Source organism: Sardina pilchardus, chromosome 9 (genome assembly GCF_963854185.1).
Source record: "Sardina pilchardus chromosome 9, fSarPil1.1, whole genome shotgun sequence".
NCBI classification, from domain to species: Eukaryota; Metazoa; Chordata; class Actinopteri; order Clupeiformes; family Clupeidae; genus Sardina; species Sardina pilchardus.
In genome coordinates this window covers 25044891-25189069 of record NC_085002.1, presented here as the reverse complement: position 1 = coordinate 25189069, position 144179 = coordinate 25044891, and the positions used below count along the sequence as shown (strand labels likewise).

Sequence of the window (144179 nt, the reverse complement as noted above, 5' to 3'; positions counted from 1 at the left end):
TATAATGTCACAGATCCACACTGCTCTTTGATATGATGTACTGTTATTGATTTCTCTCTTAGAGCATCTCATTCAGCAGGGAGATAGTGGAGTTTAACCATATTTTACTTTTACACTCATTTGGATTTACAAATATACTGCAACAATGAATAGACTAATTTATTTCTTAATTCTCTGCAGGCTCGGAGAGGATTGTTCTGTTTTTGGTTGTGTTTATTTTAGTTGTTAGCCTTCAATTTGCTCTTCCATGGCATACAAATCTACAAGGACTCCTTAGAAATGTCCCTTCATCTTTTTTTCATTTATGGATGATGATGTTTGTGACATGACTGTGTGAACTGTGTGATGGTAATAGCCTGTCTTTGCTCTCTCCTCTGCTGGCTCTGATGGGGGTGGGGGTTAGGATGTGGGGGTGGTGGGGGCCACGGAGGCCACTAACGTCACCCCTCTGGAGGGCTTCACGCAGAAGACCCTGGTGACTTCTCCTGAGGTTGCTACCCCTTCCTCATTATTTCTCATTTTTTGCATGAAACAGGTCGTAGCTGTGCATTTGGAATCCAAGTACTGTAGATGGGATCAGTTACAACGATACCAAACTTATTCTTCAGCCTTGCAATATATCTGATCTAAGCTGGTATCTTGAAACAAAGTGCAAAACAGGCTAAAAACAAAACTTTTTTATCTTGATTTTGGTGCAATTTTCTTTCTTTCGAGATTAAATTAGAACAGAGACGCATGCTCCAACAGATCTTGAACCAATGCAATCAAGCACTGCATGTTATTTGTCCTTTTAAATCATTGTCCTTAGCTCAACAACTTAGTAATGGCAAACTAACTGTTCTGATCTATATCAACATATAGGGCTCTGAGGAATGGGTATTGATTGAAAAGCAGGATGCTTGCCCACCAGAGAATTACCACAAGGTGGAGAGCAAGGATAAGCCTAATAGACGTTCCCTCTCTGAAGTCTCCGAATCTGGCTTGGAGAGAAAGAAAGAGTCGGAAAAAGAGATCACCAAAATGATACACATCGAGGTGACTGGGGAGGATGGCGAGGAAATGCAGGTCCAGATGGACTCTTTCCCATCTCCCAAGCTGCCGCCGAAAGACGAGAGCAAAGACGAGGGCCTGAGGAACAACAACAACTGTATCATGGCGGAGTTATCTGCCAAAATCAAAGGGGAGCCGAAGCAGGAGAAATCACAGAACGAAGAAGTCCCACCACTGGAGGCAGCCAGCAGACCCAGAAATGAGAAATCCCCCGTCCCAGCTCACGCAGCGGAACATCAGTCACACAAGGTCCGCAAGGAGAAGAGGCCTCGCAGTCTGAACTTGGGCATGTCGACCGAGTTCGTGTACGAGAAAGAGACGGACGGACCGGGCGCCGGCGACGACGACGAGAGCGAAGTCTCCGACGAGGAGAACGCGTCGGCGGGCGAGGAGGACGATCGGGTCGGACGATACGAGCGGCCGTTCGGGACGGAGAGGAAGAAGGAGCCCTTGGCTATGAAGATGAACATCACTATGAATGATGAGGACACGTCGGCGACCGCTCGCGCTTCACATGTCCGACACAAAGACAAGGTGACAGATGAATGCAAGAGCAACATTACTCAGGAAAGTCTCATGTTTGATGAGCTGAAGAAAGAGGCCGAGAATGTGACAAAAATGATGAGAGGGGACGACGCGAGTCACGCAGAAGCAATCAAAGGAGCGGCGGACGTTGGAGGACGAGTAGAGATCGTGTCGCGGAAGGAGGTCACCAAAATGATCGTGATTGACAGCGAGGACGCCGCCGAGGACGCCGACAGGCACAACGCGAACAAAGTGACAAACGATTGGGCGGCGAACGTTCCGCGGAGAGAGAGGCCCCGGTCGTACATGTTTGAAGAGGCTCCGTCCGACAAGGCCCAGAAGAGGAAATCGACGGGCTCCGCTCACGTCGAGATCACGCGGATCGTTCCGCTGAAACCCGAGAGGTCCAGGAGCGCCACGGCCCGAGACGAGCCGGACAACTTCTTCCGACTAGAGGAAGAGCGCAAGCGGCTGAGTGGCGGCTACAGAAGGGAATTCATTTCACTCCACGAATCAGCAGAACAATCCACCGACATCAATAGGAACGACATCTGGCCTACGCTGACCAGTCCGTATCAAGTAGCGTCCCCCCAATCCCCGACCACGACGGGACAAAACGTCTTCCAGGGCTGGGAGGAGCAGGTTCAGCTAAAGGAGAGAACGTTCGGAGACGACTTTCCCGCGAGAATGCCGGGAGGTTTGAAGGAGGAGCCGTCGTCGTCTCCGTTTGACCAAGGCAGCTCCGGAGCGCCGCCCTTCAGCCCGAGGGCCGCGGGCTTCAACAAGAATGCTCCGCCCACCCCGCCGGTCAAGACGAAGAAGGCTCGGGAGTCGGGCCTGATCCTCCGCAACAGCCGCACCCCCAGCAAGGAGCCGGGAGCGGAGGGCGCCGCCGAGAGGAGACAAGCGGTAACTGTACTTGGCATCCCCTAGCTGCTTTTCACTCATTTGGACGCAAAAGCATCGCATGAGCTTCAGACTGAATCAGCACATCCATTCTCTTCTGTTTTTTTTTTCTGTTGTTTTGTTTTTTTCTTCCTTTTGGTTGTTCTTTATTTGAGTTTTCTTTTGTTTTTTTTCTTCAATGAATTGAGTTGTTGGTTGACTGACAGACTGAAACATATCATGTAACCGCTATGCCTGCTCATGAAGAACCGAGCCAGAAGGGTACTCGCTACCACCATGTGTTTGGCTCTCAGTGTGTGTCATTGACGGATGCACTAATGCATCCATGAGAGCATTTCTCTCCTTTGTATGAGTTTGGAATCCCCCCCCCCCCACCCAGACACGCATACACACACTTTGGCTGTTCCTCATTCTATCCCTGCTCCCCTCGTCCTACCCCAATCCACGTTCACATCATAGCAGCCTGTATCTCAGTTTGCTTATGTAGGCATAAAATCGACCAGAGGGCTTTGACCAAAAGATTCTCTCTGCACATTTCATGCTTCAGCTTGCGGCTGTAGTTTATGAAATAACTCCCCTTTCTCCACATCCACTATCCTTTGATATCCCAACCAGTTTTTCTCCACTGAATTTTTGAAGGGTGGCAAGTACGGTAATAAAGACTTAAGCAAAAAGTGCTATAGACTGTTGTTAAATAAAGGCTTCTTATGTTAATGTAGTGACTCTGAAATTGGTCTGTCTTCATATTCGTCTTTACAAATCGTCAAGAGTAGGTATTGATTGGACTAATTGCTAATCTATGGGAATGAGCTAAGTCCAGAGGGCTAAATCACAAAGATATGTTTGAAAATCTGTTGCTGTATGCTGCTTTATCTGTTTCAAGTGACCTGTTGGGTTTATGCTGGTGTGATTCTTGCTTGGAAAGAAAAGAACAGTCGCTAATAAAATACCAATTGGATGACTGAAATATTTGATTGAATGAGGTATTTGTTGTAATTGGTGTTACTTGAGTGGTGTCTGTCTCTTGAATGGACCTGACCGTGATCTGGTGTGCATCAGTGGCCAGATTCATTTTACAGGCAGGGAAAGCACAGGGGGGCTTAAAGGCACCAGTCAATGTCTGTGCTCCGTTGGCCAAGAACAGACACTGAGAGCTCTGTAGTGTCACCGTTGCTGTAATTACACACAAGCCTGTTGGAATGAGGGGAATTTGAGCCAAGCTGGAATTTGGCAGCTTAAAAATCGTTTCTCGTATTTTCGTCTGAGTCAAGGCTCCTGGCACGTAGTGGGTAGCAGCCGCTGAAAATAGGTGGCAATGTGTGAACGGCAGAGTGCGGTGACAAGCCTGTGAGGTTGAAAGGGGCGAGGGAGTGGGTGGGTAAGGGTGAGAGTGCCTTTGGCGGAAAATAAGAAGCATATGAGGTTCAGATCACCTCGATCGCTCCTCTGATTGCTGTCGCCAGTTTAGAAACGGCCAGCACCACAACTCGAAAGCTTCGAAAATGGCATTCTTGGCACGTCGACGTTAGAGTGAAATGGAGCTGGTTGGAAGAAGAAGCTGAGAGTTGCCCTTTGGACAGTGGGTGTCTTGTGTGAATGTCTTAGCTGCCATGAAAATGCTGCCTTGGTGTAAAACTGATGAATGTACCAACTATTAACACAACATTGATCATGTTTGCTGATATTAACCAGGCAATGAATTGTGGATAGAGAATTTAATTTGTATTGACAATATTTCGCTCATGTGTTTCACATGGCCGAAATATTCTCACCTGTGTTGTTTTGCATCATGCATTTCACCAGAATGTACATTTTCTATCAATGAAAAAGCCCTGTGTTTCTCAATACTCAATCATTTTTGATGCAACAGTCCTTCAGTAAATTGAAGAAGTGAACAACTGCAGTTGTTTTTTATAATCATATGCAGTATCTGAGAAATTTGCTTCATTTGGAAGCATTTCTCTTAGTTATTGTTCACCAATTCAAGTTCAGTCAAGTTCACTGAATTGAATGGCCGCGGCAATTACATTTTCTTTTCATAAGAAAATGCGGCGTGTTTACTTATTCCATCCATTACAGCATGACATACATATTTTTCTGGCAACAAAGCCGGCATGCTCTTCAGTTTTCCAAATCGATCTTTTTGGGGGATTAGAAACGCACCTCTGTCATTATTCAGTCCTTTTCTCTCTGCTCTTTGTGGCGGTCCTTGAGCTCTGATGAATTTGAAAATCATTTACTTTTTGGAGTGGAGTTTCACAAACACTTTTCAAGGTTTTCTCATCAGCCACGGCCATTTGTTATTGATTAAAAAAGAACCCGTGTGGGATTCGCCTGCAGAGTGCTCCAGGTTCAAGAGAAAAAAAAAAGAAAAAACAAAACAGGACCATGAGAAACGCAGGGCTGCACTGAGCGTGTGCGTGAAACATTAGAAACAGTAGTACTGCTAACCCCGTAGGTTGTCATTCTCCAGTATCAACTCAATTTAACACTGTGGGGACCAGGAGGGGATGGTCTTCCATTCATCTCTGGGTCTACAGAGCTAGGCCTCCTCACCTCACTCAGCCTTGCTAGTAGCAATTTGATCATGTCTCCCTTGCTGCCCCCTTCCTCTGCTAACTATGTTCTGCTTGTTCTTTTGTCTCATAGGAGCCTCTGTCTACTGCTGTGATTAATGAAGAACAACTAGCTGAGGCTAAGGTCTCTAATTTCATTTGCCATGTCTGCTGTTCTCTGTTGCATGACCCTGCTGAGCAGGCCTTTGCTCCCTGTCACCTTTCCTTGTAGCCATTTGTGTGTGTGTGTGTGTGTGTGTGTGTGTGTGTGTGTGTGTGTGGGGGTGTGGGTGTGTGTGTGTGTTTCCAGTCTTGCACTCTGCTTATTCACCCTCCTGACACGGTGTCTGATCGAGTCCCGTCACTGTTTGCAATCTGTACACTCTCACTCACTCACTCACTCACACACTCTCTCTCTCTCTCTCTCTCTCTCTCTCTCTCTGTCTCTCTCTCTTATGTGCATGTGTGCTAAGTGAGATGCCAGTTAAAAGGAGATTCTGACAAATGTTCCCAGAGTGATACAACACAACAACAATGATCCCTTAGCTTCTCACTCAGCTATTGTCTCCTATCAGATCTTGTATCTGGTCACCATCGTTTAGCTCTCCTTTGTCATGATACCACTGACGTGTTAGCTTACCTTCTCCTTTTTCATTCTGCCATGCCATGGCCTCCTGTCAAATCCCAGAACAGATTTACTTTTCTATGCCACTTGTGTTTGTGACGCGAAGCTGTTTACTTTTCCATGTCACTTTTGTTGGTGTTGTGAAATGTCAAGTCATAATCTGATTGGATGATACAACTGAAATGTTAGCACGGCTGGCTTGCTGCTTCACACGTTTCAGTGCTCTTTGTGTTAGAATCAGATGGTTGTGGTCTAGAATAACATGCTCTTGATGATATCAAACTTGAAATGGGTAAGGATTTTTTTTAGAAAATTAAATTGGACATTGTATCAATAGAAATTCAGAAGAAGGGTTTTAGCTTCACTTTGTGGAATCAATCATCACTTTTCACCCCACCCCACCCCATCACCTTCAGTCCATCCATCCCAATGCCACCCTCCCTGTCATGGCTACGCAGTAGAGGAAGTGACACGAGCATGGCATGCCTTCTCTCCCCCTGTCTGATCACGCACAGAGGGAACCCTGGGACAGACGGCCGATCTCGGCCTCCGACCTCGACGAGCAGGAGCGCGAACGTGATCGCGATCGCGAGCCGGCCTTCATGAAGGACACGCACCTGGGCATCGAGCGCAAGTGCTCCAGCATGACGGTCAGCTCCACGTCCAGCCTGGAGGCAGAGGTGGACTTCACGGTCATCACTGACCTCCACCTGGGCGCGGAGGAGTTCTCGCGGGGCATGAGCGAGCTGGCCGAGAGGGGTGGAGGAGGGGAGAGGCAGGCGGAGGTGAGCCGGGATGACTTTGAGGAGGCATCTCGTTTCTACTCCGCCACCCGGCTGACGAGCCAAGACAAGCACCCCGTAGAACAGCGCCTCCTAGAGGAGAAAGGCCACCACGAGGTAGACGCTGTAAGCGTCAGGTTTAAGATCTTTTTTTTCAAACAAAGCATTCTTTTTTGGAATTCATCCCTTTTGAAGATATGTCCTGAGCCATTCATTTTTTGGTTTGTTCATCACTGACCTTGAACCTCAGTTTTCTTTTCCTTTTTTTATGGTAACCATTTTGTGTTTTTCATTTCGATTTACGTTTGGTGTGCAGTACCATTTTGCGTCAGCATTTCAACAATGGAGCCTGGCTAGTTCCCTGAAGCTCCCTGACGCTACCCACACTCAACAGTGAGGGAACCCTGCTGCCTGATATTCTTCCTTGAAGTATTTACTGTTCAACGTTGGGCGCAGTAGATTTATAGCCCTGCAGTCTTCTTCAGGCGTCAGTGCCCACAAGGTTGATATGCACAGCGTCTGTCAGTGCTTTGTATGTAGGTCACTCAAAAGTGATCTACAATGCAAAGTCAAGCTCCCTCATGGTTGAGTGTGGATGGTTTCATTCGGAACATTTTCTTTTTTTAGTCATGTTTAAAACCCTGTTTTTGTTTGATTTTGCCTTCGGCATTTCATCCCAATTAAAAAGACATTTAATATATTTATTTGTTATTTACTTATTACTTGTTTATTTATTGTTTTTCATTTATTTCTGTTCATTGGTAATTTTTTTGATTCATTATTTGTGTTATATATTTTATTTTATGTTTTAATTGTTCATTAAAATTGTCATTTGAGTTATTTTGATGAACTGTATGGGGAGTACTTGAAGTCTGCTTTTTTATGAATGCTTACAAAGTGATCTGGAACACAGCGGTCATCGATAATTCCAACGTGCAGTATCCCAAACCAGAACACACACACAATATGCCAAGCACAAAGCAGCACATGGCACCGACACACACACACACACATTGTTGTATCACCTTTCCCGGCATGAATATGCATGCAGAGCAGCACAGCACACACTGATGCTTCCACGGCACGGCCCTTAGAATGCAAGGTTAATTCCTTTCTTCTTCTCTCTGGACTTCCTGACCTGTCTTCTGACCCTGGGTGTGTAGGGACTCTCGTCCGTGTTTGAAATGTAACGGTTCTGTGTGCTCTTGCTCTGTCACCAGCCCCCAGTGGCCAGGAAAGACCCTAACGCTGTGAGCATCGCCCACTCGCTGCGGAGGGCAGAGGTCAAGGTGGAGCCCCACTCCAACGGTGCAGAGGTGCCCCCCACCATCATGGACATCACAGAACAGGTACAGCACACACACCTGCACGGCTTATCAGAATAGACATATTTGAAGTATATTCACCTTTTAAAAGACCAGAATGGATTGAAAAGTTCAGTATTCATGTCAAAGTGAAGTTGTTTTGACATTTTAATTTGATCTTATTTTCTTGTCTGGCCATAGAGGAGAATCTGTTGTATTATAATTATTATAATTATAATTATTCATGCATTGCTATGGCAATTCATTCTGTGTAATAACAAGGGGGTAAATTCCATTTCAAATGTACAAAAGAGACGTGTTGCCATTTTTAACGGGCAAATGAACATTATTTGTAGAATAATTTCCAAAGGCGGAGTGAATTTTCCAATTTTCAGTGTCGCTTTGATAACCGCTCCCGACTGTATGGGGTGACAAATTATCTAAAAGGGGATGACATAATAGCCTTGTTATGGCTTGATTAGAGTATTGACACAAAATTAATGAGACTGATGAAAGAGAGAGGGGCCTTCCATTCATCTCCTGGGACATTGTTTTGGAGCCACACTGTCCCCACAGGTGCCTGATTAAAATGTAATTACTGGGCCTCTGTAGTGCCATTCGTCTAAGCACACGGATGAGTCAAACCAATAAGCTTCAGAGGTTGTCTTTGAAGGCCATTATGAGAGAGAAAATCAGGTGCCCATTCATTAACGCCAGTGGACATTAGGGATTTTTTTCCCCCCTCGTTGGCCCCGTTTGCCCTTGTGTGATATAATGACCAGAGCCCATTCGTTAAGTTGATGTGTCCACTGCACCGTATGTGTTAACATTGCAGCAAACACAAGGTGAAGTCAACTGCATGGAGACCAAGCTCTCCAGCACTGGCGACACTCAACCACAAGAGGGTGACATGGTACGGTTACCCCCCTCCCTCCCGCCTCTCTGAACTGAGATCAGTTTGCTGTGAAAGGTTACGCTAGTGCTTTTTTGTTGCATGTGCCAGACAGCACCACATGAAGTGTCTTCTGAGCCGTGAGGGGTCTTTGTTTTCACCACTGAGCTCCTCTGGCCAGACTATAGCTCTGCATGCCTGTGTCTTGCGTTTGTTCAGGATGTGTCACTGATACATTTCTGGGTGCCACATTCTTAGGAGAGGGGGGAAAAAACACACACACACAGGGAAAAGAAAGGGATAAACAAAACTCAAGAGAAAAATAAACGATTGAAAACATGCCCTCTGTATATCAAAGACACATTCTTGAGGCGAACTGAAATCAAGAGTTTCAGAAAGGTATACCGTGCTTCACTCTTGGGGTGAAACACAGACACACATTGTTTCAGTGTGTTGGAAGGCCTGGGTATATCCGACCACTTGCCATCTTCTCTCTCTCTCTCTCTCTCTCTCTCTCTCTCTCTCTCTCTTTCTTTCTCTCTCTCTCTGTCTGCTTGTGTTAGTGGACACATTACATTGCTGCTGCTTTTATCTCTTCTCCAAACACTGCTACAGTATGTGTCTGTGAAGAACACTGCTGTGAAGAAGTCTTAATCCCTGCAGAACAACCTCTGTGAAACGTTGAGCTGACGATATCTGAAGTTTATGCAGATGCATTCCAGGACTCACGCAAAGCAAAAGACAAACAAAAAAAGAGAAAAGTTTGTTGATTTGGAAGAATGCTTTCGCTGCACGTCTTGTAGACTTTATCACTTTGCTTTGTTTGGCTCAAGCTCTCAGCAGAGAGCTTCCCCCAAGCCTGCTGCTTGCCCAGTCTGATGACAGAGCATGACAATGGTAGTCTACGACTGCATCCTGTGTGTGTGTGCCGTTGTGCACCGTGCAGCGCAGGTGTGTGTGTGTGTGTGTGTGTGTGTGTGACTCTCTAGTCCTGCCCTGTTGTATGTTTCAGAGCCAGGAAGAGAGAGGCGAGAAGGAGGCTCCTCCGGCTGGCAGGGAAAATGGCTCTCCAGTGAGTGCTGTGCCCTCGTCGGGGACGTCGCCAACACGTGTCCTGTCCTTTCTCTGAATGTCACAGAACGTGTCTGTCATTTTTGTGGCGTCTAGTCTAGTCTCCGCTGCCCGCCACGCTTGAAATTGTGCAGTTCAGTCTTTGTGATTAGTGCTTGAGGGACTCCCGTGGAATGGAACGAATGGCTTGTTGTGGTAGAGGAGTATAAACACAACAAAAGAAAATGAAAAAATATATATATATTGCAAAACAATAATTCATTTGTTTCGTTTTTTGGGGTCTTTTGTGCTTTTGTTGGGCCATCAGTTGGAGGGTAAAGCATTTTCACTTTCACATAATGACAGTGTTGTTGTTAAGTGGATGGGGTTTCTGGCAACAGTTGCAGTAGTGTATCAGGGGAATGGATCTTTTGGCTGAAACAAATGGCAGCGCTGCGTATGTGAATGTGTGTGCGTGTGTACAGTATGTGTGTGTGTGTTTGTGTGTTGAGGGGGTTAAAGTGTTTATGTGTGTGTGTGTGTGTGTGTGTGTGAGTGTGACAGAGAGAGAGAGAGAGAGAGAGAGAGAGAGAGAGGGACAGAGAGCACCTGTGTGAGTGTGTATGCGATAATGTGTGTGTGTGAGTGCGAGAGATAATGGAAGAAAGAGAGGGAGAGAGAGAGAGGGAGAGAGAGCACCTGTGTGAGTGTGTGTCCTAGAGGCAGCTTGCCGCCTGGTCGTCACTGTGTGCCTTCTGCCGTCTCTGCAGGTAAAAGCAGGCTCTCTGGGGAGAGACTCAGCGGTGTCCCCGCTCACTGTCACCACGGAAAACGTTACCTCAGCAACAACCACCCAAGTAACCAAGGTAACAACTCATTGTGTACTCCCAGCATTCCCAACTTCACAGTGTCCTGGGGTCTCTTGGAGATCACAGCTGTTGTCTTTAGAGGTTGTGCAGGCATATATGTCAAAGGAAGAAACATCCGATGTACCTTACTTGAATCTCAAGTAGAGGTTGATCTGTCAGCAGAGGCTGTATCTGTCTGAAACCAAGACCTTATCGGTCGGGCTTTTATGACACCAGCTGTTTTGCAAATGTCATGTCACCGTCAAATATTTCCCCTGGTGAAGAAAGTGGAAAATGTACCTCTCAACTCTAAATGCAAATGTGTGCCCATGTGTGCTTCCATTTTGTGCTTTTGCTACCTAAAGCACATGCCTTCCACTGAGCTCTCCAACCCCCCATTTCATGTCCTTTTCATCTCCAGACAGTGAAAGGGGGCTACTCAGAGACCAGGATCGAGAAAAGGATAATCATCACGGGAGATGACGATGTTGACCAACATCAGGTATGTACAGTGTACTGTACTGTAAGTGCAAAAGCAGAAAACAACACTGCTTAAGAAATCCAAATACCACCCACCCCCTCCAGTCTTGTATTCAGCACACTTCCATTACAAGTCATGGAAAGAAAGCCTGAATGTTTTCCATTTTTATTGCGCTGAGCTTTTAAGCCTGAGCGAAGACAAAAAAGCCATGTGACAGGTCTGAATTATCACCTCTTTCCAGGCCCTCGCCATGGCGATCCAGGAAGCCAAGCAACAGCATCCTGATATGCTGGTGACAAAGGCGGTGGTTGTCAGGGAAACAGAATCTTCAGAGGAGAAACACAGGACTCCAGAGGTGCGTTGTAATCATACAGACCATAATAGGTTATAATGTGTTCTCCATTTGGAACAGCTCAGCGTCCTGCTTTAGAGGACCCAGGTGATTGACAGGACGGACTGAATAGTTTGAGTGACATTCTGTTTTGGTCCAGTTTACTCTACGGTCATGGTACGTTTCAGTGTATAATAGCATAATAGGTTAGGTCATCAGTTCGATAAATGCCAGGTCAGATGCCTGAATTTTACTTTAATGCATTTACAATGAACAAGAAGTCAACTGCACTTTTCCTGTTTTACGGCAATGCTTCATAAGCTGAATAAATGCCAGAGTCTGTGCCTTGACCTTTTCGTAAATCATTGTTTTGAAGCTGTCTTAATTCACGGGTGTTTGTACTGTATGTGAGGTGAATGTCAAAAAGGACATTAAAACTTAGTAAATCAAATGCATAGTGATCATACAATCAGGCATCTACTGTAGTTAGAAACCAATGGTGGCTATTAAATGCAATTAGAAGTGAAAAGAGAAGTTGAAAGCACATATGTACAACTTTTCTGGATGGCATTTAATATACTATATATTAATTGTATATATATATATATATATACAGTATATATATACTGTACATAGAAGTGAAATGTTGCTCCACTGATTGCTTTTTAAACTGACACACTACATTTATGTTCTATGTACTTACAGTATGCGTCGAGCTAATCCATTCTCCCCCACCACACCATTTTTTTCTTACATGCCATAGTTGCTTTTTAGGTTGTTACACATTTCCTGTTCATATTCAGTACCTCACTCTCACAGTTATCCACGTGGCACCATCACCGCACCACATGGTGGACACTTGTGGTCAGAGCATCCTCATGTGATGTTTTTGTGTTTGTGTCCTCTGTAGTCCTGATGACCAGACTCGGCTCCAGAGATCAGGGAGAGGATACCAGCCCTTCAGGGTACCCCCCCCACCCCCCCCCCCCCCCTTGCCACCACCGCCGCACCCCTGCCTCCAGAGGAGTAGCTGAGTCCCATTACAACCCACCCCACCAGCCTGGTCCTGCGTCCCCCTCAAAGCCCTCGCCTGACCTCACCCCCTCTCTCTTCCTCCTCCTCCTCCTCCTCAGCCTGGCACAATGCGCTGTGCCCATCATCCCTCCAACCAGGAGCGGAAAAAGGACAGACTTTGCAGACCGATCCTGTCTCCTGCAGCCCAGCGCTCCTCAAGCACTCCATCCTGCAGCCTCGGTTAGCCACATGCTATGTCCATATGTCCCTCAACATCGAAAAATGTATCTGAAAGTGTTCACAGTCCCTTCATCAGTTTGCTGGTTGTTTGTATAGATTGGGATAGAATACTGCTTACTTTTGTTAAACTGTACTCGTAGGGGTGGGGTGGCGGGGGGGTGGACTCCAAGACAATTCCAAGGTTTTTTTTTTTTATTTTCAACAGGTTCATGTGCTCTACATACTGTCTGTCTCCTCCAGGTGTGATAATTATATGTGTGCCAGTATGCCATTGTACACAGCTTTAGCTCTTGATTGTCTCAGAGTCAGCAACCTGCTGCAGGTCCACACACATACACACACACACACACACACACACACGCACACGCACACGCACACACACACACACACACACACGCATCATTCTTCGAACAGTTGGAGAATACACCCTCCTCCCCCACCAAAACAAAACAAAAAAAGTTAATTCTGTCGAGGGCTGAGCATTGTGTATATTATAAAATAAATCCAATAACTCCAGAAGGTTGTTCCAGAGATAATCACCGTCATGCTCTCCTGAGCTTCCTTCTGTCTAGTGTAAGGAGGTGTACAGTTGGCCCTCTCAGGAGGGTCTGTAGATGGTCGACTAGCCTGTAAATGCCCGTGTGTATCAGTGAGACACTATATTCTACTGCTGTCTTTTTAGCTTTTTAAAGATTTTTTCAAAACGATAGACTATCCAGTGGGAAGTCACACTATTTGCTTGTAAATGACAAACACGACATGACACGACGCGCCGTACGTATATCGATCGATTAGACTGTCACTCCCATGTGCATGAGTCAAATTAATGTTCACGTTATCAAAGAGAGGGAGGGGCCGAAATAAGAAGCGGTCTTGCCGTCTCCAAAGGTCCGCGAGACGTGGTCAGCGAGGCGAGACATGCTGTAAATAACGCTCCTCCGGATTGGCCGATTTGTCAGCAAAAACGATTTTTAGGTTGTGCATGTCACGGTGCTGAGAGGCAAACAGAAGAGTTTGTAATCAAAGACACGTCAAGAAGATGAGGCAGCCACTTCTGCTGTATGTTGTTGTTGTTGTTGGACACCCCCCTAGGTGTGTTTGGCATATAGAGTCTCTGCAAGTGTTTGGGAGAAGTTGTTCAGGAAGATGCCATACATGTGGACACTGTAACTGTTTCTAAGGAAAAGCTAATGAAAGAAGAAGGGCAGATATCAAGATTTCTCTATATACAATATCATATTGTTTACTCTGTCTGCATTTAATCCTCCATGTTGCCATTAGGTGAGCTGACAGATAGACTGCTATAGTGTAGGAAACTCATCGCAAACAAACACATGACACATCTGATGATAAATGTTTTATCTAAGAATAATACTATTTAAATATTAGTTTTTTTTTTATTTTCTATTTTGAAAATTGAGTTGTTTTTAAGTTATGGTGTATGAATTTGATATTGTATTTATATACGAATGGTGAATGTGAGGCATCCTCTCTCCCGTTACACATAAAAACGCTGTTATTTTTCTCTTTCAATACGCGGCAAAGGGTTGGATCTGTAGTGTGACCTGAACCCCTGAGCACTATGATCCGGCCACAGACAGCCAGGTGAAGAAGTCAGTCAGTGAAACATTAGCTGACCAAGAGGCTTTGTGTTTTTATCTCTGTCTGATCAAGTCTATAGACGTGTGAAAGGAAATGATTGGTCTGTAGATGAGCGAAGCATAATCAATGGGAAAAAGATGGGGAAAAGATGAAAAAGATTGAAAACAATGACGCTGGAATATTATACCATGTTAAACATGAGACATTACTTACAGTGTAACAAAAGACTTTGATCAGACAGTGAGAGATGAAAGACAGGAGGGAATGATATCCACAATATGCCTCTGAACATGCCTTCCTTTGAAATACTGTGATTCATACTGCTGATATTTGCAATAACAATCTCACGTTACCATCTTGTTAAGTAAGAAACCATAGCAATGATTTCAGTTTAAAAGATGAAACTGTGAACAAAACAAAAGTGTTGGGGGGAAATGCTTTGCTTGAAGTGCTCCAAATTGGTTGAGGGTAAAGAAATGTATGCATGCGTCAGTCTCTGTGACCTCAGAATCAGATTTTTTCTCTCTTTTTTAATTTTATTTTTAAGTTTCAGCGAAGCCCAACGTGTGCTGTGTGAAAAAAACGGGACAGCTTCTTTGCTCTGCCTAAACTACTGTTCAGTCCTGTCTCTGTGAAGTAGCCTATTAACTCTCAATGCTTTTTTGAGTTTGATGTTATAAATGTTTGCCTATTGATTTGTTTTCCACTTGGTCCAATGACACTGGAGTCCTCCATTGCCATTTTTTGATTGATTTGTGGGCAATGGGTTTTACTTTTAGCTGTGACGCTACCAGGAATCTGTTTTGGATGACTATGGCGTCACATTATTGGATACTGTTTCATTTCTAAAAAAAGAGAAATGTTTACTTGCTATTAACCTGGGGAAATAGTTTTTTTGTTTGTACCTTTGGTGGTGTGTTGATGGGAGGAAAGACTAAAAAAGTGTTTTTTTTTTTTTTTTTTTTTTTTTTTTTTTTTTTTTGCTTGAATCTCTATCCAGATATTTATTGAGCTTATATTATCTAATATATGACTTTTTTAGTGAAAATTTATGATGGCACATGTCTTGCCATGAAGATTATATAATTTCTTTGTGCCATGATAAACAGTACAGGCTCCAATTGTAAGCACTGTGACTGCACAATTGTGAGTGGGAATAGCATTGTCATAACAATATTGGGTGCCTTACCGTTTCAAGAGTAACTGCCACTGGAATGAAATGCAAGAGATATTCATTATTAAATCCTGAACTTATTAGGACTGGTCCCTGAAGACACCTACTGTAAATGTCACACGATGGTAAGGCAAAGTGCCTTGATATCAGTGAGTCTGAGAATGACCTTAGATCCAGTTTTCAAGTGACGGACATCCTCTTTCAGTCCAGTAGGTTCTCGTCTATTCCACCTGTCTGGCCTGACAAGTGCTGTTGCATTTGCTAATAGTGAACAGATTGTGAAGGCTTATGCTTGGTGCATGGCATGAGGTATTGAAACTCTTCGATTCTTTAGTGCTCCTCCCTTCAATTCACCCTGCCAATCCACTGGCTCCACAGCGCCCTCTAGTGCTTGATGGTGTGTTCTTGCTGTATTTGCATTCAATCTAAATGGAATACATGCATACATTAATAAATGTCTCAGTTAAAATGTGAGAGTATTTTGTGATTTGCTCTGCATATGGTGGACATGTTATATTAGAGGGATAATTAATGGTGCACTTCCTTTCCACACAGATCATGGTAATAAGTTGCTACTCAGTGCAAACACAAAAACTGCCGTATAGAGTATAAATGTACATCAAATTTGACCAACTGATGCTGTAAAATTGTACAGAAAACAAACTTTCTCTCTCACACACACACACACACACACACACACACACACACACACACACACACACACACACACACACACACACACAAGCAATGATCCTTAACATAGTTTAGGTTTGCCACATTACTTTAGTACAGAAGTCATACAATGTTCAAGATATGGAAAATGGATATAGTGAACATCTGCTGCTAGCTTGCTTGCCTTAAGGCAGTAAGAAGTCACATTTAAACATCACACAACTACAAATCTGAAACCATGAGAGCATTCTAATGATGTTTGGTGTGACATTTCCATGATTAACTTGATTTCATGTTACTCTGGGTCAACAAGATGATGCTGCCTCAGAGCCAACATGGCCATGATGAACCCGATGACCTTGGATCAATACACAGAATGTCCACTTGGACAATGCGATCAAGACTGGACCTTATATCAGATCATGCAGCTCAAACCCGTATCGATGGCCCAGGGTCATCATGACCAAGACAGACCTCAGCTGATTCAATAAAGCCACCCGCGGTGAATGCAAGTGTTATAGAGTCAGTGAATGGTTTCCATGTTACTGAGGATGCCTCTGGGCTGAATAACACTCTATTGTCTGCGGATGGTCAGCATGACCAAGAGGCTCTTCTTACTTGGGTAGTTCATGATGCGTGTTAGTAAGGGTCACAGTCTTGTAGTGCCCTCTAGCTGTTAATAGGCCAAATTGCATTTTGTTTGATCTCGCTCTGAGACATAACCAGAACAATGACACTGAAAAATATACTTATTTAAAGTAAACATGTCAGAATCTGATGTCACATCTTTAATAAGCTGAATGCTGTCACTGATTTTAACATGGACTTTGAAGTGTTGACGTGGTGACGTGCAACACAGGAATGACTAATTTGGCATTCATCTTGTGCTGCTCCTGCTATCATGTTTTGAAATGGACTATTAGCCATAATTAACCATGGACCATAATTGAAATGGACTATTAAAAACCGGTTTTTCATACAGGACACACTCATAGTGGTCAGGGAAATTGCTCTCTGTGTTGTCCTCCTACACTTAGTAGTAAACAAAAGACTGCAATAAAATGAGTCAAACATAATTACTAAATGTTTTTGAAATTGTTTTTATGTTGCACTGTAGGTGTCTTGAGTGCCTCATTCCCATTTACTCACAGGCAAAGTGGTGTCACGACAGCCAAGGAATATGTCAACTTTTCTATCACAGAATCCACTAATAATACTGGTAAACCTGAGTCACTCAAAAAGCAATTTCAGTTAAATGTCCGTCCCTCAATTTGAAGACTTATTATTAGTGTATGCTCACAGACAACACAACCATGAAAATGACTCAATGTGACATTTAAGAGTGAATTAATGCAAAATCTCAGTCATGCCTACAAATATGAAACCTGTTCTCATAGTGTTAATGGACCATCTTCATAGCATTAACTGTATAGCAAAACTGTATTAAAAAGCAAAACATTTTCTGGATGATAAATCTAAGGCATGTACAAGACAAGGTAAAAACATCCTTTCTACAATATAGCATCTAATGTATGTGTCCAATGTTGTTTCAGTTGGTGCATTACTGGGAGCCCATAATGTTAATTCCAATTTAAATTCATTAACCTCAGGCATCAGCATTGGGAAATGACGTGTATCACAATCCAAGGTCCCCAGCCGTGGACACTATAGGGCCTATTTGTGATGGGAAAACTGCCACTTACTAGTCTGGCTATCACCATACGAAGCTATTAAGCTTGAACATTAGTATGGGGAGTGCTTGGATAGTCCTTCAACCAATCAGACCAACGATCCGGTGTGTCTTTTGGATAAGCTAGTTTGTGATTAGACCCAAAGGTTATGGACAGGAAGCAGGGGAGATACAGTAGATGTGCAGGATTCCAGCCTGAGCTGCCGGGCGAAATCCAAATTCGCCAGCCAGATCAGGCAGGGTTCACCCAGCCTAGCCACTTACACCAGTTCTCCCTCGGTAACAGCCTTGAAGTCACAGTCCTATCCATCACAGGTTTGGTTTGTCATCTTTTACCAGGCTTACCTGAGTTATGATGATTTGGCAGGTTTACAGTGATAGACAGTGAAAGACACTGCATCCGTGTTTACTTTTTGCTCACCTCACTATGAGCCAGCTGGGTATCTAACAACTGACATTGCACACATCAGTGTTCTTGCTCTTGTTCTTTGAGCCACTGAGCTGACACAGTCTTCAAAGGCAGAACGGTCGGGCATATAAAGTGTCTCTCTTCATCGCGGTTCCCATTAGACTCCGGGATCCCTCGGTGCTTGTAGCTGTCGTGTATGTCTGTTCCACGTCCCTCTGGCAGAGGACCTCCTTAAGTCCTGCCAATCTCTCTCCTTCACTACCCAACCCATCACCCACAATTGGAGGGTTTGACTGTCTGACGGACTGACTTCCTCTGTCCTCTCTTCTTATCCTCTCTGCAGGGCAGGCAAACATTGCATTCTTTTTAGTGTATTCCGATCTCTGTGCTTTCTCGATTTTTGTTGTGCTTGTGAATGCAATTTTATTTCCTCTGATGTTATTATGAATTGATGTCAAGAAGACCCAGCGAATGTGGTGGTGGGGAAAGAGACATCTACGCTGCTGTCTCATCTGTGATGGAGAAAATGGCCAATCCCACACCACATGACACCACCAGGCAGCTCCCTCAGTGACGAGCAGCTTCACCTGGAAGGTCCTTTCTGCAGATCCTTTCTTCCTGCCGCTGTCAGACTTTTTAATAATGCTCCCAACAGACCAGCATACAAGACTGTCACTCATGTGCTATTAATCTGCTTCACTTGTTTACCTTTTTTTTTTGTAAACTTGCTGATACGCCACTTTTTTTTCCACAAATATTTTTTATGATGAGATAACTAATTTGACTGTATGTTTTTACAGGGCACTGTTTACAGACTAATTTGGCTGAATTCATGTAAGGGAGGTGGCTTCTTAGATCTTTGTCCACTTATATGACTTTTGGCTCTCACATTTTGATAGCAGATAACCTTTAGTTCACTGGGTGATCCTCTCCCTACACATCCCCTGATGGGATGTTAAGCAATCCCTGCAGTAACAATAAATAACCTGCAGAGGGAAGCAATCTTTCACAAATTAAATTGCAATTCTGTCATTTTGACCATAGTGTTACTCTGATTATGTAAATAACCTGAAACAACTGCTTATGAGTTACAGTAAATAAACCACTGCACTACATGATTGCAGATGGATGTCTGATACCTCTTTCACACCTGAGACCGGGATTAGACCAGAGTTAGATGACCTGTTTTCAACCCTGCCTTGATTAACTCAGATCAAGCCAGTTATCCTGGGTCATTCCCAGGTTGGGGCCATTCAGATAGGACCTGGGTCACCGTTGGGACTGTGAGAGGAGCCGCAACTGGCAAAACAATATCACACAATATTGATGCTGTTAGCAACCTGGGACAAGCCATTCACACCAAAATTGCCCCTGATCAAATCTTCTTCTCAGATTCTATTACTGACTATTTACAGGCATCCAAAACATTCAGCTAAAGTCTCTCTTGAAGAGCTAAGTGAACTGCTGTTTGTCATTTGCATAGAGTTTGACTGTCTTATTATATCAGGGGATCTAAACATGTGGATAATCATGAAAACAATTACAGTATGCCAGGAATTAATTGCACTAATTGATACTTTCTCCATAACACAGCGTGTACAGTGGCCAACACACTTTCTCGGCCACACCCTCGACCTTGTTATCACAAAGGGTCTCAATGTCTCTACGACCTACAGTAGACCTGACTTTATCCAATCTTTTCTGTGTGTTCTTTGATGTGTCTATTTGCCCACACACTCAGAACAGAGCTATGATGGTAAAAAGGAGGGACAAGCAGAAAGCACCATAGAAGCAAAACCCAGCGGTTAAATTTCCAAAAAGAGAGTGAATGAAAACCGAAAGAAAATAGCCTAAATACAAACTTCAGATCCACTATGAAATCCATAAAGATATACTCCGCACATATAACTCTGAAATATGCAAAGCAAGACAGTCTTACATCATCAGTAGAGGTTCAAGTAATACTTGTGTTCTACTTTCAACTGTCGTGAAGTTAACAAATCTCCCCTCACAATTAGTGTCTGAACTTCACTCAACTAGTTTGCAATGAGTTTTCATCTGTTTTCAAAATCAGACTCAGCATTACTAATACTACTGTATTTGCTAATTCAACGTCCAGCTGCAAATAGAGGGAAACTTAACTTGATGTCAGAGTTCAGCTCGATTGACTACAAAACACTTGAAAAAAGGGTGCAGAATCTCAGCTCTTCCTCATGTGGCTTCTTCAACTGTTTTTCACCTTAAAGCCGTAGATGTCCTCGACATTGTAAATGTAAAACTGCTGACTTTTCCTAAGTCACTGAAAACAGCTGGTGCAACGCCACTTCTCAAGAACAATCACTTGGATGCCTTCATTCTAAACAATTAGAGACCCATGTCCAATATTCCTTTTATTGGGAAAATGTTTGAAAAAATCTATAATCTATAATCAACTATCCACCTTCCTAACATTAACTGGATATTTTGACTACATACTTTCAGTCTGGTTTTAGGACAAATCACAGCACTAAAACAGCTCTTATTAAGATTTTCAATGGCATACACCTCAACACAGATTCAATTAAAACCTCCTAGTGCTACTGGACCTTAGTGCAGCATTTGACACTGTTGAGATTTTACTACACAGACTAGATCACTGGGTTGGATTAACAGGCATAGTTCAACTGGCTCAAAGCATATCCACAAGAAAATAGCCATCAGCAAAGTTACCTCAACATCAACGTCCTTGACCTGTGGTGTTCCCCAGGGGTTGATCTTGGGGCCACCATTATTCCACCTCTATATGCTCCAACTTGGACAAATCATCCAAATAATTGTATTTCATATCACACTGCAGGCCTATGCAGATGACACACAAAGTTACTAAGCTCTGTCGCCAAATGACTATAATGGTCCCCTTGAATCTCTTTGTCAGTGTATGGAACAAATCAACACCTTGATGTCTCAAAGTTTTCTTCAACTGAACAAAGAAAAACTGAAGTAAAACTATTTGGTAAAAAGGAGGAAATACTGCTTGTTTATAAATCAGTAAATGGAGCAGGACCTAAATACCTAACAGATATGCTTCTACAGTACACAACTTCTCGTCCTCTCAGGTCTCAAGAGAAAAATCTGTTAGTAAAACCTGCTGTTAGAACTAAACATGGTGAAGCAACTTGTTTTTAGCTGCTATGTGGCTCAGCTCTAGAACCAACTTTTGAATCAGCTTTGAAAATGATTCTACATGATGTCTTTTATTTTGTCTTTTTAGTTATTTTTTCTTTTAAAATGATTTACTTTTATTACAATCTTTAACTCTTCCCCTGCTTTCTATGCTTTCATTTGCTATTACTGTTTGCTTTTGTTTATGTAAGGCACATTGAATGACCTCTGTGTATGAAATGTGCTTTATAAATTAACTTGACTTGGCTTGATTTGACTTGATCAGACTCATATCCAACCCAGTTGAAGAGGGTTCAGGGTGCAGACAACACAGACAGAATCAACCCAAGGTCGAACCTTGGTGGATAATGGACAGGATCAAATCTTGGAAATGGGTTTTTCAAAAGCAAAAGAGGGATTCTGAAATAAGATCAGATCATGTAATCCAATCATACATTTGATCTTGCCCTTTGGGTTTTTCAAATCTTGGAATTCGTTTTTTTGCATGGCGTGCATGATCCAATCCAATGTTCCTTTAAAAAACTGGCATTAAAGTCAACTGGATCAGGTGATCCTAGATAGCAAAACATGGGATTTCCAAATCATTTCCAACCATTATTTTGATCCAGATTATTTTTTTTGAAAAATGTGGCCCTGCTGTCTTCACTGAGATTCCCTATCTGTGAGTGTTCAGTTAAACTTGAGTGTCATAGCAGAATACACACTTTGCCAAGAATACACTTGTAAAGATGAATGTCCTTGCTAAACTGGTCAATTAAGTTAATGGGGAGAGACCTATTTGTTCAAGCACGACTCAGATTTCAGAGTAATTGGAAATTACCAGCAGAACGAAAAAGGGGACACACACCATCACTACACGCCTTACTAGAATGGTGCTTGTAGGGGTGTTTTGTAGATTTGTCTTATTGAACATTACCATTCAAGAGAACTGACTCAACACAGTTTAGGAAAGATACAGCAGCATTTGTCAAATAGAATATAGCCATTGCGTAGCTGTTATTTTTTTGTGGACTTCGGTAGCTGGATGGATACATCCATCACTGACAGAGCTGATATTGGGGTTGAAATATATGTTAATGGCTCATCCTGCAGGGATGGGAGATTTTATATACAATAAATGCATTATCTTAATGGGGGAAAGCCGATAGTGATGCAAATCAAATTCAAGATAAATCTGACGATGAAGTTCAACCTTACCTCAAGTGCACCCAAGAGCCCAGTATAACTGTGTGAACTCCTGGGCTGTGCAGTGCTTCTCTATTGTTTTAAATTGTCCGTCTGACTTCCAGTCCACTCAGGAGAGAGAGAGAGTTTCCAAGGGCTGAAAAAGTCTCAACAGCGAGCTGTGCTGCATCTTAATGGTAACCACTGAACTGGTCAGCACATGAATATCGGGATATTTTTCTGACTTGATATTCGACTCAACTCCTAGTTTTGTATACAGTACAAACACACACACACACACACACATACGTCTGAAAACACATACACATCTAAAAACATAAGCAGCCCACACAATGGATATAAAGCCTAGTGAGGGGGATATTGAATAAATCTACATATATTTTCACACATGCATACTATTGGTATTAAACAACCCCATGAAAATGAAAATAGAAAAATGTCTCTATCTCAAAGGGTGTCTGAATGTCATGCAGTGGTATCCAGCCTTAAAGGTTATAGGCAAATCCATTCTTTCTTGACACAGAATCAGAGACTTTGGAAGATATGTGTCGAGTCAGCATCATATGGTTGTCGACTTTCATTTATTGACTTAGAAACTTTTTTTCCCCTTGGTTGCAGAGCTCATATCCCCTGACACATCTGCTGAGAGTACTATTTTCCATCCATAAATAACCTGCTCTGAAGATGCAGTGTATTGCTTGGGAAACAGCATGAAAAGTTGTAGTAATAAAACATAGTGCACAGTTTTTAAAAGATAAATGTACACAACTTTCGGTGTTACAAGCTGCTCACTTCAAATATCACACCAATGTCTTCTTAAGGAAAAACCGTCATGTACCGTAGCTGCCATTTTGATTCTAAGAGCATTTTGAGAGCAAAACCCATTTGGTAGAATGAATAAGGCTAGTTGTCAAGGCATGACAATGCCAGCCTTCTGTGGAAAACAATCCACAGTTGGAAAGTCATCCTGCCATTTTTTATTGCTTCATCAGCTGGCAAATCAGCACATGGACTGTCAATGACACGTTGCCGCCTGCCAGGGATGGTGTGACACGGCGTGGCATGGCGGTGGTGAGGTAGACAGGTTTGAGGGGCATCAGCGCCACACCTCAAAGCACCCCCACATCTCCCCAGTGCCACGGGGGGGGGAAAAAAAATACTGTCTGCCTGACTTACCTTCGTCGCCCGTGCCCTACTTCTTCAAAGCCCACGCCAACGACTCAATTAATATTTCATCCCCCGTCCACACCTGGCACTCAAATCAAAGTGGCAGTGGCATGTGAACCACATCATTGATCAGTGGTGGTGGTGGTGGTGGCAGTGGCGGTGGGCATGGGGAGGGTGATGGGGAGGGTGGCCGAGGGAGATATATATAGTAACATGCTTTAGCGGAGGGGGCACGTGCCAATGAGGGGGCATAATGTTGGGCGGTTAGGCACATCTGTTATGCCAAGCTGCCGCTGAGCGCGAGGACAGGAGAGGAGAGGAGAGGAGAGGAGAGGAGAAGAGAGGAGGGTAGAGGAGAGGAGAGGAGAAGAGAGGAGAAGGGAGGAGAGGAGAGGGGAGGAGAAGGGAGGAGAGGAGAGGGGAGGAGAAGGGAGGAGAGGAGAGGAGAGGAGAGGGGAGGAGAAGGGAGGAGAGGAGAGGAGAGGAGAGGAGAGGAGAGGAGAGGAGAGGAGAGGGGAGGGGAGGTTTTCAGGCTTCGTTTGTGCTCCATTTGTGTCACTCTGCAGTCGGTTTTCCAGACACAACAGGGGAGGAGAGAGCAACTGCGCTCCGTCTCTCTCTCTCTCTCTCTCGCTATCTCTCTCTGTCTTTCTTTCTCTCTCTGTCTCTTTCTCTCTCTCTCGTTCTATCCCTCCCGATGCTTTTCTTTCTCTTTCTCTCTCTCATCTCCCTATAGTCTGCCAATGTATCCCCTATGTCTCTCTGTCATCCCCTCCATCCCTGCCCCCTGCTATATCTTCCCCCTTTTTCTCTTAATTCATTTCTTTTCAGTCTCTCTCTCTCTCTCTCTCTCTCTCTCTCTCTCTCTCTCTCTCTCTCTCTCTCTCTCGCGCGCGCGCGCTAACTCAGACATAAGAGATGCGGCTGGGCCTTTGTCCCCGTACCCTACCCTTGACAACTCCCTCCCACACTTCAAAAGTGCATTCTCATCCGTTCCCATGCCAACCACCGAAAAGCGACTCCTCACTTGAGAGTTTTATGAATATAAATAGTGGAGCCCTTTCACGCGGATCACGACCGCCGACCGACCGGCCGCCCGCCATTCGCGGCTCCAGCCGACCGCAGCCGCGTGCATCCACAGCTCCACAGTTGATTACGGAGACGCAGACTTGAAAGGCAACCTCAGGGTCTCCATGCCCAGCTGCAGCCCGTGAATCGCTGTGTCTAAGTCCAAGTAAAGCCCCCCTCCTCGCCCCAGCCTAACAGTTCTTTTTTTTCTGCCGGGGCCTGGACAGTTCACTGCTTTAACGCATTATGGTGTGGTGGTGGTCATCATTTTAGAACATACTTATTGGAAAAGAAAGACAAGTTACATTTAAAGAGTTCAGATGCGAAACGCTCCAAATCCGTCTGACCACTTTTCTTTTAAACAAGCATTTTCAATCAGGCTCCTATAGTTTTTTTTGCCAACAGATCAATATTTCAGACTAGGAGGAGAGTGGTATTTAATGTTTTTTGAAGCTAAATTGTGGAGAGCATTCACTCAACAATGTTTTATCATCTTTGACAGGGGTGGTGTTTGGTGGGTTTTGCATCTGAACTCTTCATTTATTCAATTAGATGGCACTTTTATCCACAACGATGAACTGTATGAGGATTGACATTAAAGCTAGAGTGCAAAAAAGAGACCTTATAGTAACAATAATCACTACCTTTACACACAGAGCAGAATATTGTACATGGAGAATGATAATGCATATGCATACAGTAAGTGGCACCCTCAGAGGTCATCAAGAGAGACAGGGGATAGAAGCAAGTGTGAGTTAGGCCTGTTGCATTTAGCCCAATCCCAATGTCCGGACTCGCAGACTCACAGACTTTGGTGCTCGTTCTCGCGAAATTCGTAAGGGCTTATGGCTGTCCCAATGTCGAATTTCAACGGGCATGAGGGTTTGATTACACATGTAGTGCTACCTATCTGAGCCCATGTGGCCTCACACACTCACTTAGCACCTAAGATCAATTAAGTCTATGAGTACTTAGTCCTCAGTCCTCAGGGCTCACTTTGGGATTCAGCCTTTTGAGTATTCAGGAGATTCTTGCGATGCCCCTGGCCAGCGCTGGTAGTGATTAGTAACTCATCCCACCATCAGGGGAGCAACAGTCTGCGGGCCATGCAGATAGAGATAGCCAGACTACGCTCCTCTGAGGAGGTACTGTAGTGTTAGGGCACTTAATGAGGGCATTTCAGTGGGTCTAGACCCAGAGATAACTTTGTATAGGCAGCTTTACTGACTTGAGTTTGATGCAGCCAGCTGAGCCAGCTATTCATGGGTTTCATCAGGTCCCTCTCCACAGGTGTATTAATCAAGCACCATGCAGTCTGCATTGATAATCATGGTGCTTGATTTTATACACCTGTGGAAAGGGACCTGATGAAACCCATGAATACTGTAGGCAGCCAGTGGAGCTCAACGAGCAGTGGGGTAATACAGTAGGCCTACAGTATTATGTCCTTTTTGGTTGGTCGCACCATCAACCAACTGGCTGGACTATCTGTAGAGGTTTCACTCAACAAGGCCCATTTAAAGGGCATTACAGTAGTTGAAACAAGAGATTCTGTAGCTATGAGCCAATTTCATAGTGTCCAGGTGTCTGGCCTAGTTGATGTTAATGATGCCTTAATTGGCAGGGTAAAACATCTTCCTGTTTCTGCCTTTCCTATAGACTGAGCTGTTCCAGAGGAAGTTAGTTTACACAGTGGCAACATCTTGTGAAATAGGCTAATGCCTTACACCTAGAGTTGGGTGACTGAGGTTGGTTTAGCCTGATTTATGTTTCATTATGCAACATGGCGCAACAAGGTGACAGAGGCAAAATGGTCAAATCAGGTCTTCAACCATCAAAGTGTCTTGCAACTTTGGATTGATGTTGATGTTGTGATGTTGTTTGTTTGTCTGAGAAGATTAACAATTTTGTCTTTGAGATTTGATTGTGATTGTGTTCATTGTTCCTTCTTTATAGACAGTGAGTTACATAATAATAATTTACATAATTTAATTAAACATATTATTTTTAGAATTCCAGTGTCCAAGATTTTAGAAACATGCTGCAGTTGATCCATAATCTTTTTCCAATAGTAGAACAACACAGGCTATTAACTGCATGGTCACATACTGTTACATCAACATCCATCATTGTTGATAGCAACAATTGTGTAGTGCCTACAGACCACGAGTCAACATAACACCAGTACATTCCTGTTGTTCTAAGTAGAAATTAGTACAAATGTTGTCTAACAGAAGGTTTACATTCACAAACAAGATTTAAAGGGGGTGGGGGGCTGTCAATGCAAGGCAAGGAAAGGCAACTTTGTTTATTATCTATAGAGCATTCCATACACATTCAATTCAATTCAATTCATTTAAATTTAATTCAATTCAATGTGTCATGGAGTCATTCAATGTGTTTTACATAAACAAAAGAATATTAGTAAATACAAGATTTTTTTTTTTTTTACAAATTACTATCAGAACACATAAGCCATGGACTCACACATCAAGTGAATAGTGACAGCCTGACTGAATTCCAATCTGTTGTAGAGCATGAACGAAAACAGAAAAGGAAGAGGAAAGAAATTGAATTTGGTCATTTTTGACCACACAAGGAAAAACAACACCTTGTGGGATTTGGTCACAAAGCACTGCCAAATGAACATGGTATATTTTTCAGGGCAGATATGGGGAGATAGCCAGCAGGAGAATGAGAGGATGAAGGAGGGAGGGAAGGAGGGAGGGAGAGAGGGGGTGGGGTTGGGGGAAGGGGTCGAGCGAGTGAGAGACAGAAAGGAATGAAAGAAATGGCATGACGAAATTGTAAATAGCAATCATTATCAAAATAGATTTATGAAAGTGGTTCATTCTGACTGTCTGATCCATTTAATCAACAGACCAGTGTCATTTACTCCAATGTTTATAATGGACAGTTGAAATTATTCAATCATACAAGTTCAACCTAGTGGTGGCTATAAATGCCTCTAAAAAGGATATTAAATATAACCAGGGAAATATATCATCTCAACACAAATTATTCCCAGACACATTGGAGATTTGGCCATCAACGACACAATGTCTAAAGCCATATATAATGGCATAATACAGTCTATTCTCTTCTGGAAATATTCAATGCGGTTGGAAAAAGCATGTTAATTGAGAATATGAACTGGCAGGCAATATGCAGCTGACAGTTGCCTTGCAATAGGGCTTTGTAATCCATTCAGTAAAGTCAGAGGTTCATTTTACACTGTCAGTAATGACATTTGATGTGATTAATCAATCGTTCAGTTGAATGAAATGTGTTGCCCTTTGCTCCTTATAATTACGGCTGCACTTAAGGCTGTCGACTCGAGGCTGATGGTGGCATTGTTGATATTTTCATCGCTGAACACAAAAATAAGGTAAAGCTAATCTTGAAGGGACTAAACAAATAAGTCGCCCCTTAGGGCTTCGCATCATATCGTTCTCTTGTGCATTCAAAGCTGTTGTAAAATAGTCTATGTTGCAATTGAAACATTTTGTTGACGTTTTTATCTTATGACAACATTTTCACATACTGTATTTCATGTAATGACCATTTCATTTGCATTGCATTGTGTCTAACAAGTCACCTTACCTGTTTTAATATCACTGCAAACCATGGCCCTGGAGGTCCTATTGCTTCATTTTAAACCCTTGCTTATATTCATAAACTGAAAACAAAAACTGCTGCTTATGAAAATAATGTACTTTATTATTTTTTGGGTCCTTTGACGTGTGAGTACAATACATTAACATATTACAGAACCTTTTTTGCTTTACACGAACATGAGCATGCCATAATTGCTGTGTAGCAATTTAACCAAAAAAAAAAAAAGACACCATCCAGTTGGTTTGCTATCATAAATCACGCAGGCGGAAAATGTCTCTCCTTGGGCTCATCTGAACATCAAAATTAATTCCCCATTAAAATTCTACCCCCCCTGCACTCTCTCCAGCAAGGTCACGGAGCAAGGCAAAGGCTCCCCAAATATTTGGGACTGCCACAGCTACTAAGGCCAAGGGGGAAAAAAGTAAGATCGAAGACTTTCATTTCACCCAAGGATAAAGCAACTATTTGAAATCCATGTTTCTTTCTTTTAAAATTCACGGTGGCTAGAATGTGGGTATATTAGTCAGTAGCATAAATTGAGCAAATCAGTCATGATACAAAAGAATTCATTACACGTAATGATGAGCCGTGCTTCCGTACCTTGTCCCCTGAGGCAGCGAGGCTCTGTGGTAGGGCTTACAGTTTTAATAGTACCCACTACCCCACTACCACCACCACCACCACCTCTCATATATGTGAGAGGAGAGCTCTCAAATATTAGTGAGAGGAGAGATTTATTACAGTGAATCTACACAATTTTTTGTGAATTAAAGTTTTTCGCACAATAACAATGAGTGCCCAAGCGGTGTGTGTTAGTCGAATCATCAGTGGGAATCGTGACGCTGCTTTCCAAAAGTGGCTGAAACCACTTCACTTGAATGGCGTAGGGGAGAAATCACTTAAAACGCGACCAAAACAAACAACAACAACAACAACAAAAAAAAGCAGGCAAACTGCTTGCTTGCCATATGTTTCTCTGATGTTTCAGTAGATGAACCTCCAAGGATGTATGTTGCTAAATTTAGACTGGGAACATCTGTTTTTCCCAAGAAATGGTTTCTTAGCAACAGAAGCATACAGTACAGCCATGTGTGGTTTACTACGCCTGGTTTTGTTTTCCCTTTAAGCTGAGTGGGGTTGGGACCTGATGTGTGCTCTAAAACAACTCTGACATGAAATGCTCTTTTTGATGTGCCTCTATGAATCACACAAAGGACTTTGTACCAAATGATGATATAAATGATATAAAGGCCTAGATAATAAAAAAACAATAATAATAAAAAAAAAAGGTTGTCACTGTCACCACCACTGTCTTAATGTCTTATCTGAGAGTCTAGATTTGGGAAGGTGCTTAGACAACTAACACGTTCTGATCCGTCACATTTTCCGGCCTTCCTACAAATCTACACAAGCATAGACAAGGGCTTAGATGGCTCCCATTAAACTGTCACTGTAGTCTCCATTTGAATTCAAATATTCTAAATGGGCTTGTCAGCGTGCAGACAAATGGAACAGGGCATTCTGGGAGAATTTCTAACCAGTGGCATTTACCTTCACTGTCACCATGAGGAACAAGGCATGGAGAAAACATCTATGCTTCAGCGTACATGTAGCTGCTATCACAAATGTACCATGATAACTATAATTATGCACGGCTTTCTTAGGTGAAATTGCAAGGCTGTGTGAAAACAGGACTTAAGATGACACCTAATCAAGGACGAGTGCTTCTGAAAAGGGTGCAAAAGTTACATTAGGGTAGGCCTTTTTTTTTTATTTTTATCGCAGAGCATTACAGTGATGACATAAGTGGTTGTAACTGGAAATGTGCACAAATGAATTAATCACCATGAATGTGCTAGTAGGGGAAAATACATGCTCTTTCCTTTTTGATGATCTCTTATGTGATTGGTCATTGGTGATTTATGGATAGGGTATGGCCTCTCGAAATGTTGAACTGCTCTTCTGGGGTGCATTTTACTCCGTCATACTTCAGTACATAGTTGTCCCCTGATGCCCATCCATGTCCTATACTTCATAAATATATTTCCTTGACTATGACCTTTTCCTTGTTGTTTCCCTGAAATCATTAGGTTGTCTGTTTACGGGTGTGTGAGAAATGGCTGCTTTGTGGCGTGGAATGGTAACTAATAGGGACCTAATGATTGTCCCTCAGCATGGAGCGCCACCTCGTCTCATTTTCCCGCCCTTGCCAGTCTCGCCATCCTCAAACTCCCCCAGCTTCTCCCGTGGAATAAATGAGCACTTTGACCCGGACCGCCTGCCCGAGGGCTCAACACAGCGGCACATTTTTTATTCATTTCTTTCTCCCGTGATTTATCCCAGAAACAAGCTTGTGTTTAGGGTGCAATTTCATGAAAGATTAGTTTCTCCCCCCTCTCTCTTCCCTGTCAAGGGGGTAGGCTAGGAATCCGTCTTCTTTGTGATGGAGTGTTTGAGAATGCTCCAAAGATTAAAGCGTTCATTCCAGTCCATTATTTAACCACGCGCTGGAGGCACAGAGGCGGCCCCGCGGATCCAGAGATGGGATGCTTTTTAACCTTCACTTAGCAGAACCATAGCCGTAGCTGCTGAACTGTAAGTCTCCAAGGACAGAAGTAATTAATAGGATAATTAGCGAAACTAAAACTCAGTCTAAGCTGACGTCATTTCCACGCCACGTTCCAGGGTCAGGTCTGTGAATCCGGTGCTGAACGAGAACTTTTCCCTGTTTTTGAGAGATATTACGAAAACGTGTTTCCAGAAGACAGACATGTAATTGTAACCCAGATCTGGGCTATTGCCAGTTTCACAGTACTGCGATAATGTCAGCAATAAAAGGTTGTACCCATTATCTTAGAAGCAACATGACTGAGGACTAAGGAAATTTAAGCAATTTCTCAGAGTGTCTCAACAGATAGATTAGTAATAACATGCTCTCTGAAGAAGCCATTAACACAATTTTCTTTCTATGTTAGGGCACAGTAATGATGATACATGTGTTTGAATAGGCTCTAGAATCATGACTGAAAAATTAAGGTTCACTCAATGGAAAATGGCATCTGAAGTCATTTACATAATTGTTTGGACTTTGAATTGCCCAAACAGCTTTTTAATAGCATTCATTGTATATATATTTATCAAACATTCATTATATATTGTTTGGTTACTCACCGAAAAACAAACAGCAAAAAACTCTGACATGCCAGACAGGAGCTACAACCTTGATTGTGAAGTCTTCTAAGCTGACATTGTGAGGCTGCTGAAATAACACCACAGGTCGGACAGCAATTTGGCCGCAAATAAAAAAGTTTGTCAGATTTGACTGATTCAGAGCTAAAACCATGTCAGAATCGCATAGAGTCTACAAGCCCCTCGCCATACTTTTCTCTGTAAAAAATGTTACCACCACCACTACTACTAAAGCTACTGTTTCAATGCCAAGTATAAACACTGTGCAATTATACACCCCCTTTCTGTCCCCTTGAGGGTGGATAATACATTTTGACAGTATCTATTCATTTTGTCATGGAGGAAGCTCATTATCATTCATGTCCTAGTGTATGCGTGGCAGAACAGCCTTTCAAGTCAAAGAACGCAGCCAGAAAAAAAAAAAAAAACCCTCACACACATAAAGCTGTGTGCCTTTTTTGCAACTCATTTGTTATACACCTACAGTAGATTTTTCGGAGGAGCCGAATCATTATTCTACGGATGCCTTGTGTTTGTCTGACAGTACGAAACAGCCCCTGGGGAAACAAACCTGACACAGAATCCTTCGGTGGGTCGGTGTTGGGGCTGCGGTGAGCTGAGGGGCGGTGTGGTGCGGTGCGGAGCGGTGCGGAGCGGTGCGGAGCGGAGGGGCTTCGCAGTCCAAAAGGCAACATTATTGATCCGCCGCCTCACCTCTGTGGGCTTTTCAAAAGTCACATCCCTCCCCCCCCCCCTCCCTCCTCCACATCAATAATTTATCATGGAGGATTTGAAAGAGATATCCCCGCAAGTCTATGAACGCATATTTATATGCGTCAGAATGGCAGATTTCAGCACTCTTCCCTAGAAATAATATACTGTACAGTTCACAGCTCAATTGTGTTTTTCCATGTTCACACACAGAGTGCAGTAAACATTGAGCCACTTGTTGTGTGACACCAGGGGCTTTCACTGAGGATCATCAAACCCATTGGGATTTTAACAGGAGGGGAAAAAGAAAGAGGATCCCATACTTCCAGGCTAAAGTCGTAGAAAATTGATCACCCTCTCTGTGTAATATCCTCCTTGTGATTACAATCATTTCCTATTGGGCAGAGCCACGAAGGGAAGGACAATTCCATTTGTCACAACTGTTGGACAATGTGTGTTGCAGTCTTCTAATCTGTGTCTACGATAAAACATTTTGTATAATAAATGTTTCTAATATACATATATGACTGTGATGCTTTTATTCCAAAAGAGCATATGAAGAGTTGCAGGCAAAGGAGCATTTTCATTTGTGCTTGAAAGATGTGGGCAGCATTGGGCAGAGGTGGGGGTGCTGTGGCTTAACTGGCCACAGTGCTCTTATACCACACGTGGGTCCAATAAGTGCCCTCGGGGATCTGGGTTTGAGTCCAACCCGCCCGGGCCATTTTCCCATCCCACACCACCTCTCCCACTCACGTCCCGCCTCTACGTTGCATATTATTGCATCATAATAAAGCCAACCACCCCCCCCCCCCCCATACATAAAAAAAGACACAGACGATTAAGAGTTGGCAACGCTGTGGAGAATTATCATCACACCATACCATCAATATTTATGCTATAGCTTTATTGTCCTACAGTACATGTCGCGCTGAAGGTAATCATTGTGCTGGTTGCTTACCACGTCATAATGATTATGCAATGTGTCCTCAACTCTATCATCAGAACAAGAATGTCTGATGACACAGATCTGACCACATCTCAGAGTCGTTTTCCTTGCTTCTCCGAGGGCAATAGTTACACACTGACAAACACAGAAAATAAAATGAATAAGAGGAAAAGGCTTACTCACACCACAACACAATGTACCCTGAGTCACTATGTCCTTTCTTTTATATTTCTTTTATATAAGACATCACATAAATTGGTAATATCCTGTGAACTGACTACAAAGGTTGAGTGTATATGTTGTTTGATTCACTAAATGGGACTCAGGCGCCCTTGTGCATTTTTAAACAAACACGTCACATACTGATTATCCTCTAAATTTAGAATCAGATGAGCAACCCCTTAATTATCGAGTTATTCAGAGATGACGCAAGGAACTCTCACCTAATCACACAAGTGACAGAATTAACACTCAATGTGTAAAAATAAACACGGCTGGATGACTAACTAACTAACAAGAATGAACACAGATTATTAAGAAGTGATTCCTTTCATTGGGAACTGTGTAACAAAACAAATATTGTGCCACTATACCCAATCACAGATGGTGACTCAAAAAGTCAAAAATCGTTCATATGAACTGAGTAAGGTTAAAACCATCACATCAGCTGTGCATTTGTGTGACTGAATGCTTCATTTCTATATGGCCCCAGGGGTATGCCTTGGTCTTTCTGGCGTTAAGATGAAAGCATTTACAAACCTTCAAGCAGCCATCTTGTTGGGAACTCTTAAAATATGGATATTTGCCCAGTTAGTTCTGGTAGAAACAAACTGGTCTCTCTGCATATACATTAGGCCAAGGAGATGGCCCAAGTTGCAAATGCAGGAAGATCACAGCGTAATCTATTTCATGATTACAGCCCACAGTTGAACTGACAGATGAGGTGCTGCTCCGAATGGAAAAGAGATCTGGCCACCCCTCACCACCCACTCCGCCACCACGACCACTTTCCATCTGTCGTCTCTTTGTCAAATTCATTTGAGATTATTGGCTCCCACACAGCCATTTGATATTCAAGCGTCATTCCTGAGAGTATGGCCCACAGCGACTGTTAGCAAAGTGGTGTTTTATGAGAAAACCGGAGATTTATGAAATGGCAATGACAGTCTGCGGTATGATCAAATTACCACCTCTCTTTAGATGACTAATATTTACATTGACCATAAAGGTGCTGGACATATAATAGCACATGGACATGAACCCCCGCTGTTTCTTTCCATTTCTTGTTTTTATTACATCAGTTCCAGCAAAGTGAGATGAGTCAAGACCAAAAGAGCTGGCTACCCTGTGTACTGCTGATCATACTTTACTTGAATTGCGAGCATATTCAGGGCCGTAAAGGTTCTGCTTTCTTCAAGGTACTAGTGGCATACACATGAAAACATTCAATGACACAGAATAAAGATGCCTTTGAATGTTTTATCAACTCTGAATGATATTGTTTCTGACTCCACATTAGCGACAGTCATTACCATTTGGTTTTATGTCTGTGGTGTACACATCCTTTGGGGCGTTAGAGATGTTGGCTGAGAAAAGACATAAAGAGAGGAAAGGAAATCTAGAGGAATGTAAAAAAGACAGAAATAGAGCAGACAGAACTGTAACCCTTTTCTTGAAGGTATCTACATAAGAGTGACATGATACTGTCATGACACATGAACCTTAAAGACCTGTGCCTGCCCACCAGACATGGCGTTCAGCGGTGTGGGCTTGATGCAGGATTACAGAACAGTTTTCTAACCCTGTGTGTCTGACGCGTGGCAGACGTCTCTAGTTGGCGTTGCTCTGTAAAAACAATGGAGTTATCATTTTTTTCCTTGTCGCTTTACCCCTAACCCTAACCTGTCATGGCAAAAAACTAATGACACTTAATGACAGAAGCATTGTGTCATAAATGATCATGACTTGTTTATAATGTTTATGACATGTTCATGATAGCGTCATGTCACTCTAATGTACCCTCAAATAAAGTATTACCGAAAAAAAAATGTTCAATGATTTCACAGCACTTAGCAGTTCCTCTTTTCCCCTTTTCTTTACACTTCAAAGTCAACACAAATGTTTTTTTGTAACCATATGAGTACACAAAATACCAATTTTGCTGAAGCAGAAAACAACCTTTTGAGGTCATGTGCTGTATGCAACGTGTAGCTGGTGGTTGATCCTTTCGGTCTTATCTTCTGGGTGATCTCTTTGGTCTTTTTGGAACCCGTTCCTTGAGTCCTTTTTCTCTTTTTATGCAACGAGAAGCCTCAACCCCTCTTCTCTCCTGATTCTCTGTTTACTTTGTTGTTGCCTTTTCGACCTGTGTGTCTCTGTCTACTCCATAATCTGTTTGAGGGCCAGCTGAACTTTGTCCCCCTCATTTCCTCCACCGTGTCCAGCCGACTCTTCTCCCCTCCTCACTTTGCTCACTGCCTCCTAACCCCGCGATCTGCAGCTCTCAAATACTTCCTTTGATGCCTGCAGTCTTCAAGAGGCTGAAATTACTTTGCTCGATCTCTCTTGCTCTCCCTCTCTCTCTCTTTCTCTCTCTCTCCTCTCTCTCTATCTCTCTGTCTCTCTCTTCCTCCTCCATAATCAGTTTGGTCACATCAGTCACATCATTGCTGGCATTTAGACATGGTGCACTGCAAACAAAGTCTGTATCAGCAGTGGCTCTTTCCGTGGCCTTGAGGAAGATGACTACCACAATATTCCAGTATATTGACCAATAGCTAGAGCTACTCTGCCAGACAAAAGTTTGGACACACCAACTTATTAATGTTTTTTTTACTTTGTTTACTATTACTTTGACTTTTTTTGTCGCAGAGTAGAACAAGATAGAAAGTTATGTAGCACACATACTGTATGTAATGATGTGGTAAGCACAAACTTGACAGTCACCTGAGATGAGTTTCCAACAGTCTTGAAGGAATTCCCATATATTTTGAGCACTTTTTGTCTGTTTTTCTTCCACTCAATGCAATTGAAAATAATCAGGTTGTCTCTAATGATGCCAAAAAGTCTGCAAAGGTAAATGATGAAGAACATAAATATGAAACATGTATAGGCTACAGTATGTATTAGTAAGGAATGTTGGAGAGGAATACTGAAGACAAAGTATGAAGCAAAACAATGTAGGTAACAGAACATTTTCTGATGATGATCTGACAGCTGGGGCTACAATTGTCCTCCTGGCGTGGGGTGGGGGGTGGGGGGGGGGGGGGGGGGGGGGGGGGGGGATTGATGTAAACAAAACCACCTGAAGTTGGAATCTCTCAACAGTTGCAGTCATTACATGTTTACAGGAATAATGTGCTGCTGTAATGAGGTGCAACATTTAAAAAATATGAGCTATTACAGACCAGAATTAATCTCTCTGTGTCAGGAAACACTCTTGATAATACTTTAATAATACATGCTAGGCCTGATATACTGCAATGGCCGGATAACATGTAATTCTGTTTCTCTGCCTGGCCTTTGTTAGAAATGAAAGTTGCTGTGGCAATCTAATAAAAAAGAGCTGGCTGTGTTCGGGTTTGGATGATTCATCAAATTAATATTAGTGGTGCTGTAATGAAGGTCTTTGATGACAGCTTGTGTAGCTTTTGCCATCCTCACCACAAATGGAATGGAATAATATATGACCCACTGCAAGAATAGTGCCATCTAAATAAAGGCAGAGAAAAAAAAACGCTTCGTTCTCTTTCTGTTATCGTCTGTACTGGGGGTTATTCAAATTCTCTCTTCTCCCAGACATTTTAAAGTAAAAGGCAAGGTGACCAAGATGTGATTATAGACTATTTGTAATCATTCATGTTGAAGATCAAACCCTGAACAAGTCTATTCTTCCCTTTTATCTCTCTCTCTCTCTTTCTCTCTGTCTCTCTCTCTCTCTATCTATCTGTATTATGTTCTATTCTTCATTCTCTTTTACCTCCTTTCCTTTTACCTTTTTTTCCACGTTTCTCTACCTTTGCAAACAAGAAGTTACTTTTCCAGTGTTTGAGAAAATATGTAGGCCTATGAGGAGAGCATGATTTAATCCATAACAAATACATATAATTAATATATAGGCCTACTAATATACTGTACAGTGTATTATATGATAGCCAACAGGTTATAACATGCTTATAAACACAGTGGAAATGATAAATGAACACGGGTATGTTTAATCTTTTTTCAGTAAATAAGAGGGAAATGTAAATACTATGTCCCCACACAGAAAATGAAAATTTATTATCAAAAATATAGGTTCTTTAATCCTTCTAATCCTGCACTCTCCAAAAAGCCAACTGCACTTTGTTAGCTTCGTGTCAGCTGTTGTTTCAGTTCAGCAAACCAGTCAAAAGTGTAACAGGTATGCCACAAGATATTTCATATTAATTTAGTTTCCATGCAATACACCACAGGTGATGGAGGACCTCAGACCCCACACTCAATGTAGCGCAGCTTGGCAGGTTATTTGTATGGCAGACTGTCTCACTGAACCTTGGCAGTCATTCAAGTGCTCCATCATCCTCTTGCCAATTCCAAGAATATCTATAGAAAAAGCTGGAGGTCTAACAAGACATCATATACTGAACAGAATTCATGGAGTCAGTGCTACTGTATGTCTACATGAAAGTTATTCTCATGGATTTCACTGATCATTCATCTTGTTGTAGTAATGTTTGATATATTTGTCAATTTACAAATGTGTATTGGCAATTGGTTTCCCATAGGGAAGAGGGATACTTGAGCCATTAATCATGTGACACTAAAATGGCATAATTGTGTATTGATAACCTGGCTCAGCAAAATGGGGAAAGGTCACGAGATGTGATTTGAACTGCGTTCCCACCCAGATGAAATAAATAAATAAATATCGGCGCTCTGCCGACTCATCTATCAGTCTGGAAATGTGAATGCCAAAATTTCAATTACTTTGCAAATGAGATGTTAGTGTCTAGATGATATTAGCCTAGACATTTATAGAACTCAATTGGTATTCAATCACTATGTCTTAGATTAGGACAAGAGTGGAAAGTATGCCTTCTTGCTAATAAGAGAGTGAGACACACTCCTCCAGAAATTCCTTTGTTATTGCATTTAAATCCCTTCTGATTGAAACATAAATAAGATATGACCATTGTCCAAACAAATCAAGTTTGTTTAGCCTATACAGAGATGGACGTATGCAACAACCTCAAGCACAACATAGTCTAAACTGTTTCAAATGTGTTGATCTGAAAATATTTCACTCAACAATTGTAGCTTGTTATTTCTGTTTTGTTTGACCTCGTTTGACCTCATGTTTTGACCTCATGTTTTTCATGTTCCAAAGGTAAATCTATTTGTTATGGTACAGTAATTCCTGAATATGCTGGACCATCCTCACATTCACATATACAGTACACTTAAGAGGAGATGAGATCAATACCCGCTGAGAGTTCAGCAACTCTGACCTTGTGTTTCTACCTTTATCATTAATGACAAACACATCCCACCTTTCCACAAGTGCGTGCAGATAAGCTTGCAATATATTCTTGTATTCCAAGCTGAACATACTGGAATGAGCCCTGGCGAGGCAACTACTTCAAGCCTGATGGCAAAAACATGTCATAGCATGCCTACTGTTTCTATTTTTCATATATATATACAGTATATAAAAAAAACATGTTGAAGAGCAATTATGCATCTTTCACTTGTCCAAATGTCATTTGATTTTTTAAAGTCAAAGTTTAAGTATTTTTAGTCAGAAGTCTTTGTCCAACCAATCTGTTTATAACAATACTAGGAAATATATAATACAATGCTTTGGGCAAAAATAATCAAGTGAAACAAGTGAAACAGTGCTCTGGCCAGGATCTTGTGATCCTGTTTATGTTTTCCTTATGTTCTGTTGTGATCTGTCTTGTGTTTTGGGAGTGCCACATTCCCCTGTTGTGCTGTTGCCGCACTTCCTGGCTTTCTATTGATTGAGTTATTCCTGCACACGTTTTTCCTCAGTCTCACAATCACTTTTATTCAAACCCATTTCTGTGTCTCGTCCAGTCTCTATCAAAAGAAGTGTAGTCTGTTTTGAGTCTTGTTTTTCTGGTGACGCCTCAATGAGATCTGAAGTTGCCAGGCTGGCGTTCCGTTAGCGGGTTGCTACGTTCTATGGCTGAGCGATTCCCCTATTACAAGTTTGTTTACCAAGAAAATTGCCTTCGAATCTGTTATATTAGGCTAAGGTAAACATCTTGCATGGTGCTGCTTTCATATGGAAAAGCAATTAAATGTCCTTATGTTTGTCATAATGCCTTGCAGTGTTAATACCCTTTATTTTGCACATATCTGTATGAAGTCCTGTTGGAACTGACTAACAGGCCCTGAGGGAGCCCTCTAAATAAGACATTGACGAAGTTACTTATTTTCTAACAGGAAAGTGGTCATGACCATGAAATTCCAGAGTACACGGCGATATACTATCTGCCAGGCACCATTTTTGATCTATAACCGACTAACCACCTAGGAAATGATGGTATCAGGCAAATTTTCAACATTGCATAAAAAATACCCCAGGCTTTGTTTCGCCCATAATAAGGATTGGTATGGTTTGAGATATTGCTACAACCAACTTCAATAATTGGTCCATAACTCTGATTACATTACACTGGGAATGAGGTGGATGGTGATGAAGTACGAATATCTTAATATCTTTTGGCCTTAATATAGACCAAAAATTATTCAGTAAATGTATGCTGTTTTCAGGAATGCCAATGGGCTACTGCATGCACTTGTATGTATTACCAGTAAGTAATTTTAGTGCCTCACACACAACAACCAAATGACTAAATGCATATTTTCATTTTCATAAAGAGATAGACAGGGAAGGGGGCAAATGAATGCTCATTTACCCCTTCTCTCACAATCTGTATACTAATTTTGTCTAAATCTTTTTTTGTTATCCTTAGTTACCTATGCACATAAAAGGTAACTGCCATTTCACTGCATGTTATACAGCAGAAGTGGTATGTATGTGACAAATAACAACATTTGAATCATTGCATTTTGAGTAGGCTATATGATTCATTCATAAAACTGGTAAAATAACATTGTCCACAATATTGTGTTTCTACAAAGATGTTGTTATCTTTTCAATGTTATTTAAAATACTGTATATGATCACTCAATTTATCAGCTTTCAACATAGTGCCATTTGCCCAGCCCAACTGAGCCCAGTGAAACTCACACAGCTCAGCAAAGCCTTGCAACACAAGAGCACACTGAAATATTGGTTCAGAGAGATTACTTGGAAGAAGCTGTAAATCCTTTCCCCGAGCCAACTTAATAATGACTTTATTCATGTGACCTGGCATGTTTGTCAAGAAGGGCCAATTTTTCAAAGGTCAGCAATTAATTAAGAATGACAAAACAGTCATTGATCGCCTCTGAAAAGTAAAAAAAAAAGGTCTCCAGTTTACTTTAGTCACATTTTTGTCCTGTATTTGGACACTGTTGGTGGTGAGGATCAATAACCATAATGGTTATGAGTAATATGCACAGGAGGGTATGAATTAGTTACAGTATGTGTCATGAAGGTTGAGGTTTGGCTAAAGATTTGACAAGTAGTTGACAGATACTCAAAGATTATTTTCAAAAAGTCCTATCCAAGTTATGTTTTCCCAGACACATTCATTTTAAAATGCAATAAAAATACAATTGCGCAAAAATGTGTTTTAAATAATCCCTGCTATTGAAATATGGGGTGAGGATTTGAACAAATAAGAATATAAAGGAGCTGTATAACATTAGGGGGAAAATTGGCTAGAAAAACACCACAGAATGTGAAGAAGCAACTTTTTTGTGCTCTGTGTTGTCAAGGTATTGACTGAAGTTAGCAAGCAAACCAATGCTGCCCGGTTGGCTCCCCTGTAATACCATAATACACCATGTGTGACCACTTTATGAAACACAATGCGAGTCAAGATTGCCAAGTGGCTTCCTCACCCTAACATCACATCATTCTATTGAATAATTCTTCCATTTTGTTGATCTGATAAATGTTGACCACCGACCAACTCTCACTACGTAAAGCCAGAACATACCTTGGGAAATTCCACATTCACCACTGTTAGCTTTCATATCACTACCTTGAATTGTCTGATTAATACAATTCTGAAATTGAATAGGCCTACGAGCTAATTAGATTCAGTGAGGTCTCACAACATAGGAGAAGCTCGAACATTTTTTTTCTGCATTGCATAGATGTGGGGTCTGTGTTTCCTCTCTAGACTCTAGTGTCTGTCTATCTTTGACGTTTCTGATGAATCGCATCAAGCTGATCTAATCTTTTAATGAGCTGGCTGACTGTAGCCAGAGGTGGACTGTACACAAGTGCATAGCACTTGCCCACAGTGCAATGTCTTAAAAGGCAAATACATATCAAAACCTTCACACTCACCGTAAAGAGATGGTGCATTTATCATATCTCTCGTAGGCGTGCACATTAAGGAAAAGGATATCATCTGATACGTCTCCTCCGAGAAAATCAAGCTGCCTGCAATAGATGTAAGATTAAATACATACTCCAGAAACTTCAGGCATTTTTAGACCTTGTCCTTCTGTCACTAGAGGTTGCATCATGTGGTGCAAAATGACAACTGAAGTAGTGACTGTTACGGGCCCCCTGTCGCTTCTGTAGGTCATGCATATCCTGGCCAATGCACACATGATTGCCACCCTGATAGAGTAGCATGGCATATAATTTCATTAATGGATCACAGGTCCATATCACTGTTCCCTTAGCTCCAAGGCATAACTTGTAGGGTTTATGTGCTTGTTTGCTCAAAGGTGTGCCTTAACATGGACAGTCACCCCAGCGCTTCTTTAAACCTTGTTGAACTACCTGGACAGCATTACAGATGCTTCACATCGAGCCTCAACTAACCTGAAGATGACATTAGCTTAAAAGCAGGGCTCAAGACTGTGGCTAAACAACAGCAGTCAGAAAGGAAAAGAAGAAGAGGAGGAGGGGCCTAATGGGGTGGGCGGAGTCATTTGTTTTCAGATCTCAGGCTAGAACTCGGCTGATTAATTAATTCTTTAAACATCTACATTTTCCCAATCACATGGGCATGAAGACTTGGACAGATCAGAACACACAACAGATCCTGTTCATGAGGCCAGAATGTAGAATGTATTCCAAGCCACAAACTGACACGTTCTTGCTTTACTTGAACTCACTTCAACGAATCCAAAGAGCACTCAACTGGTTGCTATAATTACAGTCTTTTGATGTTGGTGAACTCCCAGATGGCTCGGTTAACAAGCTTGTAATTGCCACGGGTTACTTCTGAATGTGTGAGAAAATAAGGTTGTTTAAATGCTGTCTTGGTTCGGTACATTTCTGGATTATATACTAGTGAGGAGGGAAGTGCTTGGGACCAATAACTATATCAACAGGTTACTGTCCAGTTAAAACTATTTCCATATATTTGCATAAACTTTATCATTTAGAAAGAAAATCATGAATCAACATCCAAGGGCTGAAAAGTGAATACAAACAACTAAAATATTCCGTGTCTCTGAGTTTTATTTTGTGCTTTCTGAAGTATTACCACACACACACACACACACTAGCACAGTACATATATTTGGGTGTCAGCAGAGTATACAGTAATTTGTCGGTTGTTGCACACACACGTGTTGCACACATTCATGTGGTTTAAACTGTATATTGGTGTGTTGCTTTGTTGACCAATGGGAGAACATGCAACACTTGATGTTTACTAAGAGAGTAGGAGATGGAGAGGACTTGGGAAGCATGACTTGCTGTTTAGGAGGAATTGCAGGAGTAAGGAGAGGAGAGCACTATTTTGTTCTGTGTAGCAGGTGGCAACACCATATAGTGATCACACCGTGTACCGCTAAAAGGTACATGTATTTGCCATTGTTGCAGACCACTGAATACAGTATAAAAACATGGATGAAGTAGGAAATAACTAATTAACTAAAACATGGCAAAGATAGAATACAATAAAGACTGATTTTCCGAAAATGACATGTGCAGAATTCGCCTACTGTCATTTTGGCTGTTGTCTTTTTAGAATGCAAGAGTATGGTGCAATGCTGTCGCACCATTGACATGATAAGTGAGTCATTGAAAGGAGCTATAACCATAGGATTATAAAGATGCATCAATTTAATCTATACAGCAGATTACCATTTGCAGTGCTACAATAAAAATGTGAAAATGTGTGTGTGTGTGTGTGTGTGTGCCTTAGATATTTTGGCAACACTTTACTTGAAGGTAACTATTAAGAGTGATTTGACAGTGTCATGAACACATGACACTGTCATGAAACATGAACCCTAACCCTAACCCTAACCCTAAACCCTAACCCCTAACCCTAACCCTAACTCTAACTCTAACCCTAAACCCTAACCCTAAACCCTAAACACTAACTCTAAGTCTAACAGGGGAGCTACCAGGCACGTTACTGAAGCGTTCCGTTCACAATGTGTATGCTGCAGCAGTTAATAAGCACTATAATCAATAGAAGTACAGTAGTAGCTACACCAGCCGCGACAGTGGTAACACTGATCATTTAGAGAAGGCTGAGTCTCCATTCCTCCTCTATAATGTTTTCTAGATTATCTCATATTTTGCTCTATTTGAATTTTTTAAAGGTCTAGGCCTATACTTTTTTTTTTTTTTAAACCACAATGATTATATTATATCTCTTGTTATTTCATCTTTGCTGTGATCTCGGCTTCATTGAAATGAGCACTACCCTCAATGAACCTCCGAGAATAAATAAAGGTTGAATGAATTTTAGTCCATTAACAAACAAAACAGGCAATTTACTCAATGGTAGGGCAATTGCTTATGCCAGTGAATCTCCTTCACATGTAAATTTATTCCCATGCTTTTCACAAGCTGAGTATGGTATTTCCAACATGTTGCGCAAGGGGATGAATTGTCTGTCTGAAAGTCTGTCTCAAAATGCCTGTCTGTATTTTCTATTCTTTTCGTACAGCACATGTAGTTTCATAAGTGTGCAACACCCACCTATCTGCAATCTGATTCCTTATGGGGAAGGACTAACATTCAGCTCAAATATACATAATCAGTGGATTGTTCATTAGAGTGATTGGCAAGTGAGACTGTAAAATTAGTATTGAAGTGTTATCAAGCATAACCACACACACACACACACACACATGCACACACGCACACACACATGCAGACACACATACACACACTTACACATATGCACACACAGCTCATTAAACTTTGCAGTTACCGTAAACATCCTGTAGACTTCAAGTAAAAAGTAAGTTAAAATAATTGCTAATTATTTTCAATATACAGCTAACATAAAAACTTTTTTCAAATGAAAGCATGCCAGCTACTTGTGAATCATACGAGCCAGATTTTTTTAAAAAAAATATGAGCAACACATTGGTCACTGCTATATGAGACCAGACCATGTCTCTGTGTATCTAAGGCTACCCAAGTCATGTCTCTCTAAGGCTATACCCAATAAAGGAATAACCATTAATAACCATCAGAAGAAATTACCTTCTCTTTCTCTTATGTTTCTCTTTCTCTTTGTTTTTTTAAAGATATCACAGCCACTACATGCATGGGTGTGTTTGTACTATGCTGACTACATTTGCTGCAGTTGTAATTTGAATGAAATCAGAAAATGACTCGTTCAAAGCCAATCTATTATATGACTTACTTGGGTCTGTGTCTTGGGAAATTGTCTCCATGTTGTTGTAATGAAAGGCCTGACCAGTGACAGCAACAACATGGTCGTCTCAACCTTGTGCCATCTTCATTCTGTCTCAGAGGGGGAAAGCTAAAGCCTTGGGCAAGCTCAGAGACAGGCTTGTACTCTCTTTCTCTTTCTCTCTCTCTCTCTCTCTCTCTCTCTCTCGCTCTTTCTCTCTCTCTCCACATTGATGTCCAAACCACATGAGGCAGCTAGGGTTTACATTATTAGTTTTTTTGTGTTCAGGAAGTGCACGAAATATAACTGGGCCTTGCCCTTTACTTATCAATATTGTTTTGGGATACATCTCTCCTCCTTTTCTTACTCTAAGCGTGTTAGGGTACTACTAAAAAAAATAACCATATTCATAAATCTCATATGCACTGAATTGAAATCAAAGCAATGGAAAAGTGTCAGAAATGGCATCTCAGGTTCTGAGGAAACCTCTGAAGCAGCTGGACCTGCGGTCAGTTGCAGACAAGGCAATGCACTTGAGAAGTTGTTTATATTTGCTAATGAGCACACAGTATCACCAGATCAGGATAAATGTCATGTTTCTGGTAGACATGGATAATCAAATTATGACTGAGGGTATGGTGCTGGAAGGACTGTTGCCATGGCAACGCAACGCAACTCTCCCTTTCCCTCTCCCTCTCTTTTTTGCCCCGGGTTTTCCTCCCATCAGAATGCACGCATTCTAAGAAGACTGGGTGCAAAGGGTGTGATGACCCAGCTGCAGAATGTTCTTCTCTTCTTTGCGTCTTGAAGTAAAAAATGCAGAGTCGAAACACTTTAAAAAAATGAACTTCATCAGGAAACTGTGGAATAAAAATTCTAGAAACAGGTTACTTAACTCATTCTGTGTTTTTTTAAGTTGCAAAATAATTCTGGATGTTTGGTTTACATTCAAAATGTTTTAAATGATAACCCTGTCTTATTCTCTCTGATGTGTTCCAACCATATTTCTCTCTGCTTGAAATGAACAAGCCACAGAAGCAATCAATAATAATTGATTACCTGTTCCACAAAAAAAAATATTCTCCTCGACCAGTATCATGGTCTAGAAATTGACACGGCTAGGCTACATACTGTATAACTTCAGCTCATTCCAAAGCAATTAATATCGTGGTGTTAAGTGGTCATTGGATTAAATGTGTGGTAAGCAAAATTTGAAGTGATCTGATAAGCATTTGGCAATTTTGACATCCTTTCTTTGTAGCAGGTATCTGACTATGTTGTCCTCCTGAGAATGTTGATACACAGTCTTTACCACTTTCACAGAATCCTGTTTTCACAAGCTGGGGTGTCGGTGCTATTTTTGGCTGCCATCTCTGGCAGCTTCCCAGCCATGAAATTGAGTGTGAATGAAAAAAGACGACCTCTCCTAAAACATAAGAACACTCCTCACTTTTACGAGCATCTTCCTGCTTTGTATCTGTCACAAAGTAACTACTGCACAGCAAATCAGGCGAAAGCACATTCAAACTGCAATTAAACACAGAGGCTGACCTTAATATTCACTGAGGAGACACTGACACATGAGCTTGTTTTTATAAAACAAAAGTAATACCTGCAAATTCCATATGAATGTCACTGATGTAAGCACTATTTATTGAATTATGTGAAGTATGTGGCTGGCACTCATGGTCAGCAAGAGAGGTTATACACACTAGCTACAATACTTTCCCTAACTATTGAAATTTCAACGTTGACAACACAGCCAATTGAATGTCCAGTTGATAAATAGCTAATAATGAAATCCATGTTAAATGAGTCCATTCCTTGATTAGATCCAGCAAAGTGTGGTTAAATGTAATACTTTCACAGGTCACATCATCTCCTCCAAACTGGATGAGATTATTCCCTAAACATGCTGGCACCAGTTACTCAAGGCCATAATCATAATATACTTTGAGGGGGATATGCCCCCCCAGTATTAAAAAAAAGTTAAATGTGTCACCCCCCAATATTGAGACATTAATTGTTAGGGTACAGTAGTATCACTCACTGTGTTGTGCAATAATATCAGTTGTTATAAACTGGAAAATTGTGTACATTCAAATATCTGACAGAGAGAGGGGTGAGAGGATTTCAGTTAAGTGAAGAAACTTGATTACAGAGAATTCCTAGGAAAGCACTGACGTGCACAATAGTCATCTCTTGAGCAATCCTTTACTTTATTGAGAAAGTATAAAATGGAATCATAAAATACCAATTCAGAAAAGCTGACTCCATGGCTATGCTATGGCCTTGCAGTTACTAAATCTGGACGTGTCGATGTGTAAAATAGGATAGACTGGATAAAGTGGTTTGTGTTTTAACTTGACCTTTAGCTTTCTGTATCAATGCAACACGCACATCTAGTCTGCACTTACTTGACAATTCAAACATACCTTTGTGAAGGTCGCCAAGAACCATTGTAATGCACTAGTCAGAAGGGGATCTCTATGTAAACTTTATGATAACTTACCAGGCATTATTCAAACTAATGCAAGTGGCGTATAAAGGTTTACCTGTCAGTTATACTGCAGTCTTCCACATGATTTCCTTGGTCCTAGAGGATGCTACAGAAACGGTAAACCCGGATTGTAGGCTATTACTTTTTTCTGTTTTCCCCCCTTTTCTGTCATGTGATGCGGCGCGTAGCCTACATCTGAACAGTTAAGTTCCGACTGCATTGCCATCAACGAATCCCGCTTGTAGACTGGGACTTTCATAGGCGAACAAGTGGAGACTCATCATCATTCTCACTCAATCTTTTCATTTTTTTTGTATTTTGCCTTTCAGCAAAATAGCTTAAATCCTCGCATTATAGAAACGAATCACCTTTTTTTCTTCGACTGAAGTGGAGTTCAGGATGAAAAGGAAACAGCATACACAGACAACTTAAAGTGCGAGTGAACGGGGAGAGATGCCAATCATATCATGTAGCAGGTGCAACTCGAGAGCCATTGCGGAGTATTTCTTTCTGGCGGTGAGACGAAAGATATGGTAAGGCTAAGTAGCCTGCCCTGTGCTGCAAACTGGAGTGATTAAATCAACTGTATCAATAAGGTCTAGTCATTCGCTTCGTTGCGAGATTCATTTACGATTAAACTTACTCAGATTTACTTCAGAACTGTATAAGGCTGATGTCAATGCGCTCCGTCGGTCCTCGAGACACTGAAGAGTAGGCATACCTATTACGCAGAGTTACTTTCCGGACGCTTTTCTTGTGTTTAGCCGAGATTTCTCGTTCTTCGAGGTAAGTTGAATGAATACGCATAGAGAAACGTTACTAGATAGATACATGCTGTATCTGACAGAATAATATTTGAGTTCTCAGCAGTGTTTTTTTTCCCTGACACGCGACGATTTCAACAATTGTAACTGACAATGCTGCTTATCAAGGTTTCCGATCCAATTACTGATTGTGCCTGTGTGATGGTCATTGTTATTTGATTCGGTGAGTTATGGTCCAGCCTATACATGCTTGCGGGAAAACAGGTTGTCAATTAGATGCAATTTGCAATTTTGCTTGGGTGCATGGCTTCATGGTTTCATTTCAACAGGTACAAGCATCAACGTTTCTTTCTTAAATGAATGCTTAAGAAATTTAGTCTGCTTTGTATGTGCTCTCACTGTCAAACTACGTCGACAGTTAATTAATATTTGTTTAAACAGAACATTTAGGACATAAGATGCTGGACAATAAGACAAACATTGAACATTGAACTCCGTTCCTCGGAAATATCTTTTTCTTTATCTTGAGTTTTAGCAACTGTACTATACTGTGGTAGGCTATACTACACTATGCTCTTATTTGCAATGTTGTGCTAACATGTTGTACAGCCTATGATCTTTATACATACTACACTACAAAATGCAATATGATACTGTAATGTGCAGTCTGCTGCTGTACAGTCTATTGGAAAAAATAATGTACTGTATGTAAAACATATGACGTATTGTCATTTCTGAGGATCATGTGGACACATACAGCTCAATAGTCTTGTGACAGATTGTGGTAGGTACTGTACAGCACAGTTTAGGTAGAGACTGTGATTCCCCTGTATTGCACTAACACCAGCAGTATGAGGTATGAACACAAGATTGACAAGAAGATAGCTAAACAATAGCAAGTTGTCATTATAATGTTGTTTCTCTTCTTCCAAGAATGACAGCTGAATTGAAGGTGAGCTGGTTTTGAGAGTGCCGGACCAGTAGCGTCACCGTCAAGTTGGCGACACCATGGCATCTGGAGTTGCAGCATGGCTCCCCTTTGCCCGGGCAGCCGCCATCGGCTGGATGCCTGTGGCCAACTGCCCCATGCCCATCGCCCCAAGAGACCACAGCAAGAGAAAGGACGAGCTGATCATACTGAACGTGAGTGGACGGCGCTTCCAGACCTGGAGAACCACGCTGGAGCGGTACCCGGACACTCTCCTGGGCAGTTCTGAGAAGGAGTTCTTTTACAACGAGGAGGCCAAGGAGTACTTCTTCGACCGCGACCCGGACGCCTTCAGGAGCGTGCTCAATTTCTACCGCACGGGGAAGTTGCACTACCCGCGCTACGAGTGCATCTCGGCCTACGACGAGGAGCTGGCTTTCTTCGGCATCATCCCCGAAATCATCGGCGACTGCTGCTACGAAGAGTACAAGGACCGCAAGCGGGAGAACGCCGAGCGCCTCATGGACGACCAGGAGGAGAACAAGGACGCCAAGCTGCCCAACATGACCTTCCGCGAGACCATGTGGCGGGCGTTCGAGAACCCGCACACCAGCACCATGGCGCTGGTGTTCTACTACGTCACCGGCTTTTTCATCGCCATCTCGGTCATCACCAACGTGGTGGAGACGGTGCCGTGCGGCTACAAGAGCCAGAAGGACGTGCCGTGCGGCGAGCGCTACACGGTGGCCTTCTTCTGCATGGACACGGCCTGCGTGATGATCTTCACCGTGGAGTACCTGCTGCGGCTGTTCGCCGCGCCCAGCCGCTACCGCTTCATGCGCAGCGTCATGAGCATCATCGACGTGGTGGCCATCCTGCCGTACTACATCGGCCTGGTCATGACCGACAACGAGGACGTGAGCGGCGCCTTCGTCACGCTGCGCGTCTTCCGCGTCTTCCGCATCTTCAAGTTCTCGCGCCACTCGCAGGGCCTGCGCATCCTGGGCTACACGCTCAAGAGCTGCGCCTCGGAGCTGGGCTTCCTGCTCTTCTCCCTCACCATGGCCATCATCATCTTCGCCACCGTCATGTTCTACGCCGAGAAGGGCTCCAGCTCGAGCAAGTTCACCAGCATCCCGGCCTCGTTTTGGTACACGATCGTCACCATGACTACTTTAGGGTAAGTGCCCAGGTTAAGTAAACTGATTGTCCTCAATGATTTACTATGTTTACTATCTCCTGAAATAATGATACATTTCAGCTTTAGGCAGATATTTCCACTTTAAATCTCTCTCCCTCCATCTCTCTCTCTCTCTCTCTCTCTCTCTCTCTCTCTCTCACACACACACACACACACACACACACACACAGAAACAGATTCAGTTACAAAACTAAAAGAACATCACCTCTAATAAATATTGTGAATGGGAGCTCTGTGGATCATCTGTGTCTTGGATACAAAACTAAAAGCAGCCTGTTAACTAAAAGAGTAATGAATCAATTGAACATCATCGGGCTATTTGTTAATCAGGAAAACCAGATGATATCAGAGCTTCCAGACTCAGTCAATTTCCGCAGACTAGACTACACATTCAATTTGAAGACGTATCTCTCCTCACTATGTAGCAAAAAAACTTCTATTGCAGCCTCAATAGTGTATTCCCTTTCTTGTCCATCATATCAGTGAGATCCAAGACAGGACTCAGAGTGGTCTATGTTGTTGTGGGTATGAGACAACACTGTATACATTTTTAATCCGAATGTAGTGGAATGGTCCATATATAGCCTCAGGACAGAGGTGTTCATTGCATACTGCATTACCTCGCGTCGTAGTACTGTGTGGTGGTGTGATGTTTAATATTGCAGTGCGCTTTCGAGAGTAGTAAGTCAGTAGATGTCTGGACCATGTTAAACACGATTCATTGTTATGTGGCACAAAAGTGGAAAGTGGATTACAGCCAATGGTGGTTTATTTGATTGAAGGCTTGATGAAAGACAGGCGTGTTTGACTCTCAGTGGGCCGAGCGCAGTGCGCCACTGAGTGGCTGTCATCGTGACTAATGGTGTGAACCTCCAGATCTGTTAACAAATATAAACTTTAATGTTATCTACTGTTTACTGGAAATACTATAGGCCAAATAAGGACGTAAATGCCTTGGGCACATCAGTCAGGAGTGGGGAGGTTAGGGGGGGGGGGCGGGGCTTGTGTGTCCAGGACTGAGTGTGGATATGTTTGGTCTCTTTGTATGGGATAGGGAGGCACAGAGAGAGTGGGAGAGAGGGAGTCCAATACGTGGAGAGACTGAGAGAGAGAGAGAAAGACAGAGTGCTCGTGTGGCTGAAATGCATAGTAAAAACCACATGAAACATTAATAGCTATGTCATGAGACTGGCGAACTCATTTTGCACCCGCACAATCCATCACAGTGACACAATACAATGATTCTTTTAATTTCAGATGGCTTTCATTTCTGACGTCTTTACTGCGCCAGTGTTGAAACATTGAACATTTTTGCTGGTACACATCGTACATATTTAAACAAAGGAAAGCTTGTAATGTATTATTGAATTTCAAATCCAGCCACAACTCATACAATATGATACTATAACTTTAAAGAACATAAAATCATGTCTATACAAATTGGCTTCAAAGCAGTGTAGGGTAACTCGTAGGAGGTAGATAGATTGCTTTACTGTCACGGTACAATGTTTTGGCTTACCGTCTCTGACTCTGAAGGTATTTGACAACCTCTGCTATAATTGCTTTTCACTGGGCTATGTCTTCACTAGTAGAGTTTAGTGTCAAACAACCACAGCGTTATAAAGAAAAGGTTCTTGTCAGAAACAAAGTTAAGATAACTTGAAGTTTTATCACTATGTTCAGTAGGCTGTGTTGACAAGCAAACAATCACAATACCAAACACTCTCTGCAATAACAGGTACTGGTAACAGGTGGTAACACAATTGCAACACACATAATGGAATTCGCATATTTGTGAACTTGTATCAAACACCATTATCAGATGTACATTCAGTGTAATCATGTAAACTCGTGAATCATGAATTTCCATTATATTACAAGCCAATATTTACTTACTCTATGCTTACCAATTGACCTTCTAAAGCTGTTGTTTTGCCATATGCCGAGAAATTAGTCTACACAGTGCTTGCAGATCATTGTTTTGGTAATTACAAGGTAGCTCTGCTAGGTGTCACACAAGTTGTCACATTAAGCATGTGAGTTCTGTCGACACTGTCATATAGAGGAGGTAATCGCATTTGAATTACCTTAATTAACCACAGGTTTCTCTTACTGTTATTAATCTGACATGAGGTGAAGTCTCTAGTAAACCAGTTGGCTAAATTAGGCTGAACACGCATGGCTTAGCCGATTTTGCATACCTTTCATCATAGTTTGGCCACAGTCATATCATTACAATGGTGGAAAAGCTGGGTTTGAATTCATACTGTGCACATTGAAAGGTCGGAGGGTACAATACAGCTTGATTAGCTACTGTACAGTAACGTATCAAAGAGCAGAATTGCCACTGATGACCAAATTGCTTTGGTTTGACCACTTTGCCACTTCAGTGTCCTCTTTTCTGGCATAGAGGTGCGCATTGTGCAAAGCTTGCATCTCAAACTCCCTCGCTCTGTTTATGACAGCAGCTAGAGAATTATTATTTTTTTCATTGTCTCCTTTGTAAGGGTTTACTTATTTGATCTGTTTGATCTATACTTCATTTGATCTTTCATGCTGCTGCGACAACATAGAGGTGCCTTCCACTAATTATTTTCCAAGGGTGCCCTGAAACCCAAACCTACAATGTAATGGTTGCCTATTTCGTTAGCTTCTGGACACAGTCAGCAAGTTCAATAAGCTTTCAGTCAGTGCCTGAGGATACTGAAAATGACCACTGCTCAAGGTGTTTGATGGTGTTTGAAGATGTGTATATGTTTGCATGTATGTGCATGTTTTTATGTGTGTGTGTGTGTGTGTGTGTGTGTGTGTGTGTGTGTATGAACAGGAACGTAACAGTGTGTGTATGTTGAAGTTCATATGTCTGAATCTGTGTGTGTGTGTGTGTGTGTGAGAGAGAAAGAGAGTGTGTGGCCTGAACTCCCACTTGTTCGCTTGCCTCACCTCGCCTCGCCTTGTCTTTTTCAACTTCTTTCCCGGTGACTTGTTAGCGGCGCGTGACCTGAGCACCAGGGCGCTGCATGCAGCTCTGGGGGGGGGAGGAGGGGAGGGGATGAGGGGGGGGTGGCGGGACGACGTGGGGCGGGAGGGCAGGAGCGAGCGGCGCCTGCCGGGCCACATTTCCCCCTCTTGGTGTCGGGCCATCTGTCTCAGCCTTGGCCAAACATGGTTATTGACCTAGAGATTTCACACTCCCGCTGACGGACTGCTCCGAGGGCTGGCGGGCTGGTGCGCGGTGTGCGCGGCGTGCGAGGCGTGCGGGCCGCCAGCGCTCAGGGGACGGCGAAGAGGGAAGGCTCTGGCCGCGGCTAATCGGAGCATCTGTAGCTCAGCAAACAGAAACAGCGGTGGCGAGAGGCATTTAGGATAAGCATAATTGATCTTAGGTACACATTCACACACGTACACACACACACACACACACACACACACACACACACACACACACTTCTTTCCTCTCTCGGTGTTTGTTTTTCTTACTCACCCTGCCTCTCTCTCTCTCTCTCTCTCTCTCTCTCTCTCTCTATCACACACACTCATACACTCATAGACACACACACGTATACGCATACCTAAATGCACACAGGGAAAGAGTGTCTTCTACTGTTTTCCTAATGTCTGTTTGTCTGCAAAGCTTATTTAGTTGTGTTTGGGCTCACTGTTTGTGTGTTCTACAGGTATGGTGAAGCCAAATCCTGTATGTAGGTTATCCATGCTTAAGAATAACTGGTATTGTATGTTAGGTACACTCAGATGTCAGATGTACAATCCCCCCCCCCCCCTCTCTATATCGCTCTTACTCACTCACTCATGCACTGACTCACTCGCTCGCTCGCTCGCTCACACACACACACACACACACACACACACACACACACACACACACATAAACACTGACAAACATTTACATTCAAAATGGAAACGGCAGTTAACATTCTCCCCTTGAATAATTACTCAAACACATTTTATGTTTTGTTTATCATTAGAATGCACCAGATCTGTTCTACACAGAACCTGCCGGGGCCTGCATTAGCTGTTCGCTCCAGCGTGAGTGAGCGCCATTAGCCGAGGATCCCATAGCTCTCGGGATGACATGTCGCCATTTAAGAACTACTTAAGTGGGAGACAGGCTGTGCTGCCTTTGACTCTGCTGGTGAGGTCTGACGTGTCCATGTCTCCCATTAACCTTCTCTTCCCTCCTCTTCATTTCCCTGTTCCGTCCCCCTTTCCGCCGGTGTGGCTCGTCTCGTCTCGTCTCGTCTCCACCCTCACTTTCGCAGAATGACAAGCGCGATGCTCCTTTATTGACACACGCGGTTCAACAGCTGTCTTCGGCGATAGAGCCGGGGAACATGTTTGAAATGGGGAAAGACACCGTCGCACATGCACAGAGACAGAAGGAAGGTGAACGTGTTGATTTGATTTCTGAATTAAATTGGCTGTGGTAATTGCTACCCCTAAGGGAAGTTGTTTTTTTTGTCTCCCCGTTTACCTTGTCATCTGAAGAAATTACAGGAAAAGTGCCTCCTTCTGAAAATTCATCTTTTTAACTATTATTCAGACCGTAATAAATATGTGTTTCTACGAGAGAAATGAACACCCATAGAGTACTCTTAGAACTCTTATTTTTACCCCCCGGGGCAGTTTTATAATAGCTATCAAATACTTGCTTGTTTTACAGATGCATAATCGTTTTTGTTTTCTTTACTTTAATGTTGAGATTTTTTCGGTCAACATTCTCCTTCACAGGTTACATGGTGAAATATCTAACACAGTTACAAACACGTCTTTCATGAATATCTGTTTGTGAATGGACTCATAGCCTACCTGATGATAGGGAGGCTTCCATTTCCTTAGCCACTCTTAGCCACTGCTTGGTAGAGTATCACATCTTTTAGTCCATTCCATGAAGTGAAAGCCATTCCCTGTGGTGAGTGTTAATGATCCTCCACTGTCAGCTCTGCCTCTCTGACCTCCTTGCTCACACCTGCTTTGAAGCCATGTTTGAAGTCACGTTATAACAGCATAAATAGGATGTAAATTTAATGCTTATGTCTGCCGTTTACATTTCAAGGGCCCACTTGTGATACCTGCTGGCTGTCTCTGAAAGAAAAGACTGATGGCACTTGAAAGAATGTGTAGGCCAAAGGCATTCAATTACTGTATTGGGGGAGATACATTTCTCATGCAGTGCCTGTGCAGTTGGACTTGCAGGAGTCCTTATGGTCCCTTTTTCATGTGTATGGAACAGGCTTTATGCTGAGTCCTAAATGCAATCTCTTTCTTATTCATTTGTCACTTCATATGTTGCTTCAGTAGGCTACTTGCTGGCCTGCTGTCGGCGTGATGACAGTCATACGATTGTATGGTTGTGCAGTTTTTAATCATGCTTTCTTGACATTCTTTCTTGGTTTTCAAAAAAATATGAGTTGGTTATGAGCAAGTATCGGTAGTACTGTATTCATATGCCAGCTATACAGTAGAACTACTTTATTTTTCTAAAGAAGCATAACGACAAAACACCTTTTATTCCAAAAGCCAAATTGTTGAAGGTTAACCTGCTATTAGTGTACAGTATGTATGAGGCATTTTCTTTTCATACAAATATAAGTCGTTGTAGAAAATAGTGGCAGAGCAGTTTGGTGACCTCTTCTAGATATCCAATCCTTGACCCTGTGTTGGACCCCATCATCCTGAAGTAGATAACAACTCTTGCAGTCCACCTTTTATGCAAGTCCCTCATAATGGCAGTTTTTTTCTCCTCTGGTGGTGACGCGAATTCCCTTTGTGAGGCTCTGTGAAATGAGCTCTCTCAGGGCCCTTGCGAGTCACACCTCAAAATGAAACTGTGATGAGATCCAGTTCAATCCTCCAAAGTCCTCACTGTGTCCTTACTCTACCCCCTGCTCCAAAATCTACCTCGGCTACCTCTCCTTCCACTCCTTGAATACATACATACTATATGTATTTATCTTTGTTCCTACAGTGGGTGGAAGTAGTTTGTTTTGGATGCCTGACTTGAATATGATTTGTTCTGCCTAGGGTAGCAAGTTCTCAATGTACTCTGTCTTCTGCCACAATGTTAGTAGTATTGCATCCGCAGTGGTTTGCAATGTTGTTAAAGAAAGATTGAGAAAGAATGTGTTCAAATAAAAGCAGAGCTAGAGAGAGAGAGGAGCGTTGACATGAAAGTAGAGAGAGGGAAAGAGAGCATACGTGTGTGTGTCTCTGAGGGTTCATGTCTGTGTGAAACTCAGGAGACATAACTCATTAGCTTTGCTTACTCAGTACACTAAAATCCGTGTTATCTTGACAGATTCCGTAAGTGATCCTCCGTTATCTATGTGAATGAAATCAGATGGAAGAGGCCGCAAAAAAAGGAATTACTCGCTGTCAAGTGCTGGTATTTCTCCTTAAGAGGGAATAGGGCAGAGATCAGATGGGAGTCAAATTAGCCAGCAGATATTAGCCGACTTAGAGTTCAATCTGCCCTTGGTTTTGTATGAATTTTTAAAAACAAATCTCCATTACCGTTTTAAAATGGGAAATTTTATTGCATAAAAGCCAGAAAATATTAGTATTGCACCCAGATCTAGGCCTGTCATCCAAGAATTATTGTTTGGCGAAAAAAAAAAAAAAAGAAACTGAATCCCAATAGAATGTCTGTCTGTACCCTTCAGTCTGCAAGAGCAGCATTAAGATTTCTGTCTGTCTTGAGATTATGAGTTTATCATTTTCAATCAGTCTGCAAGTCTGCGTTTCCACGTCAGTGGGAAAACAAGTCACTATGTTCTTTTCCTTAAACCTCAAAAAATGTAAAGGTTGTTGAATGTTGATGCCACCATTTTTCACTTTTTCTATATCCTTATCTTTAGTGCGCAACCCCTGAACATGCATACGTACTGTATGTGCTTACAGAGGGGAATCTATTGACTGTGTTCTTTATGTGGCGAAAGGCTGCTGAAGCCATTACCCATTCAGATTTTTGTTGCTTTGTGGTGTAATTACGGAGGTGATAATGTTATCTTGTGAGTGCATGGTAACGGTGAGATCTTCCCTGCTAAGTGTGCGATCCCTTATGACAGATTTCATTTGCCATGACAAATCTATTTGCCGCTGGATGTGGATTGGCACAGAAAGAACCGACAGACTGCTAGGCTCACGAGGAACAGGCATTAAGTGAACGACTAGACATGGATTTGGGGCCTGTTCGACTTTGAGTAGGGACATTTATCCCGGGGATTGGCTCGTATCTCCTCTTTTAACTTTGGGCCCTTGAGGTCTCTTGAGTATTTTTTTTTTTTTCTGCCATGATATTGACGAAAGAGAAGCACAGCAGGGAGCTTGAGCCTGATGAAAATGTCAACAGGTACTTTTTTTCATCAGTCTGAATTGGATTTGGTTTTTCTTTCTTTGAATTTCTTTGACTTCAGTTTTCTTGCATGCAAGTTGTCAACTGTGTCTGTATTTCTACATGATGTGCAGATATGTGCAAATTATTCAGTGAATATATCCACATTATTTACAATTTTAGTCAATTATTATTTTACATTTAAGCGAATGACTGTGTGACAGCATGTCTCAGCTTGGAGTTTTTTTTCTCCCATCCATCTTGCCTAATACTTCAGTGGCAACCAGGCAGCAGCATTATCTGTCCTCTGCTATAGGAATTTGCTCCGACTCCCTGTTTGGCTACAATATAAGTGAGCCATATTGATCTGTTTATAAAGCTGCCTTTGATTTCTGAGTGAGATTATTGGGTATGCTGATGTGACCCCGAGGCTCGGAAGGAGCATACTGTTAGCCAACATCTGAAACAGGCACCTAATGAACAGCTAAGCCCTGTGGGGATGCCTTAGCCTTTGAAGGAAATTGACATGCATGCAAGCCATTTCACTGGGATTTTGATGGGGTTGTTTATTCTGGGCACTCACACACTGTTCAGGGACACCTGGAGTAATGCATTTTCAGTCGAAGTGCTTACATCTTTCGGATAGTTTCGCCTAGGCGCTCAGTGTGAAATGCATAGCAATTTCCCAACAGCAGCGGAAATGAATTTGCTATTTAAGTTGTGATTTCACTGCTTGCTGCTGAATGTCATACGGTAAGTAGAAAGCAAATAAATAGCTATTATTCTCAACATCAAGTCTGTAATATAGCACATTATGTATTTACCCATAAGGTTGAAAATGATAGTATGTTGAGGACATCCCCTTTACTCAATGACAACATGCTGAGTAATAACATCTTCATGTTTTTAAGAGAATCTATTTCAGCTACTCTTAAAAAGGGTCCTCCATGAACAATGTGGAATATTCTCTTTGTGGAGTAGTTTGTTGGGCACTCCAGTGTTTTGTAAAGGGAAACATTAAAAGGTTATCAAAGGCACATAGTGGTACAGGTAGAACATCCATCTCAATAATTATAATCGGCCATTTGAAACGTTTTGAGTACACTTATATTAATACTTTTAAAATGTTAGATTTATATTATTTTGCTCTTGTCTTGTGCGTTGCCATTAAATGTTCACATAACATCTGTGAATGGTCCGAGTAATCAGGAAAAACAAACAACAGAGATGTTTTGATTTTTTAAGTGTCCTTCTCTTTCACGTGCGCAAAGTGCTAAAATCAGTAATCATGTAATTATATGCCATAATGAAAGCTCAAAGGGAACTTTCATTAATTGGGGAACGCAATCTCTGCCTTCTTTCCAAGTATCTGCTGTAACACTGTAATGGCCACATTGTGCTGTCAGTACAACTCAGAACATATGGGGTTGCGTGGAACATAAAGTTCACGCGAACACAGCCGGTGGCGATATATTTTGCGCCGGTGCGGTGACGTGGCCTTGTAGCGCCGTGTGTTTATTTGTCGACGGAGCTGAGTGTACATTTACAGAGCCCAGCCCCGGTAGCTAACCTGCTGCAGGGGCATATGTTCAGGTGATGAGGTCACCGGACCCATCTGCCTCCCCATGCACCAAAGCTAAAGAGATGTGTGAGGTCTCCACCCAACACCACCCCGCCCGCCCGCCCGCCCGCCCGCCCATCAAAACAGGTTTACGACTGCTACCTCCTTTGGATTTGGTCGCAAAATGGTCTTTTTTTGACGGATTCCTGACTAAGCTGTCTCAAATCACTCTTATGTGTAGACTTAATATATACATATTTACGTTCCTACAAACTGTACGTTGTGGCTGATATTGAGCAGATGCTTAGAATCAGAAGTGACACAGACTCGCAATGGAAGGTTCGGGAATAGAAGCTGGGTGGACTGAATGTAATTTATGTTACCGGCTGCTTTACCATCAAAATACATACATTTATTCATGTTTGTGTGATATCATAAACATATACCACATACATAATTGTGTTTATTATGAGAGACAAGAAGTGAGGTAGGTCTATGGTGTGTCTTATTTATTCATGATGTAGCCATCCAACTCACCTCACAGACACAGAAGCTCAGTTGATTTGAGTTGACTGCATTATAGCATGTGCAATGTGTTTCAGTGCTGTTTGGTTGCAGCTCCATAGCCATAATAACTCAGTGTACTGATGAGGAGTAATGAGAAACCAGTGTGGACATTTACGAGGAGGAATGGTGAGTTGAGTTGGGTAAGCATCAATATTTCAAGTCAGGCATGGATGTAATGGCCTGCTTTTAAATTGCCATCATACCCAGATGCCTTAACGGTCACTATTAATTAGGTTGCTTTTGGTGTCGCACGAGGAATGAGGGAATACAGAGAAGATTGGAAGATTGTCTTGACTTTGGTCCGTGATTGGGTCCTTGACTGCCATGTCTTTACATGATTTTTTGTGGCACATGATTATCCCAGTTATATTTTTGTTGAAGGCATTCAATCTGCAGTCCTGGGTTAGGCTTGTTGGCGATGTTATACTCATTGAATGCCATCCTATTCTTCTCACATCTTTGTTCATTCTTTCACAATTTCTTTACTCAATTCATTTGAATAGTTTGGCAGAAACCTTCAAAGTGAGAAGAAAGTGTTGCATATTTTCACTCTATCTTCAAGGTCTTTGAGTATTATAGTTTATGGTTTAGTTCACTATGGTAGTAGCAGGCACATCAAGACACAGAGGTATGAAATTGAGATGCTGCAAAGAAAATACTGTATGCTGTACCCAGCAGATATGATTGGGTTTGGCTCAAGACATTCTGAGAATAAGAACATGATTAAAATGGGAATTTGCCACAGTCCATCTATACCTGTGATCAGCAGCATCTCTCATCCAGCAAGGTAATGGGTGCTTACAAGTTAGACGAAAGTCCACGGACTGTAGCATTATCCATATCATGAACTGCCATTGACAGGACATTAGCTGGACATTAGCTGGACTACAGTAGTATTTGTAGCCTTGTTGCCCTGAGTTTTGGATGGTCATTTTTGTAGACAGTTGCCTCAGGGTCGTGTCAAAAAAAGGATAATCAGTTTAGCTGTCTACTGTCTGAGTGTTGACATAAAGAACACGACAGAATTCATGGGGGAGAGCGAAGGTTTGAGGTGTTCTCATTAAATGAGTTTTGAGCTAGTTTAAAATCTCCAGTTGACACGTTGACCACATGATATCAGGGAGCAAAAAGTATCTTTCGTAATGGGAAGTGACCTTGTTCTGAATTACAACAATTTAGTGCCCAAATAGATTGAGCCAAGAATATGACAATGAGTGGGGACTAAAAGACTTTGGCCCAGTGAAGCATTATCCTTGCAATATCTATTAAGAATCTGGACTTCTGGGTTCAGACCTTTCAGCGATGACTCAGTCCATTCAAACGTCCAACTAAACATCCACTTTTCTGCTGCTGTCATTCTCTCTCACTCATTCCCCTCTGCTCTCGTGTAATAGTCGGTGAAGGACATGCATTCAGCACGTCTAGGGCTTGGCGAAGAACAATGGCGTGGGTGGGTGGGTGGGTGGGGTGGGTGGGGGGACCTTTTACATTCTGGTGCGATCCTCCAGTCCCGGCGCTGCGCATGCCGTTTCATCTCTCAACGCCAACGGTTTTGATCTTGCTCATCAGACTCCTCTCCTCTTCCACAGCCTGTCCGTCCTTCTCCGTCGGCCCTCAGAAAAAAAGTGTGCAGACACAAGTCTGCACATAGATGAGGGGGTGGGGGCGGGGGGGTTGGGGTTATGTGATGGAGGAGAGAGGGAGGTGAGCTGAGGGGAGGGGAAAAGGGCACGGAAGAGAGGTGCATAGCAAGGTAACAGTGAAAAGAGTGAGGAGGAGGAGGAGGAGAGAGAGAATAGAGCAGATGAGGAGAGACAGTTAAAGAGAAAGAGAGGGGCATGAGAAGAGACACAGATAGAGACGGAGGGAGATGGAGATGGAGAGATTGGGTGGCATATTGGGAAGACGGCTGTATAATCACACGTCCGCTCCCAGGAAACAGGGGTGTTAAATCAAGCTCAGGTGGCTGATGGGAGAAGAGAATCTCCATCCTGTCTCTCTCTCTCCCCTCTCACACACTCTCGCTCTCTTTTCGTCTCTGCCCCCTCATTCACATTCTATCTATCTTTCCCTCTTTCTTTCCCCCCTCATTCTCTATTCTCCTCTATCTCTTGCTCTTTCTGTCTTGCCCCCTTTCTTTCTCTCTCTCTCTCATCTACTCTCTTTTCTCTCTCTCTCTCTCTCTCTCTCTCTCTTTCTCTCTCTCTCTCTCTCCATCTCACGTGCACAGTAGGGGCCAGTCTGAGCTGCAGGATGCCCAGTCACCATCGGCGGCCGAAACGTTGAGATTGATGAGCAAGGGAACCAAAGGAAAAAAAGGGGCCTCTTTCATCCCCCCCATCCCACGGAATATTCCGCTCAGGGGGGGTCGAGGGGGTGGGTGGCGAGCTATTTTTGGTCCATCAGCTGTGTCATTTTTATGTTTTATTTTCTTGGTTTTCCAAAAAGCCTGTTCTGACAGATGGGAGTCTTTTTTATCCCCATCACTTCTCATAAACGCAGCACACCTTGGGGCCCGTTCAACTTTTTTTGTCATTGACACTCTACAAAGCATTAGCCTAATAATGGGGAGAGAAAACCATGCTCGGCAGATATATACGGTGAAATATGACACTGCGTTATAATTAGAGCAATTTTCCCAGCTGTAAAGGGCCCTGAATGTATTCCTTTTACCGTGCGTAATGCCAGAGAAATGTTATGCATGTAGGTCATGTTCCCGTCTGCCTTAATCAGTGGCTATATATAATCTGTTTCAGAGCAGCGTTTAGTGTGCTCTCCTGTGCACTAATCTATAATTCGGAGACATAAAAGATGGGAACAAAGGCCAGCGAGTTTGCCAGCAGCTCTCTGCTCCGCGTGAATGTGGGCCCTCTGCTGTTATTAGGGGTCAAGTAATTACATTGGGAAGAACAGAGTCGGACAGAAATGGTTTAGAGGATGGAGTGAGGGGGTCTTCAATCAGTAGAGGCTGAGTAGGAGGCAGTGCAGACTCTACAAGATACACACACACACACACTCACAGGGGAACGCACACAGAGACATGCAGTACAAGCACAGGAAAAGGTCAGGGCGCACACTCACAGATACGTACGCACAGACATATAAGCGTACATTCGTACACATTATAGTGCATTCACACAGAAACGCACACAGACTTGCAATCATCATGAGAGAATACCAGTACACAAAGTCAAATATAGAAGTACACCAGCACATTCATAGAGAACCAGACACAGACATACAGTACAAATGCATAAACATGTCAGCACACAGTCACACACACAGACAGACAAACAACCAGATTGTCACATAAATACACAGACACACAGTACGCAAACAGCTCAGCTCTCAAACACATGCAGACTCCCATAGAGAAACCCTTTCAGACACACACTCGCAGAAGAACAAACAGAAAAACATCCGAAACAACCACAATTTTATACACACACATGCAGCACATACTGTAATCAGCTCCGCTCACACATAGAGCCAGACTTACAGACACTAACAGTCACGCAAACATAGAAAAACACACACACATACTGTACCAACATACAGTACAGGGGACTAGACTTGGATATGTAGTCATGTGTACATGCCGAGGAGCATACACATACAAAGGCAAAAATAACCAGACTCAAGTACAGACTCATGCACAAACATGCGCCACACACCACATGCCCAGCCAGATTTGCACATACACTCCCACAGGCATGCAAGCAAGCATACACGTCACGATGTATGCACAGCACACACAGATGCAAAGACACACACAAGAGCCTCACTTTATTTCTGACTTGGCCACAAACTCTAATTCCTACAGTAAGCCACACAGGTGTGCAGTGATTAGAGCGCTATCTCACCACGAGCAGATAACACGGGCGCGCTGTCTCTACTTCTCTGCGTCGGTTCCGCGAGTTTTCTGTCTCGCGTGTGGTTTCCAGAGGGGACAGGGACAGGGATGTGAGAGAGAGAGAGAGAGAGAGAGAGAGAGAGAGAGACAGAGAGAGAGAGAGAGAGAGAGAGACAGAGAGAGAGAGAGAGAGACAGAGAGAGAGAGAGAGAGAGAGAGAGAGAGAGAATAAGGGGCAAACATGCAAAGGAGGTTAATTGAATTTGGGCGACCGTTGCTCCCCGTCTCGGGCGCTGATCTGAGGGGGGATGGCAGATTGTGGCTGGAGGGAAGAGAGGCGCAGCAGACCGCCAGTTGGCCAAGAGGGCAGCCAGGGAGGGAGCAGCAGGGGTTGGGATAGAGGAGTTGTGGTGGGGGTGGGATGGGATGGGGGTGACAACCAGAGAGAGAGAGAGCAGGTATAGGGGATGGTGGTACTGTAGATGGACGAATGGGATGTGGGGTTGGGGGGAGGAGGTGCGCTAGTGACTGACCAAAAGTAGAGAGACAGAGAGAGAGAGAGAGAGAGAGAGAGAGAGAGAGAGAGAGAGAGAGAGAGAGAGAGAGATATGTGATATGTGTCTTGATGTTTTGTATGTTAGTGCGTTCAGTGCTTTTACGATACTACTGTGTTATCTGTAACACTAGCTTTGGCAACATTGTGAAAACAGTCAAGCTAATAAAGCTCCTTTGAATTGAATTGAATTGAATTGAGAGAGAGAGAGAGAGAGATGTGGTTAGGGTAAGGAGGGAGTCGGGTGGAGGTGATGGTGGTGGGATGTGGGGTTGGGGGGATGAGGTGTGCTAGTGACCAAAAAGTAGAGAGAGAGAGAGAGAGAGAGAGAGAGAGAGAGAGAGAGAGAGATGGTTAGGGTAAGGAGGGAGTCGGGTGGTGGTGGTGGTGGTGGTGGTGGTGGTACTAAAGACAGTAGAGAGAGAGATGGTGTTTGGGAGATGAAAGTGGGTTGAGGGAGGACAGAGGGTGGGGAGTGGAAGGGAACCACACAGCGAGGAGGGAGTGATGATGGTGGGAGGATGACAGGGGGTGGGACGGTGGGTGGGGGCAAAGAGAGTTGGAGGGCTGGAGGAGGAGGGGGAGGAGACAGCGGTGGTGGGGGCGGCGGCAGTGGTGGTGGTAGTGGGGAATCATTCTGCGTGACTCGTCTCTATCTCGGTCCCCCAGTCTCGCAGCAGCAGCATGACACCGTCGGCGTGTGTCGAGGTGGCACCGCGGCGGGGAATAATGATCACATCGGAATCACACAGCTCTGGTCTATTAATCTAGCGCTGCTGCAGATTGCTTCCTGTCAACAGAGTTAAAGAATACAGTACCTCACACATGTTCCGTTCAGAAGATGCAGGCTCTCAGAGAAATGTGTTTGAATGCATTTAAAGGATGCCATGAAGCATTGAAGTGGTATTAATATACCAGTGATATCGATCAGTATATCATCATCATCATTTACTTATTCTACAGGTAGTGTAAGAAAAAGTGAGAATGTACTAGACTTAATTTCCCCTATACACTCATCCAAAAAAAATGTAAATAATTTAGCTTGCACACAAAATTTGAAAGTGCTCAGGCGTTTTATAAGAACAAAGGAGAGTTGGGCCGCATCAGTCGGAGAGAGGCTCAAATAAACCAATCCTCTCTGGGAACCTTTGGCTTCAATTGGAATTAATGGCGCATTTTAGTACCCCTACAGGCTTCCGGATCAGAATGAGCAAGCTTGTAGGAAATTAAAAATATCCACCTTATCAGAGTGCGAACTTGGAGCCAATTTCCCAACACAGGCATCTTTAATGGGAACCTTTCTAATGATAGCGGAGGAATTTAATTTAGCTCTGTCAGAGGTTCATTTACCGCCTAAACTCATTTAAAAAGAATTATACTTACAGGGCCGTGCCCATGTCTGAAATGTTAAATGACCTGCACGCTCAGCTAGCTGATTTGGGCTCACCTCAGGGGGTGTGTTCTAGGTCAGAGCCGTTACCTTGGAGCCGAGTATAAACAAAACTGAGTTTGTTCACCGTAGATACCCATTTAGATATTTTAGTGAGTATATGCCCCTTTTAGAAGTAAATAAGGGTCCATTTAACCCCTATTGTAGAATAGGGGAATCTCATTACCTGGAGACATGCGTAGTCGTTTGATTTGTTCCTGTAGAGGGTACAGAGTTCTTGCCTCAGAGATGTTTGTCTCTATCAGATGGTGACAACCTGGAACACTGCAATGTGAGTGTGCTGCTTGTTGGAACAGTGGGAGTAAACATGGAGTGCTTCTGCAGAGAAGTTCATTTATCCAGGCTGTAGCCCTCGGTAAACAAAACAAGGATGCAGAAGATGAGACATGCAGACTGTACCCAGCCTAACCAGCCAGCTAAGATTGGCTGTTTTGTTTGCGCAGGCACACACGCACAGACACAGGCACAGACACACACACACACTAAAGTAGAAGCACAGAGACACACACATACACAAGTAATACTAATGGGTAAAGTGATGACAAGACAGATTTGGGGTCTCTAATTAAGCATACCAGTTTAACACACACACGCAGGCATGCATGCACACACACACACACACACACACGCACGCACGCACGCACGCACGCACGCACACACACACTTTGGTGACTATTTGCTTTTGTACAGCTCCAACCACATGTCCCATGCAATAGCCAGTGGGTTTGCACTGTAGGGTAACATAGTTACATCATGTAAGCAGTGTAGTGTAGGTCAATTTTTCCCAAGTCTTCTTTCTCTCGCACTACACCACACCACCATGACATTAAACATTAAACAATGTCTAAAGATTACAAGGTTCTTGCTGTTTATTGCCCTCGCGTACCCATGTTGCAAAAAAAAAAAAAAACTGTTGACATACAGTATAATGCTGACAGGTTGTGTGAACTCATAGATCAAGAATTTATTGTAGCCTACCATCTGTCTGTTGATTACAGCTTTCATTATTGATTTTTTCCCCTGTTCAGTACAAAATAAAAAGGGGTTGGCCTGGCCAGGTTCATGTTCAGTTTTTTTTTTCAATGCCTTTCAGCTTAGGGAGCAACCTTTTGCTACTTATGAATGCAGCTGTTTTGTGCTGCATGTGCCTTTGGTGTTATCAGATGTTATTGTCAGTGTAATATTCCTTGACCAATGAAAGTGCTATCATGAAAGATGGACGACTGTGCAAAACTCTATGCAGTTACAGGTTCAGAGGTAACTCCATGAAATATGATTTGAGGTTAATGATTATTAAGGACCCATGAAAGGTTTGGGAAACACTGGCATATGTAGTCAATCTTTTTTCCTGTCAAAAGGCATCCAACTTTCTTTTCGGTGTATTGCTTACGAGAGGCAAGCATTAGAAAATGAATGCATTCTCTTTTATTTTATTTTCGAACTTGCACAAAAAGTTGAACAAGTTGAAATAAAAGAGGCCATTTCATTGAAGGAACAAATACATAACTTCTGCGAGATGGGTCCCCCTTGTACACTAGCAGTCTATTGACAGTCTGGTTTGGTGCTGGTCCGTTGATTTATTTGATGGAAGGCTCTGGTGGTCTCTACCTCCACTGCAGCTAAATGTAAACCTTAGCTGAAATTACTTTTCTACAACATCACTGGACCTGCTCTTAGTGGCACTACTGGGGAGGCAGTAGGAAAAAAAGACAACGAAATATAGAAAGAGGAGAAAGAAAGAAAGGATAGAAGGATGGAAGGAAGGAAGGAAGGGAGGGAGGGAGGGAGGAAGGTAGAGAGACAGAAAGAACAAATGAAAAAGTGAAGTGAAGGACGGAAGTGTAGAAATAATTACATGTTAATTATTAAGCAGCTGTTAAAAACAGCTTACCAAATAAAATGACTTCATCTCATTCATATGTAAATACTGGATTGGAGCCCAATTGAATATTTATGCAGAGATAAAATCAAACAGTAAGCATATGCCAGCCCACTCATGTAAAACGTGTATATAAGCTGTAGTGGCATAGGGAGCTAGCCTTTAAAAAGCATGAATGTGCAATGCATGTACTGTATACACTCCTCCATTGCACAAATGAATTCCTCCTTGTTCTTCTGTTTCCTATTGAACACAGCAAATCTAATTAAACTTGTGTTCTCCTTAATGTAATGCAGGTATTCACTTTTAGTCTTCAGTCTGTAGACATCGATACATGTTGACATCTTACATCTGACAGTCTACATGGACAGTCTACATAAAATTCTTCAACTAGAGATGAACTTGATGACCCTTCGCACATAGATTAAGGACAGATTTTGCATTGCTTTCCTTCATGTTCAGTAACACCACAAATCTCATCTCATATGCACAATGTTCATTAGAAATTCATCTCACCCCTGGAATTGGCACCTTCTATTGAAGTCGGTGTCTTTTTGAGTCTGAGAAAGAGAAATGCCTTCAGAAATAGTGAATACACAAACACGTTTACTGAACAAAGGAAAATACACGCGTACACACACAGACACAGACACACACAAACACACACACACACACACACACACACACACACACACATACACTCCTTCTTCAAAGGAGCATCTAACAACAAATGTGCTGTATCTTCTTGCTGTGCATAATTTCCCTGTTAGTACCGAAGGCAAGTGGCAGAGAAATAGTCATGTGATGCTGCTAGGAGCAATAACAATATTTGTGTGCCTCTTGCTCAGTTTTGTTTGTGTGTTTACCACCGACCCTGATTGAACACCGGTGCATATGCCTACCTTGTGATATTATAAGCAGATATGTTTATTTATCGTTGGCTGATGTGATTCTATTACTGTCATAAATGCAGCTTGGCAAAGTCATAAGTCATCATCTTCAGCCGCATTTGCCGCAAATAGCAATTTGCATTTGTAATATGAATAGTGTGCAAGCGCATTCCATTTTCGGAATGCGACGGCTGCGGTCGTCGGGGCAACAAAGCAAACCGGCATTGTGAACGTTGCTCCTGATGTTCGCCTGTGCGATTATGTTGTAGAACTTTCTACCCTGCCACGTTAGATGACCGTCTGATTGGATTAGAGAGTGCCAGGCAAATTGCCATTATTTTGCAAGCTGACACACTCAAGGCTCACAGTCACTCATTAAAATTCATAGGCCCGATAATAAATGACTATCACAAATTATACCCTCTGTCAGCTGGCAGTGTGCGTGTTCTTGAAATTCTTGGAGATGGCAGCACCTAATAATTCTTTTTGGGACCCAACGCCTGCTACCAAATTAACCCATGACCATTGTGATTTAAGCGTTGGAACTTGCATTGAGTTATGACAGACTACCGCTTCGGCCCACCCCTGCAAGTGATCTCGAAAACAAAGTGAGGTGAGCAAGTCAGGTTTGAGTTTTGTAGAGATGTACACTGAAAAATGCCAATAATTGTTTTAAATTGGGCACACTTGTGTTGAGTCATTCTTCTTTACTTCTGATTAGAATATTTGTTTTGCCAAGGGTAAAGTTACTGAAGTTGTGGGTTCAATTCCTGGCTTCCACCATTGTGCCCTTGAACAAGGCACTTAACAACAAGCTGAGGGTTGGGACATTGTTATCCCCCAACGTAAGTCACTTTGGACCAAAAGTGTCTGCTAAATGAATACATGTAAATATAAATGTGAGGGAATTGCATGCCAGCTACGGGTTTCATTGAAAGTGCATGTGTTATAAATATAGTTATCAACCCACTGACACACAGGACTTTTAGAGAGTTTCTCTGGCCATTAGTCATCAACAATTTCATAAATGACCCAGATGACTTGTGAACTGTATTACTGAGATGTGGTGGCCTCACTTGAGATTGAGAGTGGATATGTAAAAGTTTCATTGACCTATGACTTCCAGGGGCAGTCAACAAGCAGTGAAATTAAGCTTAAATTAAACTCGTTTATTTGGACTATTTGGTTTACAACTCGTTATTAACCCATATAGGTTCAGAAGTGCAGCAATAAAATCTCTCTTGTTAATGGAGGTTTTAAATGCAGCTGTCATTTCCATACGTGTCATGTCCATATAGGTTTAACCCTGCCGCCATTGGTTGTGTTGAACACACCTCTCTGTGTCGTCATATAAAGCCCGCCCCATGTCAGATAAGCGATTGTGATTGGTGCCTGGGTTTTGGAACATTGGAAATGGGCGTCAGCGGCCTCCTTGCCAGACTGACACACAGAGGGAATTCGAATTCGCTAGCAGGTTCGTCTGGGTTCTCACAGGCTAGAGGTGTGATGCTATAGGCTTCATGCCCTGTTCTAATTCCACTGAGTATTGTTTTCAGTCAGACTATGTTAGACAAGTATGACTGTGTCAAATTGTCGTCATTAAGGCAATTTAATGTAATTATTTTTACCTTAAAATAATGGCTCCAGACTCATTTTGATGCTACACTATGATATGGAGAATAAAATCCATGAAATTGCCGGTGTGTACCCAGAACACTTGATATTGCACTATGCAATTGTGCCTATGTAACGTTGATTAGGATCATGATTCATGACCCAATTAGTCAGCTGTTCACAAAACTGGGTTCCATCTTAGCAGTAAATGATGCTGAACACTCCAAGTGATATAAGTGTCAGTTCTTCCATTGTGTTGCTTTTTTTGTAAGTTGCTTTTGATAAAAGCATCAACAAATGACTAAATGTAAATGTAAATAAATGCTGGCATATCATCTCTTCACAGCTCAGTTCAGACAACCTACTGCAACCTACTTACTTTGACCAATTTGTTTTCCACATGGAAGCTATGCAGACAATGGAGTTATACATAACTGCTCCGAAATGCTAAGGCTAAGTGTGTGTGTATTTCGGGGTCGGGTTGGCTATGAGAGATTAGTTGGACCAAATTGTACCTCTAACAGGGAGAGACACACACTACTGAAAGCTTAATCCGTGTCTGGGACATCAGCCCACAATGCCCACACTCTGCTGCGCCGGGCACCTTTGATCCACTTCCTCCCTGGCATTTCCTGTTGGTCAAGAACGTCTGGTTGTCATGCACTGTGCTCCTGTAGCGTGAGCAAAACTACTGGCAGGCTCACACTCACGCGCACCAAAGTGGAGAGTGAACGAAACGAAGCAATCCGAATGAGGTTAAACGCTGGAGATAGAGAGAGTGTTGTTTTGTCTGCGCTGTTTACTCTTCCCCAGCGTGGCACTGGCACGGGTCAGGTTGAAGAAAAATTACAATGCCTCTGCTCTGCTCGAGCTCCCAGTCGTAATGTTTCCCGAAGACACTGTGTAAACACTCGCTCTCCCTCCAGCTCTCACTCTTGCTTGTGCGAATAAACGCAAGCTGACAAACTGTTGCGCTGTTTAGTGCCCGTGATAGTGTCTAGTGTCTAGTGGCTGTGATGTTTCTGGTTATTTAAACCTCAAGCTCATCTCCCTTTTTTTTACCACAAGTGACCCCCAGGCACACATATCTTGTAACAGCACTGCAGGAGGCTCTCTGCCAGTGTGGCAGACTTGGACTGCTTATCTTTTCCTCACGGACCGAATCAATCTCGCGTTGACAGAATTCAACATTTAGCTCCCGTTACAGATTTGACTCTCATCCTCCCTGGCATTTCTTATGACCTAATAAGACTACAAAGCCCAGGGGGCATTATTAGCTGCCTGGGAAAACCACATGTGCCTCCCGTGCTATCCTTTATATATATATATATCTTGTTGTTCTTCCTCGGCCCTGCTCTTCATCGCTGAAGTGCCCCAGAACTTTTCCTAAAGTTGATTAATGTTTTTAAAAGGAGACCGGGAACAAAGAATAGCAGAAAAAATGCATTATTATGCCAGCGTCTGTTTGCCAGTGCCACCACTGCCAAAAGGGGTTCATTTAAATGATGGAGGAGAGGCTCGTAAATGCCACGGGTACAGCATCAGTCATCTCAAAAATATGGGCCACAGCAACGTATATCTCTGGGATCACTCAGTATCTTAGGCAGCAATTGCATGGGGGAAAAACTGTCTTATTCGGCATGTAATGGATCATTCTTATTACACTGAAAATCACTGAAGTTATTATGTCAGGTCTACTCAGGATGTTATGTAAACATTCTCGTGCTGTGTTGGGTAAGGGTGCTTCATGCAATCGTCAGATCTCTAACTACAGTCGTGGCTGAAAAAAGTACAAGCCTAATTCTTTCTATGAAATACTTCAAAACTAACAAAAGGTAATCGGCATTCATCACTGTTCAGTTCTTGTTTAATGCACTCATTCAATTAAATTTTGGCTCTTCGTTCATTTAAATATATATATATATATATGTAAGGAAAATGGCATTGATAACAGGGTATTGCACAATTTTTACACTTTGTGGAGCTCTGAATATGACTTCTGCATCTGTCAACAGGTAGTCTGAGCACACTGCTCCAGCCATCTCAGGTTTGAAAGGTGACCTCCATGCAGTCTGCATGTTTCAGTTCCCTCCAGAAATGTTCAACCTGACATAAGGCTGGACCCATGGAGGGCCACTTCTAAACAGTCCATTGTTTGCTCTTTAGCTATTCTCGGGTGCTTTTAGTTGTGTGTTTCGGGTCATTATCTTGTTGGAAGACTCATGATCTGTGACTGAGACTGAGGACGCCTTCTCGTCTTGAGATTTCATTGTGTCCTGTGTAATGGGTAGCCAGCTGGTACGTAATTGTGCCGCTGTGTAAACCTCCTTCCTAACGCCTTCAGAGTTGTGTCAGCAACAGGTGCTGCTGTTTGTGGGTTTCAGTCCAGGCTAGATCAAATAACACATCAAATGTATAATACTAATTAAAGTGAAACCGTTGGTTTTTTATACGTAATCCAATCATTTCTCTTTCTGTCACAGGAGCCAATGCATTTGTCCAGGTCAGAATACTTTCTGTCTTTTTGCTTTACTCTATTACGTACCAGAGGCATGCAGCTATAGGATAATTGCTTTGAAACCAGCAAAATCAGCCATGACTGCACATATTCTGCATATCAAAAAACAAACCAGTTGACCTCTCACCTAGCCAGAGATCACACCCTGCTGTGGCATGCCATGTTTACATGTGAAGTAACGGGTGGTCTTGCATAAAGCAACAACCTGACTGTGCCGTGTAAACGCGCGCCGTGTAATGTATGCAGAGCAGACAGATCAGAGGCTAAAGAGCTCAAAGTATCAGAGGTCTGTGCTGCAACAAGATAAACTGACGTGGCGGCGCGCCGCAGACTCTCGCTTGGCAAGGGCGCAGCGGAATAATAATGTTCACCCAGTCATCCAGATGGCATGGGATAGAGTCACTGTGGCGCGAGCAGCGGGCTCCTCTGACTGTGGCACAGGCGTGGTCTGACCCGCCTAGAAAGCTGCCGGACCGCTCTAGGCTGCTGGCAGCTCCCTCTGTAATGGAAATGCTCTTGGTCAGGCCGAGAATTTCAAGTAATGAGCCATTTCTGTGATCTCCATGAAAAAAAAAAAAAGTAATGTTGAAGGGGGGAGGATATTTCTCGCCAAAGAGCTCTAAGAAGGTCGAATTTGAACTCTGTTCCCAGTTTTGACTTATTTGCATGCTCTGGTGTGTGGGGCATGTTACTGTGCCAGTTTTAATTAGGAATTAGCCAGATAACTTCATCAGGTTACACATAGAGTTGAAGTACAGTATGTTAATATCCCAGCAATATGAATTAACAGACATGTATAAATGTTTCGACATGTTGTTAAGTTCTTTTTTTTGGTTTTATATCGATAGGAGGTTAATACGACCAATAAGAGCATCATAGCCTCTACATTCTTCAGCTGAATAATTCTCTGTGAATATGTCGCTCTTATCTAAATGAGAGCTGCCAATTTGAAGTATATCAGTTCTCACCATTGCACTATACTGTTTTTCATCTCATTGAATGAGCAGAATAATGCTGGAGACTGTCATGGCTGTTAAAGGAAGGCCTTTGCACTGAGGCAGATGGGTGTGGGGGACAAGTTTTGTAAAGATGATGGTAATGATGATTCCAACGATTTTGTTGTGATAGTTCAGCAATAGTACTTCTTAAAACGCATACACCTGAACAGGAGTCTCATAAAATAACCAAACCCTTCTGAAAACAACAATCAGAAAGAAAATGTCTCTCCCTAAACCCCCTCTGACACTTTTGAGGGGAAAGTGCCAAAGATCAGAATCGGTTGTTCGCCAGCCAACTGCCTCTTCCTGAGGACTGGGGAAGAGCCGTCTAGCGGAGCTCTGCAGATGCCGCTCAGTCATGGGTGCCATGACTCTTGACAGGGCTGTTGTAATCAGGCGCAAGCCTCGCGGAGCCACAAGAGCAAGATTGATGAAAAGGAGTGGTGCAGATGGCAAGCTGGTATTTGCAGGCAATTAGGCCTGTTAATCACAGCCCATTTATGCAGATGAGTAAATTCAATCAAACGCCCATCTGTAATGGTTGACACACAACAGTAATGTCAAAATAAGCCACATTAAGTTCTGGCACCTACGCCCCGCTGATGAATGACTCACCACCACACACCACACAAACCCGCAAGGAAAACGCGCAGTGAGATCTGACGTCAGGAGACAATTGGGGGGGGGGGGGGGGGGGGGGGGAGTGTCCAACACACAGCTACAGAATCCCTCCTTCATTCTTATAACCATGGGCAGTTTAAACATAATAAATTAATAATAAAACAAATCAATTAATTAATAAACATTCACTAGATAAACATGATAAATACATAAAATTAACAGGATTGCATTAATGTGGAAGAAGCATACCTACTCCATTTAGACTATATACAGTACTGTATGTGACTGTCTGAGATATAATAGATAGAAATAGACTCAGGATCAGATATGCTAACTAACATGTTAGCACACCTTTTAGGCATTCCACTTTCAACACTTCTATGCTAACTTTTCATGTTTTAATCTGATTCAGTCGTTTGCCTCTAGCCAATGTGGCACTAGTCAATTAGCCCTTCCAATTTTACCATTAAAGAATGCTTGTATATATTGATGAACTTTATTACCGTGATTGGTGTAAACAGTTCATAATCTTTCAGAACATTACTGGTTTTCTTGTGCAAATGTTGGCAAATACATTCTGAGAACACAATGCAGGAATCACAAGGGTACATGTTATTACGACATCATAACTTCTGGTTCATGTTTTCAATACTTTCTTTTTCTTCACACAATTCATGTCCCTGGTGAGTTGTAACATTATTGACAGAGGAGCTCTGTCTGGCACCCTGGCAATATACGAAGAGAGATCAACTTTATAGTGAGCTTTCTGTGAACTGGCCAAGACTTTTTTTGCTGCATGTGTTCTCACAGATCTTGCCCCTGAGTATCTTTTCCGTTGGCAAAAATGGGAGGCCTTCTTTCTGTGCAGAGATTAAGCCAAGGAAGACCAATGAGCAGACACTGTGTAGAGAGTTACTGTTAGGGGCCAGTGAAGCATCCCTCGGACAGAATGTTTTTAATGACCTAGTATTTGTCTGCTACTCTGATTGGCAATTTAAATGGTTGGATTGGACCATGGAAACTGTGCACGGGCAGTAGGTTTTTGCCGTACCCAAACTGCACCAATTGATGTCACTATGTTCCCAAATGGAAATTTACACTCGTTATTATCCACAAATAGACCCTTGGCTGTTGTTAGGCCAGATTTTCCCTTTAAAGTTGTTCCGGAAGCCCACATGTTCAAAGAAAATAAAGGAAGACAATTTCCCAATAAGTATTTCAGAGACGAGTGAAAATCAATATTATAAGGAGAAATTCTAGCTCAAATTTCCAATCGTACTTTTTTTTGTCTATAATGAAATGGCATGTAGCTCCTCTGACAATTATTCAATTGCATTTTATTTCACTCTGACTGTTTTCCTTTGTTCATTAAGCCAGTTGGTTCGCAAATGTGGCAGTTCTTCTTCAAAATCGATAGCCTGAAAGGCTCCTTCTGTGATATTTCCTGTTTAGACACTTGGCATTTCATACACTTTGTGTTACTCACGTTACCCAGAACAATGCAGAAATCTCACTCTGAATGAAGAATGAAGCATTGACTATGACTGGACAAAGGTAGCAGCCATAAAAAGTCAACCTGATGTAGTTGGGATTTACTGTCACTGACCGTGGGAGCATCTTTAAAGTGTTTTGAAAGGAGATCATTATCCATGATCTTTGACCGCCATGTTATGATAATATCATATCATATTATGTTCTAACCAACGTTATGTAAGTACGTTTTTGGAGTAATTAAGTCTTACGGTAGTCATTTCTCCAAGTCATAAGTCTGTTGTAAGATTTATAGTATTCGCCTGCTTAATGTATTTATTTTTGGATAACTTCAAATGATCAGTCTCTGTCTATTCTAGCCTGGCTAGTGCCACCACTTCTCAATGAGACGTGGTCTGGGAACCAAACGTTCATTTTCTCGTATTTGAAAAAATGCCCAGCTCCATCTATTGGGCGCCGCGGTTGTCTATCAAATGTGTTTGTGCATAGCTCAACATCATCTTGCTTTCCCCCCTGTTCTGTGATTGGTCCCTATCTGAGGCAAAAATGAGGGCGGTAGTGTCCAGCCTGCCTTAGCAGCGTGAATCAAATTGCGCACAAGGCACCCAGGCTATGTCTATTCAGTATTACAGATCAATATCTGGAGACTGCACAGTTTGCCTCAGGTATATTAATGGAACTATTTGTGCTGGGCATGGTAATGCGTGCTGCTGGTGGACTATTCAGTGAATGCGTTGCCACAACAATTATCAAACAGTCTGAGTCTTAGTTTTCTCTTGATCTCTTTGCAGCATCTCTATGTATGTGTCACACAGCATGTTTGGTAAGAGATGTAGGACACAGGGTTTTACAACTCAAAATAAATCTTACCATCCAGACGGCATTATAGGTCTTGGACTATAAAATTACAATTTTATTAATGTTGGCAGAAGCCTCTTGTTGCCTTTGTGTCACTGAAGATGGGCAGATGGTTAGTCTGGCCAAAGCTGCTTTAGGGGCAAACAAATTATGGGAGTTTATTTGATTAACCAATCTTTTATCATTGAAGAAAAGCAATTATGTGAGCAAATGAAAATCTCAATGCAATATACTTATGTCCTGCAAAGGAAATCTATCCTACATTGATTTCACTTTCATTTGATCCATTACTGTCTACTCATTTCATAGTGTTCCACTTTGAAAAAATCATCAAACAATTTCCTTTCCAATGAAAGAATGCCACTGTGATGAAAAATGCATCACTATTTGTCAGAAACAGGAATTCTACAAGTGGCTAGAACTTCAAAGAAGTGTGCACTTTTTTTCCTTTTGATGCTCGTTGTATGCACGTCTTCCTCCATGCATGAAACTTTTCTCGTTGTTCATAGCTTTGATCTCATGGCCCTACTGTAGGCCCTTATTAATGCTCCATCCAAAAAGCAACAGGTGAACGTGAATTTATAATGCACATTTATCATGATCACCGCTATCATTGTCCTCATCAGCCTTCGTGCCTATTCACACAGTGAGGGGACGACAAGCAGCATGTTAAGCTGGTGGAGATGTCCGCTGAGCAGTGAGTCATGCTCGCCGCGGTGCGGACCCCAGTGTGATGTGGCGAGAGCAATCTGTGCGGCCCATGTGCTTCCGTCCCCGGTAGTCCGTGCTACACGCCAATCGCACGCGCCTCAGCCGCCTGCCTGCCTGCCGCCCCGCCCCACCTGCATGCTTCTGAATTGATCTGTGGCTGACAATTTTTTCACAGAGGGAAAGTGGAGAAACCAATCATTTCTGCTCAATACAGCTATAGCTCCGACTCAATTTGAGGAGACAGTGCATGGCTGAGGTTTAACATTAACGCAGTGCTTTTCCTTTAGGCTATGTCTAAAAGAGGCTGTCAGTGATTAAAAAAAAGAGAAAAAAAACATTTCCACAAAACAAAACCATATCCATGCACAATTGGAACATTGTCATTATTCCAATTAAAACAAATGAGGTGTGCATGGAAACGTAGTGAATGCCACCTGTCAGCTTGGCCTCCATGTCCAAGAATTCCTGAATTCCTCCCCGGCTGTGTAGATCTGCTTCAGCTTGCCTGCCTCTCCTGCTTGCCTGACTCTGCCGCTGCTCTTTTCAGGGATTGTTTGCCTTCCATGAAACAGTGCGCATGCCATTACACTCGTTTCTTCGTCTGCTGTATTTAACGCACATTTAATTGTGCCTGCATCTGCTGGTTGCTGTAAATAGAAGTGGAAGCATGCATCAGGGGATTTGTGCCTGCTTCTGTGTGTGTGTGTGTGTGTGTGTGTGTGTGTGTGTGTGTGTGTGTGTGTGTGTGTGTGTGTGTGTGTGTGTGTGTGTGTGTGTGTGTGTGTGTGTGTGTGTGTGTGTGTGTGTGTGTGTGTGTGTGTGTGTGTGTGTGTGTGTGTGTGTGTGTGTGTGTGTGTGTGTGTGTCTGCATGTGTATTCGTATATGCATGTGTTAAACTGACTCTGTTTCAAGCACTCTTACACCAGCTCGCTAATCATACATTCCATTTACAGGGGAGAGCAGCTCCCCAGATTTAAATAGATGGTCTATCCAACAAGCTTCTGGAAATGGTCTAGCCTCAGAGGAGAGGAACACACAGGGATGGATTCTAAGAATCTGGCAGCAAGGGCTCAGTAGGGTCTCAAATGTCATTGGCCATGTGCAGAGAAGGTGACAAAATAGATTCATTATAGTGTCTTCGTTATTAACTTACCATAATACAAATTGTAAAATGTACTGTATCTCCATACCTTTATTTAGCAGTCTCTCTAACTCTACTCTTGCCCTCTTCATCCCAAACCAGCGCAGGGATACTGAGCTTTGAAGAGTTTCTCTCAAACTTGGAGATGTTTAAAAATGCATCAAGCTTTTATTTCCATACCAAAGGCACCAGTTGAGAAGTTGAGAGACAATATGATAGATACAGTATGTCTTCACTGCTGATGAAAGGACTTTTCGTGCATTCCTACAATCATGTCTATTCATTTGATAGGTAACATTATTTGCTACCACTCAACACACCTCCATCAGTGGTATGCTTTGGGCTTTAATGAGCACATTTGCCTATCTTACATCTAGGAGATAATTATGGAACAAATTGTAGTCAGTACTGAACGAATATTGGATATCTCGTTTGAAAGTTATGGTAAACTTATACTAGTGTGGACATTGTGCTTTCACATACAGTAAGCACACTATAATTACAGTAATTTTGTCTCGTCAAAAATCACTGATGAAGGAAGGTTTGCTTTATACCAGAATAAACCACACTTGTTTCACTTACAGTATAATAATAATAATCATAATAATAATAATGCATTTTATTTGGCGTGCCTAACAACAACAACATTTATAGCCTATAACTGAGGAGATGAACTTGGCACTGATCATGCAGTGGTGTTTCCATAACCTATTTGTTAACCTGTCATTCTTTGAAATCTGTCTATGAGGTGCTTTGCCAAGTTCTACTGCATGTGTAGACTGCTTCCCTTTGAATGGCTTTGAAACATGTTTTACAGATGGGCCTCAGTGTACCTGTTGGCTTGCCTTCACTATCCGCAATGTATCCAAAGTAGTTCCAGATTTCACTTTGACCTTTTGTTTCATCCACAAGCCAAAGGCTGTCGGCAAAGACCATGTGTTGACGTTTGCCACGCACTCACTCAATCAGAGCTGCCTGCTTGACACGCCCACTTGTCTACTGTAGATGCATACAAGGAGCAGGAGAGTGGGAGCAGTCCATACAGACACAAAATTATATTATTTTATTATTGAGTATCGATTCTAAACATGTCAGAAATAGTTTCATTTTACTCAAGGTCATTGTGATACCTTTCTAGTGTCGGTACCATGCGATGCTAATATACTGTAAACCAGTGATTGCCAAATGTTTAACTCACAGTGAGAGATAATGTTGAGTCAACTGGTCCTTCTGTGATATGCACCTCTACTTTGTAGGTGAAAGGTAATCCCTAAAGCCAGACAGACACTGTGATTTCTTTCTCAGTCGAATGTGTGATAAATAAAAACCATTAATTTCCATTGGTCCCAACTGCTGTACTCACACAGCTTGGACTAACTGCTCACACTGCAAGACAGCCCATGAAAATATTCAGACAATTCCAGAAATACCACCAGATCAGTCGGGAACTTGATCTTTGAATGTTACATTTTCTAATTGGCCATCGTGAGACTTCACGACAGATGACAACTGATCGGATTGGAATTTGTGTCGGTCAGATTCTAAACTTTGTTGGGTCAAACTGAATCAGGGCCAAAATCGGGCCAAACTATAAGGTAGCCTAACAGTGATATTCTGGTGATATTATACACAGTAACCAACATGTAGTCACTTATATGTAAGTAGCTCTAAGGACATCCTTTTTGTAGCTATGTGTTTTCATGGGCTTTATTAAATCTTTATCTTGAAATATGCACAAAGCATGGATGTCACTTTAAACAGAATGCTTGTTTCCATTAATGGCAGCACTACAAACTCTTTATATGTCACCAGGGGGTAATTATATTAGCAGAGGCCTTTGAGCACCAGAGCTGAAGGCAGCGTTAAAATTTTAATTTGCGATGTCAGTATACTTTGAGATAGCCCAGATGAATTTCATGAGCCACGGATCAGGTAAGAGTGGCATATAGAAAGGGCATCCAAGACGTGTAAATGCTGATCTGTGGCCTGGCATCAGTAGGGAGCGCTCGTATTTGGCTCTGTATAATCTGATGAATGGGGGATGAGTAATTTGTCCAGAATGAAGTATGACTTGTGGTTTCCTCCTCCATGGGAAACAGATACTGTACGTCACAGTGAGTCTTAGCTGCTAGACTTTAAATAGCTGTGTTCTGTCGGAGCTGATGCAATATTAAACATGCTTGCGTTCAGATCACTTCTGTCAGAATTGTTAAGATGCTATTTTTTTTTTTTTTTTTTTTTTTTCAAGGATGCGTAATAGTATTATACTTGCTGTCAAATTGGATTTCTCGGTTAGCCTTTACGTCCTAGCAACAGGCGTTCCCATAGTAACTTTGGTGGGGAAGATCTGGACACAAAAATAAATGAGGGGCAGATGACTGGGAAATGGAATATCCGCTCATGTCTTAGATGAGGCAAAATGCCAGATGGTATCTCCTCCTTCAAGGAGAATTTCATTTCCTAATTGAACGGTGTGAATGTAGCCCACATGGTGATTGAGCCATTCTTAAAAGGACATTTTGTTGACATTATCCTCGTAATTGAGGGCAATTCGGAAGGGTGCCTTATCGTATGGCACAAAGCCTACTAAAGTACCTCAATAGCAATGGTGGACACAGAGTGTAGGTCCGTCGCCTTTGAACAGCGCAACCTACTATTTTCTTTGTTCATTGTTCCAGTTAGTGACAGAGAGTTGCCATGATATGCCCTTCCTTTTTCTACTTTAATGATGTGTATATCACAACACTACTAGTTGTACAATAATATAACTGTGTATGTGACAAATAAATCTGTCTGAATCTGAATCCACAAAGACCTGAGTTTTTGTTCAGTTCAGTTGTCGTCTACATGCAAGTATGTCAACTTGTAATCAATTCATGTCCCCTGAAAGTGAATTCTTAAATATGTATTTACTTGTATGCTCTTACCACAACATTTAATAAACAGAAACAAAAGTGAGGCATTACAAAATTATATCATGGTCATCTCAAAAACAACAGTTATTAGGTTGTAATTAGAACTTGGCTTTTGAAAGTATTAGTACTTATATATATATATATGTATATATAGGTGTAAGTAAATACACCTTACCAGCTTGTTACATAAATCATTGTAAGCTATACTGTTATCATCTTTAAAAGCAAAGCTTGTATTGAGTGACAGAGTGCTGTCACTATGTTTGAGTATGCACTCTGATGACCTTTTCAGCAAGCCTGGCTCTTTGGCATTGTGGTAGCCTACATACAGTATGATGGTATCAGAAGTGGGATGGCTCGCTGTGAGGCCATCGGAGGTGTGTCTCATGTGTGAGCCGTATGAGGGACCCCCAGGATAGGTTGACTTCTGTGTGAGGGACCCCAGAGATGGGTAAAGCACTAGCATGTGAGTACTGTACTGTAGGCCTACGGCTGGTGGTGGGTGTATGAGTGATGCCAGGGTGCGTGAAGCACACACTTCCCGAAAGGAAAGCCAGTGTGATGGAGTGCCGTCAGCATGGTTGAGTATGCACCCTGACTGCCATATTAACAAGCCTGGCTCTTTGCCGTTGTGGCCAGGCAGCAAGTTTAGTACCCAGGAGACCCAGGCTTTAGTTTAGGCTAATTGGGTGACTGTTCTCTCCATTCGCTACATGTGAAGGTTTTCTAAGTTTCTACACATATTTCATTTAGATGGCAAATTCATTGACAACAATACACAAGTCAAGATATTTCCCCCCGTGCTAGCACAATTTGTAAATGTACAGTATATACTGTACTGCATTTATTCTTATACATTAGCCTCACTACCCTTATTCAATTCTTACTGGGTTTTTTTTATGTTATTGTTGAGTGTTGTACTTGAGAGCAAAGATTAACCAGAGTAAAATTCCTTGTTTGTTTACGCAAGCCTGGCCAATAAAGCTGATTCTGATTCTGATACTGTGCTAGAGTGTATTTCAATTCTCTGAGATGCAGTATTTTATTTATACTCCAAAGTTCAGCCCCACCAATTCATGAGTCAGTTGGTTCCGTTTACTGCAGCGCATCAATGCCAGATGCTTGAAGAGTAAAAAAAAAAAAAAAGCATCTCTCAAAGAAACACATGAGGTGGTACATCTGTGGAACAGCACTGGGCGCATACCTGTCCTGCAGGTGTTTAGTGTCTCTAGACAGATGCATTATCTGTCTGCTCTTGCTGCAGGGCTCAATGGGGAGGGAGGGAGGCCTGACAACGCCGGGCTTTTGAAAAGATCAGGACCGGAGGTTATTGTTGGCTTGCCTGTCTGGCTGACCTCAGTGAGATGCGTCAACTCAGTAGCCTGAGATGAATCAGCGAAAACAACATCAATGAAGTGGCTGTTTTGTTGAGTTATGATGGTGCCGTTCTCCGAAACTCCAAAACTATTTTGAGCATTCCAGAGGAATAAGTATCCAGTTATCTGCCTGGTGATTCAAACTCTTGACTACTTGTGTGTTTTGTTTACTTTATTTTTTTTTTTATTTTTTTGTTTAATTGAATCCAGTATTTACCTTTATTTTTTATTTCATGTGGTTTCATAGTATCACACCACATGAGCTGGCTGTAGTTTCTTGTGATTAACATATTACACCTATCATTATACCATCCAAATCTGGGCTAATTGATGAGTTTCTTCAAGGTTAGCCAGGATTTCTAAATGGCTGTCTTGTTGATTGACCTTTTACTTTTGTCAGTAATTCACAATGATACTTGATTTATCAATGCATTTGTGCGTGCGTTCGTGCGCGTGTGTGTGTGTGCGTGCGTGTGTGTGTAATGTTGAGGCTGCAGCTAGAGTATGACTTCAGTCACGGCAGCAAACTTAGCAGACCCTCTGCGAGGTCGCCATGGAGACATCAGACACAGTGCTAAATTGTCTTGCCCTTCTCCCCTCCTCTGTCTCGCTTAACTCACGGCTGGTATAAAGCAGGGTTTCCTCTCCTAGTCTCTGCGTTTTCACATTCAATCCTCACTCCCCACACCATATTACTTATTACGTTTTTGATATAGTTTATCGATTTTTCCCTTTTTCATCCTCTCTGTATCTTTCCTTTGAATGGAAAAATGTACTTTTACAGTGCTATTCTTCTCGTGTTAGTTTGTGTTTGCAAATTCATCTACTTTGTCTAGTTGAAAGGTAACCTCAAATAACCAGCATTCCCAGAGGGAGTTGGATTCCTAGAAGAGTCCCATGTTGTGCTCAGAAAGTGGATGGTCCATATTGACACGAGGGCCAACAAATGAGCTTCATAGCCTTCAGATCTAGAAGACAGCAGCAGCAGCAGCACTGCATAAAAATATTCCACTTGTGGGTGATGACTCAGAGGTCAACCCTGCTTGGTTTTCTCCTCTCTTTGTTGTTTTATTTTATTAAGATGTCTCCCGTCATGAGAATGCGAAGGTGCCGTTTGTTTGCCGGGTTCACATGCGATTTGGCAGCTACCAGGAGATATTCTCTGAGGAGTTTCTTCCAAGGTGAACAGAATTATTCTTCTTTTGTTTTCCAGGCTCCACAAATTTAATATGTTCTGTGTCATTTAAATTATGAATGGATGAATGAATGAATATGTTGATTGTTAAAGCAGAACAGCTATATGTTTTTTATAAGTCTAGATAGATGAGATGCATGTTTGGTATGTAAATTGACACTTAGCGGCCGGCAAGCTACAGCAAAAGGAGAGCTATAACCCAATCATGCATTAGTTGTGCCGTATTTGAATATTGGAATTGCTCAAGTCCAAGTCCATGGGGTGAATAATCACAAGATTTGGGTGCATTCTCTATGGGCTGTTAATGTTTCAAGGCTGGTCTGAATACTGTGAATATAAAGAAGTTATTTTATTGAAGTTCTGAAGTTTGAAGTTCATTTGCTGCCCTTTTGCAGCCCTTCAGCTGCCTTGGCTTTGCAGTTGCAATCCCTAACACATGTATTGCAAGTGTCTGTATTTGCAGTAGTTTTTAGGGGAGTAAAACTATACGAAATTCATACTCATATTTCCCGCAGGTAAAATTTACTCTGGCCCTGCTTAAGATTAACAATCCTCTCCAAACTTAACCAGGAAATTGAAGCCAATTAGAGTAAGAAGCATATAGCACTAGAAAAGCACTCCGAGAGCACAGACCTCCACCAAGCAAAAGCATAACCGCCTCCTAGATCCAGACAGTGTTACGGATCACTCCCAAATTTAATCGTATCTTCCTTGGGTCATTTCAGACCTTTCCTGAAAATTTAATCGAAATCCATCCATAACTTTTTGAGTTATCTTGCGAACAAGCAAACAGACGAACAGACAAGCCAGCAAACAAACAAACAAACAAACAAACAAACAAACCCTGATGAAAACATAACCTCCTGGGCGGAGGTAATAAATAGTAAAGCTAATGTGCCATGCACAGTTGAGCAAGGCCACAGAAGACGTCTAGCTTTTAGATAGATAGATACTGTAGATAGATACTGTACTGTAGATACTGTAGATAGATAAATAGATAGATAGATAGATAGATAGATACTTTATATAGATACTTTTTTGATCCCCAAGGGGAAATTCAAGGATTTTGATCTTTGTACATGTTTGAAATGCAGTGGCCTGAGGATTCTCATTTGGTTATGCCAATTACATAAATTGTACATCCGTCCATGTTGAGCTTTAGTCTCATCAAACCATGAAGGTATACCATGTTCATCTTTGTAATGTTTGGAATCATACATGTTCCCTTAAAATCTTTGGGCAGAGCCCTAGACATACACAGAGTTAGGTTTGAAGTGCTTTTTAAAAATCACTAGGAGCCATATAGATTTGTAGTTTGGCCAAAACAATGTTAGTCATTTTCTTTGCATCAAAAGACAAGGATAGATTAGATAGAGTGTTGCAACAGCCAGTGATTTAGCTGCATGGCATACATTCACACACTGTCATATCTGCTTACTTTTAATGTCCAGTAAAGTAAACAGTAAACAGTTTTCAACAGTAATCCTGAGCCAAAACACAGCACATACTGTATCACACACAAAGTATGGTAAGCATCAAGCATAATGAGAGTTGATATGCCATATTGTAAATCTACCAGGATCCTGTTAGGCTGTATCATTTTTTAACTAGAATGTCCGTAACAGATCCTTCATTGGGGAGCTCATGCTTTTTTACCACTGTCAGTTTGATGTTTGTTTAGGTGCTTAGTTTTGTAGCAGGATTATGCAATTGAAACACAAAATTATGGTGCAGATTTGATGCTATTGATGGTGAAAGAAACCCATGGCTGTTAATTGCAAAGTCATTGTTATCAACAGGAGGTAAGATATTTGGAGGACTTGTCATTTGTTGATAATTATTGTGATTACTATGATGACATAATTACGTTTATGGTCTTGTTTTCCCCATCAGTAAGCCAGCCTCCTGTAGCATGTCCGCATGAGAACTGCAAAGACTCAATCCCAGGAAAATGAAAGTCACTTTCCATTAAGACTCTGGCAGTACGATTAGAGAAAGTGAAAAATGTATTAATTTAGGCATCCACAGGTCGGATTGGCTCTAAAACGGAGCTAACAAAGTCTGAGATTATCCTGTGACATGCTTTTGTTGGGTACCGCTGTTTGCTGTCTACTTGTTCCAAGTCCAAGACTTTACAATAGCCTTTGGCTTTCTTTTCCTGAACCCTGTTTTTGAAATGGTCAGAGCCCAGCTAGACCAGCAATACTGTAGCTAAAGACAGGCACAGAGTTAGCAGGCACGTTTCATTGGGCCCTCATCCAGTGCCTCATGCCCAGTTTGCCCTCCCAGTGGTTAGTGGCAGTGAGGGGTTAACTCATCTGTCAGGTTACCAACAGGATAGAGAAAGACCACAGCTATCAACAGCTGTGTATGTTTGTGTGTGTGTGTGTGTGTGTGTGTGTGTGTGTGTGTTTGAGAGAGAGAGAGAGAGTCTTTCTCTGTGTGTGTGTGTGTGTGTGTGTGTGTGTGTGTGTGTGTGTGTGTGTGTGTGCGTGTGTGTGTGAGGGGGGGGCGGGTTGGTAGTAAACTGGTATATTTTTATATTTCTTCTTCCATGAAACTCAAAATGTGCAAGAGGATGGATTTAAAATGCATGCTTATGCAAAAAGGCTCAGTCATTAGGTCCTGCGCTGCCACGATATAGGGATAGGACACGGATCTCAAGGTCTGGCGCTGGATTGAATTAAATGCATGCAGTCCACGTCGCTCTCTGCATTCAGATAGTGCAGGTTAGGGAAATGCAATGCCACTGTTTGTTAAGCAAAAGGAGGGTAAACAAATTTGATGTGCTAAGTCTTTAGTGGTCTCGCCAGTGTTTGCCGTAACAACCTGCTCACGAGGGAAATCAACCCAGCCCTACTGACTAAGGGAGCAGATTCAATACCAGATCCTAATTTATTTCACTGAGATTCTCTGACCTTGTTTCCAGTTAAGCCACTGCTGAGAAATCAGTTCCTGTAATGCACCCTCAATGACTTGAGGCACTAAAATAGGATTTCATGGAACGTGCAATTATGCGATAGAGAGAGGTCATACCTGTGATTTTTTTTTTTCCATCATTGATATTTTAGACCCCTTTGAACAATGAATTATGTGTCAGGGTGTTTCAGAGTGAAGAACCACTGCAGTGAACTAGTGAACCATACATCTGAACTACAGATATATAGCACAGCCTTACTATAAATGGCTCACATGTGCTCCAGTTCCATACTGACAGCCTGCTGTTTGCTATTTGACCGAGTGATGCTTTTTGGATAGCACTTAGTAATGTAATCAGAGATTGAGAGCATCTTGCGACAGTAATTAATTCAACAACCTCGGGGTGATCAAACATATCAAACCATTCCCCCGTGATTTGTTTTGCTTCCTCCCTGGTTTCCTCCATACACCCAAATGTTGCAGCGGAAGACAGTGTTCATTTGTTGCGATTGCATTTCTGTGAATAGGACCCAAACTGATGCACTTTTATGGAATATCTTTATGAAACTACCACTTTTCTAAAGTAGGCTCACTGTCTTTTTGATGTGAACTACCGGTATTCATCAAATTGATCAAATTCAAATGAAGATAGAAAATCAGTGTTGTAGTTGTGTCTCTTTGGGACTGCAGAATCATAATCAACAAGAGGCGACTTTAATTGAAAACTAGTTGCTTGTTTTGTTCTATTTCTGTGTGTGTGTGTGTGCGTGTGCGTGTGCATGTGCGTGTGCGCGCGTGTGTGTGTGTGTGTGTGTGTGTGTGTGTGTGCTACATGATACAGTCCTTTGCCTCATTGCAGCAGGTGTTAGCACTGTATGCTCGCTCGCTCAGCTCTTAGCGATCATAGTGTTCATCCGATGCAGTGACTCAACTCGGTCTAGCCAGACTCTTCGCTCTGTCTGTTTGGCACCTGAGATGTTTTAGTATTTGGTTACTTTGCTACACCGTGCTCAGACAAGAAGTCTGCTTCAGTCTCAAACTTGCAGATCGTCGGGTTCTACAGTACATAATGATAATTGCACCACCGCAGGGAGTAGCCGGAAAGTAAATTGCCACAGGTTTGTCTGAGTGTCAAAGAGCAGAACTCATGAGTCATTTCCGTATTCAGAATCTTAAAATTAGAGTGAAGGATTGACATTGCACTGCACTGAAATTGAAAAAAAAAGGAGTTTCGGATGATCACATGCCACTGTCTATCTGCTATCAGTGAAGGTTCTGCAACAGCACAGTTTCCCAGTGACTTTGAATGAATTATGAAATGCACCACGGTACAGTACACTGCATATGCGGGTTTGTGAATGCTTATTTGTGTGCATTTGTGTGTGTGTGTGTGTGTGTGTGTGTGGGTGTAATGTATATGCCTGTGTGTGTGTTAGTGTGTATGCCTGTGTTTGCATGCGTGTGTGCGTGTGTGCGTGTGTGTGTGTGTGTGTGTGTGTGTATGTATGCCTCTGTGTGTGCGTGTGCGTGTGTGTGTGTGTGTGTGTGTGTGTGTGTGTGAATGCCTCTGTGTGTGTGTGTGTGTGTGTGTGTGTGTGTGTGTGTGTGTGTGTGTGTGTCAGGATGATCTTGAGGAGCATGAACTGAGGAGCAGCAGAATGATTGGTATCTGGCATGCGAGCGCCTGTCCCTCGACAGCCGAATGTCTCCCGCCAGCACAACTCACCCAGCCGCCACTCAGTAATCCAGGAATCGATACGGCGAAACCCCTCCGTCCCCACAACCGCCGCACCGCCACGCCGCCGTATCCAGCCGCCCCCCCCTGATTATAGTCCGCTCCTCATCTGGCTCTTGTTTGTTCCTCATTTCCCCTGCAGGTGTTGCTTATATTAATCAGCCGCCCATCACAGCCCACTGAAATTAAATATCTGGCCCAATAAGACCTGCTACGGGAGGAACATTGCAGGACTCCGAGGAAATGTCGAGATGAAGAAACGAATGATTATGATGCCCGCTTGCCACGGGCGCTGTCTTGTCGGGGAAGCGATGTGGATGGCGGGTGTTATTAATTACACAGCTTATTGATGTAATGGGCTGTGCGTGTTGAGCTGCATCAAATGCTCTTGCTCCCTTTTAAATGGCTGGTTTGGGCTCGTTGCGGTGGTGCACCAAACACATCAGGCTTTGATCCCAGTGGGTTGTCTTGATTAGTTTGTTTCTGTAGCTTGATTTTTATCTTACGTTCTTTCTTTCTTTCTTTCTTATTTATTTCTTTATTTCTCTTTTTGTTTATAATCATCTGTGTATTTCACAGCCTGACATAATTGCAGACGCTGTGGAAACTTTCTCTCTTTCTCTCTCTCTCTCTCTCTCTCTCTCTCTCTCTCTCTCTCTCTCTGTCTCTCTCTCTCTCTGTCTCTCTCTCTCTCTCTCTCAGACTTCTTACCTCAGCCTGATATCTGTAAACAAATCACTGCGTTTAGGAGTGAGCAGCTGGAGCCGGCAGGGGAGTGAGACAGGATAACAAAGGTGACTCACTGGCAGAGCACTCTGGCTCAGCTTGCCTGCCTGCCTGCCTGCCTGCCTGGCTCACTCTCACAGGTCCAGACAACACCACAACATAACACACGACAAAACCACACTACAAAACAACACAATGCAACAGAACACACAATGCCACACTACAAAACAACACAATACAACATAACACACCACACCACACTACAAAACAACACAATGCAACATAACACACCACACTACAAAGCAACACAACATGTCACGCTATCACACCACACTACAAAGCAACACAATACAACATAACACACCATACCACACTACAAAACAACACAATGCAACATAACACACCACACCACACTACAAAACAAGACAATGCAACATAACACACCATACCACACTGCAAAACAACAGCACACCACAATACACCACACAACCACACTATACAAAACAACACATCACACCATGGCAATAAGATGGGTGGTAGACAAATTGGAAGAAGAAAACAGTTGTGTTTTAGACTGTTGTAGATAAGGCTGCCAGGTAAGGCAAAGTCGTGCACATTGGGAGAGGTCTGGTTTTACCATCTAACTCAGGGACGCTTTGGCTGGGTCAGGAGGAGCTGGGCTCGAACTGGCAACCTATTGGTTACCCAACGACTCCTTTTCCTCCTGGGACTCCACCGCCCCTGCTCCCAGGGATGTCAAGCAAACAAAGGACAGAAGAAAAGTCTTCAGACCAAGATGCTCTTTAAATCTTTAAAGTGTCTATATCGAATGGTCAGCCACTGTTGTATGTCACGGTTGCTCTTGGCCACAGATTGGAGATTAAGGCCCTGTGTCCACCAATCACATTTTTTATGCCGACAGTGCCCTCAACCTCATTTTCAGAGTGCTTCGTCAAGTGTTTATTGTTGCTACAGGTTGGTCGTTGAGAGAGAAGTGACATTGACGAGGCCAGCGTTGTTCTAAAAGTTGAAGAGAACTTGAACTTTCAGCGCTCTGAGCAATGCGGAAAAAAGCTGTCAGCACTTAGGGCTTTTTGTCGCCGAGGGCGCTGAGTGCTCTGATTGCTGAACTTCATAGGATTTGTATAGAAAATAGCCGCAAAAAAAACGGGATTGGTGGACAGGCTCTATATTTTGTGAGACCGTCTTTCATCAATGACGTGTGTGGTGGCAGCACATTTTGCAGTTGGCCAGAAATCACAGCGTCACTGCCACTTTCACCTCTGCAGCTTTGCGGGTCGAAGAAGCGAAGGTTTGAAAGACCTTCACCTGCCAGCCACAGTTACAGTAAAGGTCATCCTCACGCTTGGCTGCTGTTCAGAGAGAAGGCCTCTGAGGGTTGGCTTGATGGCCGCCAGACATGCAACGGACTCCCCTACTGGGACTGGGGAAAGGGGGAGATGGAGATGGAGGAAGGCAGAAACCATGCTAAGAGCAGGAGCATAAACTTATACGCTGATGGTCCAACTCTTCAAATCTTTGTTTCCTCACTCAGAGTTGCTGCTGTTTTGAACAGAGGTGGTACTGAGGGGGCATTCTCTATCCCAGGGAGTTAAGTTTCATGAAACATCTTCTTTATACTGTACATTCCTTCATCCAGCTAACCTTGAACATTTTTTGAGGTTTCTGAATTGGCAAAGAAAGAATCAATTGTGATGGTCAGTAGGCGGACACATTTTTTTGCGTCATCATCTCTGTATATTTCTTTTTAACCGTAACTATGGAGTCCGACTGTTCTTGTCTGACTAGCCTCAGCTCAGACATTTTGTTACCTAGAAACGTTATCAAATTCTTTGTCATCTGTTTTTGCTGGGTTGCAATGCTAAGATCCAAAATGACAAAAATCTTATAGTGTCTACGCTCATGACCTCATAATGATGGGTTAATATTTGGTCATCCCAAGGTCATCTCTGGGGACCTTAATAGTACAGCAGGTTGTATGTTATTTGTTCAATCTGTCTTCTTTCCTTATTAGGTGGTAGCTATTTAGGCTCCTGTCTTCATACGGATGAGTCTCATGATGGGAATGAAATCTAATTGGTAATGAATCAGATACTGTGTGGTAGCCAACGCACAGTATTGAAGTTCCTCACACTAAACGGATAGCCTCATGATGATGTACAGTAGTGGTGGTGTTGTTGAGGGGGTGCAACAAGACAATGGCCCTCCATCTTCCTCTTGTTCCCACTCTTCTCCCCCCCTCCCCCCCTCCTGTCTTAATCTCTGCTGTTTATGATGAAGTGCCTCTCTGGCTCTCTCATTCATCAGACCCTCAGATGAGCACCTTGGGGGCGACGGCCTCCTCCGCGCCTCGCTCCGAGCGCCCATCTCTCCCGCCGCGGCCACACGCCGCTCCCGATTCCCGGGGAGGCCATTATGACATCAGAGCCAGCCGCTCCGGGGCTCGTGGAGCCATGCGGAGCTGCGCCACTGCACCTCTGTGTGCCGAGGCCATGCGCACCGTTGCCGTGGTGAATTACAGACAGCGCGGCCACAAAGGACTCCGCTCTTCCCCCTCCAGTGATAAGCCGCTTGCCTGACGCGTTCTGCAGGAAATCATTTGGTTTCTTTCTTTCTTTCTTAACTCCCCCTGAGAACACATTGTGAAGTCTCACGAAGCAAGCTGTTATCGCCATAGTGCTCTGGCCGCTTGGCTTGGGGTTGGTAGCAGGTGTGGATTAATGCTTTTTCTGTCTATCGGACTGCAGTGGACTTCATCTTTATCTGTCTTAAGGCATGTCTTAGTTGCATTGTTGCTCTTGTCTGTCTGTTCAATTCATTGTAAGCAATGAGTCCATTACGAATGGGCCGTGTCTACGGCGAACGTTGCTGACTGGACTGTAGGGATCCATTTTTCACCCAAAGCAACTTGAATATTCAACGTGGATGCGCCTTGCTCAGTCAAGCTTAGGCTTATTGAGGCTCCAGTACTTTTTGTACTTGCATTTCATTTGAACCTCTGTTCTCCCAAGTCTTCATAATAGAGTAAACACGGAGAAACATGTATAAATATATAAATATATGGGGGGAAAAAACCTGAATACATCACCCTGCTGATGCACTAAAAAATGTTTTTTCTCTCATACCGTGTGTTATTTGCTTCTGGGAAGTGGCAGAGGTAATTCATTCACCGAACACTGCACAGCTCGAGGAGCCTAATGCCTTAATACTTCAATCCTATCTGTGCCGAGCAGCTGTTTGCTTTGAGGCATAGGGTTGGTAAATTATGCTTGTTTTGAGGCATTTAACATGTTCAGACAATCCGCGGCAGATTAGAGTAGTGGCACATTGCACAGGACACATCTGGGAGCATGCGGCAATCTCACATATCTGTGGGCTGTGTTGCGGAATCACTTGTCAGACTTGTCAGGTTTTATTTTTTTTTTTGTATTCATTGGAAGATGGTTTGGTGATGGCTGCTCCCGTGCCATCACCAGAGCCTCTCTTGTCAGGTCCGATCACACCTCCGCAGATTTGAGTGGGCTCGGATGTTGTGACTGGCCTTCGCAAAATTGACACAAGCTCCAGCAAATTGGTGTGAAAATGAAATATCCAGACTTACTATCTTCCTTTCTTTTTTTTTTTTTTTTTTTTTTTTGTCATAATATGGTAGGCCAGAGTGGTGAGGTGGCATAGGCCGGCGTCTCCTGTCTGGTGCAATGAGTGTGTTTTGATGAAGGGAACATAAAAGGATAGGGAAGGGTATTTCTCTGTTAACATACAAAGCTTGTACTGCTCAAACACAGGCAGCGGGGCACACTGTGAAGTTTATAATGAATGTTCCTAGGGATTTGCCTCATGGGAAGCTCGCTCATTTGCTAGCTGGTGAAGGATACAATTCTACTTGTTGATACATACTGCATAGTGTGACTGTGCTTACTGTCAGCGGCTGCGGTGTTGCATCAACTATATGTGGCCGTCAACCTTTGACAGGTGGAAGTCTACCTGTCATCCCGCAGTTCTTCAGGCAGAGGGTGGAAAGGAATATGACTCACCATATTTCCCTTTCAAAAATCATCACTCTTCGTCACATATCTGAAGTGAGCAGTGGTCAAAAGAGCTGTCGGTCCAGACAGGAACTGCCACTGATCAGGCTGTTTAATCTGTATGGTGCAGCAACCTCTCTTTTAAGGTGGCTTATTACAGTAAGTTATTATATTGCTACAATCACATATTGATCACTACTATTCGGCAGTGAAATGTATACCGGTAAGCATTATTCAGTGTTGGTATTCACAATTCATGGCATCCATGATATTCCAAGGCAAGAAAATATTTGTGATAATTCCTGATTTTCCTGATAATTCTGTCAGTAAATACCTTTTTTCCCCTCTCCCTATCTCAGAGAGAGGCAGGGACTGCATACATTTTCCATTAGTATTAAGAGACAGTCACCTAAAGTGCCCCTGAAATAAAACCCAAGTGGCCTGCTATTTTACTTTGCTATTTCCCCCAACAGACCATGCAAAAAAAAAAAAAAAATTGTGTGGAGCTAACCAAGAGACAATCACAGTCAAGAACTGGAAAAAGAGCCCACACTCAACATTTGACCAAACTGCCCTTGAGATAATGTGTAATATTGGTATTTTTATGCTTCAATTTCCATCTGCTGCAGTTTTGTCTCTTTCCTTGAGGAGAGTAAACACTGACTGATGTCTCCTCTCTCCATTCCTCTACCCTGTCTGTTGTTTATTTGGGCTTTAGCTCTACCCTGGTCACCTACAGTTTAGGGCCAGGGAGGGTGCTTGCTATGCAGACAGGAAAATACTTGAGGGCTTAGTTGTTTGGATGTTAGTTTCTTGATAAAAGGTTGAAACCACTGCTATCAAACACTCATTTTCTTAATAATCACCCTCTTTAGAATGTACAAATTAGTTTTCTTAATTTCTCCCAAAATCATGCAGTGCTCAATAGGGTCTTAATTTGGAAACTCCTTTATTTTCTCATTATTTTCTCTTCATACGGTGCCCATTCATTCGATAATTATACTTCAACCCATTTACAGATATCCTATGTTTTCATTCTAGTATGTTTTTGTACCACATTGATAAAGTCGGCTGTGTTTGTTGTATCATTTTATTTGAATGGGATAAAGTATGTCAACATGTGATTTTCTTTACATTATTCTCTCTATGTTGTGTGATGACCTTTTCGTCCTAATTAAATTCTCTTCTACCTGAAAGCATTGTGAAGTATTGCAAGCGAGAACATTTATCCAGAAATTACAAACCCTGTCATAGGCTCTTCAACCACTCTGCTCCAAAGCAGAGGCTGATGGCATTTGGACTATCTTGTTATGCGGGGGTTGGCAATGCGGAGCACATAGTCAGATGTGGATGGTGTCTTTCCCGGGCAACGCAACCTGTTGTGTGAACTATTCCAAGTGTCCCTTGCCCTCGGCCCCTGCGGGTTTTATGCTTAGAAAGCCAGTCAGCAGGTGTGGTGAGGTGGGCCTGACTGGGCATCAGGAAGGATCCAGATTTGGATCCCGGTACTCAGAATCCAGCCAGAATGCAGAGTATCATCCTGTTTGGCAGGGCACCCAGCGGAATCCGCCGGCATGCCAGGAACCCCTCTCCACTCCATGCTGTGGAGTCCCGCGGCTTAAGGACCAGCTGTCTCAACCACTCCTCTCTCTCTCTCTCTCTCTCTCTCTCTCTCTCTGTCTATCTCTCTTTCCCTCTTTCTCTATCTATCTGTCTAACTATCTATTTCTCTCTCTTTCTCTATCTATCTATCTATCTATCTGTGTCTCTGTTTTCTCTCTGTTGCCAATGTAGCCTACAGTGGGGGCACCCCTGCCCAGTGCACAGACCCACTGATGAAGCAGGCACAGCTGTGCGGGTGAAAGTGGGGCAGTGAGGGGGGGACGGCCTGTTGGATGACTGGCCCAAGAAGGCGGTGGAGTCCGGCACGGACTCAGCCCGGGGCTGGCACCGATCCGGCCCGCAGATGGGACGAGGGACATGATGCAACTGCAGGCCCGGCGTACGCGGCTGGCGCGGGCAGAGGCCGAGTACACGCGAGCGGGCTACAAAATGACTCACTGGCTCTTTTGGCACCTGAGCCCACTGCCTAGTGGCGCCCGTCCCCGTGCCAACCCACAGTCCCCCGGAGACTCCAGTCTGTGAACTGTGGGTGTGTAATTAGCTGCTTTACAGGTTGACTACAGATGAGCTTTAGGGAGAGAACTAGGCCTTTATATACAGTAAAGTTTGACAGCATCTGGTGTATGTCACCACTGGGCTAAACATGAATTAATAGACGAGTCTATTTATACTCGTCCTCTAAACATTCTTGACAAGTTAAGTGGACACAACAGCTATAGGGAGTAGTGGACGCTGGGTGTTTAAAGAAACTCAGTGTGTAAGCATAATGTTGATGTAAATGATTTCTCAGGGACTTTTGTGATGAGGGTGAAATCGCCATGTCCCCTGTTAAGTGCTCCTTTGCGAGAAAAGGATGCCAGAAAAGGATGTCATTGAAGCATGTCGCCTTCCGTTTGGCATGGCCACTGTCACTTTTTTAAAAGGATGTTAAACTGCTGAATTTCAAGTTCCATCTGTCCATCAGAGGACACGCACGTTGCTTCGCTTCAGAATGACCTTGGCGTTCTTTGTCCTTCTAAACTTGCTTTGACTGTTCTCATTCACATACTTTTTTAAAATAAGAATCTATTAATTCAATTCCATTCTTTCTTTTCACGTTTATGTTCTCCAACCCTTTTGTTATGTTTGAATGGGCTCTGTCTTAGGTGTACCTTTGGTGATTGTTCTGCAGTGAACGGCTTCTTTTATGAATGCCTCTTTTTGCAAGAAATGCAGGTGTAATTAACAGGAAAAAAAATAACTGGATCATGTCCTCATCTGTTTTATCAAAGGCTATCCATAATTTATGATTCTGTGGTGCTGCAAAAGATGGGCTTCAAAAAATCCTATCAGTTGAGACCCACAGGAGGAAGAAAATATGTTTTGTTGTTAAGTTTTAAGGGTATCTGTATCCCGCTCCAAGGTAAAGTGAAAAAAACACAACCGCGGTGGAGTGAATTGGCTGCACTTGAATAGTTTTCTGTGGGCACAGGGTTTAATTATCCATTTCAGCTTGCGTCAGGTGGTTTGGGTAATCATATACACCCTTCTCTGTCCCTCACACGTTCTCTCATTAACAAAATTATTACAATTAACAATGATCAGTCCCATCCACCCAAACAAAGTCAGCTATCATTCATGGGAGTCGTCTTTATTGTCAGTAGTGTTTCTGAAGAACTGCCGATGAGATGATTTCTCCTCTGATTTGGTGCCTGGCTCTTAAGAGCACCTGAGAGACAGGTTTCCTATTGTCTGGCCACAAATGCCTGCTGCATTAGTCAGTGTTAGCTAGCACTAAGAGAGATGTGGTCAAAAGGCGTATTCATTTCCACAGGCAGCTGGTGCATTCATCTAATCTTCGCCTACTCTCACTCAGACAAGAGGGATATGGGAGACTGATGGCAGCAGCTCTCTGTTTCTCCCCCATATTAATCTAATGTAGAGAAAAAAAAAGCCTTTTGTGTCCTCCTGGTTGCAGTAATACAATATTGACGTGGACATCTTTGTGTGGATGTTGCGTGTTGCTATATATATATGAGACAAACCACATTATTTGTCTTCCAACATCTCTGTTTGTCTGGTAGCTAGCAGTTGGGTTTCAGATTGGTTTGGACTCATGCCATGAAGTGCTCCGAGACATTTTTGGGGAAGGTATAGCACTGCAGACTCCTGTACAGTTCAGAAGTTGAAAGGCTTAATCAAAGATGAAGAAGCTAGGCACAGTGAAGATATACCCAAGGAAAGGCTCAGAGAGAGCATGATACTATCAATCTAAACTGTACAGTACCATAAGATGTGAAAAGTGTCCACTGAATCAATAGATCTATAGCTAGATTGATAGATACAATGTACTTTAATGTCATATTTTATCTATAAAAGCACTCCAAAAGCGCAGACCTCCGCCAAGCGAAAACATAACCGCCTCCTACAGTAGATCCAGACGGTGATCCAGATCACTCCCAAAAAATGGCTTCTTCCTTGGGTCATTTCAGACCCAACATTTCATTGAAATCCATCCATAACTTTTTGAGTTATCTTGCTAACAGACAAACAAACAAACTCCGATGACACATAACCTTCCTGGTCACCTTCCTGGAGAAGTCAGTAATCCTCAGATGGTGCTGCGCATCAGCTCTGGTCAGCTTGACCTGATCTTCGTCATCAGCCGATATGTCCATCAGCCATCTCCTGTCCCTCACACATGGTGGATCATGCACAATACCAGTCATTCTAAAACGGATAGTTCCGGTCCTTGATTATGATTGGCTGTACCGCGTTCAATGCCGTTGTAAATTTCACGATAACCTCACACCTTGACCGCATTTCGTTCTATAGTAATGTGCTACCACAAAACTAGCACAAAAGTGGCTGCGTCTCGTTGCAAGGCAACCATTCATATGGAGGGAATATATTTCTTGGCAGAAGAATGATTATCTATGAATACATTGTTACTTTTTCGTTGCTGTGCCTTTGTTTCATAAAATCTTGCTAGATCTACGTAGTAACTGTTTTAGAAAAGCAATAAGCCACCCAAGTCCGTGGTTTATACTGTATAATCGAACAGCTTCGCGTCATGCCTAACAACGCCCCTTAGCTGTTCGATTATACAGTATAAACCAAAGCCTCTCTGGGCTTATTGCTCAAATACCAGTACAGTGAAATTACACAATTCTTGACACCCAAATCAATACCTTGGTAAAAAAAATCCCACATTTTTATACATACTTTAGATTTTCAACAAATGTTACTTTATTGGGTACATTTGTAAAAAGTCAGAACAGTACTCAATTTTGATTGCTGTCATTTTACATGAGCCTACAATAATTGCCATAACTGGTAGTAGCCTTCAATATGCTGTCTTCCATGATAAGATACAGCAGCACCAAAACTAAAAGTCAACATAATAACCTTCCTAACAGTATACGTAAGTCACAGGAAATAGAGAGAAAGAGAGCAAGCATGTGTGTGTGTGTGTGTGTGTGTGTGTGTGTGTGTGTGTGTGTGTGTGTGAGAGAGAGAGAGAGAGAGAGAGAGAAAGAGAGAGTAAGTGAACTATGGCCGCAGACTAGAACACCTCTAAGCTGCCCCTGTCACATCCAGAAGAATTGAATTTTCATAGTCATGTCTTCTTAATTTTAGCATCGACTTAGCATACTGTAGTATGGATCGAAGTATTGGTTCTCATGACATTCCTAATTACAGCATCCTCACTGAGATCCAGTTATTGCTCCCAGTTCAGTTGAAGCCCTTAAAAAGGACTTGATATTTAGTTCAGTTACCCACCATCAGCTTTCCCCTAACGTCAAATGAAAACCCCACCTCACATTCATCCATTCTCCTTTCTTGTGCAAGGCCCAGCATTCGGCATCGAGTCTCCAGTGCCTTTTAAATGGGCTGCCTTTGGCCATTTCCCTGCAAGAGAGCGCCACACGCCAGCAGTCCCTCTACTCTCCCTTTCTCTTTCTCTCTCTTTCTCTTTCTATCTCTCTCTCTCTCTCTCTCTCTCTCTTTCTCTCTTGAGTCCCACAGCTAGCCTACTTCTATGCCTGTAACCTACTTAGAGGCTTTTTTCCTGAGCTATACTCTGACTTCTCATAGCTGCTCGCACTCAGGCTCTGATTCTTACTCTCACTGCACAGCTGTGGGGGAAGAATTCAGAATTGGTTAAGTCCCCTTAAATATTGCTAAATATTGCAATTTGTGCCTCGAGTGGGATAGGCGTGCAAGATGGTACCAATTGAGGATTTATCTTTGGAGAAGCTGGGGATACAGTTTTGTGCATTATTGCCCTTACAACACCACATGTCACTGTAGTGCAAATTTGACAAAATATTTGAAATTGTTGTTAGTCCTGACAGATCTAAGGCAACCCTAATGTGCCCTACGGGTACCTACTGTAGCCCATGGCTCACTCAGTTAGGTATTCACCACATGCCATTTCATTAAGATACTTCTGTGGATGTGTTTTGCCTTTAGCAACTAAAGACAACACAAAACAAGCTTCGCTGAGGCGTTCTTTTGCTGTAACATGATTAGCAGACTTAATGTTGAGCCATTTTCGCTTCCTTTTTCATGTGATTTGCATCCTAAAAAGTGCCCCCCCCCCCCTCCCCCGTTCTCTGATGCCAGTGGTGGAGCACTCTAAATCTAAATTGCAATCAGCCTCTTTTGGTTGGAGCTTCTGTTTTTGAAATGAGCCTCTTTTGTAAACTACGTATAAATGAGTAGTCTCCTTGAAAATTCAAGATGGACGCTGACTCAAGAATTATCTGGGCCCCTTTGAGTCAAAATGCAGGACCACAGTCCATTTCTATCAGAACCTGTGACTCAGCTGTTTCACTATCGCAGTTAGTCAGGTGGCTAATAAATATTCAGATGAGTACCTGCCATAGTTATCAATTAAATGATTTTGCGTTCCAGTACCGCCCTTGAGATACTATCATTATCAGTTCAGAAAAAAAAGGATGTTTAGGACATTTCAAAAAGAGTGGTAGAGACTGTAGGTGACCTGACTAAAAGCCCCAAGCTGAAAATTGACATGTGTTTCTGTCTGTATTGCTCCTCTGAAACTCATCAACTCGCAAAGGCTATAGTGTACAGCACACTTATCTGTGCCCAGCCAGGACATAACAAATGCAAGGAAATTAACATGACATTTCAAAATACTTCCTATACTAAACACATACTTTTAATCCTGTATTGGAAATGGATTGGAAAAGGCCGTTATTTGTCAAAAGAACGTGCATGTCTGTGTGGTAGGCATCACTGACGAGGAACCACTGGGCGTGATCGATCAAAGCCAAGAGATTGGCCCTGTTCAAGGAAAGGTAGCAACATGCACTTGCTTAATTGCCTTTTTATACCCCCGCAATCCTCAGCGACGAAACTCTGGGGCATGGCTCCAGTATAATTACTAATAGTTCAGCGTTCCATCATGTCGCCACGAAAAATTTAGACGCCATCGATCGTGTAGCAATGAAAATCTGGCCAACGGAGATTACAGCCAACATCTTACCACTGAGAGGAAGAAGACTAATTGGCCCAAAGTTCAATCATATGGAGCAATTACATGCAATCTTGTCCTGAATTAGTCCCTTTAGACATACCGGTAATTCCCATGGAAAGCCACGAGAGTCAATGTAAAGGAGAATCAGAGAGTGTTAATGCATATGCTGTATCAACTTGGCAGATATTAATGCCCTGCAATACCTTGGGAGTTTCCCAGGCGAGCAGATTATAGTTAACAGTTCTTCAGACCTACTGCATGTAGCCCACATAAATATGTGTTGTTGCCATGCTGTTGTATAGTCGATGAGACATTAACCACGTTCAATGTATTCAACTTCCTATGGATGCCTGGCAATGCCATATATCTATGTAATGACTCCCTGTTGAATGGATCTTAATGTCATGGTCTGACAGCTGCTGTGAGGTCTGCACTCTGGAAAAACGCTAAAAGGATTCATCCTTTCTTCTTGTTTTGTCACGACCTCGCCCGCTCACACTAGTCATTTTGTGTGTGTTGGTGTTGCTGTGGAAAGAAGCAGGCAGGCAGGGTTCAAGGTGAAGCTTCTTGTGCTCAGGTTTACTGGGTGAAAGCCTCTCGTTATGTTCATGTCAACACTGAGCTCCAGACAGTAGACCTGAAACACCACTCTGCAGGCAGCACTTAAATACCAGGTTCTCAAGCCAGGTCAGTAAAACTGGTGCTTCAAACTGATACTGACACTTAAAACTGTTCTTCAAGTGTCAACTTAGATGCTAGATAGCTTCCTTGTTTCACCATGATCCAACATATGCCCCTCACTCACCTCACTCCACCCCAGAAGGGCTGGCACTCCAGCTTTGGCCCAGGACCAGGTAACAAAGCCTGTTGTGAAGATAATAGAACATTACACACGTAAACCTGCAAAACACATAACATTCTTGAACTTAGACACGGTAAACATCTAACACACTATGTTGCTCAGACCTATCAAATCAGCTGGCCTACTGTTTGCAGCTTAACATCGATTAAATGATCGGGTGATATACACAATCTCCTCATGGGATGGCTTTGTTAATCTAATACGGCTTTTGAGGCAAAAACATTTATTCCCAACTAGTTATTTGGGTTCCACAGTTCAAGTGCATAGCACAAACTAATGAGGGCTTTTAAGTTTGTATTTATTTTGGTGCACTGGAATAACAAGAGGCTGTGTAGAACTTCATTGCAAAGATTTTATAATTACCTGTTTTGTCTCAAAGTTGAACTGCTATGACAGCACATCTGAAACATTGTCACAGAGGGAGAGAGAGAGAGAGAGAGAGTAAAATTTTTCCATAGCATTCTCTGTGCACCATGCTTCATTACCCCGACTGATTGCACTGCTAATGTTGTCAGTGAATTTTGGAGTCGCAGTATGTTTGCCAATTTCGTCTGGCTGGTAGAGCCAGCCATGGATTCAGAGCCACATTGGAGAATGCATCTGAGGAAAATGAGTAATAATCTACCCTGGATTGGCACGATAAGAGTGAGGAATGGAGGGAATTATAAATCCATGAGAGGGATGAATGGCTGTTCCATGACTCAAATGAATGGTTCAAACAGAAATCAGGTTTTCCGGCGTGTACTGTATGTCTGCAGGCCTCTAAAACAGTGAGGCGGTTAAGTAATGCACTTATAAGGATGTTGCGTAGATATACTTTTCTCTCTCTTAAGGCAAACATTAGCGTAGCAGGTGTGTCATGGGTCATATGTACGCACACATACACCATAAGTAATTGTAAAGGCAAGTGTTTAGTTTACTTTACTCTCTCTCAAGGCAAACATTAATGTGGCAGGTGTGTCATGTGTCATACAGTATGTACATACACATTCACCACAAGTAATTGTGAAGACAAATGTTTAGTTATGTAACTGTGTCATGTTACCAATAGCGCTTTTTCTCATTTAGATTCTCCAACAGCTTATTATTAGCTGACATAATAAGTGTGAAAACCATTGACATTGAATGACATTTGTGGTATCCTGACATATCAGTGGATTTTGATTGCGATGATGGCTAATAAGAAGATATGCGGTGTGCTGTGACAATTTTACGACATGCTAATGTCTTTAGAATAACTCACAACTGGGTAAATTGATCTGCCCACATGAAAGGCTGCACTCTAATTCATTCTGGAAACCTAATGAAACCTTACATCTACAGATAAGAGAGGCTTTTCCGTCAGACCAGTGAAGCCGTGTTTTATCTGGATGTATTTATCATTTTAGAGTGGCCTTTAATTAATCCAGACTTTTAGCCATTGTGCCTTAACTCCATTTCAAAGGATTTGAAGGATGACATTTTCGATTCAAACGACACAGATTTATAATCAGGCAAATCTGGGGCTGTTTCTGTTTGATATATTAAAGTAATGACCGTAATGGTAGTTGACAGAAATTCCAATAGATGTCAACATATCCTTGTTTTGGAAAATTTTAATGTGCGCATGGTTATGTATCTTAAAACAAGCTTTTAGTGGCTCTATCTTGGTGTGCTTTGGGGGAATCTAAATACAACCAACACTGCCCAAAGTGGTTTGGAGCTAGTGATAGATTGTTTAGCTTTTACAAGGTGAACGTAATGGTACATAATACTGTGGCTTGGAGACGATGCCCTTTTGGCCACCTCTTTGACCTCCACATCTATGTCTTCTCCTGTGTGCACTTTTAAGGGGGCCGTGTTTTTTTTTTCTTTGCCATCTTTTCCCTCTGTAACCCTTGATTGTATCAGATGCTACAGTATATGCATAGAGATCCATAAATCACATGCAATCCTAGTTTATTCAGCATCAGGTAATCGGTTGCAATGCAGACAGTAGCCAATACACCTCTGTGTTAAACCACCTTGATAACAAACAAACACACACAGACACACACACACACACGCACACACACGCACACACAGACGGAGAGATTAGAGGGACCAATGAAATCTCACGGGGTTACACTTATCACACAGGATTTAAAATGAAAACAGTCATGATAGAACCCCTGTGTTTAATCCTTTTGTGTAGGATTTGTTTGATGAGATCTAGAAGTCTAAAACCTATTTGGAATAATTCAAAAAACCGTGTCACTGTCAATGTGTGAATGATGGGCCTTGCTGGTGTTGGAGAGCCTGAATCGTTTTAATGCTGATGTTACATTGATATACAGTAGTAGCCCGTAGATGCTGCACAGCTGTGAAACCACCTACCACTATGAAGATTCTCAGACCGACCGCATGTGAATGGGTCCAAACCGCTGTGAACGAGTGCGATGTGGAAAAAATTGTGTCCGTTGTACATCCAGATGCATTAAACTTTTACGACAATCCGAGTGTTGCTATGGTGCTAGTAAGAAACTATTATCTTTTTATCAGCATAGTAGCCTGGGTGCCAGCTGAACTTGGCTCTGCCCACAACATTTGAGGTCGGGAAGTTCGGTCTGACATTGCCCATTGTGGCACAACTACAGTATGCTCGAACCGGAGCTGTTCGGACCAATCAAATTGTCAGGGCGGGCTTTATGTGATAAGGGATGAGCAACAGTGCCTCGTCTATCGCGCCATCTGAGCATGCTTAGGTTGATTTGGTTTGCAACAGAAACGCTCTGGCTATAAATGCATATTATCTCCATGCAGTTTGGACTTTCATTTACATGCAAACAGAGCTTTTATCACTGATTATCACACGATTATTTCTGAAAACTGAAGTCAAATTGGATATGTGGGAAAACTCCGGTCTCAGTTTCATCAAGGTAAAAAAGCAAGTTTGCATGACATGTTGTTCCCTCGTTTATTTGAAATCTCGTTGGGTTTGCTTTATCGGTTGAAACACAGCCCATAATTACGTCCTAATGGAGCAGTAGCAGACTCTCAGACTAGAATTTTGAGTATGACAACGACAGGCTATCAGCATAGCCTACTAATTTAATGAGGGATTTTTAAACAGAAGTCATTGAAAACAGACATGTACAGTATGATCCATAGTGGTATACAAGCCCAATGTCATCAGAAAATGTTTTATATCTGATTTCACTGTGTGTGTGGAAAAAGTGGCAGTCAGAATGAATCAAGGAAAGGCAGTTTCCCTCTTCATCGATGCCCAACTTGCCAACAGTATAGAAGGTGGATAGGTCAAATATCCTCTTCACTAATGTACGGTACGTATGTTATGTAGGACCTGAGTTACTTCAGAGGCCATTGCCTTAATGGCCTGTACTTAGCCGTGGATGTCCTCTCTCTCTTTTTCCTCCATCCCACCCTCTCTCTCTCCCTCTTTTTCTCCCTCCTTCTCTCTTAGTCAGTCTTTTCCCTTCTCTCTCTCTCTCTCCCTCTCTCTCTCTCTCTCTCTCTCTCTCTCTCTCTCTCTCTCTCTCTCTCTCTCTCTCTCAGAAAGAAACACAAGGTCTGTGTGAGTCCCTCAGGCTACAGACAGAAATTAGACTTCTCCCTTGATTCCAGCGTGCTCCATGAATAGATCCACTTTGATTTCACCTCTCTCATTAGCCTTGCCTCTGTGCGCCATGCAGCCCTGGCAAATGCACAGCAGGGTTTTTTTTTTTTTTTTTGGTTGACAAAAAGGCACTTAAAGCAACACAATGCAGTTATTTTACCTTGAAATAATGGCTTCTAACTCATTCGGATGCTACTCTGACTTATAATATAATGACGTCCCTGACATTGCTAGTGCACGCCCGGAATGCTTGATATTGTGGTATGTAATGTTGTTGATCGGGTAGATCATGACCATTTTTGTCCGTTTGTGCTACTGGCGTTAGTGTGTGCTACTGGCGTTAGTGTGTGCTACTGGCGTTAGTGTGTGCTACTGGCATTAAAGATTGACACCAATGGGCATAGATACAGTATACTGTGGATTCTTCCATCGTTCGTGTTGCTTGAAAGGGGAATAGCACACATCTTTCACAACAACATGTTCAATGGCTAAACAAACAAAAACTATTTAAAAATATATATATCATCAAGGACTGGAGGAGTTGAAATTCTGCCCAATTCTGCTCTTAAAGGAAATTGCATGACGTTATGCAGACCTGCTTTATGAACATATTGGTCGGGATTGTGGCCTGTGATATCTGTATTTGAGAGATCCATAATAATGGCACTTATTGGCCTGCAGTCTTTTTGCATTTATGGTTGATGATGCTGTGTCACCATTTTGCCTCATAGTCATACACTCCAGCACTGCTCAGCCTATCATGTCTTGGGAAAATCTCACTCACACACATGCACACAGGCACATGGATGTACTGTATACACACACACACACACACACACACACACACACACACACACACACACACACACACATACTCATGTATGCAGCACAAATGTAGCAATAAATGCCAGATGGATTCATAGATGGAGACAAATGAACAAGCGTGGTTTATTTCCGGAGAGGATGTACAGGACTGAGCAGTGGTAATATTTTGTAACGCCATGCAGTTCATCAGTTATGTACCAGGCAGGGCAATGAGCAGAGGTGGAAAAGTCCAGGTGGAAAAGTCCAGCTTCAGAAAGTAAAAATCCTGTACTTATACACAGGTGATCTCACTAATTAGCTGCTCTACCTACAGTAGCTGAAGAGTTGTGCTAATTTAGAATCAGCTGGTTTAAATGAATGGTTGGTACAGATACAGTACTGTATGTGGTAGGACTTTTACATTCTGGAGCTGGCCTGTTCCACCTCTGGCAATGAGTAGACTGATACTGGTCTGTGTTTTTAGGAATAAACACTGGATCTCAAACTGCACACAGCTATTCATGTCACAACCATGTATATAATTAGATAAAACTCGAGCCATGAAGTGAAATGGTTTGTTGTTGTTGTTGTTGGGTTTTTTTTGCTTCCGGTGCATTTATTGTGACCAATTTTGTTTTCGCTTTCCCTGAATGAGTAATTAGGATGAGGCCGGCTGCAAGGATCACAGGCGTGTTGTGGAAACAATCGCTCAGGTTTTTCTAATGAAATATTTAATGGGCCTAGAATTGGAGCGATAGACCACACAGAGCAAACGGCTTCAAAATTGATTTTTCACATCTCTCTGCAATCGCCCTATACCACCAGCCATAAAAAGAGAGACAAATTAAGGATGGATGACAGCCTACAATAAGCGTAGATTTGAAAAGCCATGGGGCGGGGAGAATCTGGATTTGGGTATGTTTTGTGGTTTCACGTTGTCTTACAGGACAGAGAAAGCTCTGGTACTTTTAGTCCAACTTTCACATCCAGTGTCCACCTACAAGCTATAAACCATTTGCCTTTGTTGGTTTGTGACCTTTTGTGCCATAATGTAAATAGCACAAGCACAGTATAAAGGGAAAACATGTTCCAGAGCATCAATTTCCAACCTCAACATCTGAACTATGTCCTTTAAGCAATCAGCACTCCTTTAACTGAGATGACCCTTCATCTCGCCACGGCGTGTCTGAGAGTGCGTCTGCATCAAGCATATATTCAGAACTCTAATTGCCCATTTCTCTGTGATGAGTGATTTTGTGGCTTCCTTGCTGATTCTAATTGGCTGGTTGTTCTGTGACATTCAAGTCAGAGACAGACTTTTCTTGAATGTTCCAAAGTCATACAAAACACAAGGTTGGTGGGTAGAACTATGTTTATTGGAGGGGTATCCAGTTCTACAACTATAGGCTAAATACATTTTTGTTTTTAAGAGCAAGATGTGTTAAACTGTTGCAATATCAACTCAAGACGCCTATTTAGTGCCTTCATAGTTTGAAAGTGAAATCCATTCCTCTAAAGTAGGAGAGGCCTCTCTCCAATGGAGAGAATACATAAAATGCTATTGGACATTTGCTAATGCCTGTACTTTCCCAAAAGTTAGCATTGATTTCTTTGTTGCTGCTGAAAATTGGTCTCCTTGACGCAATTAAAGTTTCAGAGGAGTCATTTAATTTCCATTGCATTAACATTGCAGCATGGAACGGAACGCCGTGTCCAACTGTTGCATAAATACCAGCTGTCTCTGAACCGGATCCGTGCCAAGCCGGAGCCAGACCTGGGCCAGCTCCAGCCCCGCTTCAGACTTGTACTCCAAGAATACATTTTGCTGTCGGAATAATCCTCATATCCTGCCCTGCAGGTGCATCCTCTCCTAAGTGACAGTACCTCTGTTTTGTGTCGGAAGTGGTTCGGCCCAATGCCTCTATTTTTTTATATCTTATTATTTCTTTTTTATTTTTCATTCTTGGAGCGTCACCAGAGACTAGGCACTGCCAGAGACACTTCTTAAAGTATTATTATCAGAAGAACCGCGGGGCTGAAACAGTGGAAAGGAGAAGGAAAGCCCAGCGCTCCGAATGCCATCGTTCATGTCCCCGCCCCGGCCTGCCTTGGCACGGCGGCGCCTGTCTGAGAGATGGGGGCCGAAGGGATGCCATCATTAATAGTGTGACAGGCGGTAGCGGCTAATGGATGCTTTGTTTGGCAGCTCTCGCAGGCACAATGCACCTGCCTCTGCGCTTTCGAGACAGACGCGAGCACTATACTGTTTCCCCCCTCTCTCCCCGAGATGGACGAATACAGAGAAGGGCGAATAAGGGGCAGCCATTATCAAAGCCATGTTTCCTGCAGACTAAAGGATCATGGTGGGGCAATGTGCTGTGCTGTGGTGTTGTGCAGGGTTCAGTTGTGTTGTGTTAAACTATGCAGTGTTGCAATGTTATGAGTTGTTTTGGTATTGTATCAAGTTGTACATACAAATATACTGTATGTATGTATGTGTATATATATTAGAGGTGGGCATAGATTAATTTTGTTAATCTAGATTAATCTCACTGTAATCTTGAAATTAATCTAGATTAATCTAGATTAATTTTAGGTGCACCAGCGCAAAATTTAGGTGCACCCACATTTTTCATTGCATCGCCTTTGACGCTAAAAGGTCCCCTTTTTATTGCTGTCCTTTCACATAATGATTTTTTAACAACAAAAAGTCTAAAAAAGCTTGAAACACAATAAAAGATTTTTTTCTTTACAAAATTATTTATATAAGCCTATTCTACATACTGAAATGTCTGATATTCATGACGGCACACTTTATGCATAGTGCAGCCTACTATATTACAACTCTGCCTCTTTAATTCAGCTGTCTGCTTGAAACCTCAAAATGTAAACAAAGCCTAGCATAGTTGGCTAGTTTATCATAGTTTACTAGTTGGACTGCTCAGTTTCCCCACGTGTGTTTACTGTAAGTTTCAATGTGGGCTAATACTTTTTCTCCTTTCGAGTTTTGGAGTTGGAAAACATTGGTATTGAGATTATCATCCAACTCATGCAAGAGTGACTTGAATGTAAGAGTTTTAATCAACTTTCTGCAGCAATGATGCTAACCGGAATTTATATTAATTTAGCTAACGTCTTCTATATGCATCATTGCTTTCACGATAGTGAATGTTTTATTTGGATTAAATGTGCATGTCGAGGGGCGGGTCGCGACTCGCGAGTGTCCATTGAGCGCGCACGGGAGAGTGAGGGAGAGGGAGAGGGAGAGGGAGAGGGAGAGAAAGCGGGCCAAGGAGAGGGGGGTTACTTCTATTAGGAATGAGCGATCAGGTGCCATTCGGGAGGGGTCTGAGCTTATCGTCCATGTTGGGAGGATGTATCATTGGTTACTGTTTGGTAAAGTTGCACGCATAGTCTACAATGACAACTTGTGAAAGAAAGCAGCCGAGCAGCGTCAGGTGCACCAGTGCGACCTAGACTTTTTTCAGGCGCACTCTTAAACATTGGCGTTCGCGCTAAGATATCAAGGTGAAAGTGATCATAGCTTGCACCCAGCTCCCAGCCCAACTTTGAGAATAGATTAACGCCGATATTTTTTTTATCGCCCGATAAGAGTTGCACGATAACGCAGCACGTTAACGCCGATAACGGCCCACCACTAATATATATATATATATATGTATACTTTATATATTTATTAGTGGTGGGCCGTTATCGGCGTTAACGTGCTGCGTTATCGTGCAACTCTTATCGGGCGATAAAAAAAATATCGGCGTTAATCTATTCTCAAAGTTGGGCTGGGAGCTGGGTGCAAGCTATGATCACTTTCACCTTGATATCTTAGCGCGAACGCCAATGTTTAAGAGTGCGCCTGAAAAAAGTCTAGGTCGCACTGGTGCACCTGACGCTGCTCGGCTGCTTTCTTTCACAAGTTGTCATTGTAGACTATGCGTGCAACTTTACCAAACAGTAACCAATGATACATCCTCCCAACATGGACGATAAGCTCAGACCCCTCCCGAATGGCACCTGATCGCTCATTCCTAATAGAAGTAACCCCCCTCTCCTTGGCCCGTTTTCTCTCCCTCTCCCTCTCCCTCTCCCTCTCCCTCACTCTCCCGTGCGCGCTCAATGGACACTCGTGAGTCGCGACCCGCCCCTCGACATGCACATTTAATCCAAATAAAACATTCACTATCGTGAAAGCAATGATGCATATAGAAGACGTTAGCTAAATTAATATAAATTCCGGTTAGCATCATTGCTGCAGAAAGTTGATTAAAACTCTTACATTCAAGTCACTCTTGCATGAGTTGGATGATAATCTCAATACCAATGTTTTCCAACTCCAAAACTCGAAAGGAGAAAAAGTATTAGCCCACATTGAAACTTACAGTAAACACACGTGGGGAAACTGAGCAGTCCAACTAGTAAACTATGATAAACTAGCCAACTATGCTAGGCTTTGTTTACATTTTGAGGTTTCAAGCAGACAGCTGAATTAAAGAGGCAGAGTTGTAATATAGTAGGCTGCACTATGCATAAAGTGTGCCGTCATGAATATCAGACATTTCAGTATGTAGAATAGGCTTATATAAATAATTTTGTAAAGAAAAAAATCTTTTATTGTGTTTCAAGCTTTTTTAGACTTTTTGTTGTTAAAAAATCATTATGTGAAAGGACAGCAATAAAAAGGGGACCTTTTAGCGTCAAAGGCGATGCAATGAAAAATGTGGGTGCACCTAAATTTTGCGCTGGTGCACCTAAAATTAATCTAGATTAATCTAGATTAATTTCAAGATTACAGTGAGATTAATCTAGATTAACAAAATTAATCTATGCCCACCTCTAATATTTATATATACTGTATATATATATATATATACTTTTACATTAGATTATATTGTATTATATGCTGTGATATTCAAAATCTTCAGATGATTTTAAAAACTGAATGCCTAGAGTGCTATGCTGATGTCTGATGTTTGCAGGTTAGAAAAAGGGTGAAGGTTTGATGTTTGAGAACACCTTTGTCCTTGTGTGCGCATTCATCTTTTTGCTTGTAGGCCATATTTCTTTATTTCCCTTGGTGTATTTCTCTGTGTCTATCATCACCTTGCTGGAGATCCCTGCACGGATGATGACAAGAGCATGAATCGCTTGTTTGGAGAAAAAGAAATAAATCAAAAGGCTTTATGACTTGCCTTGTGTGTCTGTTGTGAAATTGACACCTGAGCCACTGTTTTCTCTCTCTCTCTCTCTCTTTGGCAGTGAAATATGTCTCCATCCAGGTTTTCATGAGTGGATGATTCAGAGCCAAAGTGTTTTTAGATGTGACTGAACATATGATTTACCTGTAGTGGAGGAGAGAGAAAGTTATATACTGAGAGCTAGGAGGACAGTACAATTTCTAGTTGTGAAATAGTGAGTGGAATGAGGTGGTTGTATCCAAGTCAGTTGACTAAAAGCAATACATTATTATGATTTTGTTTTGCAGCCTTACAAAATTTGGAGTTGAGTCCTTCATTATGGGATGTCATAGCAAATGGTATATCCAGTCATCGTCATCATGATTACGGTTATACAGCAATTCCAGTCTTTTCTGATAGCAGTAGCCTACTTGCAATTGTTACATTGTATTAATTAGTAATTAACTATTAGGCCTACTTGTTGATTAGTAATTACTCATGACAACAAGATTTTTAGATCTTATAACTGATTCTGAGTTTTCTGAAAGCGGCCATGGCAGTTATCAATACTGGATACATGACACTGTCATCATGGATGGATTACTGAACTGGCCTACTGGCCCCAGGCTCCGGGGGCTTAGAAGCCCAAGACTCTATGAAGTCACTACTCTGTTCTCCGGCCCTGATAGGGCCCCTCAGTCAAATAACACATGAGATGATATCTGACATACCTTAATAGGGCCTTCAATCGTACCTTGGGTTATGTTATTCACCCCTGATATCTCAAGTGGGCCCCTTAGTCAAATAACACAGGTCATGCTATGGGTTATAATCATGCTTTGTATTTGGTATCTTTTTCCAAAGCAAGATGCCTTGAATCTGTTGATGGTTATATCATAATTGTAAGGCTCCATCTGTCTTTTTCCCTCCATAAAACTCAGCAGAAGTCATCATCTAAGGCCCCTCATGTCCTCCCACCCCCATAGCTGAGGTACCAACTTTCTGAGGTACACAAGGGGGCTCTTTTCACGTCTGTGTCCAGCGCCCCAGTGGATTATAATCCATCCACGACTGTCATGCCATTTGACTTAGTTACCATGACAATTGACAGTGCATGCCATCAGCCATAATATATTTATGATAAAGTTTACACTTCCTGCCACTCAAAGCTGTTGACAGAAGGAGGCAAAGAAAGTAGCCCTAATGGTGGTCTGTGGGTGTGCTTCATAGGTAGCGCCCATCTCAGTGTGAGGCCATTTTTTCAAAGCGACTCGGGAGAGAATTTGTATGAAGCCCACGACAGGCGGCTAGGGAGCCTGCAATCTCGCCTTCTAGCGGGTGTCCCCAGAGCTTTGGAGCCAACAGTGTGTGGCCTACCTGTCAGCTCCTCTCTGCGCCCAAGGCACTGAAAATCAATGGAGAGTAAATTTAAAAGGGGCTGATGGGTACACTGTTTTCGAGTCGTGTGTGGGTGTGTGTGTGTGTGTGAGAGAGAGAGAGTGTGTGTTGGATGGTTAGGAGTGCGCCTTTGAAGACGGATCCTCCAGAAGAGATACACAATGGGTTTTAATTGAACTCAGAAGTGACTCACAGCTCACAGTCTGCCGCGTCACAGATAAATATTATTTATTTATTTATTTCAATTTCTGTGTCATTTGTCTCTTTATTTTTTTGCCTTTCAGAGGAACTTTGCCATCTTTTTTTAAAAGAAGTTTTAAGATCCCTGGTAGAAGATGGATGCCATTTTTGGTTCATTAAATGTAGATCAAAACCCACTGGGGGTACAGACACACCTGTCCTTCAGATTATGTCTTCCTTTGTATGTGTTTGTGTGTGTGTGTGTGTGTGTGTGTGTGTGTGTGTGTGTGTGTATGCGTGCATGTGCGTGTGTTTCATCATACATGTGTGTTTCTGATTTCCTATGTGTGTTTTCGGGATCAGTGAGGCAAATCCATAATTAATCAACAGCAGAACTGTCACATCTCTCTGTCCTCTCTTGCAAATAATCGGGAACATTTGGAGATGCCGACAGGCGCTCCTCGCGCAGTAATAGGATACCATTACTTTAGTGCAGCCAGCGTGAAGGCTCCGTGGCTTTATCGGAGTAGAGATCGAGCTTGCTTTTTTTTTTTTGTTATTGTTTTCAGTGAATCATATTCTTTGAAATACTTCTGTGAGTTGCGAGTGCGTTAAGGGTGAACAGGCTCACAATGTCATCATGCATCCATTTTGATTCCCTTGTGAGATGTTTTTAGCTCAGGTGAATGGGGGCTGAGTGCCGCCCGGCCCGGCTATTTTTCATTCCGCGCGCACAAAACACTGAATTGCTCCGGAGGTACTTCACTGGTGGGCTGTGTGTGTGTGTGGTTTCAAAAATATCCATGCGTTCGACCTTTATTTCAAATCGTTGTACTGTGTCCTAATATATTGTATTGTTCCTTGTGCACGGTTGCTGAACTGCAAAATCCCGCGGATATGTTTCCCTGCCAAACCGAACACCGCGAGCCAGCATCTCTAATCAATCTGCAACCCCCTCTCCTCCCCCCGCGCCTTTGCCCAGTCACTCACCGTGCCGACACACTGACGAGATGGCCCCGTCGACATGCCATGTCTCTGCGCCCGCCTGTACCCGACAGGCATGCCAATAAAGCCGCTGGCACCTGCCTGCCCACTCCTCCTCCTCCTCCTCCTCCTCCTCCTCCTCCTCCTCCTCCTCCTTCTCCACCTCTGCAGATCACTGGGCAAGGAGCTGGCATGAAGGGACAGAGGGCAGCTTTGTATCCTCAGCAGCCTGGGCCTGGGCAGCGTAGATAGCCCTCCCTATCACCCAGCAGCCACTCTCCCACCTGTAAGAGACTCTTTCACACAGCTACCACCAACCGGCCCCCAACACACACACACACACACACACACACACACACACACACAGAGATACACGCCCCCGCGCACGCGCTCACCCAGCACCATGTAATTGAATTACAGAGCACAATTACTGAGCTGCCCAAACCGCTAACAGGTTATTGTGGCACGGCAAACAAAGGAGGTGAGGAGAGATTGAATGGGATGCTTTTAAAGAGATTCCCCCTCCGGCAGGGGAACGTATTAGGGCACGTCCTTTAGATTGTATCTTAACGCCTCTTTTTTGTTCCTCTCTTCCTGCTCTCTCCGTCTCCATTCATCCTCATCTCTTCTCCATGGCATTTTTTCTCACTTCTTGCATCACCCGCTATCAATCTCCTGTCCACCTCTCTTTCTCTCTCTTTCTTTCTCTCTCTTTCTCCCTCTCTGTTTTTATCCTGTTCTCTGTCCAGTTACGGGGACATGGTGCCCAAGACGATTGCCGGGAAGATCTTCGGCTCGATTTGCTCCCTGAGCGGGGTGCTGGTAATCGCCCTGCCCGTGCCTGTCATCGTGTCCAACTTTAGCCGAATCTATCACCAGAACCAGAGAGCCGACAAGCGGCGTGCTCAGAAGGTACAGGTGAACACCTTTAAACTATTACCGGTAGATGAGCTCCGTCATCCCCATGAGGGGGGTCAGGGTGAGGGATGTGCGTGTGTGTGTGTGTGTGTGTGTGTGTGTGTGTGTGTGTGTGTGTGTGTGTGTGTGCGTGTGCGTGTGCGTGTGCGTGCGCGTGCGTGTGCGTGTGCGTGTGCGTGTGCGTGTGCGCGTGCGTGCGTGTGTGCGTGTGTGTGTGTGTGTGTGTGTGTGTGTGTGTGTGTGCGTGCGTGCATGCGTGTGTGCTCACATGTGTGTGTGTGTGTGTGTGTGTGTGAATGTCAAGTATGACTGATGTGGTGTGGTCTGGACCAGATGGTAAGACTGGTGCCCGTCGCCGCCCCTCACCCTGGCTGCCCTTTGACCTCAGAGATGCCACTAACCCCTGGCATGCGCTGCAGAGCCGAGACTGGTATGCAAACCCCCCCGACCGCTGGCAGCATGCCCTTGTGCCAGCAGCACCACCTTGTCGCATCTCTCCAATGCCACCCCGTCACATCCCGACTAACCCCTCAGTGCCTAGCCATCAGGAACTCTGTGGCTAAGCACTGAGGCTTCATATGATGGACAGAGAGGATGTAGGTAGGCCGCAGGTGGTCACACCTGTCTGACAGGTATGGGGTACGACTGCGGGGATCAGTGTTAGACAGCGTGCAGGTCAGGTGGGTTGCATGATAGACCTCCATGTGTCATCAGCTGAATTAACATTGTCAAAGAATGACCTCAATTCCCCTGTCCTTGTCCTTCTGAAGTGAACGGGGTACAGTAAAGTAGGTAGCAGGTGTTTACCCCTGTTAGTACTGTGTGTGTTATACATTTGATTTGCTTTTGTGTCGTAGATGTTGTATGTCTTTGTGAGTAATAGCTATTTTTGTGAAAATGTTAACGGTTCATTATGTAATTATTCACTTCCAACTAGTTTATGTGAAGAAATACAACTTTAGCAGTGCATCACAAATTTTGACAGCTACACTGTCGAAGCAGCCAAAAATGCCCATTTTGCCATCTGAGACAGTCTTATATTTTGCAGGAGAGATAGGAGCCATTTTATCTGATCAATAGTTGGATTTGTGTGTAGAGTTGAAAAAAAAATACAGAGCTTTGAAATTGCGTGTAAGCAGTTATAAATAGTACAACTGTACTAGTAATAGTGAAATTAGTTTTATTTGTAGATCTTTGCATAGTTTTCTGTGTAGAATTGGTTAAATGCAATTAAAAATAACAAGTTAGCCTAGAATCCAACAAAAGTCCACATACTGTAATTAGGCTACTTACCAGATGTCACTGTATTTATCATTCACACCAAGCTTCAAATTGCTGATTAGGCCAAACTATTAGCTTTATGAGCGCACTCTACTTTGAAACCTTTTGTAAATGTTTGTCCTCACTGTTGTCGAGCTCTGAAACAACACATATTCCTAAAACTCCATCTCAACCATTTTGATCCGATTTGACCGCTTTGCTACGTTGCCCACTCAATATTTCTACCAGTTCACCTTAATATAGCAGGCTAGAACCGGCCCTTGGCTAGAAGGGTCAACAAATGATTATTTCTTGTTTTGCTAATGTTAACTCATCGAATTAAAGTTGGACCCAAAAACTTTCGTGAATTAAAAACTTACACCTGGAATACAGTGCGCTCCATGACTGGCTATCTAGTAATTGTTAGGTGTTGCACATACTCCCCAGAGACTGAATACACACACGCCTGCAGGCAGCCCTGGTAAAGTGAGGCCAAATTATGGGACAGGGTGTTAAACACCACACGGATATATAATATTTTACATCGCACAAGCTTTTTTCCAGACAATTAATATTCTCCTAACAGCCAATTCCCTTTGCCCCACAACAGACTTTAATAAAACCGTTAGAATGGCAACAGCTTGAGATTCCATTATTTGTTTACTGCCCGTTTTGCTAGGCTCGAATGAAATTAATTAAATTGATTCTATTTGAATAATAAAACGCCCCATACGCTCCTGTTTTCCAGTCCCAGGTGTCAGCACAGAGCTTTTGATATGAGAAAAATCTCACCGACTTTTTTTGTTGTTGTTGTTGTTGAGTTTTTATATTTTCGAGGGAGCTACTGTGGCTTAAAAATCACCCCTCTCTCCTTGGCTAAATCTCCAGAGTAAATAAACAACTCTTCACTCATAGTGTTTCCTTAAAGCGGGTGGAGCTGACCTTTTCTGTGCGACAGATAAGGATGGAGCAGAGGGCACAGCAATGATGGGGGGGGAAAAGGGGGAGAGGGAGGATGATGGAGAGAAAGAAACAGTAGTGTTAAAGAGACAGACAGAGGGAGAAAGAGGAAGAACGATGGAGAGACAAATCAGAGAGGTGAGTCAGACAGGGTGACTGGAGGAAGTCAACATTGCTTAGATTGGTGGAGATACCGGTAACAGGAGTAACACAAGAAAATGGTGGGGGGAGAGCAAAATTGTGCCACCTGTTAATGGCATCCGTCCCCCGCAGCCTGGCTCAACCAACATCCCTGTAATGGGACGCTGTGTAGAAAAGTCATCCACGGTCACCTTCCAACACCCAGGGGACTGATGCTGGCTGAATTCTCAGTCTCACTCCACATGAGGTGCCGTAAAGCTTTGGGGGGTTAAGTGCTGAAGCACAAGCACACGCTCACAAGCAGGTATGTGTATTTTGTGATTAAACGATGATTGAGCCTACTGAAGTGGAGGTGTTTGACTTTGTAGTGCACCTTCCTTAGGGGTGTGTTAATTACTGGGTTCGCAAACAACTGTGGTACCAGCAACCTTGTTTATTGCAGAGAAGCTGAAATGTCAAATGAATAATCTGCTTAATCATTCACCTCCACTGGGGACCATCTGTGACCACACAGTGAAAATAAGTTTCAGTCAATTGAGAGCAAGAGAGGGAGAGAGAGCGAGAGCCTACAGTACTACAGTACTATGTACATCATTAAAGAGAGACTTGCAGAATATCAGATTAAGTGTTTCCAAATGCTTGGTGACCACGTTCGACTCTCCAAAATCTGATGGTGAAAATTATCAGATGATTATTTCAACCTGTTGTATGTCAAAAATGTGTCCTTGTCCGAACTTCCCAGTTTTGTTTAATGGGTTTTGTCCAGGTTACATGTCCAGTAGCTACTAAATATGATGCTTTCTCCTGAACCTCACGCCCAAAAAATCATAAATATAATGCCTCGCTACACCCCGTCCTCCACACATTCAACCACAGTTTATTAAGCAATAAAGCGGATCATAAATAAAAGGCCCTCACCATTTCCAGTTACCTTCCATCACCTTCTGATGCTCACCTATTACATCTCCCCACTACTCAGGGTCACCTTAGATGCGTGAGTAAGCTGAATCGGATCTTCTCTTTTTAGAAGTATACTGTAGGCCTCAAAGTGCTCGACTATAAAGCACTTTGCAAATACAGTAGCCACCAACATGACTGCTCCAACCTTCTGTCTCTTGTCTTGCCCATTCACACTGACAAACGAAAAGCATAAACGGCTCCGGAATCCCGACAGTGATACGGATCACTGCCAAATTTAATCGTTTCTTCCTTGGGTAATTTCTGACCTTCCCTGAAAATTTCATCGAAATCCATCCATACTGTAGCTTTTTTAGTTATCTTGCTAACAAACAGACAGACAGACAGACAGACAAACAAACGCCGGTCCCTGATGAAAACATAAACTCCTTGGCGTAGGTAATAACAATGACATGTATGTCAACTGAATTTGGGAAGCGGAGTGTGCCACACTCTTGCCGCCGCCTACAGTATGTGTAGAGGCCATAATTCACCACCCAGACTTGGCGCGGTTATGGCCCAGCCTTGGGGCAAATCCACTGGACCGTCAGCAGACTCATTGTGCCATATCAGGGTCAGATCTGTTTGACACACCAACCTCATGTTTTTTTCTTCACCAAAGCATTCTTCATTCTTTTTTTTTATTCTCTCTCTCTCTCTCTCTCTCTCTCTCTCTCCTCAATCTACAGTAGAATATAGCTCAATTCACAGGGCCAATTTTGTGAACCAATAGCGAGGCTAGTTGTGGGCGTGCTCGGTGATTGCACTCCCAAGCACAGCAGGTCTCTAAATGGTCCGAGGTCACGGCCGGTAATGGCGGCGCAAAGTCATGCAGAGCCTCGACGAGACAAAGCTCTGTTGGGGCGCGAGTCTAGGGAGGAGAAAACCTGTCAGACGAGAAACACAAGGAGTGGAGAAAGGTCAGCGTTTGGAGTTTTAAGGTCCACTTCCATTAGAGAGGACCTCCAGAGACACATGTGGCCAAAGCACTACTCTAAAAGGCGCGGCCAGCCCGACACCCGGATACAGCTGGATATCCATTCTACGCAAGAGCAGAATTGCAGCAAGGAAAATGCTATAAGACAGAGTTAAATAATTGATCAGTAAAGGAAATATCATTACGTGGGCCATGTCTTGGAATGAATGGAATCAGCGTCAAATATAGTATATCAGTAAATGTTATTCTCTGTCACCATCTTATGGTCAAGGTATTTGCTGTATGCTTTTGTCCAAACCAACTTGCAGAACACGTTGCAGAAGAATATTATCAACAGACAAAAAATAAAGAATGCCGAAGAGTATAAGAAGTGAACATAATATTTAATATCAAATTATAGTAAAAGAAGTAATGAGTGTAGCACCAGCCCCACATGTTCCCACATCATTTACAAGAGTGAGAGGGAATGTGCTGATCCTGCTGGGACCAGACTGCTGTAGTGTTGCCAGCAGGCATCATTAGATTGGAGATAACTGGGATTTATCTAGTGAATTGCATTCACCTAATAGAGCTTTCTGACAGAGGCTCCCTCAGTTGTGTAATTACATTATTAGAAATGCCTAGTCACTGGATTATGAGAGGATATTCCACACATTGCATGTACTGTAGTACTGTGATGTAAACGATAGAAATGGTTGTCAGGCGAAATCGTAATGACACTATATTCCTGGTTTAGTGCTAGTCTCAAAGGGCCTTTAAAAAAAAAACGTCGGAAGCAGCTGTCATTATTACCACTAACAATAAAAAGAACAGTTGCTCAAATCTTTTTTTTTTTCTACTATATCATGTCTGTGTAGCCTTTGCATTTACCTTACATGATGCCATTAAATGTGTCTTCCAGAATGATGCTGACAGTTGTTGCAGTGAAATATTTTGACTATTTTCTTTGTATTGGCTTTCTGAACATGCAGGCATGAATTGCCCCGTTATTTCTTCGAAACAATCCACTTCACAATCCACAAATGGCCCCTATTACTTTTCTCTTACACAGCCACCGTGGGTTTCTCCAGAGGAGCCCTGGCAGTAAGTCTCTGAGCAAATTATATGGGATAATGGCCCTATATAGTGGAGGAAGCACATTCAGGGCTTGTCTTCTGCTGTCTAATGCTAGAAATATCTATATTTCAGTCTATATTTTAGTCTGAACTTTGTACAGTCACATCCATTCTAAAACAATTCCCCTGCTCCAATATACTCCCAGTGTCTCAGTTCTACTGAGAGCACTTTTTGATGGTTAGGATTTGTTGAAGCTAGGCAATTTTACCTCTATAGCGCATTTTATACACAAGGTAATTCAATGTTCTGGGTTCAGTGCAAATAATACTAAATAAAAAGGGCAATGGTATAAAAAATTGTTTGCAAATGAAATAAAGTACACAGAATAATTCAAAGTCAAAGACATGAAAACGTAAGGTGCATTTGATTAAGAGGAAGTGCATTTAATCAGTTAGCAGGAAGCGTCTGAAACCAATTTGCCACCTTTCTTATGTCATCAGGAAGTTGGTTCCAAAGCTGGACCACCAGCTTAACCAGGTTTTACCCAACAGATATTTCTCCTCAGACTTGAGAAGATGTAAAGGTACTTTTTGGGTCCAATTGTCATTGTTACATTAAGAGTGCACTAACAATATATAGCTACGGTAGTTTCCTGTGTATTAGCCGCATTGTGTATTTGCTGCAGGACAGTGTTTTATGGAAGTTAAGTTAAGTTATGGAAGTTTTATAGCCTGGCTAGCGCTTACCACTTCTCAAATGAGACGTGGTCTGGCAACCAGACATTCATTTCAGATCCGTTCCCTGGGCGCCATGGATGTCTATCAAATGCGTCTGTGCATAGCTCATCATTGTCTTGCTTTCCCCCCGGTTCTGTGATTGGTCCCCTATCTCAGGCAAAAATGATGGCGGTAGTTTCCAGACTTAGCAGCGTGAATGAAATCACTGCGCAAGGCAGGATGGGAACACCGAGGCTAGAAGTTTTATGGATGTTACCATATTGATTGCCCCCATGTACAGTATTACTGTAACCTCATAGCTGAAGGAATTTTGCCAAATCAATGCATAAGATGCGGCTAATAGTTGGGAAAATACGGTAGTGATTTAAGTTAGATGCTTTATGTTAAAAATAACTGATCAGGCTTCAGAGAGCCAACATTTTTCTTTTGTTTTTGTATTGGTGTTGCACAAATGATGAGTTTCAATGTCTGAAGCTTCATGCCAGTCTGTAACATTATATTCTACTGCAAAGTGACTTCGCTCGTGTATATCATTAGGCAATTCCTCTGTAGGAGCAGTGGCGGTTCTAGACTGAATTACTCCCCAGGCGAGATCCTCCACGAGCGCCCCCATGAGTGTTTTTTGACGCACTTTGCGTCAGTCGGGCTCATAGGGTTAAGCGCTCGTGCCGCCCCATACAAGATGCCGCCCCGGGCGACCGCCCGGTTCGCCCGTACCTAAAACCGCCACTGTGTAGGAGAGAGGGTGGGAGGACTGTTTTGATATTTTCTTTTCTTGTTTCGGAGTTGCATGGATGATGAGCACCCATGTCTAATGCTCTCTGGCACCCCATATGGTTATTCTACTGCAAAGTGACTCGAGTATATCATTAGGCAATTCTGCTCTAGTCCACTGCCTTTCCGCTCTGATATCTGCCTGGCAGTTTTTATATTCAACAATGGCCGTGTTTTACCTTATATAGTTACTTAGTGCTATATTTCCCCCAATGTTTTATTCAACAGCTCTCTCCACAAGCCTTAAGCATTAACTGTCAAAATCCCGATACGTATAAAAGCCATTTGTCAGATCCAGCTCGTAATTTGATCATGGCCAGGGGCTGGGCTGGGTGGGAGTGGATCAGACGGAGCGCCGTGAGCATTAGGAAGTGCGTTGGCTCTTCCTACTCTCCTGTCTAACACCTTTAAAACTCCCTCTGCCCACACACAGAAAGCCCGACTCGCCCGGATAAGAATAGCCAAGAAGGGGAGCACCACCGCCTACCTGCAGACCAAACGCAACGGGCTGCTGAACGAGCTGCTGGATCTCACGGTGAGAGCGGTCCCATGTGGGTTGGGGGGGGGGGGTCTGCTGTCTGTCTCCACCTGGGTGAAAAGAACGCTGACAGGGCCTCTACTGGAAACAGTCGACGCCTGTTATCTGTGACTGGCCTTCCGTTTCTCTTTTGTCAGCCTATGTGCGTTTGACAGTGTGTGTGTGTGTGTGTGTGTGTGTGTGTGTGTGTGTGTGTGTGTGTTCAAGAGTCTCTCTCTATCTGGTCAACCTTATCAGCATGCCTTGTTGAAGGACTGAAACCCCTGTGTGTAATTCAGGAATACAGGAATAATAATAATAAAAACATAAAATTGTTTTATTCTTTGTGACACAAATCAAAATAGAAATCAAGATGATTTATGAATTGATCAAACTCTTAACGCTGGGGTATCAGAACCATGACAGATGGACCCTTCTCTCTCCCTCCATCAGCTGTTGCTGTTTCTATTATACAGCATTATACCTGTAATGACCCACTCTTGAGTACAAAATGGTATCATGCAAAAGTGTTGGCTGAGGCTAGCTGGTTAGCAAGCTAGCTTGTATCATGGCAATGCAGACATAGGAATTATTTTACATTCCTATGCCATGTTTGGTTCATTTTTAAATGTTTCAAACTATTTTGCAGCTCGGCATAATAGATTCAAGAAAAGCATAGACAACGTTTTACTTTAGTGTCTGTTCTTTTTCTACTCTCTTACCTTATCCTTTTGTTTGGGCCTTTTCTGCTCTGCGCTCATCATGGGTGCAGGGAAAGGTATAGATAATGAAATCAGGCCAGAGGACTATCTCACTTTGCTCTGTTTTAATTAGGAGTTATGAGAAATGAAAAAGTCCCTGGTTATCTCATGGAATATTGCCAACACCCCCAGCCCCACACCCATCTCCAACCCCCATTCCCATCTCTCTCTCTCTCTCTCTCTCTCTCTCTCCCTCTCTCTCTCTCTCTCTCTCTCTCTCTCTCTCTCTCTCCCTCTCTCTCACTTTCTCTCTCTCTCACTTTCTCTCTCTCTCTTTTTCTCTCTCTTTCTCTCTCTCTCCCTCCCTCCTCTCTCTTCACTGTCTCTGTTTCGCCTTGTGCTCTGACTCTCTTGCCAGTGAATGTCACACCAGATGAAAGGCACACAGGCTCCAATCTGAGTACGCTACAGCCAATTAGCTTTAATTAGCATTTGATGAGAGCTGCCTAATACAAGCAGGGAGGAGAGGAGGGTGCATTGGTCTTTCTGCCATAATCATAATGTTTCCTTTGTGGGAGCCTCGCTAAGGCTTAGTGTGTATGCTCATCAGCAACGGTAGATATCCACAGAAGTTGCCATGTTTCCATTACCAAGCCATTAATTCCCCATTCTGTTCATAATGCAGTCAGTCTAATGAATGGACAGAGAGTTATGATATGAATCTGACTCATAAGAGATGTCTGATATATCAGACTTTTCTCTGTATGATGTATGGAGCTGTCGGCTGTGTTGTGCTTTGAGATGTATGGCCTCTCCATGGCAGTGCTATTGTGCCATGCGGAGTAGAGGGAGGTGTCACAGGGATAACGTACAGGACATCGAAAGGGCAAGTTTGCCACACAAACAGAATGACTTCGGCAAGAGCTGTCTTTTTCTGTCCGGCTCTTCCCTCTTGAAAGGCTTCCAAAATATCATCACACAACCTCCGGGATCTTTGATCTCCATCGTTTGTTGTACTCCTACACACACGTCCAGCCAGAGGCCCTCCTCCCTACTGTAGGTTAGTGACGCATCGGCTCAATAATGCATCCACTGGACCGAGACTCCTCTCGGATGAGAGAGAGTAGTATGAGCCAGATATTCAGAGCGTAGCGCTGCTCCATTGAAAGTCTTTGAATCTGAGGGCAGACTGTCAATATTGATAGACCTCTATGAATCCAATTTTGTAATCTGTGTATAAAAGTCATCCTGGCTTCCAATTCATCAATCCATTACAGTCCAAGATGACTTGTATTCTGTTATAATGGCAAATGGACTAAATGGATACAACAGCACAGTGCACAGGCCATATAGTTTGGTTACTATGTACTAGTGCTTCTATATGTCTCATGTCTCTAACATATGTTTATTGGTTGATTAATATATTTGCAAATTTATTTATATGTTTGTTTATTGACATTTTTCAAATATGTTCTCTAGGAGATCTTTCAGTAATGCAGAGTCAGTTTCATGAAAATGTTGAATGTATGTATGAACATGTATGCATGTGTGAGAGCCTCTCTGTGTTTGTGTATCTGTGTTTTCTGTGTGTGTGTGTGTGTGTGTGTGTGTGTGTGTGTGCGTGTGTGCGTGCGTGCGTGCGTGCGTGCGTGCGTGCGTGCGTGCGTGCGTGCGTGCGTGCGTGTGTGCGTTAGGCCTCAGAGGTGGAACAGCAGCATCTGAACAAGACCTCATCCCTGCTTGAGAGCCAACATCACCACCTATTGCACTGTTTGGAAAAAACTACTGTGAGTCCCCCACTGCACACACTGTACTCCAGGAACAAAATGCTGTCCAGAAATCTCCAGTCTGTTGCTCTCCAATTCTTTAAAGTTATTTGTTCTCCAAAATGCTGAATCACCGAGCAGTTTAGGAAGTTTGGGTCTACGCCGTTATTCAGCTGAGTAGAAAAGCTCAGGAGGCAAAAGCAGAATCAGATAATGGCAGACTGGAGAGTTTCTCAAAAGGCTTTTAAACAGATTTCACATAGCCCCTGTAGGGCTCACTGTCGGAAGGAGGAGAAAAACATCACATGAGGGTGTTTTGCAAAATAAGCAGAAGCTTCACGGTTAAAACTGTGCTCGCTTTTGTCTGACTTATCATTGTTAGTTGCGTTCTTTCTTTATGTATTTCATTTCCTTTTGTCTCTTTCCCTTTCTTTGTGTTTTCACTTTCTTTCTGTTTTTGCATCTCTCCCATATGCCCCACGCCCCCTCCACCACCACCACCCCATCTCTCTCTCCCCCCTTCCCCCCCATCTTATCTCCTCAGGGCCACGAGTTTGTGGACGAGCAGCTATTTGAGCAGAACTGCCTGGAAGGGGCCCTGCAGCCGTACCGCTCCCACTCCCGCACCCCCTCCGCCTCCAGCCAGGACGGCCCCACGGGCACCTGCTGCTCCCGCAGGAGCAAGAGGGGCTCCACCCCGGTGCCCAACGCCAGCCAGCCGCACATGCTCACGCACACGCTGCCCCAGTCGCCGGGCCTGCAGGAGCTCAGCGCCATCAACATCCAGTGTGCCGAGCAGCAGCTCCACGGCAGCAGGTCAGAAGCTCCCTCTCCGCCCGCGGGCCAGAGGCGTTTATCAGCCTGATGTATAGAGCGCCGCTCGAGACTTGCGTGTCGAGACACATTTCCGCCATAAAAAATCCGACATTTACGCTCATACGGGGATAATAATGTTAATTTTCGGGTGATTTGATAGCCGAGCTGCCGAGATATACATTCTCGGGGTGTCATAACGCCGTTAATTGAATTTCTTTAAATCACTCGATCCATCTCTCGCTACAGGTTTCCTGAATATTTAAACGCGAGTGTAGATAGGATTCCCAGCTCGCCTCTTGGAATTAGTTTAGCGGGTCCTTTGTCTCTCTTTTGTGTGGATAAATCTACCTGTCCTGGAGTGATGAGCTGCAAGGCACCACTGGCGACACACCAGGGTGTTTATCAGCCACCTCCGGTCCCCAACCACTCAAATTCACTCTCTGTGTAAGTTTAGACATACACTTTATTACACTTTAAAAGTTTTTGCTCACCTGCCTGGACTCGCATATGAATAGTCAGATCCCATTGTTAATGCATACAGTAGGATTTAATATGATGTTGGTTCACGCTTTGCATCTATAACAGCTTCAACTCTTCTGGGAAGGCTTTCCACAAGGTTTAGGAGTGAGTTTATGGGAATTTTTGACCATTCTTTCAGAAGCGTGAGGTCACACACTGATGTTGGCCGCGGAGACTGGCTCTCAGTCTCCTCTCTAATTCATCCATAAGGTGTTCTATTGGGTTGAGGTCAGGACTCTGCAGGCCAGTCAAGTTCATCCACACCAAACTCTGGCATCCATCTCTTTGTGGACCTTGCTTTGTGCACTGGTGCAGTCATGTTGGAACAGGAAGGGACCATCCTTAAACTGTTCCCACAAAGTTGGGAGCATGGAATTGTCCAAAATCTCTTGGTTAATGCTGATCAGAGTTCCTTTCACTGGAACTATTGTAAGGGACAAAGCCCAGTTCAGGGATGGCCCCTTCCTGTTCCAACATGACCAAGGCCACAACAGGTTGTGTGGGTAGTTTGGAACTCGTGACTGGACCTTTGGACCTTTGCTGGACCTTTGCGAAGACAATAGCAGTGAAAGGGGCTTGCTTGTCCTCTCTGGTCCTGTGCAATAATACTCGGTTCCCTGGCTGCCCTTGTGTTTTATGTGTGTACCGTACCACCCGGGTAGGAGTGTGGACTGGAGGGACTTAATCTCCTGAAGGGTGGCTGAAGGTCACCGTCTAACAACAGGGAAAGGGTCGAGAGGGTCAGCTGGGCCGGGCGAGGAGCAGAAGCAGAGCGCCGGCCCATCCATCACTCCCGCCGCCGCGTCAGGTGGCACAGAGCTACAGACACAATGCAAAGGACACGCGCAAGGACAGAGGCACACACACCAGTGACCCGTCCTCACAGTACTGCGCTGCAGTGGTATAGAGGGCTATAGTATAGTAATCAACACTGTTGAATCTTGCCTCAGTTAGTTTTGGATAACTTTAAATCACTGCACTGTAATGTTGCATTTGCTCCTTTTTGATTTTAATTGGCTTGCAGTTGTGGATTGTGGAATTTTTTGCTACATTGATTAGCATTGTTGAGGCTTTGCATGTTAAGCAGGTACAGTAGCAACAGCCAGCAGCAGCTGTAGCACTGGTATGGTAATGCTAACATATGTGAATGTGCATTATTATACAGCCAGCTGGATTGCATTTCATCTGGCCAGAGCGGTAGATAAAACAGAGTGGCGACACTCCCATAGACCTCCATAGGAAAAAATGGCAGCACTTTTTCCAGGCTATTTCCTCGTTATGGGGCTTTTGGAACTGTTTACAGCCAATCTCTTGGTCAGTAGTCAATGAATTAATTGATTACACCTTCCAGCATCGGAAGTACAGCCCAGCCTCCTGCGATTCAGCCATTCAGCACAGGTTTTTTTGGAACTTTTGATCGTGGCGGCAACATCAAAGAGTGTCACAACTCTCTCTATCTATGGCTCTGCATCTGGCCATCCTGTAGGTCAGAGGTCAGATCATGCAATACTCTTAAGAAACACTAGAGGGCAGTGTATTGCTATCTGAGTCTGTGTGCAGCAGTGAGTAGTACGTCAGTGTATACATTGACATTCAGGGTGTGGTGTCGTGCCACCAATTAAAGCCTCAACAAAGGGCTGAAAATCTTTAGAGCGGAACGGTGAATAAATGCTGTATGAAATTATTTTGTCTTCCGGCATTTTGTCAGAGTTGTGAACTTCTACCCTTCTCTCACCTACTGCTTTGCCTCTTTATTTTTAAAAAACATATTGTTTTTTGATACAGTACGTCTAAAAAATAATTCGGCGGTAAACATCTTTGAACAGCCTCTATTGTGTCTGAAGGCCGATAACGCACCAGGGTTGATGAAAAACAAAAGTGTTCATTCAAACAGGAGCGCTGGCTCAGTGCTTTTGTTCTCCATTTGTGTACAGTATTTTTTTTAATTGCGTTCGTTTACAGGCACTTCATGTTTGCTCTTGATAAATTCATTGTCTTGGGTGGCATTGAAATCCTCTTGTGTCCCGTCCTCCCTCTAGCCGTTCTAATCTCAACATGCAGACCAACGAGGTGGACCGTCGCAACACCCGGCAGCAGCAGCAGCAGGTCACCACGGCGATCATCAGCGTCCAGACGCCCAGCACGGGGAGCTCCGCCTCGGACGAGGACCACGACCACGGCCTCGGCCTCCCCAGCGTCGTGACGACGGCCAGCTCCAACGTCATCAAGGTGTCGGCCCTGTGAGAGCGCGAGCGCGAGCGCCGGGGCGCGGCCGAGCACATACAGCACAAAAAGCACTGTGGGGTTTGCGAGCCTACGCAGACCACCCGGTCCCCTTCCACATCATGGCACACTGACACTGTTGGGCCCACTGTTCATGGACGGCGTGTTGTGGGGCAAAGACGACGAGATGATGGTGATAATGGAGAGAGAGAGGCACAGAGGGGGCCCATGACATTGGTCTTTGCTCTGCACATCGTCCCTCTCTCTCTCTCTCTCTGTGCAAAGTGACTTTGTGTTCCTGATGACTGTGCCGACCCAAGGAGCACAGGGTTCATCAGGTATAGCTGTGGAAAATAAGTCTGTGAGTAGCAAAGACTTGGGGGGGGGGGGGGTTGTTACTGCAAGTTTGATTGTTCTTGTTTGTGTCTCCCTTCATTGTACTGTACAGTACATCACAAAGATTTACTGTGCTCTGCCACCGCTATCCTGCTACTTTATTCTGTGTGTTTTTGAAGAGTCAGAGTATAAGTCTGTATGCTGTCAGTGTGAGAGCAACATATCAGGTGAACATGAGATTGTGTACTTTTTAACTTTTGTTTAAAGTTATCAACATACAGTAGATACTGCCTGTCAGAATCACAACTTAGTGTTTAGATGCTGATGGTTTTTTTTCCAGATTTAACTGTTTTTCTCTCTTTCTCTCGCCTCTTTCTTTAAAAAAAATCACTGTGTTTGACATTCTCTCATTTTGTTAAGGACTGTTAGCAGTGTTAACATTTGAATTAGTTGTACGTATAACACCAACTAACAGCAGTTAATCTAAGTTGTTCATCAGTATTCTTTAAAACATGGTGAGTTCCATTCTTTTAATCAGCTGTAGATCTTTTAGCAGCTCAGTGATCAGTGCCATGGCTGCAGGTTAACCATAAAGATTTACGGTCTATATCTTTATCCCTCTCAAATGTGAAAAAACAAAAAATCTTTGTGCATTTCTCCTGTTTATTTAGCAGTGATGGATGTCCAATGGATACTTTTAACAGGTATACTTGTGTAGTCTCCACAAGCTAAACGTTTGTTACACTATGATTTATGCATTCTTGGTCCTTCATATTTCTCCAACGTTCTGATTGAGTGTTGAATTTTGCAGTGATTTTAAATCATGACCTTTGTCCAGAAGAGTAACTTAGTCAACATATTAAGAACATGTCAATGTGTTGCCTTTCTCCAAAGTATATACTATGAGTCGTGGGTCGGTTGAAGTTGGTGAATGAAATGTAAAACAGTGGCTAATGTGGTAAAATAGTCTAAATGAATTTTCTCACATTCCTTGTTTGCTTGTTATTTATGGTGTTAATTGCATCCTCATCAACATCTAAACACACCTGTTACAAAAGTTCTCTGGCAAATTGGTATTTGCGTTCAGCTTTGTCATGTTCTATTCTACAGTATCAACAATCTTGAAGGCATTTTCACTTGCTGCATTCCTTACCACGTGCGTTCTGAAGTTTGATTTTCTTTGGCAGCCTGGTAGAATAGAAATACTGTCTGTGTCTACAGCTGTGGGTGGGATGTTGGACAGTGGCAATTGTTAGAGTGAAGCGGCACTGGAATACACAGCTGGTTTCTAGCTTGCTGAAACGAAATCTCCCTGCAGTATTTCTCCTTACACCCCTTAAGAAGAGCATCCTGTTATTTCTGATGCCCTCTCATTTTGGTTGTTTCCACGACTCCTGTTTCTGTCTGTCTTTTGTGTGTATTCTGTCAGATGTTGGTTCTTCTTTATGACTTTTGTCCTGTGACATGTCTGATAAAGATTTAAAGTCTGCAACAGAATCAGAATCATTCTTTCCATAACTAAATTAACTGTAAGATGTGTTCTGTCAACCTTACAACCGATATTATGGTTATTACAAATGTGACATAAGGTCTTATAGTGATAAAACTGGCTCATTTTGTGTGATGCTCCTAATCCTGCTTTGCTGAATTAGCATGTTCAATCCTGTATGCTAATGGGGAGCTTAACTGCATGAATATTCTTTCAAGTATGAAAAGATGAAATAGCAGAGATGCCAAGGAGGATTAACTGTAAGTATACACTAAAATTCACTTTCCAAAGTACAGTACAGTTGTGATATCACTGTACAGTCAATGCAAACAAAAATGTAATTATTATTAAAAAATCCCTTTGCCTGATCATCATCTAGTGTGCAGAACTCATGAAACAGGGTGTTCTGTTGTATCAGATGTTTGGTATCGGTTTATAATTGAGCTCAGGGGAACATTGTCTACGTGTAATGAGGACTTGCCTTCTCGCTAGAGCTTGCAGAGGGAAGAAGACGATGAGGGGAAAATTTCCAAAGACAACTGACCCATATACAGGACAACAAAGCAAACCACACTCATCTACTAACTATACACTTACGAGTTCTCCCAGAGAAGAGATGCCTTAATTATGATGGAAGTATTTCGAGCCATATAATTGGAGTGTGTTCATACAGCAACGCATTTGTCACCATCTCCATTACAAAGCCATCTGAGAAGAGACAGCATCTCCTCCCTCATTGGCAGAGAAAAACAACAGAAGGACAGCTGTAGGCAAAGGAACAGAGTTAGAAACTAAATGCAAACATTCCCTCTTCTATAGTTAGTTAAACGGTTGTCCAGTGTCTTTACCTCATTGTTTCTGTTTTACTGCTATATCTTTTTAGTGCTGAGAAAATTGTTAAAATGTCAGGGTGTGCAGTTTTCTACTTCTAAGGTGCCGCTGAGTACTTTAGGCAGATGGGTTTGTCCTTCTAGCCGGATGCTGTCACACGTTTTGAGTGTAACCCCCAAATACGCACGCAGCTAATCGAGCCATATGGTGGGGTAAATTGGTGCGGGGATCAAACCAAGGACAGTCCATCCTCATTTACTTGTTTAAATTCTATGACCCTTACATAACTTGCCCAATTTCCTCCGAGTTGCGCTGAGACCATAATGAGACAACAGATGTTGTGTTTGCAGCAGCATTGTGTGGGGGATGAAAGGTGTTGATGATAAAGTTCTTCTCATGACCATGTCTCCTGATTAAAACTCACCACCGGTATCATCACACGTGAAAACAGGCAGCTTTTTCTCAGGCAAAATAGCCACTGAAACACTGAAGACAGACACAGTACATCCATGTCCCTTCCCTTAAAATATTTAGCTTTTTTGTAATATCCTTTTTATTAGTGGGTGCAAATAAATAATGAATTTGCTCGTTTAAAAAGCAGCCGAAGATTGATAAGACAGATCTTTGGATTTTCAATAGGAAAGTGGGCAGTGTGTGGGCCCTGTGTACAGTACGTGCTCCGCATACTGAGCCTCCGTCGCCGGAGTGATGGATCAACATAATCATTACAAACAATATTTACGAGTGATTACTCCAAATTGCTGTCAATAAAAGATGCCCCAGCATACTGAGATGTTAAACGTAATCAGAAGGGAACGACCCCATCAAAGCTTTTTAAATTACAAACACTCTAATTAAAATGCTGATGATGGAAACAGACAAGGACACGTTGTGATGCGGAGGGCACCATTATGGTCTCGCTGCCGAGATGGAACTTTTAAAAGCCCAAAACAAACCAACCTGTTTGGTTCATTGAAGTGTTTAGCCTCCTTCTGTTCATTGCTATAATGCTGACATGCGAGAAATCAAATGTGAACTTTCATGCAGTTCGTAAACAGATGTGTATTTAATGACTCTTTGTACACAGGCATGTTAGCCAACTTCTATAGTGTCTTGGAAAGCACCACTTATACCTACCTTCATGTCCTACTTGTGTAATGTTGTGTGGTATGCAAATAATTTAATTAGATTTGTGATGGTATGCATTTTTAAATGTTATGTACATCATAGATAATTATAAAGTGCATTAATGCACTCACTAAACTAAGGCACAGGATTATGAAAAGATAATTATACATCACATTAAGAATAGATAATAACAAATCTGATTACAGCACTGATATATTCGATATCCATCTCATTTTCAAATGCCAAGGCTGTTTTACATGAAGCCAACATATATTCGTAGATTTGGAGAGGCATCATGCATATAACTTCTTACTCACATGTTTGAGAGAGTGAGCCACTACAAAAGAGTTGTTGCAGTAACCTTAAGAGTCTCCAGAGGGTGCTGTTTTAACATCTTTCTCATTGTTTGGGTATCCGCAAAACTGACAACAAAAAAAATGTGTTTTAAAACATCTTAATATGTATTGCTTGAATATTGATTGTGGTTTGTTATTGGTTTTTTTTGTTTTGTTTTTAAATCTGCAAATGTCGTCTTTATCTTGTCAGTGCATGTGTATGTTTTTAACATAATACCTCAAAAAACATTGATCTGAATAGACACATGTGCTCACACTGAAGTGCTCCAAATCCACAGGATCAGCCTCAGTATATAGCGGACTGAAGGAATGGCTATATGATGTGATTTGTCATCACATCATTCATCATTCTACTTTCTTTCTGTTTCTGTTTTTTTTTGGAGGGGGTTCATTTTAGCTACCGTGCCATTTGGCATGAAGTGGTTTGGTCAATCTGAACATCATTAGCAGCCTAATCCATAAGCTTACTCACATTCCAATTGCATAAGAGTGTGTCTATCAGAGCCTTTGTGGGCAGCAGGGGTTCCTGTTTTCCATTGAGGGGGAGAAAGGGGTCATTGTGCCAAAGCTTCAGAGCTTTAACTGATGGCGGGCTATTTGATCACATCCCAGATTTCAAAGGTAAGAGAGGTCACCTGATCCCTCACGGTAAGAGGGAGGTAGGGCTGGTGTGTGTGCGTGCGTGTGTGTGTGTGTGTGTGTGTGTGTGTGTGTGTGTGTGTGTGTGTGTGTGTGTGTGTGTGTGTGTGTGACATTGTCTATGGTGGTCAGAGAGGCAAGGGGTTATCTTTTCTTCTGTCAGGCCTCCTAATGTCTTGGCCAGTAGGAGCTAGTGGGGGGTATGCTATGAACACAGAGCTTGGCTTAACCCGTTAGACGCTATAACAAGCCTCAGTAACCCCTCGTCGACCCAAATGCCCTTATCCCACCCCCATAATCCACCACGTTAGCCTTATTTTCAAGGGGATCATTTTCTCTTGATGGTAATTGAGTAGATTTCTCTAGGTGGGGGTGGTAGTGGCCAGTCTTTTGTAACAGTACGTCTTAAGCCTCCTCTTTTTCTTTTTCTCCTTATTTTTCTCATTCTTTCTGCCTTTCTTTAATCACAGAGGGTCCCTCCTGAGGATGTCTAGCCGATTCATGACTTTATCACGAAAGAATGCCAGATTTTGGAGTTTATGAAACATGCTCTAGTCTAGTGTTCTGGGTGTGAAGCACAAGATGTGCTTTTGCTGTTAACATATTGGTCCTGTTGAGCCTGTCTAGGAGATGCCCCATCTTGATAGCTGTAAAGTCATGTGTTTGAACTGGCCGTAGGCATGGAGTGATTGTGTGCTTGACATGAGACACATGGCATTATAGAACGGTTCTGCTACACAAGAACGCAAGGCTGTCAGATTGTATCTGATGGAAAAGGTTTGTTTCCACTGATGTACAATGCCAAATCCACTCTTATAAAGAGCTTTTAAAGTATTATTTTCATAGAAAAGCTACCTCTGTTTCTATCTGAAAGTTGTACATGGAGGTACCTAATAACTAAATATTTACCTTGTTTGATGTTGATTTATTAACCAGACATTTGATGAAGTTTTGATTGTCCAAGTTAAATCGTCGGTGCTTTTGTCTGGTCTAATCAAAACACCCATGTCTGAGTCCTTTGCCAACACAACATTATTAACAAAGATTGAATTTCAGACACCAATAGTTATAGACAAACATCCAAGTAATTGGCAGTAGAACTAGAACCCCCCCAAGGACCTATTTTTCTTCTTTCATCACCATATCTTCGAAGAGACATGGGCCGGGTTTCCCAAAATTGTTAAGAAGCTCTTAAGTGCTAAGAACTTCTTAGGAGCGTTGTAAGAATGTTCTAAGAACGCTCCAAAGAAGTTCTTAGGACTTAAGAGCTTCTTAACGATTTTGGGAAACCCGGCCATGATCAGTGGTGGATTTTGGATTTAACTATTTCCTCATTTCACATTTTTGTGGGAGCTCATTGGATCCTCGTTCAAATCTTGGTTTGGATGGTTTCATGTGTTGCCAGTGGGCAAACTCAGATGATGAAGTCCCCCTAATCAGTTAATATCTTGAGAGTAATTGTGGCTGTACTCTGTTTGCACGAGGGGATGTTTAGTGCCAAACCATTGCTACTGTTAAGACTGTTAGACTTGGCTTTAGTTATTATGGGTTGGCTCTTTGTTTTCCAAGACCTAGGTTCATATCTGTGTAATGGGGGCAAACCCAATATTGTAATGTATGATCTGTGGAGTGGGGACTGCCTTGCTCTTTGTGTGCGCCAGTAGGTTTTACTGTGTTTTTTATTTTTGACAATTTTATCACTATCACTCACCATTACTGTCTAACAAAATTAGTTTAGAGTACCCTCTGAATTGCCAACAGACGTTCAAAAAATAACCTTGTATTAACATGCAGAGAAGACATGATACTGTGAACTATTAACCTATACTGTAAGCCTCGGAGCAAGTCAGTTTTTCTAAATGATGTCACCCTACTATTGGTGGATTATCCAGTCTCGCTGAGGCGTGGAAGGAAGACGGGTTACAGGTACAATTATAATATTTGAAGATCTATTAGATTATTCTATTATGAACACATTCAGCAAGCCGGCACACTTCTATCTTCCCTTTTCTCGAGCTGCCATACTCCTTGGTACAACCACTGGAACCAATCTCATCATAGGTTACATATTTATACTGTATATATACATACAGTATATATATATCATTGCCATATAAAGCCATAACATACAATTACACTACCCACTGGTAATTCCTTTTAGGGGGCATTTAGTGACCAAAAAATCACACACACACACACACACACACACACACAATACACACACAAGCATTCCCAAATGTCAATAGTATGAAAGATGGAGTGTTTAGTCCAAGTGTGGTGTCTTGTTGTCAGCCGTTAATAAGGTTGTATTATGCATAATAAATAGTAGGCTGCAGATGGCTGGTAAGACTAAGCCATTACATGACTTTGAGTTAGGAAATGCTGCGCACCACTTCTGCATGCTATCTGCATCAGTGTTAGCCTGTGTATCAGATAGTGTATCATGACAGCTCTAGCCACCACAAACACGATCCCTTTTCACCATCCAAAAGCGATTAGATATGAACGCTTCTATCACCTGTTGTTCATCAGGCAGTGTTGACAGCCCTGTATGCCGTGCGTTAAAACCAGATGAAATGGAACCAGCTTTCACGCTCCATGTGCCAGCAGAAGTCTCTGACATGAGAGAGCAGATGCTCCGACTGGGCCACCCTCGGAGGGAAGCCCGGAAACAAGGCACTCTCATCTGGACTCGTCAGCTGTCTACTGCTCCCTCCTACCCAGCCATCCATCCATTCACCCATCTATCTATCTATCTATCTTTCCAGTCAGCCATTTTTTTTTTTAATCTAAACTCACCTATTCATCAATCCATCCGTCCAATCGTCCATTTTTGTCTCTCTGTCTGGTAATCATCACATTCAGAATGATATACAAAAACAGAATTTAACATAGAATAGAACATTCTTATTTTCTTTTTCTTCACTGAATAGAATTACTGAATGCATTTCACTTTGCAATTAGTGTCACAAGGTCAAAAAATTAAACCTAAGAAACATTTGTCCGTACGTGAAAAATAGCCTCAGTCAGCGTGCACCCTCCCCAAATACAACACATCAAAGGTATTGTTTTTTTTGGCTTTGTTATTACCACAAAGAAAAAAGAATGGCTACTGACTTGAATTTGAGCACAAACTGTTTACTTGTTCAAAGTGTCCATTGACTAGACACACAGACAATGAATGTTTCATTTTCAAACGAATATAATTTACCAAAAAGCTCATCATGTTGGCGTGTTCAGTTCCACCTCTTGTATAAAGGTTTAATCCATATCCAAATAAACATATTTGTTTTGGGTTTGCAACACAGTGTGTTCACTTGATATTCAAACACCGTATCTGTCTTCCACAACAGATACATTGAGACCCACATAGTGACCAGAAAGCACTATGTAAAGAGACAGAGCAAATTCTCTGTCAATGTTGCCGATGAGACAAAACCGACACCAAAACGTGGAATTCGTTAGGCAAGAGGAGAGAGGGGAAGCCTTGGCCAATCCAAACAGTCCACTCTCTCGAGATACTCACAATGACTATTAACGTGTTCCATTTGACAATTGAAAGATTTGGCTTTTCAAAAAGGTTGTAAAGCCAGAGGAGTTAACCATTTGTAATGTGAATACCATGAAAATAAAACAGCTGTAAACACTCCCAGGTTGTGTGTCTGTGTGAATTGAAACCGTGCTGTACTGTATGTCATTCTGTGCTGAAATGTTTTGGCCACTATAGGCCTGGAACTACATTATCCTCAAGATTTGCAAGACTGAATTAGCCATAATACACCACACTACACACACTTGCAACTTTCCAACAAAAACACAAGGTAAGTGTGCAGTCCTCTTTATGCAATGTGACAGCAGATGCAAGGAATAGTAAAATAATAGAAGAGTAGACACACATACACAACTTGCATGGTTTTTAACACATCTCTGTATCCAGATGAGGACAACACAGTTTGTTTCCCTTTTTTATTTGTTTCACAATATAGTATGTGTTGAAAATAACACAACTTGCACTGAAAACTAATACTATTATCAATACTAAAGTTGTACTGTAACTGTAAGAGATGTTTGGTTTCAGATATCATTCCCAGAAAGTCCTTCCTAGCATTAATCAGAGCAGAGCACTCGCTCTTCCACAATGCATCCTGCTGCTGTCATACGCCGGAGAGCAGAGTGAATGATTCTATTTAGTTGGCTGGCTTTGCGCCTAAATGCAAATTCATCCCTTGTTTACTTCTCGCAGGCATTCCCCCGCAGATGAAGACTAATGTCAAATGGTTTCCGTCTCGCAGACATAAATATTAAGCACGAGGGAACGTCTTTTGTGCTGAGAGAGAAAGAGAAGAGAAAGTGAGTTTGTGTTTTAGTTGGTCAAGCAGCATCCTTGTTTTAAATATGACATATTCAATGCATTCAGTATTACCAAAAAGTTTATCACCAAGGAGGAGGCTGTCTAGGCCTACTGCAATAATGCTTAGAGAAGTTAGATATTTGACATTCTCTCTGGCAGTTGTTTTTGGACTTTGAGGCGGGAAAAAAAGCGAGAGAAATACAATCCAGTGTGAAAAATGGGCCTTTTTGTCAGACACAACACAGACATTGTCCTCCAGGCTGGTTTTGTGAAAGGCTATCTCGCCTGTAGCTACAGACCGCTTAAGGTGAAGAGGTTCATGGCGGGTTTTGAACCCAAAGGCTTTTCAGAACTTTTCCCTGTCTGTCTCCTTGGCTTGCGGCCAACTCATTTACTTGCAATCAGCCACGGTCCCAAAACATGCATAGTTGGAGGAATTTTAAAGCCTTTCAATGTCAATAATCATTCATTATCAGATTCTAGAGTGCACTGATATTTGGAATTGTTGTTGTTATGCAATATACTGTAAAACACACCAAATAAATTAGTCGAGACCTCAGCTGCTCCAATGAAAATGATACGAATCTGTGATGCAATTTGGCCATATTGCCTGTAATTCCTTGGACATCCTTGGACACGTAACATGTGTTCACACTGAGACACACGTGTTGGATCTCTCTCTCTCTATCTCCCTCCATCCCCTGTCCTTTCCCCGTGGTGCTGCGGGGTTTGTTTACATAAGGCCGGGGGCCTGAGGGTTAGGATCACTATGGTGCGCGTCAGCCACGCACTCCATCAACAGCCCGAGGCCCGAGAGCTGCTGTCAAACAGCTCGAGAGCCGCAGCTCCTCCCTATAGCAGAGAGATGAAGGGTCGGTCGCACCCATCCTCTGCTAGGCAGTGTTTCTGCTCAACGTCCTCGGGTGCTTGAGGCCTACAGGTTTCAGAGAGAAAAATGTGGAGTGCTATTTCTCTTTTGCATTCCAAGTCATCTGCACCGCAGAGTTGTGTCAGTCGGAAGAGTTGCAGGCCAGAGTTCAATGGCCTGTGTCAGGTCGCGTTGTCTTTATCACAACATGATTTCACAAACATTCGTAAACTATTTCATTCATCATTCATTGCAGTCACCTCTGTATAATCCATCAGAAAACTATTATGCTATTTATAGGGTCTGTTTAAGCCTCATATTAATAATCATGACAAATGCACATAACATCCATTTGAAAAAAAAAAAAAAACATGCGAGCTGAAAGAATCCCTTTGAGTGGACTCCATGTTGGCTAAAGTAATACCACAGGTTCAGATCTAGAATGTTTTCAATCTACTTTGCACAAAATTTGAGTTACAATTTTTGTTGAAATGTCAGCATCTTCTTGACGTGGATTCATTGATAGCAACAGGGTCTCAGGTAGTGGTCTGACACGGATGGGCCAGATCTGGGCCAGATCCCACTGCTCTCCAGGTCGCCTCACACTCTCACACCTCCCAGCTCACAACAGTGCTGTGGCCTCAGTCACACACATCTGGGGCAGATTTATTGGCCCGAATCCTGAGTCCTCATCCTGAACCTGTGACTCCCTTAAACGCACCTCTGCCTATACTTTACACTGCTGTCCTCGCTGTGTGACTGATCACTTCCACCACTTCCTGCTCTGTGAGCTACTGTACGGCCTTTGAAGTCTCAAAGTACTGTATACTGTATACTGTACCACTCTCCATTGGCCACCTCCCGCTCTCGCTAAGTGCAAACAGGCTTGAGAAACAGTGCAGACCACATGTCTACTCTGAGGTAGCCTAAAACAACTGGAAAGAAGACATTCGAAAAGTCTTTCAATGCCTGTAGATAAAAGTTTGTCAGCATCAACTGATAACAAGGTATCACATATCCATGGAGAATTTGAGACCCTGGGAAAAATGTCCCTAGAAATGGACGTGTATTTCCTAGATGGGAGCTAGCAGACGGTTTTCATTCTGGCTGTCTGGTTTCACTTACTCCAGCTAGTCTGGCTAATCAGGCTAGCCGTTGGGAAAACAGCGAGTCTCAACCGCGCAAAATCTGACATTCAACATTCACTCTCAAGCTTTTACTCACTCCCTCTTACGAAACATAAACAGGGCTAAAATATCCCTGAAATTACCTTTAGTCTAGTGAGCCAGAAAGTCACCTAAGGGACTTTTTTTTTCCAGTTAGAGACAGGAGGCAACGGACGATGTCGACAGACAGTGATGAAGAACCTCGTCGCCCTTAAAATGCTTTGGTGTGAGTTATGTTCCCTCTCTGGTTACTCTTGTCCCCGAATGTGCCAGAAGAGTCCGGCGCGCCGCGATACACAGATGGTCATGTGATTTAGCGCGCGCTGAGCCGGCGGAGGCTGGACCGGCCAATGAGCCGCGCGTGATTTACGGGCACTCAGCGGGAAGTTTGCGCTCACATCTCCCCGGCCCGCGCACGTGTTGAAACGGAACGAGTCGTCTCTCCCGGCGACCTGTCTGGGACGATGTGTCACCCCGGTCGCCAGGGATCAGGGGATTCTGCGAAGGCGACGTTGCAAACGCCAATGAGATGCTCCTCTGATCTCCTGGAATGGGGTTTTAAAACAGCGTGCCGACTCTGCTTTGATCATTGGTGTTATCCAAACTCCCCTATAATCTTCAGGAGTCTCTCTCATCTCAAATTATCATGAGGAGAGATGTCATTCAAGTATTTTGTTTGGAAAGTTTTACCAGAAACAGAACTTGTAGCATGGAAGCTCTACCCCTGTGGCATTGCTTTGTGTGATTTATTTTTCTTAGTTTTTTTAGATTTTGGCATATTTATGATGATGCGCTCGTCATAATATGTGACTTAACAATACATTGTTTGTCCACGATGGGGAAAAAATGAATGTAGTGTCCTGTCCTATAACATGGACAATTCAATTCAGTGTAACAAAGACATGAAATTTTGCACTCTTGAAATTGTTTGTCCTTGCCGGAGAGAATATTCAAATGAGAGATCACATTATATGATAAATGTATCGCAACCAATTTGCTCACATCCCCACAAGCAAACACTAGCCAGTGGCCACTAAGTCAACGTCTCAAGAAAACTCTCGATAACTGAGGGGATCTCAAGGCATCCATACTTTGGCATGTCAGTTACATGTCATGCTAACACAAGATTGGGAACATGGGCCTTTGGCTAGGAGACAGTTGTGTCAGAAAATCACAGGCAAGCTGGCACAGGCACACTGAGCTTCATTTATCTGCATTGACTCCTGCCAGGAAGACTCAGTTGTAGTAGTGAAAGTCCTCAGCAATTCCTGTCCTCGCATCTTGAGTTCTAGCTCTTGAAACTTATCCTGTTAATAGCCTGTTAGAAACTCAGTTAATATTGCGGAATGTGCAACATAAAATGGAACGCGCCACACAATGTTAGATGCCTTTTAAAATGAACCCTTTTGAATATAAATGACCCTAAATAATTCAACCAAATTATTTCAGAAATGGCACCAAAAAAAGATTGGGATTGTTAAAATGAATGCTGCATAAATGAAACATGGTGATGTAGTTCATATGATAATTTCTCGGCAAAGTGCTCTTTCCTCAAACCACATCTTCTGTCTTTTATTCCCCCCTGAAAGCAACCGCTGTAGCTGGTGTTGTTGTTTGTCCTTCTTTGTTGATGTTTACTGTTCTTTGTTATTGTGGTCTTAGTGAAATATTCAGCAAATTATTTCCACACACAGACACACACAGTGGTTACGCCGTACATCACAGACTTGCATCTGGCTCAGAATGAAAGAAAGCAAAATCCAGTGAAAACCCCAAAGCCGGATTTAACCTAGAACAGAGGACAGGCTACTGATTTGATGGTCCACCATCACAGTACCATGTTGTATTAATTGAGAGAGGGTAGATGGTATGGTACAAAATGTACACCATGCTCAAATTCAGCACTTGGTGCCTGTAGGCACTATACCGCCACTCTCTGAAATTCCTCTGCCTCAGTGTAAAATCAGACTAAAAACATATTCATTCCCACGTTTTTAAATTAGGCTTTTAAAATATTTTTGTTTGTTTTAATATTTATTTGATTATTTAATGTTATTGATAATTTGAATTTGTACTCACTTTTATGCACTTGTTGTATTTTAATTCCATCGTTATGTTGATCTATAATAGCGTTGTTGTTTGGTCATGTCATGTTGGTTGTGTTATTTTCTTTCTTTTGGAGTACACTCATTGGGTCTGTGCTTGTCACATGAATTGTCATATATGAATAAAGTTGACATGCCTTGACTTATATATACTGTATATATACAGTGTATATGTATATATATATATATATATATATATATGAAGAGTTCAGATGCAAAACAGCACCTCTGTCAAAAAATGCAATAACGACTCTCCACACGTCAAGCTTAACAACCGGATGAGGTGAGGCCTCCAGGGATTGGGCTTGATTGTCCAGCACATCCCAAAGATCCTCAATTGGATACAGATCTTGGGAATTTGGAGGCCAGCTCAACACCTTGAACATATTGCATCCCTCAAACCATTCCTGAACCATTTTCTGGCGGGATACGTAATCCGGCTGAAAGAGGCCACTGCCTTCAGGGAATACCATTAGGTGGTGTGTGTCAAATTAACACCCATATGTATGGCAGGACCAAAGGTTTCTGCCACCGGGCACCCACATGACGTACGATAAGGCATGACTCATCAGAGCAGGCCACCTTTTCCCGTTGCTCTGCAGTCCAGTTCTGATGCTCACAGTCGGCTCTTTCGGCAGTGGACAGGGGTTGGCATGGGCATCCTGTCTGGTCTGCAGCTAAACAGCTTCAAACGCAACAAATTGTGATGCACAGTGCATTCTGACACCTTCCTTGGTGTGTGTGTGTGTGTGTCAGAGGTATATGACAAAATGTGTATTGTGCTATTTATTACGTTATTTGAATAGAAATAGGAGATCATAGCAAAAACAGAATCTGTCAAACCCACATAACATCCAACACAACACAACAGAGGCTAAGCAACCAGTGAGAACAGGCTATCATGTATGCTATAGCAACTAGCCCCATCCAGGTCCATGGTTCACTCAGCCGCACAGGGGATGTCAGTCACTGAAACACAAACTGGCCCTCACTGAGTGTGGTCGGCCACGAAGCGGCCGTGGTGTGACTCAGAGGGAAACGATGAGTGTCCACACAAGAGGGTCTCTGCGAGGGGAAGAGAGGCCTGTCTGTCATCTGCTCCTCATTACAGCTCTCGTGTCCATCGACAGACGGCAGCTGACTCCGGGTCAGTCCCGGTCCTGATCTGGCTCCCGTCCGGCACAGATGCGGTAAGGGAGCACTTTTTGTTTTTGGAGTTTTGAGACTGGTTGGATGTTGGTGGTGTCAGTTTCTATGTGTGTGGCCACTGTAAAGAGGGCCTAAATGCACCCAGTCCACTAATCACACATTGCTATTTGAACTAGCATGTTGTTTTTCTATGTTTTTACTGCAAGACTCAGTAATGACTCTATCCTGCTTACAGTGTTAATGGCACGAAGGCCATGGGTTAAAGCCCAGCAGTTTTACTGTCATACAACTAACTGATGCATTTGGTGAGGTAGGATTTACTTTTGGATGAAATGTTGTCATGATATACTGTAGCTTTAAAGCCGGACGGCTGAAAGAGTGGATGATGTCTTACATATTGACTATGAGTGTACACTTGATTAGTTACAGTAGTAGCTACAGTAACAGTTTTACAAACGCTAGGTTCACAAACACTCTAGGATCATTCTAAATATTTTTTTTTTTAATTTTGAGTAATCACTTTAAATCAGAAACAACAACAGTGTCATGAAAGCAAAACCTGTATTGTGGCAACGAAAAAAATATATATATATTTTTTTCAAATTGTATTTTTCCATAGCCTACATTGAAATATGTCTACCCTTAGCAAGTGTTTAGGCCAAGCAGTGGCTGTACAAGCTCATCAGATCATGCATACATACAGTCCAACCCCCAGTCCAGAGTTTTTCTGGCAATATTGCTGAATGATGGATAATATACATTTTACTGTTTGCACCATATGTTTGTACTTGAAGAAAAAAAAAGGGAGCCGTCACTGAGGCAAATGTGATGAATTTTGACTGGCTAGCAGAAAAACTTAGTTAACCCTATAGGCTGGGAAAAATTGGTTTGAACTGATATGATAGTGTTGTGTTACACAGTAGACATGTTTCCCTTCCAGATGTGTCTGTGTGGTACACAGCACCTCGCATGTACACTAGCATGACATGCACACACACACACACACACAGACACACACAGACACAGACACACAGACACACAGACACACAGACACACACACACACACACACACACACACACACACACACACACACACACACACACACACACACACACACACACACACGACACACACACCAACTCTGATTAGGCCACTGAAGGACTTTGAGTGGCATCTGATGTGTGGCACTGCTGAAAGGCCCCCTGGCTGATTACAGACTTTCCTGGCAAGCCACACCATCCAGCGCTGCCAAGAGAGCCACCCAGAAGACAAGGAAAGAGGGGGAGGGAGAGAGGGAGAGAGAGAGAGAGAGAGAGAGAGAGAGAGAGAGAGTTTAGTAAGCGTGCTTCACATTCACAAACATTACATGGCTTATCAGCAAAGTGCCGACGCTCGTCTTAGCCCAAACTTTCATCCATGAATGAAATTTTAAGAAGGGGAAAAATCACCTCTTGCCTGCGTCCTTACCGGAACATCATGAGATCGTTTTGAGAACTGTGGTTAAAGAAGTCTTCCAGATGACTAACAGGAAGCTATTTGTGGTTTGACCCCAGCTTTTCAAATGTTCTACCTTTCATCTAGCAATGTTTTTGAGTTATACGGGGGCCATTTCTGACGTACACTGTATGAAAGATATGAATCTAGTCTCAATACCATGACTGCAGTCAGCGGCGGCAGCAGCAGCACCTGTATCTATTTAAATATGCCCGTCTTATCCTGAACTCTCAAAGCACATTTGACATCTATTAACTCTGTGTCTGGTCCATATGTGCTCCGCTTACCCAGAGCACATGGCTGTACTTCTTCCCACTGATCCTCTGGGGCAGGCTTACTGTGGGGTGTGGAAAAAGGCGTGCAGACAGAGAGAGAGAGTTATTACATGGAAAAAAAAACAGCACCTGCGGACTGTCCGAGACAATAGAGCATCAACGTCCAGCCACATGTTCTATTTTGAGTGAAAGTCAAGCTATTCAGAACAGTATACCGGTTCAGGGGAATTTAATGAAAGAGGCTGAATAACTTGAATGAGAGCTTAAAAATGCTGAGA

At 42.8% G+C, this 144179-nt stretch overlaps 2 protein-coding genes across 4 annotated transcripts in view; both read left to right on the top strand.

Annotated features, from left to right (window-relative positions):
- The window catches only part of LOC134091754 (band 4.1-like protein 1), a 92245-nt gene extending 79924 nt beyond the window's left edge, over positions 1 to 12321 (top strand). Inside the window, exons 15-23 of the mRNA XM_062544396.1 lie at positions 5131 to 5181; positions 6177 to 6569; positions 7664 to 7792; positions 8583 to 8660; positions 9652 to 9711; positions 10460 to 10555; positions 10959 to 11039; positions 11260 to 11373; positions 12260 to 12321. Coding sequence (XP_062400380.1) covers positions 5131 to 5181; positions 6177 to 6569; positions 7664 to 7792; positions 8583 to 8660; positions 9652 to 9711; positions 10460 to 10555; positions 10959 to 11039; positions 11260 to 11373; positions 12260 to 12265 — 1008 coding nt within the window. The 3' untranslated portion in view covers positions 12266 to 12321. The remainder of the gene's footprint in view (positions 1 to 5130; positions 5182 to 6176; positions 6570 to 7663; positions 7793 to 8582; positions 8661 to 9651; positions 9712 to 10459; positions 10556 to 10958; positions 11040 to 11259; positions 11374 to 12259) is intronic.
- Positions 12322 to 47893: 35572 nt separating this feature from the next.
- On the top strand, positions 47894 to 129535 carry LOC134091753 (potassium voltage-gated channel subfamily D member 3-like). 3 transcript variants are annotated; one of them, XM_062544393.1, is made up of 7 exons: positions 47894 to 47982; positions 49147 to 50321; positions 114181 to 114349; positions 121605 to 121706; positions 124084 to 124176; positions 124700 to 124971; positions 127530 to 129535. In XM_062544393.1, exons 2-7 carry the CDS (start codon positions 49222 to 49224, stop codon positions 127732 to 127734), a joined length of 1941 nt encoding a protein of 646 aa, XP_062400377.1. In that variant the 5' UTR covers positions 47894 to 47982; positions 49147 to 49221; the 3' UTR covers positions 127735 to 129535. The 3 variants fall into 3 exon arrangements, with proteins under 3 accessions (XP_062400377.1, XP_062400378.1, XP_062400376.1); XM_062544394.1 differs by lacking the exon at positions 47894 to 47982 and adding an exon at positions 48155 to 48235 and having other exon boundaries at positions 114181 to 114343; XM_062544392.1 differs by lacking the exon at positions 47894 to 47982 and adding an exon at positions 48155 to 48235.
- Positions 129536 to 144179: the final 14644 nt, after the last annotated feature.

Coding starts and splice junctions, on each gene's coding strand:
- LOC134091753 (XM_062544393.1), top strand. CDS start 49,222: ATGGCATCTGGAGTTGCAGCATGGCTCCCCTTTGCCCGGGCAGCCGCC. Junction 124,177..124,699: donor ACTGTTTGGAAAAAACTACT/GTGAGTCCCCCA, acceptor TTATCTCCTCAG/GGCCACGAGTTTGTGGACGA. Junction 124,972..127,529: donor CAGCAGCTCCACGGCAGCAG/GTCAGAAGCTCC, acceptor TCCTCCCTCTAG/CCGTTCTAATCTCAACATGC.